Source organism: Phodopus roborovskii, unplaced genomic scaffold (genome assembly GCF_943737965.1).
Source record: "Phodopus roborovskii unplaced genomic scaffold, PHOROB, whole genome shotgun sequence".
In the NCBI taxonomy this organism is placed as follows: Eukaryota; Metazoa; Chordata; class Mammalia; order Rodentia; family Cricetidae; genus Phodopus; species Phodopus roborovskii.
The window spans coordinates 7,937,855-8,082,033 of record NW_026126648.1 but is presented as its reverse complement, the minus strand read 5'-3'; the positions used below and the strand labels follow the sequence as shown (position 1 = coordinate 8,082,033).

The 144,179-nt window shown below is 43.8% G+C and overlaps 1 protein-coding gene across 1 annotated transcript; it reads right to left on the bottom strand.

The window, feature by feature from the left end:
* Nucleotides 1-40,120: 40,120 nt before the first annotated feature.
* On the bottom strand, nucleotides 40,121-139,837 carry Adgra3 (adhesion G protein-coupled receptor A3). The gene is made up of 19 exons (XM_051174108.1): nucleotides 139,389-139,837; nucleotides 107,793-107,864; nucleotides 99,530-99,601; nucleotides 96,105-96,176; nucleotides 94,268-94,339; nucleotides 92,888-93,048; nucleotides 89,719-89,932; nucleotides 85,303-85,467; nucleotides 82,551-82,752; nucleotides 81,615-81,770; nucleotides 73,936-74,097; nucleotides 70,826-71,029; nucleotides 63,142-63,355; nucleotides 62,719-62,927; nucleotides 54,091-54,215; nucleotides 52,831-52,954; nucleotides 44,556-44,701; nucleotides 41,865-41,960; nucleotides 40,121-41,715 (listed from the first exon to the last, which is right to left on the bottom strand). The coding sequence occupies exons 1-19, from the start codon at nucleotides 139,619-139,621 to the stop codon at nucleotides 40,470-40,472; spliced, it is 3,945 nt and encodes a 1,314-aa protein (XP_051030065.1). The 5' UTR covers nucleotides 139,622-139,837; the 3' UTR covers nucleotides 40,121-40,469.
* Nucleotides 139,838-144,179: the final 4,342 nt, after the last annotated feature.

The window sequence follows — 144,179 nt, the reverse complement described above, 5'->3', positions numbered from 1 at the left end:
TACACAGAGAAACCCTGTCTCAAACTAACAAACAAACACCGAAAACAAACAAAACCAGTTAATACAGAAGGAGTATCAAAGGTGGGAAGAGGTTGGAAGACATAGGATTCTACCCGGATCTGTATTAGCCTTTGAGCAACAGTGGCCAAAATGTTGTTCTCTTTATTAGACTATGAGGTTCCTGAGGACAAGGTTGATATCTAAGATATCAGAAAGAAAACATAACTGGATGTATTATGGTATTGGGGAAATTGAGAAAATTCAAAGAAAGTGTCATGTAGTTCTGAGGAGTAGCAGTGTATAAGCTGATGGGAAGCTTGGAGGTTGATGCTTTCTACAAATACCATGTGTGGTGGTGTGATAAGGAGCTCCATGGGCTGGTGTACTTAGTCTCCAGTTGGTGGTGGTTTAGGAAGACTATGGAACCTTTAGGAGGTAGGAGGAAGCATGCCACTGGGGTGTGTAGTGAGATAGTCCTTCTGTGGCACTGACCACGCCCATTGGGGGGTGGAGCCATGGGCGGATGTGACCTGTGGAAGGAGGTCTGAGGGAGAGCCAGGAAAAGCTCTCTGGCTGGCGTGACTCGGACAGGAGAGGATCGGGTGGAATTTCCTGGTGTTCATCTGTCTAGGTTGTAAGTTATTTCTCCCTGAATAAACATCTATTCGGCCTATTTGTTTATCCTGATCCTTATTTAACCACGACAGGGGTGAGTTTTGAGCATACATAGTCTTGGCCCAGCTCATCCCCTCTTCCTCTTTTCCTCCCACTCTCCCTTTCTTTCCCTCTGCCTTTCCTCTCCTCTCCTCCTCTCCTCTCCTCTCCTCTCCTCCTCTCCTCTTCTCCTCTCCTCCTCTGCTCCCCTCTCCTCTCCTCTCCTCCTCTCCTCTCCTCCTCTCCTCTCCTCCTCTCCTCTCCTCCTCTCCTCTCCTCTCCTCTCCTCTCCTCCTCTCCTCTCCTCTCCTCTCCTCTCCTCTCCTCTCCTCTCCTTTCCTCTCCTCCTCTCCTCTCCTCTCCTCTCCTCCTCTCCTCTCCTCTCCTCTCCTCCTCTCCTCTCCTCTCCTCTCCTCCTCTCCTCTCTTCTCCTCTCCTTTCCTCTTCTCCTCTCCTCTCCTGTCCTCTGCTCTCCTCTTCTCTGTCCCCATTCCTTCCCCCCTCCCATTCTCTGTATGTAGATGAAAATACAACCAGCTAGATTCCTGCTACTTCCACTGTCTTCCCTGGCCTGGTGGACCACTTTCCTCTGATACTATAGACCAGAACAGGCCCTTCTTTCCTTAATTGCTATTGTTGGGGCACTGGATAACAGCGACAGGAAAGTGGCTGATACACAATCCTTAAAGAATATATACTTCCGTACCTGCATTCGGGTGATAGAGGAGAGAGCAATGAAAATATAAAGATTTGTTCATCATTCATAGTCTACACAGACTTGTAAGACCTGGCAGTTTCATGGATCGAAGAGGCATTATGTTATTAAAAAGTCATTTTCAGTATTTTCTAAAACCCTACTTCTGTTAAGTGATAAAGGGAAACAATTCATTTAAGGGATAGATTTGAAAAGCTGGAGAGAATCGACTGAGAAGGAATTGCCTTTTAAAGAACTATTCTCAAATGTGAGTAGAATCAATCAGTTATATAATCCCTCTAATACTATAATACGGAGATTAGAAGCATATACCAACTTGAACTTTGAACAATGCAGCATTTCTCCATTGTGTAAGGTTCATGCATTTGATATGCAATGGCAATTGCTTTGTTTCACTACTCTGCCTTGGAAAATCCCCACCCAGTTGCACATACCTTACTCTGGAGATCCGGGTTCTCCTTTGAAGCTCCAATACACCATCTAGGTAACAAGATTCCTGCCCTTTACTAGGAGAAACTCGCCAGCACCAGGGCCTGTGAAGATCAGGTTGCCCACATCTGGAGTACGGGGGGCGGGGGGGGGACTTTGTGCACACAGGCAAACAGTGAGGAAGCTAGGAAAAGTTGAATACACAGCGCATCTCTTTAAAAGAATGAGGTGTTCAGCTCTTCTGCGTGGAATGCTGGGAATGGATGCAGTTTACATCCTGGCGATCTTGTTCCATCTGATGAGCCAGGCTCTGCCCATACCTCCCAGAATTTGTGTTTTTCTTATCCCAGACCCTTTTGTGCTAAATCTAGACCATTGCTTCTAGGTTGTAAAACCCATCCTTACGAGTGATGTCACTTGTACTCAGGGCCAGACCAACCCTGACACACAGGCGCTATGCATATTTCAGTCTTTTTCCCTAGGCCCTGTCTTGGGCACCATCTCTGAGTCAACCGTTCCCATCTTTGTGAAAAAAGCTAGGTAGGCTTTGTAAAGAATCTCGATGTAAATGTGCCCAAAATTTGTTGTGCACTTGGGGCTGAGTTAATCGTTACCAGAAAACTTTTCCCCCACAAATTGTGCTGTGCTTAAATATTGCTAAAATAAACCAATTGATATCATCGGTCGCTCAAAGTCTTGGCCTAGCACCAGTTCCTAAATTTGGCTGAACTGAATTTCATTCTTGTCTCTTCATGAATCATTTTCCTGCCTGCTACGAAGCCTGTAGGGATGCTCCACACTGGGGAATGAGATGAGCTGTCCCCTTGTAGGAATTGGTACCAGAGGTCATTTCTCATAATGTAACCCCCTTCCCCTTCCATGTCATGCATGCCTGTTTCTTCCTCCATTTCTCACCCCCCGTCCCCCGCCCCCCCCCCCATATCCAATACCATCACTGTGCATTCCCTTGCCCTCACCTAGTTTCACGCACTCAATCTTTTTGGCTAATGGGAAAGATAGAAATTTGACCAAAAATGTCTTCCTTTAGCATTTAACTCAGTGGTTTCTTTGACTCTCTTTCATTTTTGTTCATTTATTTTTTATCAACAGTATGGACTGGGAAGGATGAAAATGAATCCTAGGGATACATATGAAAGCAAGAGAGAGAAAGATGGGAGGATATACAAAAAACAAACAAGTTAATGACCTGAGACAAAGCTCCTGTCATATTATTGGGTAGTTAGTTAATGAAAAGAGCAATAGCTGACTTTGTGGAGTCTTTATTGTGTGGTAGACACTGGCATTTCTAATATCATTGCAACAGACCAGCAAGACAGGTGAAATTATTCTTTTCATTTTACACATGACAGAACTGAGGCACAGAGAAGCTAAATGTTTGGTCCAAGGTTATGTTACCAACTTATAGATAATGACTATTTGTAAATAAATGAATTAAAATCAATATTTACTGGTTTCTACATTGATCCAGCTACTTGTTGATAGGATCATATTGAGAATAATTTCCATTAGGTTCGGGTGGAATTAACATCTAGCTATGCTAATTTCCCTCATTTATATCAATGACTTATGAAATCACATATACCTGAATATATGTGGGTGGTTGCTACATATATGGAGAAACATAGTAATTGACAAAAATAGGTTTGGTTCAGTTGGATGGTATCAATTAATTTTTAATATGCACTTTCCATGTCTCTTGACTAATTTTAAAGTCATTTGTAGTCACATGGTCTGACTCTGTCAGAGAGCTTTCTGGGAAGGTAATTACAGCTACACAGAGAAACTCACTAGAACAACTCTCAGCAGGCAGGTGACATCCCTCTGAAAGCCCCATGTAGTGATACTGTGGAAAAACCACATAACTACCTCATGAATCACCACAGAATTTCTTTGTAGAACTGATCTCTGTCTCTGCCTGCCTGTATACATACACAATGGATATATATATATATATATATATATATATATATATATATATATATATATATATATCAGTCTTTTACACTGTATCTCTGTCCAGGAACACCAAGGCTGCCCTCAAATTCACAGAGATCCACTTGCCTCTGCCTCCCAAATTCTTGGGTTAAAGGTGTGTGCCAATATGCCTGGCTTCATTTTCTCTGAAATTGTAGCTCCCAATTTCCACTTTAATCATTCTAAGCAACTAGCTGTGTTTTAAACTGTAGACTCCTGGGTAATCCCTAAGGATTCTGTCCCGTTGGTTCTGGGAAAAGGGCCAGAATCTACACTTTGAGGAAGCCCCTGTGGGGATTACTGCAGATGGTCAGCCCGTCTCACTTTGCAAAACATGAATTAAAGACAAACTAAGTCAGTGCCATTTGTGATACACGTTTCTTATTTAACTTCGGTGCTGATGCAGTATCTAGACCAGTGGCCATTTATCTGATTTTTATCCACTCTGTTATTCTGCTGACAGCTTTGTGGTCAGTGTGTGATTGCAGTCAATGCACCTATTCTCACCATTGCTAGAGAATTCCATGTGTTCAGAAAAGCAACACAATGATTAAACAAGGAGGACTAAACATGGAAAAGGGGAATGTGTGTGGGGGGGTGTACATAATATTTATGCAATAATTAAAATAAACATATATTTATATAATGAACTAAATACTTTATCATTTCTAGTCATTTCTTGCTGAAGAACTAAGATGGCTGAGTGGTAGCTCAGTGGAGAAAGTATTTGTCCTGAAAGCTTGAAGATACGGGTTTGATTCCCAGAACCAAGGTTTTAAAAGTTGCTGGGAATGGGGGCATGTATTTGTAATCTCAACCCAAGATAAAGATAGATCTCTGGGGACTGCTGGCCAATCAGTCAAGGCTACTTGGTATATTTCAGGCCAGTAAGAGAACCTGTCCCAAAAAGAAAAATAGTTGACTTCTGTACACACACACACACACACACACACACACACACACACACACACACTTTAACCCACATGAGTTTAGGGCTAATGTTTTTGTTCTATCCATGCATGGATTATCTCTGTGTCTTGACTCAGCATACTAAGATCCACGGGTCTCTCCATCTTTTCTCATAGGTATTAATATCAACTCAGACATCCCGCAAGATTTGCTAACCCTACTACATTTAGACTCTCAGGACTTGCTCTTGAAGGTGTTCACCAACAGTATCCAATAAAACATAACAAAACAAAACTTGAGTTTTGTACTTCCACTAGTCATATGCAGAACTATTTGGACTTAAAAATATATCTTTTCCTCTCATATGGTGAGCATGCTGCCATGCCCGGTGTTGACAGCCCGGAGAAAGAGAGCATCTTTGTCATGACACAGTGAGGTGAAGAGAGATGGCCTCTTCTCACAGATAAAAGAAGGGTTGACAAGCACAGTGACAGCTAGCAGCTCTGGCAATGGCAATGGGCAGAAGCTTAGCCTGTGTTAGAGCATGTCACTCAAGCCAATGCCTACACAGAGGCTGCTACTTTCCCAGTTCACAGGATTCGTAGCTGAGTCAGCGTTCCCATGGCAACCATGCCACAATACAGATAGGGGCACATTAAATCTACTTTTGGGGGCTGCACTTTAAGACAGAAAATACTTCTTAGTGTTCCGGGAAGGTTTGCAATTTTAAGTTTAAAATGTTTCAGGTGGCTGCATGACAGTATGTAGGATTTGTTTTTAGTGACCTGAGTTCTGTACAATGGAGGTTAATCACTTTTTTCAGTTACTATTTAAATATATCATCTAAATGCCTAGGGGAAAAGCAAAAGAAACAAATCGTGACGAAACTATTTTTTATCCTTCACTATATAGGCTTTCATTCTACATCTTCTTCTTAAAATACATACTAACTGACAGAGAAATTATATACATATAGAGACAACAGTATAGTAGAAGCACCACACACACACACACACACACACACACACACACACACACACACACACTGCAGTGATCTAATTAAGGTGACTGATTCATCAACTCACACATGCATTATTTTTTGAGAATATAGCTGGGCAAAGCGAAATAGTTCCTCATGATGAACATCACAGTAAAGATAACTATTTTTTAACAAATAATTGAGTATTTCACAATCCTTACAAGTCTTACTTTATAAAATATATATATAAATATATGTATATATATATATGTATGTATATATATACACAACTAGAAGAGTCGAGGCTGATGTAGCTCAGTCTCATACATGCAAAGCCCTGGCTGTGCTCCTTAACCTCAGCCCTCATGCTACTACAGCCAGAACCTAACCGCAAAGCTATCTCAGGTAACCGATGCAAAGACAAGAATTCAAGTAATCCGCACCCTAGAGAACCACAGTCCATCAGAGGACCCAACGGCATTCCTCTGCAACCCAATTGTGTCTGAAAATATTTAGTCTCGTTCAAAGCATGTGACTACTTCAGCTATGGTGAAACATATAAGCAAATCTTTGTCATCTGAAATATAAAAATCACAAAACTAAATCTTGGTTTCTCCCCTTAAGGTGATGCTTAAAGGGAGACAGGAGGCTAAGGAGGAGAGCAAGTCTCTGCATTTTGCTTTGGCATGAATTCCTTCCAGCTACTCTTGGTGATGGCTTCAGGAGAAGTGTCATAGTTCTGTCTCCTTCTCTTTGATACATGACACATCTCTAAAGTTTCTTAACAATCCCCATTGGAGACCTCCAACACTTGTCAAAAACATATCTCTTCTGTTGCATGAAATCTGGTAAACTTTTACTTTATTCTTGAAACATCTTTGCTCAGCTAAAGGTCTCAGACAAGCATTTATATTTTTAAGGGTTACCTTCAAAGCAATGTAATAATCTTGTGATTAAATAGAAGCAAAACAAAATTGCTTTCTTTTTCTTTGAAAAGTTCAAAAACTCAATGGGATAACCATTTATTAGTTACGACAAACAAACCTGTCTCTGGCTTTTGAATGTTGCTATGATAAAATGTTTGATGCTGGTTGATTTATAAAACACCAACAAGAAGAAGTTGTTTATTGGGCTCACAACGCTAGAGGTCTGTGAGCATGGTACTGCACTTGCTCAGCTTCTGGTGGGGATATGGGCCTCCTCTTGGGCCAGCAGATGGCAGAGCAGCAGAGGGGAAGTGGACATGTGGAGAAGAACACAAGTGCCGGAGGCAGGAGGAGCGGCTGGCCTGTCACCCAACAGCTCACTCTTGGGCAACAAGATCCAGTCACAGCAGCTGATTCATTCCCAGGGGGGAAACTGCCATTCCTCTTAATGACCTGTCTACTGATGAAAGGCATCACCTCCCAGCACCATCATATTCAAAGATTCATCACAGTGAAGGTACTTGGAGAACATCACATGTCAATCATCCTAGCACCATAGCAACGTGAGATGTGAACAACAACGACAATAAGGGAAACTGGTATAAGTATGTAGGATCACTGTGACTGTCCTTGCAAGGTGTCTGTAAACCTAAAATTATTTGTGTATGTGCACAAAAAAAATTAAAAAGAAAAATAAAAGCAGGGCTAAGAGGTGAATCTTTAATGATGATGTAGACTAACCAACTGCTGAATATCAGCCTTTTCAGCAAAATCGTCTGAGATTCATCCAGCAAGATTGTATTTTTGTGAGAAAAATCTCATAGTACAGCACTGGGAGGATATTTGGGGGAGGTGTTGTGAGAACCTTCTTGTCTTTACTGAGTCTAGATCTGCCTCCCTGAGGATCCCATTTGGAAGACATTGCTCGGTGTACTAAGAAAGTGTCACTACCTCGAAAGCATGCCTTATTCACCCTTCGGCTTTCAGACTCTATCAGTTACTTTTCCTGTTATGGTAATGAAAACCCCTGACATAAAAAGTAATTTAAGGGATAAAGAGTTTATTTTGGCTCCTAAGGCGCAGTCCATCATAGTGTGGATGAATTAGATCGTACCAATCATATGTTAGATCATGTTACTCTGTGGCTTAAAGTTATAAAATATTTAATTAACTGCTATCAGCCATAATCGTCCTACTCCGCTAAAGAAGTTTGAAACGTACTCTCCCTATAAATTTTCCTAATAAGCATAAATATAATAAAGCTTTATAAATTAGGTACAGTAAGGGAGCAACAATATTATAATCGATTATTATAATTGATTGTAGTAAGTTCTATGAATACGGTCTCTCTCTGTTTCTCAAGTGACAGTGGAAAGTGAAATCACAGGGGAAGTATTCAGCATGGTCACCACAAGTCCCCAATTCCATAACTCATGAAAATTCCTAGCACAGATGATATCATGTGATGTACAATATGTTAACCATGAAAAGAAATCGCATCTGATTTCTCACCAGAATAAGAAACTCTTATTTGTCTTCGTCCATGTGTTCCCAAGGTGCTGTGGTGTGACATGCTCACGGATTAGGAAATCCCATAGGGCTGGAGACAAGCGTCCCATCTAACAGTGTAATTGCTTCTCTAGTACCACATCACAATAGATTCACTTAGTGTTGCCAAGACAAATCTTCTTATCTCTGAAGTCATCTTTGGACATTTCTACAGAGCCCAGTTTCACTCCCAGCTGTTCTGGAAGACCAGTTTCCTTCAAGAAAAGTAGTGATGATTCTTTTATTCATAGTAAAATTTACCTTGTTGCACTCCACACCTTCACCTTCTAATTCTTTTCGTAGGTGCCTCTGGCCATCTCATTTCAACTACTAGTCTGTTTAATACATCTTTTTAAAAAGCCACCCAGAGCTTCCAATTTGTAGAGCATCAGCTTCAGCCTGGTCCATGGCTATCTGTCATGAGGCCAGAACAAACAAACATCGAACTACAACTCTGCATCTGGATGGGACACCACAGTGGGACAAGAGAAAGGAAGCAGGTTATTGTTTGAATCTATAATATCGTGGACAGCCTCCTTGTTTTCAGGTAGTGATATTAAGTATCATGCGTGCTTTTGAAGTTTATTGCTAAGCCTCTAGTTCAGGCCACTCTCTACTTTCTGGTTTCCCACGATGTGAAGAAACATTGCTATGTTCTCCCATGGCCACTGCCATGATGGGCAGGTATCTCTAAAACCATAGAAGTCCTTCCTCCCGTGTGTTGCTTTTTTATCAGGTATTTTAGTCACAGAAAAAAGAAAGTAACTGATATGGGGGGGGGGCCCTCCAAGGAGCTATGATGAAACTACTTCCCCTCACTTCCAACTTCCCTAAACTGCATCCATGTGACAGTTTCTTATCACCTGCTCAGTTCCAACAAACAAAACTTCTTGCCTCTCTCTTCCTATTCCACCCTTCAGAATGGAGCTTCTGGAAAAACAAACACAAACAACAAAATACTAAGCTGGGATTTAGAATTGACCCCCCTGAAGGTCACACAGCTCTAAGCTCGTGTGTCCATCATTTTTCTCTATCGTTACCCTGTCAAGTGCCCAACAATTAGTCATGTCAGTTTGGTTTACCTTTCACTTTCAGTCCAAATCTAAAAGTGGCTCAGCACGTCTTCCCAGGAAGATCAGTCATATGCTAGCTTTGCCTCACTCCCTAAGCGTGGATAGTCTTAGTAGCTCCTATAAGCTTCTTTTGTCTTTGTTGGTTTTGTTGTTGTTGTTGTTGTGCAGCTGTCTGTCAGCCTGCCTGCCTTCCCATCTGTCTCCCTGTTTTTAATCAGAAACTGATTTCCCCAAGAAAATTCTTCTAGAATTTTCTCTTGCTTAGAATTCCCCAAAGAATGATTGCTTGACAGTTTGGATCAGATTTCTCTTAGTACTCTAGAGCAGTTACTGCACCTGTTTGTGGCTGTTTCCTCCTGGCATCTTTTCATCTCTAACTTCATTTCGCTTTTATTTGGGTTCATTTGACCCATAGATTTAGCTTATGTTATCTACAGATATGTCATTTGTCACGATCCCATCTTGTGAATATTGTAACACTAGAACTTCCCAGCCTACACCTGATAGTTAACTGCTTTCCCTTGAGGTATTTCTTCATTCATTTATTCAGATGCTTTCCAACTACTGACTAGCAAAGCCACTAAAACACTAAGTGTAGGGGTAACACTTGCCTATAAATGCTTTGATACTCCCAGAGGCCCTTCTGAAGAATATTCTACAATATTGTATCCATTTTATAGATTGCTAAAATAAAGTCAGAAAAGGTTAAATAAACTCTACTCACCAGAAAATTGTCAGGCATGACCACTCCAAATGTTGTAACAGTTCATAGTTCAGTTACCTCTGAACCCATGAAGTCTAAGTCACTGGTCTTAACAACATTAACTTACAGAAAATTTTTATGAATTTGAAGCTAACAATAAGGACACCAGATTGGATAAACTGCTAACATGAACGGGTTAAAAAAGACGGAGAAAAGCATCCACCAGTAAAGGAAATTGTTGACGGAAGTTTCTGTCTCTCCTAGTCCATCAGCTGTTTACTCCCAAATAAACACACAGAGGCTTATATTAATTATAAACTGTTAGGCCAATGACTCAGGCTTCTTATTGGCTAGCTTTTTCTTAATTATTAGCCCATTTCTATTAATCTATGTGCTTCCTTCCACATGGTCTTAGCTTACTGGAGAATGCCTGGGCATCCTAACTTCCCAGTAGCTACATGGCATCTCCCTGACTCTGCTTACTACTTTTTTTCTATCCCTGTTTGGATTTCCTGCCTGGCTAAATGCCCCAATGTTGCAGAGCTACCTTGGATGACTGTCCAGGCAGCCAGCTGTTTCTGTCAATTCTCACATTTTTTTTTTTTTTTTGGAAGTTGCTTGATCGCAATTCCTGCTTACTCAGTTAATATTATTTCCTTATTGGGTCTCTGAGGGAATTGAAGACTAGACAATATAGTTATAGTTTTCTTTGTTTATAAGACGCAGTAAAGAAACTCACTAAAATTATTTGTAATAGCAAGAACCTGGAAGCAACCTAGATGCCCCTCAAATGAAGACTGGAAAAAGAAGGTGTGGCACATTTACACTATGGAATACTACTCTGTGGGAAAAAACAATGGAATCTTAAAATTCACAGGCAAGTGGATGGAACTTGAAGAAACCATCCTGAATGAGGTAACCCAGTCACAAAAAAGAGGAACATGGTATTTACTCATTCATATATGGATTTTAGACATAAATTATCACCAGCCTATAATTCACACCGCCAGTAAAACTAGGATACAAGGAGGGATCTAAGAGATTCATACAAGGCCCCTCACAGAAAAGGAAAGGAAAAAGATCACCTGAGCATATTGGGAGTGGGGAGGCAGTGAGTGGAGAGGGAGATAGGAGAGAGGGAGAGGAGAGGAAAGCACATGGGACTAGGAAGATTGAATCGGGGAATAGGCAAGAGAGAGAGAGAGAGAGAGAGAGAGAGAGAGAGAGGAGAGAGAAATAGCATAAAAGATGGAGTCATTATAGGTTTGAAGAGAAAACTGAACCTAGAGAAATGTCCAGAGACCTACAGGACTGACCCCAACTAACAATTTGAGCAACAGAGGAAAGGCTACCATAAATGCCCTTCCCTCATAATGAGATTGATGACTAACTTATCCACCATCATAGAACCCTCACCTAGTAGGTGATGGAAACAGAATCAAACACCCACAGCTAAACACCGAGCGGAATTGGAATCCAGATGCAGGGAGGGAGGACAAGACCAGGCTATAGAAACACATAGAGACACTGACCTGAACAAGGAGGAGCTAATGGGCCCCCAGACTGATAGCTGAAAAAACCAGCATTGAACCAACTCATACACTCTAGACATGGGTCTCAGCTAGAAGGCCTGGGCAGTCTAAGGGAACTCTGACAGTGGAACTAGGATGTATCCCTGGTGCACAAAAGGTCTTTGGGAGCAATTTTCCCATGAAGGGATAATCCCTTAACCTAGAGACAGAAGGGAGGGCCTAGTCCCTATTCCAAATGACTTGATAGATTTTGTTGACCCCTGTGGAGTGTGGGGGGGTTATGGGATGAGAGGGTGGTCAGGGGGCATGGGAGGGAGTGAGAGAGGGAGGAAAGGAGAGAGAGGGAACTGGGAAATAATAAGAAAAATAAATAAAAAAGAAACTCACTAAAGATGTGTTAAATATAATAGGGCTGAAAGACATTAAAAGCTAATTTGATAACACAAATTAAAATAGAAAGTAAATTAGGTACAAAACTTTGAACTCATCAAAGAAGAATAGTAATGGAGTGTCTTCTCTGAATTTGTCAAATGCTAATGGACTAGACATTGTTAATGTACTTGTTGCCTGTATATATCATATATACTTATTGTGCTTATTATATACAGTTTTTCTTATATTAGTTATAACCTGTTCTTAATTTTTAGACAAAAATGGAGGTTATGTGGTGATATCTTGCTTGTACAAATAAAGCCTGCCTGAAGACCAGTGAATGAAGCTTGCCACTAACTAAACATAGAGGTCTGGAGGTCTGCACAGACAGACAGGAAGTGAGATGGCTGGGCAGAAACAGGAAGTGAGGTGGCTGGGCACAGACAGGAAGTGAGATGGCTGGACAGAGAAAGGATGTAAGTGGGAAGAAACAGGAACTCACTCTTTTGTCTGCTGAGACGCTAAGGAGGTAAGGTGTGGCTGTGGCTTGCCCCTTCTCTCTGATCTCTCAACATTTTCCTCTGTATCTGACTTGGGGTGTTTTGTTATTTAGACCAATTAAGAACTCCTCTTACGAGAATTATTCTTTTCTATCACTTGAATTACATCATTTAAAAAGCTAAGTCAGAGTGTAAACCTGTGAATCATTTAGAAATGTAACCAGATCTTGGTAGATATTAAAGATGAAATGGGATCATAACACAACAAAGCGGTCTCTAACCAGTGTCTTAGTTAGGGTTTCTATTGCTGTGCTAAAACCATGACCAAGAGCAGGCTGAAGGAGAAACAGAGTTTATTTCATCTTATAACTCACAGCTCATAATCCATCACTGAGGCAAGTCAGGTCAGAAACTCAACGCAGGAGCTGAAGAAATGCCATCTATTGCCATGGCCATGAAAAATGCCATTTATTGCCATGGAGAAATAGTGTTTATTGCTCCTTGTGGCTCCAATTGGCTTTCTTGGCCTGCTTTCTCGTACCACACCGACTACCTGCTAAAGGGATATCTGAGCCCCAGTGAGATCAGCACTCCGCCATCAAGCACTAATTAAGAAAATGACTTGTAGTCTTGCCTTTATGCCTTTATCTGAAGGAGGCATTTCCTCAGTTGAGGTTCCTCGTCCCAGAAACTCTGTCTTGTGCCAATTTGACAAGAAACTAACCAGAACACCCAATATGACTGACATTTTATAAAAAGAGATGAGGAGGAGAAACACGTGAGGATGGAGTTACATGGGACAGGGAGGGCTATGGACAGAGAGGGAGGAGAAATGTGAGAATGGCAATATACAGGATGAGGGAGGCCATGGACAGCAGTGTAGACTGGATCTGTGCCGCTCCAGCTGTGGTACCCGGGGACCAGAAATCACAAGAAAGAAAGATTGTTATCTAGACTTCTCTCTTTGAACACCTTGGTATCAGGCTTCTGCCTCCAGTGCTGCAGGACGATGCATTCCTGTTGCCTTAAACCACCTAGTTAGTGGGTCTATGGGTTGTCAGCCTCAAGTAAGGAACAGATTCTTCATGGCCAATTTATGTATGTCCATGTGAGGGTGCCACATCCCCTGGAACTGGAGTTACAGACAGTTTTCAACTGCCATATGGGTGCTGGGAATTGGATCCCGGTCCTATGGAAGAGTGGACAGAGTGGCCAGTGCTCTTAACCACTGAGCCATCTCTCCATCCCTTTTCAGAGCTAATTTAAGTGGCATGTCCCTGGTGAACATGTCACTGGACCCTCTGTAGCTGGATGATGGAATTCCATTAATATTTAAAGGAGTTGCACATCTGTCCAGTAGCTTAAGAACCCTTCTGCCCATGAGCCGGCACATTACATCTATATTGCAATCACTGAATGAACGTTCATCACTCAGAAATATTGACCACAATTACCCCTAAGAGGAAAAAAAACACATACTAAACATTTGCATTCAGAAGTTAGGTTAGTATGAATTTTGAGATGTGACTCTATATATCCAATAAAAAATTTAAAGACTGACACAAAATTTTGTTTACCACTCGCATTAAACTTGACATAGTAGGAGCACACTTATAATTTTTCCTATGCAGGAAATCTAAGGATCCCACCAATCCAAACATGATCCTATCAACTGATTATTGTATCTTTCATAATTTTTCAAATGTGCGGTTTTATATAAGATATGAAAGTATCATGAGAACCAGTTGAGAAGACAAAGAAAATCTGTAGAAATATAAGGGGGGGGAGAATATGAAGGGGAATGGAGAATATTACGTTACATATATACATGAAAATACAAATAGTTTAAAAACATTTTTTAAAAAATTTAAGAGTTGGTACAAGCTGATTATTTTGTAAGTCAGTATTGGTCGATAAGATCTGGTCATGATGCATAGTTAGGTCCGGAAAGCCATTGAAATAATGAGGTCAACTCTCTGTTAATCACCACATACTTCAAGGTAATTTTCCAGACCACATAACATGGCCCTTTGACTACAAAGTCAAGCTTGTTACCCCCACCCCCTGCCCCGTGTACCTGAACATGTGCTTAAGGAATGTGCTTAAGAAATGCTTTCAATGTGATCCTTTTTAAAGCAATTTTATGCATCCTCAAACCATGTAGAAGTGACTTCTGCAGTAGTTTTTATTTGCACATTGCCCGTTTTCACTGTGGAATAAAATTGCTTGTTCTCTGTGCCTCACTGAAATTGCCATTTGGGGGAATTATAATCATGAACTCCTTTCTCCTTCATTAACATTTTTACTCCCCAAGGGTAAGAATTATATTTAATAACACTTAGCCACACAGGGCTATTGGTGGCATATTTTAGACACTCAACTCATAATAGTTGGATATAGAATAAATTTGGATACATGTACTGTGGCCATGATGTGTATAAATTTTTAAAATTTTAAGAATATTACAAATGCAGAGAAATTGTACATCAAAATCTGTATGCATTATAAAAAAATCAGGATCTTTCTCTAAGAAAAGATAAAGGATCTGGGAATAGTTGGGGAAGGGGAAAGAATCGAAATACATTGTATAAAAATAAAAAATAAAATAAAATGAGGCATAAATTTCCTGAGACATTAAAAAAGAAAGAAAAGTCATACAAACTACCACTGAGCCTTATATAATGGATTGCCTTTCATATCCATCCAAGTGGGTTAAATAATTATGCAAAGAGGCTATACGTACACCAGACTGTAATTATCTAATCTATTTAGCCAAGAAACTGGAATGCAGAGAATAAACATTGCAAACCATAGAGGAAGGAGTGTCCCTAGATGACCTGCACTTGTCACTCTTGGCTCTGTATCAGGTGCAGACTAAGATAAGTGGACATAACAAAAGATACAAAGGCAATGGCTCAAATGAGACAGAATCATTCTATCCCGTCAACAGTCCAAGTTTGACACATGGTTCAGGATGGTGTGAAGCTGCACTCTACGGGATAGTAAGAGGGTTCCAGATCCTTCTATTTTAGGGTGTTATGAGCCCCTTGCAAGCAAGCCCAACTTTTCAGTGTTGTGAAATTAATTTATACCTACAAAGTTCATATTGGAGAACTGTGCAATTGAGTTACAAAAATCTCTCTCTCTCTGTCTATCTCTCTCTCTCTCTCTCTCTCTCTCTCTCACACACACACACACACACAATCCATGTTTTCAGCAAATTCAGTTTTTTTGTGTTGGGCTTATTCACAGCTACCTACAGGCTGCGTGTGGCTCACATGGCAGAATTCCTGATCGGTGTTGCTTTCATCTATGATCAGAACTGAATCATGATTGTGTTGTCATTTTAGTTCAGACCAGAAGGAAAAAGGACATGCTTTAAGGAATGTGATTCTAATATCTCACATGTTTCTTTGCTCGTATCTTACAGGCCAGAAAGATTCAAGTTTGGCTGGAATCAAAAACACTGAGGGAGTGGTCTTCATGAAAAGAAAAACACACTTACAAACACAAAATGTCAGGTTAGTTTTCTATCCACATAGTAAAATATTTCAAATCTTCAGTCTCTGAAGAGAAAAGTGATGTTTGGCTCATAGTGTTCTGCATTCTAGCGTATGACTGGTTGAACCCACTATGTTGGACCAAAGGTGAGGCCTACATCATAGCAGAGATTAGTGGTAAAAATATATAAAATAGAATAGGGGAAGAGAGTTGAGGAAAAGGTTGAAGTTAAGACTCCCCTTCAGAGGCACACCCCAGCAATTAAGTGCCTCCGCCAGGATGCCCCTTCAGAAGGTTTTACCCCTTCAGAAAAGCCTCACTCCAGAATGTCTGGAGTGGACTCTAAGAGAATACTTGAGCTCCAACATGTAACAACAATGTAGAAAGGTATGCATTTACATAGGCTGTATTAAAAAATCGTAAACTTACATGAAGCCATAAAACTTAAAGTATGAAATGTAATCCGTGTTTGGAATGGTCAAGTGTGCAAATACTTTAAAACTCACATTCTATAAAAACCAAAGATTGCCATCAAGTTAGCCACCAAGCCTCAATGCAATCCCTCGTATTTTAACTCTATACTTTTGACTTACTTCTTCATACCTCTTTCAGTGCTATCATCTCCCATAGTAAGAACAGAAACGCGAATTCTTCTAGTACTGCCACTGTGGTGCAGGTATGATTGTCCCACAAGGGTACATTATTGAAAACTTTCTTCTCAGTGAAGCTGGGTGCACTTTTAGAAGTAAGGTCTAGCAAGCTCTTGGGCCAAGGGGAACTTTTTGAAAATGATTAAGGCAGTGGGTCTCAACCTGTGGGTCCTGACCCCTTTGCGGGTTGAATGACCCTTTCGCAGGGGTTGCTTAAGACCATCAGAGAGCGCAGACATTTACAATTCATAGCTAGCAAAATTACAGTTATGAAGTAGCAACAAAAATATTTTATGGTTGGGGGTCAATACAACATGAGAAACAGTGATAACAGGTTGCAGCATTGGGAAGGATGAGAACCAGTGGATTAAGGTCTTTCTAATGGGACCTATTGGAGACTTTGATGAAAGGATCATAATAACAGCCTGAGAGCCAGCACCATTCAATTCCCCTGCTTCCTTACAGGTTTCTCCTTAAGCACCTTCCATTTCCCACAAAGACCTCACTAAAGTTCGTGTCAGGTTGTTTGCTATTGCACCGGTAAAACTATAAGCTAAACCTCTTTTCTTCACAAATCCCCTAACTCCAGTATTTCTTGAAAGATAAGAAAAGTTGACATCATTGATATCAAGGTTAGTTCATTATTTATGGTTTAGAAAGAAGTCTTTAAGTTTCATAGCCCATAATTGGTAATTACAATGTTAAGCCCTTAATGATATATATATGAAACATGCAACCTAAAACACAGCTGTATCATTTATAGAACTACTAACTATTTATCCCACATGTGACACAGTGAAGAACAAAGGTCAGCTCTATTCAATTGTTATCCAAAGAGTAGAGTGCTGTGTTTAACTGTGCACTTGCAAGAGTTTTCCTACATGGAAGTTAACTTCCATTTTGATGAGAAACCAGTATCTAAGAAAGGAAAACTCTAATTCACACCTGATTACCTAAAAGAACTTCCCATGGTTTAGCTTTCTGGTTCTTTCTGCTTCAAACATTATTCCCCTCTGCTTCTGCACACCTTCAGTGCCAGGCATCATGAGTCACATGCACTCCAGCACCTTTGTGTTATCGTGTTGGCTGAGATGGCACAGGAGAGCGAAGAACCTTGGAAGACACGCCTCTTCTGAAGGGACTTTAGCATTCGACACCAAGGCAAATAAAGTCACATGCGCACATCTTCCTGGACTGAAAAGAAAATCTACACCAACTCCAATTCCTTTGGTTTCCTTCCCCTGAAAATAGATAGCCATGACTGCAAGCAATGCAACTAGAAGTCAGGAAAAGAAAAAAAAAAAATGAAGGGAAAAGAGACAGTAGACTTACCGACTGTGTCTACGCTCTGACTCTCGAAAAATTCAAAACTTACGATGAAAAGTGTGATCAGTGAACTCACTGAGAAATACCCAGGGCACTGCAATTGACACATTGACTGAGGACTTAAAGCTTAGGTTTCTCTTCTACCTAGCCCTTTTCCAGCAGTGAAGACCATGTAGCTCCTATTGAGTAGCCATGGACCCAGCTAACCCATAAGACCTTGCTCCTAAAAGAAGTAACAGGGGATGATAATGAAATACAAGTGGAAATTATTAATTAGTAATCAACAGCTTCCAGAAAATCACTAATTGGTATGTCTTGGTGTCATTCTGCCCAGGTAGGAAAGAGCTAAGAAAGGAAGCAAATATTTAGTTTAATAATTCCATTGTGATTCTGGAAATATTAACAATTTACCCATACCATTGCAGGGGAGACTTAAAAATATTAAGAGGTCTTTGTAGAGCACTCTTCTGATTAAGTGAAAAAATTGCCCCAGACACCAAACCTCTGCCAATGTTTGTCTTGGAAACTCCTCCATACTCCATACTAACTGACCTTCAAAGTCTGTTCACTGGTTATTTCACAGCATAGCAGATGACCCTAAGACTTCATAGATTATTATGATGCACAGGTCTCTGGCTTTCACGGGAGAGGTGTGCTGGCTAGTTTTATGTCAACTTGACATAAGCTAGAGTTTCTGAAAGGAGAGAAGCTCAATCGAGAAAATGCCTCCATAAGATGCCGCTACAGGGAATTTTCTTAAGTAGTGATTGATGAGGGAGGGGCCATCCACTTGTAGGCATTGCCGTCTCTGGGCTGGTGGTCCTGGATTCTGTAAGAAAGCGGGTTATGAGAACCATGATGCAAACCAGTAATCAGCACTTCTCCGTGGCCTCTGCTTCAGCCCCTGCCTTCAGGATCCTGCCCCGTTCTTCAGTGATGAACTACAGTGCAGAAATGTAAGCCCTGTCCTCCCCAACTTGCTTTTGGTTGGGGTGTTTTGTCAAAGCAACAGAAACCCTGACTAAGACAAGAGGTTACCTGTAGTGAGGTAGTCCTTCTGTAGCACTGACCACGCCCATTGGGGGGTGGAGCGATGGGCGGAGGTGACCTGAGGAAGGAGGTCGGAGGGGGCCAGGAAGGCGCTCTCTCTTTCTGGCGTGACTCGGACAGGAGAGGATCGGGTTGAATTTCCTGGTGTTCATCTGTCTAGGTTGTAAGTTATTTCTCCCTGAATAAACATCTATTCGGCCTATTTGTTTATCCTGATCCTTATTTACCGCAATAGTTACCCACTACCTTTTGCCAGCCTTGGTGGGGCTAGGTAGCCCACGCGGCCTCACTCATGTGTCTCTTGGAACTGGCAGGCTCTTATATTATATGCTACCCTGTGCTCCCCCACTACGGTGGCCTACAGTTCTGAAGAAAATCAAGAATGAGCAGACACCACTTGAACGTAACTCAATCTCCTGCTGTATCACTTCTTTGAAAATCGTATAGGTCAGGTTATGTTTCAGTTCAGGTGCTGCAAGAACTGACCCCACGTTTGATGGTAAAATAGTTTGACTGTGTAATCTATGGCTGTGTACCTCTTAGTTATGATCACCTTAAATCTTCTTCTCCAACGGAAAATATGCAAACCTGTATTTCAGCATCCCAGCATCCAAGAAGCCTCACCCAGTGTTGGGATAAGCTCAAAGTCTGTGCTGCCATATTAAATTTAAATTTAAATTAGGTTCAGTTTCAAGTGACACCTTTGGAATGGATTAACAGGAATGGCTCTTCCTGATCCACTGGTCTGAAGAACTGAGATGAAGTTCTCCCCCACTTAAAGGAACAAACAGAGTAATCACAAAGGGTAATCCCATTCCAAATGGAAAAGGGGAGAGGCAAAGAGTACTACTTGTCTACCCATTATGAAACATAATCATCTAGGTGCCATTTGGGAACAAAAATTATTTCTCCATTGGGGTTCAGTTCTGCTCCCTGGAAGTGTCCTCTCTTCCATCCTTGAAGTTCCCATCTAATTCTTCCACAGTGTCTTTTCTATTAAGAAATAAAAAGGTTCTGTCTACTGCTATGATACTTCCCTCTTGGCCATAGATAGTTGTGATCCCAGGGACATTTTTCCCTCTTTAATTGATCTTCTCAGTCCAGGCTGACAGTACTTATATTGGAATACTTAACAAAAATCATGTAGTCCCTACTCCAAAAATTAAATATACACTTCTTTCAGACAGACTTTCTGCCTGGGGCCACATGGTAGGTAAGTGAAGAACTGTGTAGCACTTATCTAACTCCTGGCTGAATTACTATGATCCACATGGAAAGAAGCTATTGTTCTGGTGCCAGTTGGTCCTAGATGAGTGTGTGCTCACTGCTGCAGTAGTGGAGAGTTCTGTGTGCTTAGTTATCCAAGAAATGTTTATGTTTGAAGTGCCAGAAATGGCATGAGAGGAGACACAGAATCCCATACACTCTCCAGCCTCTTTCTTTGCATCTCTGTTGCTTTTTGGGCAAAATGGTATCCTCTCAAGATTCTTCACTGTGTATCCCCAAACTATGGAATTTTAGATATTCACTAATTAGGGTTCCAAATATTATACAAATCTGTAAAAATGGAATGTCTATAACAAGGGGAAAGAAGCCAAGTCTGTAGCAAGCAGCCCTTGGTTTCTCTAAAATGAATAATTCTAAATTAATGTTCCTTCTGGACTGTTTATGTAAGGCTGAAATAAGAAGAGAGAAATTCATACACGCCAAATCAGACAAAATGGCTCAGAAAAATGTTTCTAAAATTTACATAAACCATGAATTAATGGGTCATCAAAGTTATTCTTTAGAAAATGACAAAATGATCCTGTCATAAAGTAAATATACAATAAAATATTCTGCCAAATTTTGTAGAGAATGACCGTCAACAATAATGCTTCCTAGACAAATTTAAAGGTATTTAATTACATTGATTTTGTTGTCATTATTGGTAACTGATAACATTCTTAAGATCCACTAAGGCTGTTATTTCTACATTGACATGTGTATAATTTTCACAATCAACTCCCTAACTTGCAAGAGTGATAAAATGCTCATTTTATGAGTAGAAAAAATTCTTTGAGCATAGTTTTATATACTTTGTTTACCTCAATAGGGAGAAAGCTGTGTTATAAGTTGTCTTAAAATTCAACAGAGTGAGGGATTTTACTTCTTCTGGCACAGATTAAGGGTGGCCAGATTTGTTCACCCTTCGTAAAGCCTTTTTTTTTTAAGCAAAATAAAACAATGGTAGGCCATCCACTGATCCACTGGGACATGTTCAACAAGAGGCCAAGCCCCTAAAGAATCCTGATTTCAAATACCTTTTATAAGAAGAAGGGAAAGAAGAACAGAGGGAGAGAAAGGGAGAGCTAAGGACAGGCTGTAATAGACAAAGAACCCAACACAAAATTATTGAGTGTAGGCTATGGGTAGAGGTTATGTCATAGACTTTTAGCTTATAAAGTAGAAATTTACCTTCTCACTATTCTGGGAGCATAAACAGGAGTCCGGGATCCTGGCGAGGACCCTTATCTTGACTGAAAAACGGCCATCTTCTCACCATGGTTCACGTGGCCTCTCCTCTGAATTTACTGAGGTAACATGACCTCTCTGCTGTTCTTCTCATAGGGCCCACCTGTTCTGTGGGGTTAAGACTCCACACTAATAAAATCATCTAACTTTGCTTCCTAAAATCCTTTCAGGACTCAGAAACACTGAAGGTTGTGAATGTTTAGAGCCAAAATTCATATTATAAGTGGTTATATGCTGTTATGTCTGATTTTTTTTTTTTACCTTTTTGAAAACATTCAGGAAGTTAAAAAGTTTAAGGGGCATCTTCCATCTGTATATATACTTCATTTAGTAAGAGAAGAGACAACAGGTCTCTCTAGAAGAAGATTCTAGAAGGCTATGTGGTACTTTGTACCACTGAAACGTCTTGGTTTTATATTAGAAAGAGAAGTCAAAGATACTAATGTTATAAGTTGGGTTTACTGTTTCTTTTTATTCTCTTCCAGGTTATTGGAAATACAACCGTATGGTGTATCCAGCAGGAATCAGGGGTTGGCAGCCTTCCCCATACCCATTCTTGACTTTCTGCATGCACCCAAAGAGAGCTTTAGCCTCTCTTGGGACTGATCAAAGAAAACAAAACAAGTTTCATCTGAACTGTAATACTCAGAAGCTGCCTTGACCCTACTGGACTGCCCTCTTCTGTCTTTCTCTAGACAGCAGAATCATTTGAAATTTGTTCCTTAACTGGAAGTCAATGTCATAGCTCCAGCCTCTTGCTGCTGGGGGCCTTCTGCTGCCATGGAGGGCATTATTGGCTTGGATGCCTAGAGAGCACCTTCTGGCCCGTGGAAAATCCTCACAGCTTTTTCTTCTCACCGTCTGTACTTGAGGGTCTGCATCACACCTGCAGCCCCCGAGTTCATCTACCAACTTGTCTTCCAATCTGACACTAACCAATCTGGAGATCAGGTATTCGTCCTCAGTTTAACTGCAAAGACCAGCTTGCTTTACACATCTCTAAACACATTGCTTGAGTGTTTTGATTCCCCTTGGCATCCTGGTAACAGAAGTGGGAAGCATTCCTTTCTAGTGCCATGCGTGTAACCCTCACTGAATAGAAATACAGAACTATAAATGGATCTTCATGAATTGCTAAATCTTCTGTTATGACAGAATGTATTTGATGAGGTGAAAATAATTTCAATAGTCAAAAGTAGCTAATAAAGGAAGGGCAGTCTACAGAACACAAACTTACTTTTAAGATAGTATTTCTGCATCTGTGTAGTCTTTCAATCTTCGTTATATTGTTCCTCCTTGAATTAAGAACTATCAGTCAGCCAATCTCCTGTCCACATGAAAAAGAATAATTTTACCTTCCCTACAAGCTATTAAGTGCAGGTCTAAGATTGACAAACTCTATTTTGCCCAAAGAAATGCATTTATTCCTTCTTAAACGCCTCTCTAGTAATATAATGGTTAAGATATATTTTAATCCAAAATTTCTTTTCATGTAATTATAACCACAGTTTTTGGTAGATTCACTCAAATGGGAATTAAATAGTATTTATTTACAATTTGGGGGCTTTAATAGTATATATTTGGGAATTTGGGAATTAAATAGTATATATTTAAAAACAGATTTCAGTACTAGACTGTCTGGTATGAAACATTTCTTCTCTAATACTGAAATGCAGTTTTTAAGAATACGACAAAAATCCTAGAGAGATGGAGTTTGCACTACTGTGTTGGATTCTTTTTTGGATTAAGACAGGGAAACCAGCAATTAACTAAGGAGGAGGGGGATGAGGAGGGGGAGGAGGAATGAAACAGGAAAAGGAGGAGAGGGAGGAGGAGGTGGAGGAGGGATCAGAGGAGGAGGTGGTGGTGGTGGGGCTAGGGAATTCAAAGCCTACCTGTCAGGACCACAGGTAGAGAATATAGCCAGGTGTAGGGAACTGCCTAGCCTATTTTATGTGCTCTGTGTAGCTTTCCATGGTGTTCTTTCTGTCCGTGTAGCTTTGCACAGGGTTCCGTCTTACTTCAGTGTGACTTGGTAGGTTAATACAGCCCAATGATTGTCAGATTTCAAGTTAATAATTAAATCATTAAAAATTACTTCTAGGTTCAAAATTACTTCTAGGTTCAGAGACTCTCTGCCCTAACTTTGGTCGTCTTAGTTAGAGTTTCTATTGCTCTGCTACAACACTGTGAACAAAAGTTAACAGTAATTTTAACTTACAACTCACCCTCCGTTACTGACAGAAGTCAGAGTAGATACTGGAAGTAGGGACCTAGAGTCAGGACTGATGCTAAGGCCATGGAGGAATGTTGTCAACTGGCTTGCTTCCCATGACTTGCTCAGCCTGTCTTCTTGTACCACCCAGAACCAAAGAACCAACCACCTGCCTACGGCTGAGATTATCCACAGTGGTCCAGGCCCTCCCACATCACTCATCAATAGAAAAATAAAAATAAAATCAAACACTGATTAAAGTTTAAAAATTACAATCACACCATTAAAAATGACTTTTTTTTTTTTGAGACAGTGTTTCTCTGTGCAGCCCAGTCTGTTCCAGAATTCACTCTGTAGACCAGGCTGGCCTCTAACTTACAGAGATCTGCCTGCCCCTTGCCTCCCAAGTTCTGGGATTAAAGGCATGTGCCACCACCATAAGCATTGAACAGAATATCTCCTGGAGAGTTAATTCTCTTCTTGTTCCTTTCCAATAATCCTTACATTCTAAATTTTTATCTTTGAAAGAGGGAAATACAATTAAATTGGGAGATTAGTCTTTGTTAAATGGCTTCTCACCATGGAAGTCATTTTTCTATCCCCAGGAGGAAAATGTAATGCAGCTACCATTTTCTCCTGATGACCTGAAAAGTTAAATTTTATTTAGGAAGAAGACACAGCATCACGGAACTTGTATACCATTATCCATGCAGCATTACTACACCCTGACTATTTCTGTGTTTTGAATATTGTATTCCTAGTATTTTGAATGAAATTTTGTGAAAAGTTAAGCTTTTATTGAAGGTGAAACTGAGAGTTCCTGGACATTAAAAGTGGAAGGAGGAGGAGGAGACGAGGGGGAGGAAGAACCCTGCCAGGCTTGCCCACCAACCTATCTGGTAGGGGCATTTTCTCAAGTGCGTCTTCCTCTTCTCAAATGCCTCTAGCTTGTATCAGATGAACAAAAGCTGTCCAGGACAGGCCCTGCAGGCCTTCCTGCCATAACTTACCGTGCAGGTTATCACACTTTACCATGATCAGTCTAGCTGCATCCACACAGAGGAAGGGATGAGGATGAGGAAGGTATACAAAACACCATCATTGCAGGCCACTTAAAAGTGGTTAGAGCCATGCCAAAACCCAAAGGGGCTGGATACATCTGGGTACCTAAACTCCACAGGTCCTTCAAAATATTTTCTAGATTTATCCTTTGTTTAACTATACCTCTGAAATGGCACCTTACTAGGACATTGTCTAATACTGCCATTTGTGGATGAAGGTAAGAAAAAGTTAACCACCATACTGGTGTACTAATAACCAGGCAGAGGTAACAAACCATAGGTCATATTGAACCCATAAACTTACTGTTCCCTCTCCTTCCCTCTCCTTATTAATGGGGTGGATTTCTTCCTTTGGGTATAGTCAGCTTTTATTGATCATCTTGTGGCAAATCCCTGAATCCCTAGACATCGTCTTTGTCTGCTTCATTCTGTAGGAGAAGTTAGGAGATGGGAACTAAATATTGCTAGATAGATAGATAGATAGATAGATAGATAGATACATACATACATACATACATACATACATACATACATACATATATATATATGTCTTGTCATAACATAGAGAGAAACTAAGTTGGAACCCAGCTGGAAGTTTCCTCCCTACTGGTTGGGAAGAAACATAAGCAGCCTAACCCAATTGTGAACCCTATGATCCTGACAGGTAAGATATCTCCAGTGGTACAAGGGTAGCTTATGAGTTACTAGAGCAACCAGCTACTGTCTGATTGCATTTGAGACCTGTTCTGCAGGAAGTATTTTAAAACTCCATGGTGGGGATATTTGAGGTGAAGGGAAACTTACTACTCTTGCTTACCTAAATTGACATGGTGTCAAACCGCCTTCTAGACATTTGTACTTATGCACATAAACAAATGGCACTCTCAACTTTAACCACGGAAGCTTCTCTTCACAGTAAATGTGGTGAATGAAATGAGGCCCCTGGCTTCTCAAGGTACTTAGAAGAAAACGGACAGTTGAGTATAAGAAAGCTGTACCATGATGCTTACACCAAACTAGGCAAGGTTCAGGGAACATAACTGTACTTCCAAGGCTCAAGGAGCACCACAGAAGGAATAGAAAGAATGTAAGAGCTGACAGACTGGGAAAAGGTGGTCCTCTGACCATGACACAGCCATTGTAGACAGGATCTCACAGCAACCGTCATTGTCTACTCTGGGCCTGCCATATGACTGGAGAATAGCTAAAATGGTAGTTTTGAAATGTAAGGCATTAGAAAATCTTTGGTAGATGAGTAAAATCGCCTTACAAATAATTTCCCATTGTTGTTTACGTGAAACACAAATAATATTTTTTTTGTCCTGTCTGTTGCGAAGGCAGTTTAAAGGAAAGAGGTTTATGTGGAGTACAGTTCTGGATGTCTAAGGCTGAAGGCTGCAACCAGAAATGCTCTTTGTACTGAGGTAGTACAGGGCTCAGGCGGAAAGTTTCTGCCTTTTCTCCATCCTCTAAAAACCCATTGGGATTCAACTGGCACACTCTACTCTACAGCTTCCTAAGAAGCCTAAGCTGTGGCTTGTGATCCCTTATGAATGTGAGAGTAACAGGTTTCTGAATGTACAACAACCAAAACCTAATTCACCATCAAATATGTAATGAATTCAAGCTGTTCCTACCACTCTTGCAGGTGGCATCATGTGATTTCAGCCCTGGTTCCGAATACCCAGCACGTGTACTCTGCAGACCAGCACACTACCCAATAAATCCCCAAAGGTTGCCTGCAAAACCTCTGGTGAAATCCAAGATAAGCGTGTTAGGAACTGCAATGCTTTTACTGTACATAACGTTTTCCGCTCTTAGAGAAACAACGTGTTTCAAATTACAGAAATAAATGCTTTTAATATTTTCTTACCATCATCACTCACCAGCACATATCAAATTGGTATGACTTAAAATGTATTGCTTTAGAATATTTGGTTTAAAAAGAAATTGCTGTTTGAACAGCAGCTGAATTGAGTTTCATTTAAACACCCATTAAGTGGGGCCCAGAGACATTGCTCAGCAGTTAAGGAACACAGGCTGATCTTGCAGGGAACCTGGATTTGGTTCCAAGAACATACATGGCAGCTTACACCTGTTGTTCATAAGTCCATTTGTAAGGGGTTGGCACCCACTACTGGACACCATAGGATAGGAACTGGGTGCATACACTATATATGTATGTATGTATGTATGTATGTATATATATATATATATATATATATATATATATATATATATATACACACACACAAAAGATTCATACACGTAAAATAAAATATTTTAAAAATCATTAAATGGATTTTTTTAAACTTTGGATTAGGAAAGAATTTCTGAAATACTCAACAACTTGTGTCGTTTTGTCATTTTGTACTAGCCCTTCAATGAAGGAACACTTCCAGCTATGGTCAAAAGTCAAACTACAAGGTCAAAATTCTGTTCAAGTAGAGCAGGTGCTTCGTGTACTCCAGGATCAAATGTTCACATGATTTTGTCTTCATGCCCATCTTCATAATCTGTAAATAATACCATTATTTTTGTCTTATAGCAATCCTGTTGTAAAAAATAGTACAGTATTTTTTACAACTATATTCTTGAGTCAATGACATGTTCCTTCAAGTGTTTAATTTTAATATGATTCTTATTCTTTAATTTCATTCTTTTTGAAATAATCTTAGATACTAACATAATATTAATGTCTCAATACTTCGTGAATATTCTTGAAATTCTTTAGTTTTACAGAGGTTTAGCCAAGCGATCTTTCCTTCTGTAATTACAGTCATTTGTACACCAATTTCAACATTTTCTGTGCTGAGTAATTTTCTATAAATTTTACTTTCATGTTCCTTTATCCCACATACATACTTATAATGTATGACAGTTCAATACTTTTTTCTTATTTGTCATTAAGTCTACCATTAAATAAATATGCTCATTTTGTCTCAAGAAGCAAAAATAAATAAATTTGATACTATGTGCATAAACAATTTTTTGGAGGCTCAAAATGACTTTACTTGAAAACTTCCACATACCACTAAACACTATGTCCTAGTTCTAATATTATTTGAATCTTAGACAAGCTCCTTCATAGAAAAGACATTGACTTATGCATCCAATTCACTTTATGGGGCCAGTAAATGCTACTCGTCTTAATGAACACATTAAAACAAAGGAAAAAAATGTATAACTTTATTTCCTGCTCCCATAATCGTAAATGTGAAACTTAAAGGAAAAGTAAATTGGAAAACCAAATACAAGAGCACAGAAGAAAAACAATACAAAGTAACAATTCCTCTAAAAGCAGGAAGGAAGCGTTTCTATCACAGCATCCTTCCAGGCATGAAAAGCTTGAATGGATGAACATTTCAAGTGCTTGACTATAGCGACAGAAAAAGCAGAAACTCATTCAATTAGGCAGATTTCCATCACTGCAACAAATGCCTGGTAACCAGCTGAGGAAGACTGGGGGCATCTTTTGCTTGGAGGTTCTAAAGAGAGTATGTGGCTTAGTATGTAAATGTCCTCACCTAATGGATGACAAATGAGGGGAGAGGAAGAGAGAAGGGTTCCACAGCTCTCTTCAAGGGCATGCCAACAACTACCTAACATCTCCTGCTAAGCCCCAGTTCCTCGTTTCCATCCTCCAAGCTCATGACCTTTAACTTGGGTGTGGGAGCATTCTAGATGAAAACTACAGTGTCCATTTAGACATTTTTATAAATATAGAAAAGGTACATGATAAAATCAAAATCTCACTCATTAAAAACTCGAAAAATTAAGGCTAAATTATGTTCATAATTACCACAAAATTCAAACATACACAGACAAACACACACATTCACACACTTACATCAAACATTAGAATAAACAAGGGCTGGGGATGTAGGCAGTGCTAGAGTGTCTACTACAGTCACAAGTTTTCAGGTATAGATAGCCTAGGAAAAAAATGTTTTTTAAGAAGGAGAAACCATGGATTACTATCAATGCAATGGAATTTTAACAATTTACAAACAGAATCAAAGAAACCTGAAGCCCAAAAGCACATTAAAAGTATCATATACTAATACATGATTTTAGGAAGGTTATTTAGGAAATACATGTCTTGATTGGATGCAGAAAAAGCTTGACAAACCTCATCATTTCAAGACCAAAAAAATCCAAAATCAAAACAAACAAACAAAACACCAAATGAACAAACACCACCCCTAACCCCTCAACAACAACAACAAAAAACTCCGAATAAGACAAGGTCACAGCTAACACATGTCACAGTGAACATGAGAAACTTTTTCTTGAATATCAGAAACAAAATAAAGAATCCTGCATTTCCTACTTGCATTTTGCAGACACTAGATTTCCCTAGGGAAGAATGAACATATATTCTTTAGATTGACTTATAGAATATTGGTCTGCATGGTTCAATGATGTCTTTCTTTACACTGGAAAAGTCAAGATTTTGTCCATAAGACAGAAGGCCTCAGTAGTCCTAATCTGGTGCTGAAGGCCCTGAGATTTCTTGGACAGGCTTCAACCCACACTGGAAGTCCGAAGAACCTGTGTTCTAATGTCAATGAAAAATGGAGGCATAGAGCCAGAAGCAGGAAGATATCAGGGGTAGAGGATGCAGCCATCATGGCATGAAAGCAAGCAGGCAAAAATCAAAGTTTCTGAGCTGCTACTGGTGCATACCGTCCACATTTAGAGTGGGCTGTCATACACTTAATAGGTGTTTAAATCAGTTAACTAAACTGATCGAAAGTCCTTCATGGGGCTTTCCTGGTAGTTGATTCTAGATCCAGTCAAGTTGACAACCAAAGTCAACCATGAGAGCACAGTATAGAAGTCAGACCACACAGGAATCAGCAGAAACAAGAAATGCACCATCCACATTCAAAAGAAGTAAAGCTATGCTCTGATCTCATACAGGGAAAGCTCTACAGATGAGAGGGGGACAACAAGAGCAGGATAGGGAGGAAGAAAGAGAAGGAACAGAGATGGAGACAGCAAAGCAAAAGGGCAGGGAAGGATGCGGATGTGGATGGGAAGGAGTGTGGAGCTTGGTGAGGAGGAAGTTAATTCAGCAAAGCTGAGGGACAAACACACAAAAACTCTATTACATAAAGTCAGTTGACTGTTTATGAGGAATGAACAATAAAAAAGGAAATTAAGAAACCATCTCCTTTACAATAACATCAAAAAGACTGAACTACTTAAGAATAAACTTCACCAAGGAAGCACAGGTATGTTGTATACTGAAAGCTGTAAGACACTGATAAGTGAAATTTAAATCCAACAGTACATGGAAAGACAGGCCTTGACAGGTTAAATGTTGTTAAAATGTCAATATTAGCCAAAGTTATCTATAGATGAAATGTGATTAAAAAAAAAATCCCAGTAGTTTTTGACAGAAAAAACAAAATCTCAAGGGACTCCAAATCACTAATTTAGGTTTTTTAATCCTCCAAAATAAATGACCAGAGCCAAATCCAGCATCTCCAAAAGTATTTGAAAGCACTTTAGAAAGTGTTGAGTAAGTTAACGTGATGCTTTGAGGGTCCTGAACTTATCTAACTGGTGTCCTTGTACGAAGAGAAAATCTAGATGGAGAGGCATCAGGAATGTGCACTCCTCACGACTGCATAGAGGAAACGGCATATGTGGACATTCAGACTGGCCACTGTAGGCAAAGAGGAACACTCCAGTAAACACACCTGCTAAGACACCCTGGTCTTCAACTTACGGTTTCTGGAACCATAAGAAGTAAACGGCTCTTACTTAACCCACCTGAGCTCTGTGTTTTGTTCCAGCAGTTGTGGCCAACTCATACAGCAATCTCACAAGTAGCAGAACCGGAGCTGGGTATGGCAGCACGTGTCTGTAATACAGCATTCAGGACACAGAGGCGGGAAGATTGCACACAGGGCTCTGCAAGTATGGAAGACCTAGTGAGTTATAATCCACCCAGGGTTATAGTGCAAGACCATGTTTCAAAATGAGTAGATGAGGGGCTGGAAAGACTGCTAAGCAATCCGGAGAACTGCGAGTTTGGATCCTAACACCCATCTAACAGGCTGGATCTCTCCAGTTCCAAGAGATCCAGCATGCTCTACTGGCTTCTATCCACTGCCAGTACACACACACACACACACACACACACACACACACACACACACACACACACACACACACACACACACACATACACACACACACACACACACACACACGTGCACATGCATTTATGCACATACTCATACAGACATGTAGTGGGATATTCACTTTGTTTCCTTTTGTGGCACTGACCACGCCCATTGGGGGTGGAGCCAGGGGCGGAAATGACCTGTAGAAGGAGGTCTGAGGGGAAGCTGGGAAACACATTCTTGCTGACGGGAGTTGGAGAGGAGAGCATCAGGTGGAACTTGCTGGTGTTCATCTGTCTAGGTTGTAAGTTATTTCTCCCTGAATAAACATCTATCCAGCCTATTTGTTTATCCTGATCCTTATTAAACCGCAATAGTCATAGACACACATAAACTAAATAAACCTTTATCAACAATAAAAAAAAAAAAAAAGGAATGAAGTTGGACATCTCACTCTACCTAATTTCAAAACTTACTACAGAGCCACAGGAAATAAAAGACACAGAACCTTATTTCTCCCCTCTTTCAAGCCATAAAAACTAATTTGAGGTGGGCTATACATCTAGATGTATTAACATGATGGAGTGTCTAGAAAAAAATATGAGAGTACACATTCATAACTTTATGGTTGGTAATGACATCTTAAACAGGACAGACACATAAAGTGCTAGTTGTAAAATAAAATTTTATAGCATGCTTCATTAAAATTAAAAACTGTTACCTAGCAAAAGACAATGTTAAGCTAGTCAGGATGCTGTGCTCTTGGACTTGGTGAGCTTCAGCAAAAGGATTCCAAGATTGAGGATGAGCTTACATAGTGAGATCCTGCATCAAAAACACACACAAAGCAAACATGGTTTTGAAAAATAATAATGCTGGAGGCCAGGACGATGGCCGGCCCAGTTGCTAAAAGCACCTTGTGGTAGCAGAGGACCTGGGTTTGGTTTCCAGAACCACAGGCTTGCTCCTAGGCAACTATGAGTAAGTAACTCCAGTTCCTGAGGATCTGATGCCATCTCTGACATGTATGGACACTAGGCACACACATGGTGTACAGACATTCACGTAGGCTAAAAACTCATACACACAAAATGAAATAAATATTTTTCTAAAAATGAAAACATTAACTTAAAAAAGAAACAAAACTAATAGAGATTTTTTTTAAAAGCCAGCCAGAGACTGTGAGGAAATTAAAATAACTGTATTGGATAAAGGCATTTGAAGAAAGATGGACAACTCATTTATTAAAGATGATCTTGCACTGGTACCAAACTAAATAGAGCATCCAGGCAAACAGTAAGAATGTGAAGAGGCACACAACATGTCAGCCAGCAAGGAAATATAGATAAAAACATTGAGAGATTGCGGTGGTTTGAATAAGAATGTCCCTCATAGGTTCATATACTTGATACTTGGTCAGCAGGAAGTGTCACTATTCGAAAGGGTTAGGAGGTGTGGCCTTGTTGGAGGAAGTGTGTCACTGGGGTTGGGCTTGAGGTTTCAAAAGCCCATGCAAAGCCCAGTCTCTCTTCTCTTCTCTCTCTCTCTCTCTCCGCCTATAGATTAGGATATAAAGTCTCAACCACTGCACTGTACCAGATCCTGCCTGCACACTACTAAGCTCCTCACCATGATGATAATGAGCTAAACCTCCTAAAACTGTAAGCCAGCCTCCAATGGAATGTTTTCTCTTACAAGAGTTGACTTGGTCGTGGTGTCTCTTCACAGCAGCAGAATAGTGATTAAGACAGAATCAATCCACCTATCCAGAACAGATGATGATAGTGGGGATTGGATCAGCAAGAGCTCTCCTACTGTGCTGATGGGCCTGGCTTAGCCATAGTGATTATGTACATGTCCCATAGTCTCAGTGTACAATTAGGAGAAGAGGATTCTTACATGCACCTGCAAACAAGGTAGGAATTTTCAATATGGAAGGACGGTAGTTCTAAGAGTCACTTAATGTGGCACAGCAAAAAGAATAGATTCCCACAACATGGGTAAACCCCCCCCCCATCCCAAACTGAACAGAACTGAGCACAAAAGTAGCACACAGAGAAGATGATGAGTTCAGTACTTACACATTCCTATGAACTGGTCAAACCCTCAGGAAATGAACCTTCTCGGACAACCATTTTAATATAAATATTATAGATATGGATATGTAGAGTAGATGCTAATTTTTCTTCTCATTGCTAGATTATTTGCAGTGTTGTATCTGAATGCTGGCTACACTATTATGAATTCTCTAAAGAAACAGGAAACAGACAATATTGAGATGGGAGAAATGTGTTAAAAGGAGTCAGTTCATTGATTATGCAGGCTAGGAAGTCCCATGCTGATGATGCCCCAATCAAGGCCAGGGAGATTCAATTCTCCCCTCCTGACCTTTCACTCAATTCAGATCTTGGTGGATGTCCAATGTAAGGCATACTTGGAGGACAAGACTTTAGAGTCTACAGATCAAATACTGATGTCATCTAGGTATTCCTCCTCACACACACCCCATGTCAACTTGACACATTCATCTCCTCAAACTACACTTCCTCTGCAGATGAAGTCAGGAGGGTTACAAAGCTCCCTGCCTAACATGACATATCCATCCTTCACAGAACCAGAAATGCACTAACCTCTTTCCCTGAAGCAATGGCAAAGGCTTTGAGTTATGTTAAATCTTGATATACTTACACTTAAAATCTGATACAAAATAAACAACAATTGCCCTATGTTAAGGGAATAAGAAGAAAATGAAGGTATTTGACATGAATGTGTTCATTCACAAACATTTACAACAAAATGAGGACATACGCACTATATTTATAGTCCTCATTCCTGTAACTGGTCTCGGGGCATTGCTGATATTTTCCAGTCCCATCCTTGCTGAAGGGTACCGGCATTAGTACTTGCCTACTAGCTTGTTATTGATCATAATCACAAGACATAGTAAAATGATAACAGGCACAGTCTTTCCTCTGTAGGATAAAATCTGATGTCTCCTTGGCAGGATAGAGAACCCCAGCCAACACAGCAACATTGCTTATCAATTCAAAGGCAGGAGGAGCCCAAAATTACCAGGGAGAAGAGGCATTCTGTTAAAACTGCAAACACAGGGAGGAAGACCTTTGGGCTAACCAAACACAAGGACAGAAGAGGAGTAGTAACTAGCGGGTAATGTGTTAATGAGTGGTGCCGGTCTCATTTGGAGGGCAGAGCTACAAACTAAAGACTCTTCCAGTCTTCAGGTGTAGCGTGATTTGCCTCATTCAGGCTCCCTGAAGACATTCACTTGTCCATCATTCCCACGACTCCCCTTTGGAACAGAACTCCGTGCTCTGAATTTATTCCACCAGTGTATCTTGGAAGTCACAGACTCTGATGTCAGTTTCTCAGTGACCCTCGATACATCCCACCTCATACCCAATGTGGGTAATATTCAGATACAATGTTAGACTCTAAAACGGAGACAGAAATCAAGGCTTCTGAGGGCTGAGGGGGGAATTGAATACATTTTATATCTGTGAAGGATATGGCTTGTGGGAGGACGCTTTGGACTCTGTGTTGCCATCAACATCCCCATGTTGAAACCCCAGGCTTCCTTATGCTGCTGCTTGGAAGTGCTGCATCTGGGGCGTAATTATGTCACGAGATTGGAGCTCGGATGAAGAGACTATGGCTTCGGGTTTCTATTGCTGAGAGGAGACACCCTGGCCATGGCAACTCTTACAAAGGGAAGCATTTAGTTAGGGCTGGTTCGCAGTTCAGAGGCTTAGTTCGCTGTCATCATGGTAGGAAGCACTGGGAAACACAGGCAGGCTCGGTACTGGTGAAGTCTTACATCCAGATCAGGAGATAGCAGGAAGGGGGAGACACTTCAACCATGACATGCTTCCTCCAACAAGGTCACGCCTTCTAACACCACCACTACCCCCATGGGGGACATTTTTATCCAATCCACCAGACTCTAAGAAGAGACTTGAAATGTTCTCCCTACAGCAAAAGGGAAGGTTCTACAAGCCAGGAAACGGGCCTTATTACCACAGAACCCAAACATGTTCACACCCTCATCTTGGACATCAAGCCTGTAGCAAAACTGTGAGTAATCCCACAATCTATGATTTGTTTGCCATAGCAAAACCAAGGTAACTATGGTGTCCGTTGATCATGAAAGTGACATAGAAACTTAACACTTCTGTTTGGGACCCATAATGGATTAGTACTTAAAAGCAAGCCTGTGTCCCAAGGACAATGTTTTTCTGTTGGCTTAGTGGCTGCAACCGAATCTACTGCTACCATGTCCAGCCCCTCAGCCCCCCGCAGCCGGCCCCTGGCAACTCTGGCTGGGGCTTGATAGACCTTCCAGCACTCCAGCAGCCCCACTAGCGCGGACACTGGCTCTGCTGCAAAGTGTTCTATTTACCAATTAAGACTCAGGAGTCAGCGGTGAAAGACCTGCCAGCTCAGAGAGGCAGAGCAGCAATCAGCTGACCTTTCTTTTTGGCAGGAGATCCAGCAAGAGAGCCTCTCTCCAGCAGTCCCAAACCAAAAAGACCACGACGCCCCAAGTACCTGTCTACTCGTTCCTGAGGCCCTCTGTACTCTAGCTAGTTCCCGTCAACATTTGGCTGGCTCTACTCCCTGACACAGGTCTGAATTTAAAAACGGTCTCAGGGTTCACAGTACAATCAAATATCCCACAACAAAGGGAAGACCGGGTAGGACCAAAGTTCAGGAACAATCCTTTGGTGGTCTGTTCACTTAGGCCTAAAGTAGAAGACGAGAGTAACAATAGCAACAGAAACTCAACCAAAGAACTTTCATAAAGCAACAGAATCAGTCATAGTTAATCACTGACTTAACATTTTTTACTTTTTATAAAGAAATGGACGTTGCTAACAAAACACCATTCAGCACTGGAGTCCAGTTCTTTCTTAGGCAATGTGTTTCAGGCTGGGCTGGAACTCCTGACTAGTTCTGGAAACACTCCGATCTTGCAAACACTGTCCCTCACTTCAACCGTGAGCGTCTGTGTGTAAAAGCAAATCTTCATTCGTACCGTATGCCAGGCTATGGACGACATAGTGATTATTAATCGGAAGATTTTATTAGTTGGATCCCTTACACTGTTTAGACAACCTGCACTATACCTTTTAAAGATGCCTGGGATATTTGCTAATGGTCTTCAGCATCTTCTCAGGCCAGATGGCAGCAGCAGATAATGGATTACCCCAGATGGCAGAGGCAGATGATGGATCTCTCTCTCTCTCACACACACACACGCATGCACACACACACACTCACTTCATAAATAGGACACAAGCAGAAGGTCAGTCTGTGTCTCGATCAGCATGAGGCAAAAGTTTACTTTGATGATACTGAGGCGATACGTAGAATTAATGGTAAGCACTCTGCCATATGTATGACAGGGCAGTGGATGGTCACTGGCTACAAAAACGACGAGAGCTACTTAATACCGCATGGTCTTGTAGGTTCACAGTCCATGTCTACTTCTCCATCTCTTCCATCTCCAGTGAACAGAGACTGACTAAAGGCTGCTAAGTCCACACAGCTGCGACTTGACCTGACTACAGTGACAACTTAATTAAAAAAAAGGACAGACACACAGAAAGGATGAGATCATAGGGTGGGGCATGCTTGCTTTGCTGGAGCAGCACCAACTATGACAAAACGTAGAACCTCATCTAGTTTAAAATGTACAGTACAGAGGGAGGGGCTAGCTAGACTCAGGTCTCTGTAAGGCAGCAGCCTCAGGTTGCAATCATTGGGGAGAAGCTGTTAGCTTTTGTTTAAACACTCAACTGTCAATATTCCCATCCAGAACAGAACAAGGCTTTGCCATTAACTTGAGCATCACCCTGGGGGAAGGCTCTGCTAGCTACTCTCATGAGTCTGAGACACTGAGATCCTTGACAATGTGGTGCCTTGTCAAGCGATAGGTGTTTGCTGGGGACACTTCATCCAATCTTAACACATTCACTCAAGGCTTCCTTGACTACCTTTGTGTTCCATCAAGGTGGGCACACAAAGGGAGAAGTAACTTTTGGGGGCTACATCAGCACACACTACATATTATGTACATCAGTGGATGTCCCTATATCCCAATACTGTTAGCTCGGAGACCAAAGGCCAATAAAAGACATGGCTGAACAGCGGAGATGTTCAGAAAGATCCAAAGAACAGAATCTTCTGATTGCAGCTTCATTTTTGTCACGGGTGAAATAGGAACAACAATTACACTCACGTTTTCAGTACTGACAAATCATGAACAATTACAGTTTTTATCTTCAGAAGTTTACTTTGCATATGCAAACACACCCATTGGGCTTATTACTACTTAGAGTTCAGTGAAGACAAAAAGATTTCATCAATCCACATGAATGCTTCAATATAGATGTTAATAACACCACAGAAAAAAAATAAGCAAGGATGGAAAAATTTGAACTGCAAAAGCATTAAAATAAGTAGTTACAAATACACCATCTCTTGCATTAAAAATAGGTAACTCATCCCTCTGTATCTTGAGGCTCGTTCCCAGGACCCCTCCCCCCCAAAAAATTTCAGATGCCCATATCACTCACACATAGCACAGTGCTTGCACATGACCCCAATGCCTCGCACTTGGACCACCTCATATGTCACGCTGTGTCATGAGGACATCTGCAATTGTTACACTAGACTCTTCAGGCCATGGTAAGAGAAGGCTGCACTGCTCAGCACTAACAGTTCTTTAAATTCTATCTTAGTCATGGTTGGCTGAGTCTAGACGAAAAACAGATACCTCGGTAGAGAAGGCTGACTACATTGAGAGCCAGGTACAGTAATGCTCACCTACAATCACAGCACTCCAGTGGCTGATGTAGGAGGACCTTACCTTTTTGGCCAGTCTGTGCACATGTACGACAGGCTGTGTTCTAGTCTCTGTTTATTTCTCCCATTTTTGTGTTCTCAACCAACTTCAGTTGAGGCGTTGTGAATTCTACTCATGGAACACACAAGCCAACCTTAGCATTATTCCTCCAGAATGAGTCCAATCAGCATCTAGACATATCTTTCCATTTACATCTACCACTTACATGAACCGAACATGACTATGCTGGTATGTATATGCAACATAGCATAAGTTTGGAAATCTGTTAATTACCTGAAATACTAAACACATTTACTTTAGCATTGGATTCCAAGAGATGGTAAAACTCAGCCGAAATCCAAAACCTCAGAAATTTGGGAATCTCAGTTGTCAAATCTTTTTAATGGGAAAAATGAGACGCTGACCCCTAAGACTGAAATGCCTGTTAACAGGTTACAATTCTATAGAGACATTTCAGTCAGCAACAAACCATAAATTATGAATGACAAATGTTGGGGTAAACGGAATGCATTACTCATACCCTATACAGGAACGTCAAATTTTAATTGTCAAATACAAAGGATGCAGAAAGCCATTACCCATCACTTCCCATGTGAACAACCCTCCCCATTGAGAACTGTGTATCCGACCCCTGAGGCGAGACCCGACTGTCACTCAATAGTGGAATCTTCCACAGCACTTGGAAGATGGAGGCAGGAGGAGCAGGCAGCCCAGGTCATCCTTAGCTACATGGAGACCTCAAGGTGAACCCGGACCACAAGTCACCCTGGCTCAACAAAGAATAAAACCCAATTCAAGAAGCAGAAGCTTCATTTTTTCCAACTGTATGGCTTCTTTTATAACCCCTCCTCCCTGATGCTTGAGTTGTTTGGATTACTAACACCGACAGAACACAGTGCTTTCAGCAACCGGTTCTCCTCGTTTCTTATGGAGAGGTAGAGAGCAAACAACAGTGACATTCCCCTCATGGCAGAGGGGGGCATTAGCACAGAGAAACAGGCTGAGCCCTGAGCTCACACACTGAGGGTTATCAGGGAAACAACAACAGAACCGTTCACTCGACTCTTTGGCTACTTCAGGTTTCCAACAGTTGACTGAAAAATAGACAAGAGTACACACCCAGCAACCTACTGGCTGCTCAAGAGCTCACATCACATGCAACGAAGGCTTAAACGGAAGTGTCTGTTTTATTAATGCAACCCAAAACCCGTTGTTTCTCCGGCAACACGGCAGGGATATGAAGAATAGACTAGCACAGCACAGAATGGTTGGTCTGGAAGGCAGCCGAGGAAGCCCACAGGGAGTGAGTGAGCACCTGAGTCAGACCTTTAAGGTAAGCTGCTTGCCTCTTTTAGTAGTTCTTGAACATGTGCTACTGAGTCTGATTGGATTCAAACCTTGAGATTTTGATTGCTAAGGTGATTTTTTTTTTTTCTTCCTCTTAGCACTGTATTCCACAGGATAGAGATCTGGTAAGACTGGGCGCCTGAATGGTTAAGGCCCACAGAGCACTGACAACTAATGCTATTTCTGTATCAGATAGGCCACTATTTTAGCATGGAGCAAAGAACACTTTCAGTTAAGCACAAAGCATAGGTTAACACTGGGCCAATCTAGGTGACTCCAGAGTGAATGTGAGCCCGGGACATGAGCGTGCAGGACCCCTCAGACACATCAAAAACAGCCACTAAGAAAGTTAACTCAATTACATGCATGCCACTGAGTTGGTATAATACTTGCCCAGCGTGCACGAAGCCCCGAGTCCGGTCCTCTGCACTACATCAACTGGACCTGGGGTATATATCTGCTATTTTGGCAACTGGGAGGAGCAGAGAGAGTAGTTCAAGGTGAGCCTCAGCAACTTGGAAGTCAGCCTGAGATACATGAGACCCTTAAGAGAGAAGGAGGGAAAGGAAGGGAAGGTAAAGGACAGTTTACCTCACATAAACCATCGAGGAGCTGTGGGAAAATAATATCAATAGGATAAAAGTGCTACGGCAAATTTATGTCACTTACACACCGGATTACTCAGTATTCCCGTTCTTAAAATCTATTCTGTGAGTCTTTTAAACCCTTGTAACCTTTAAAACTGTGTTTATGAAACATCAACTCAGAAATCCCTTGATATAGATGTTATAATCAGTACAGTTAAGCCAACAGTAAATCTCATAATTTATTTATGCATGATTCACCCTGAAAAGGCATCACTAAACAAACTTTATTAAAATAGAGCTAAAAATGCCTATAAAATGTATTCCATTTATTGTGTGTGTGTGTAGACACATGGAGGCTAGGGAACCACTTATTAGAGTTTTCTCCTTCTACCCTATGGGCGCTAGGTTTACAGCTCACAAACCAGCAGACTGGAAGGCAAGCACCTTTAACCCATGGGGCCACTTTACCAGCTCCTAGAATGCTTTTTATAATGTAAAAATAAGCCACTGGCACAAAAACAAACTCCTATTTATTTCATTAAATACAAGCCTGAAATGTTAAGTAGATATAACAAATTGTAAGAAATTATATTTTCAACTTTCAAAATATCTTACTGGTGCTTTGACAAGTAAAACAATGTTTTGGTTTTTTTTTTTTTTTTTTTTTTTAAAGGATTTTTAAATTCTTGGGGAGGGGGTAACAATTTAGGAATATAAAATAAGTAAATCCCAAAACTCACAAGTATATTTGGAACTGTTGTGAATCCCTAAGGTATCTGTAAACAGTTTGTTTGAGGGTTCATAGCTTAAAGGAATGTGAGTATCACAGTTTGTATCAACGTCTGTGTGGAACAATGCTACACAGTCGTTTCGTGTTTCCATAATCCAGTCCTAACATTACCAGTACTATCAGTAGCTAGCAAGGGTCCTTCCTGCCCATTGCTTTTAACTGGTCCATTCTGAACCGCTAGGTTCAGCCCATAAGATTTCTGCTGACTTTCAAGGTCGGCCGCAGTTGGCTTCCGTGGTGCATCTTTCTTACTACTAGCTGACACGGGCTTTTCAACATTCCGGCTACTCTTGGGAAGTGTGCTACAAGCATCACTGCTATCCTGTTGGGGTGGGTTGTACTGTCTCTCTCTATAGGCTAAATAAGCTCTCCGACTCCTCGAGTGTCCTTCATTGTTTCCTGGCCGGCTTTTAGGTAAGCCATTCTGCATGCTTCCTTCCACGCTCGTCGGGACATCGTAGGCATACTCTCGCAGCACCGTGAGTCTGCTGGCCCGGTGTCCTTTACTTCGGTTTTTATGATGGCGGTTCGGGTGCACGTTTGTTCGAAACTGCACGTCTAAAGGAGCCACGTGCATTTTAATATCGTTATCCACCGAGTGCTCTGTCAGACTGTTATCAAGCTGGGGTGTGGCACTCACGGGTAAGGCATTGCTGTGGCGCTGCGCTGCAGCAGCCTGCAGGTTTGTCAGCTTGCAGCCCTGGGAAGAGTTTTTGAAGCTGGACGCGCTTTTGTTTGTGCACGAAGATGACTCGGCGCTGCTATTGGTGCACTTTGGCGCCTCTCCATTAGTCCCGCTCGAGCTGGGGGGCTGGACATTGACTTGCACGGAGTACGAGCTCCGCCCTGCACAGCACATCATAACCCACGCAAGCCGTACGTCCTCCCTGTTCACGCAATGGTGGACCACGATGAATGCACTGAAACTTAGACAAGTGGCTCCGAAAAGGAAGCTAAAGAGCAAGTCCAGAGGGTAATAGAGAGAAACAGCCATGGCCCCAAACATCCACAAGGCGACAAACAAAAGCAAAGTGAGGCTGGCCCCCAGAAGTTGGGACTGGAAACTGTGCTCATTCTCCAACGTGGATGTAGAGATGAGAGACAAAGACACGGAGTCCTGGTGATTTACTTCACCATTCTCGTTGGCTGCCAATCTCTGCTGCTCTTCTGTGGGCTCCTTGAGCTCATACTTGCGCTCAGGGTGTCTTTTCAACTGAATAAATATGCTTAGGAAGTACATACAGTTTACGAAAGTAATAAAACTGGCAGGTCCATAGAAGGCTCCCAAGGACGGTTCCCAGGCCATCCAGCAACTAGGAGAGAACGTGGGGAACATGTTTAGACTCTCTGTATTTTAAACAAAGCACTCAGCAGCGCTTGCCATCACCCGTGAAGTCGTCTACAAACAACTGCTCAAGAAGCAGTGAGATCAGGCAGGGGTACAGGGGATGCAGGTACTCACTAGGGTGCCCCGGGCCGTCCGCCGTAGTTCTTGATGTTCGCCGCTGCGGTGATGCCGCACACTATGATGGGGATCCCGCCGCCAATCAGGTAGAACCTAGGAGGGACAGCGGCTCATTACCGTCTATACGGCAGATAGGCGTACTACAACATCTAGACACTTCACAGTGTGGAGATGAATTACTCACACTCCAGTAACAGCCTGAGGCAACTTTCAGCAATTGCTGCTTTTTAAATGACTCCCAGTTTGTGTGTGTGTGTGGGGGGGGGGGGCGCGTGCACGCATGTGTGTTCTGTCATGATTTTTTTTTTGTTTTCTTGTTTCTTTTTCAGAAAGGCTCTGCTCGGAGGAAAGCTGGTCGGCTGCTGCCACCCTGTGGCCACGAGGAAGAACGCCAGGGTCTAAGTAAAGGCTTTAGCTGATAGAGGATTCAAAGGAAGCGGCTTCCATTAAGTTCTGTTGGGAACCGAAAGTGTAAGCCTTAAGATCCACACACATAAAAAAATATGGTGATGATTTAGAGTCTGGTTCATGCTCAACTAAGACTTCTACTGTGAACTGAGGGTAGGGAGGGTGTCAGGACCTCAGCAGCTTCCGGAGTATAAAAACCCAGTCTCTTTCCCCACGGAGCAGACACAGTTGGAAATTAGAACTGAGGGAAGGTGGAAAGCCAGCTCAGTTGGGAAATGGTCTGTCTGCCGAGTTCGAGGGCCTGAGTTTGATCCCTGCCACCGATGGAAAAGCTGGCCATGGTGGCACATGTGTCTAATTCCCATGCTGTTGAGATGGGGATCCCTGGGTATGCTGGCCGTGAGTCTAGCCTTATTCTTGAGGATGGCATGTAAAGATCTCTGGCCTCTACACACACTGACATGCACACTCAAACATAGAAACCTAATCATAAATGGATTTTTTTCAATAAACTATGGCAGACAAGGCAATGATAACCCCGCCTAGGAAAGCTTAGCTCTGAGACAGGACAGCTCTTAGTTCTCCGACCCCCTAAAAAGGCTTTTCTGTCCTGTTATACACCACCCAGGACAGCCAGCCTTTCCAGAAAAGCTGCTCCAAACCGTGAGTGATCCACCTAAAACCGTGTCTGAAACACTTCTGCTGAGTATATCTTCATCATACTCAGCTACAAATACCTTAAATGTGATGTCAGTTTTGCTTGTCACGAGCTGCCCCGGAAGTCTACAACTATGCCTTCCACTTTTCAAGTAAAACGAATGCCAAGAAATGTGGCTCCTCTCTTCTTCCCACACGAATTCCCATTGGCTTTACTTGTAATCAGGCTTCCTTTTACGTTTGCTTTTCCTCCTGACCCCTCCCGCAATGTCCTGTTACCAGCCCTGGATCGTCTTCACTGTTTTGTATGCTCTGTTTATACACACCTTCAAGTTTCTCCATCTTCTGTCTTCCCCTGAACTACCTTCTGCCTTCTTTTTTGGCCGAGTCGACCATGCTGATGTAGGTGAATCTAACAAATGCACTAGTTCCCCACGATGGACTCAAATCATTTATTAGGTCTCTCCATGGACTGAGGGGGATGTCCTTCCATGTACTGTGTGTGAATATATGTTTTTCCTACTGGTTGATGAATAAAGCTGTTTTGGCTAATGGACAGGCAGGATTTAGCCAACCAGGAAATCCAAACAGGGATAGAGAAGAGTAGGAGGTGGAGTCATGTAGCAGCTGGGAAGGCAGGACGCCTGGGCCTTCTCCAGCAAGCCAAGACCATGTGGAGATACATAAGAGTAATAGAAATGCGTTAATAATTAAAAGAGAGCTAGACAATAAGAAGGCTGAGCCATTGGCCAAACAGTTTATAGTTAATATAAGCCGCTGTGTGTTTATTTGGGACTAAGTGGCTGTGGGATGGGGCAGGGCAGAAACGTCCATCTACAACTGACTTCTATATGACGTTAATAAAAATAGACTCCTCAGAGAAATTAACCTCAAAGGCTCCGGCAAACACCTGTCCCCTGAATTCCCTGCTCCTCCAGGCCACAGACCCTAAGCTCAGCAGCCTACACTTCATAGCTGTCTCTTTCCATTTCTCCATTTGATTGCACCTCTGCCAACCCCTTAACCCCAAAGCCAGGTTCATGCCTGTGGCTCAGCATAGGCCCTCCTCCAGCACAAGTGGATCCCTTCTGTATGTGGGAGTCCGCACATTCACGGGGCCACAACAGACATTCCTCAGCCCACAGCCAGTTCTGCATGCTCAAGGGCAGGGGCTCCCATCAGCCACGCGCACACCAGGTCCTCTGTGAACCCACTCAGCACTGGTAATTTGACTCATCTAGCACAATCGATCCATTCCTAATTCTTTGTTATCATAACGGGCAGGAAGGATAGATAACCCAAAACTCATTTTGTCTTCTGTACGGAGAATAAATTAGTTCTTGAGATTAAGATCAATGACATATGACCTCAAAAAAACAAAAACAAAAAAAAAAACAAAAAACAAAATAAAAACCAACACTCTATAAAGCTGACAATAGATCTAATCCCGCCTTCCTGCGCTGCACGTGACCCACAATGGAGACGCAGATGGTGACAACACCCACTGCCAGTCATCCCAACGTACAAGTCCTTCCCTTCACCTCTGACATCCACACCAATGCTTTCTTGTCGTTTTAAACCGTGACCATGCTGCAACGTAAGCAAACACTACACGTGCGATACCTGAGCATCGGCCGTGGTGGAGCAGGCAGCTCATCAGGGTCCTGGCATCTCTTGGCTTTCTTGGTGACTTGTTTATAGATGTTTCTAGCAGTGACTCCGACCCACAATACCGTGGCAAGGGTAGAATAGTGAAGAACGATCCCAACCTACAAGGAAGATTGGACAACATAGGAAAAGTAGAAGAAGAAACGTTTGCTCAAGTCTGGTTAAAAAGCATACGGAGGTATATTGGAACTGACCCCTTAGTGATAACAATAATACAATTTATCAGTTAGCTCAACTTCTGTCCTTGACAAAAGGAACAGAGAGGACAAAGGTAACTGGGACACAACAGGAACATGATATGCTCTAGAAGAAGACACCCGGGCTCTGACTGAGAGCTGGGGCTTCCGCAACAGACAGCACTGGAGACTGAGTGGACCCACAACCAAGGGCACCGTAGGGGCCTGCCGGTGTAATGCAGCGCAGTATATGACACTCATTCGCCAGTGATGACAGAAAACGTGCTGATCACATGGCCTGTCGCATCACCTCTGGCAGGAGATCAAATTCTAGATGATGATGATGATGATGATGATTGTGGATTTTTTTTTTTTTTTTTTTGAAGAAAAGCACTCTATATCACCAGAGCAAAGATACAATCTAGAATAATCTTGTTTTCTTTTATGGATGGGGGTAGAAGGTAAGACTAAGACTGGATCTGTAACCCAGGGTGGCCTGTAGCCCACTATGTAACCCAGACTGGTCCTGAGCTTGCAGCAATCCTCTACCCCCTCTTCCAAAGTGCTAGATGTAGAACCATGGCATATCATGGGCAGCCTGCTTTTCCTATGGTTGTTCTTGCTTCTTTGCTTATTGTGGAGACAGGATGTTAAGCTGCTCAGGCTAACTTCAATGTTGCTACGTAGTGGAGGGGACGGCTCTGAACGCCTACAACCCCCTCACCCTCCCGGGTTCCCAGAGTACATCGCCGCACATGCGTTTCCGTAGTGCTGAGGACCGAATCCCGCATCAGTACTTCTCCCCTACGAAACTGTTATAGATGAAGTCCTAGAAGTGAAAAGCATCCAGAAAAACCGCACTAGAGGGTTTAACTCTCCAACCCTCACAAAACTCAAGCTGACACTGCCAAAACCCGGGTCAGCAGCAAAAGAAGAATGGCCAGTCTGTAGTAAAAGCCCAGTGTCACAGAGGTCCAAATGGCCCTGACCAGAATAAAGCTTACAGACTGCAAGTGCGAGGTCAGCCGATCCTGCTTAGCTCAACCAGAAAAGTCAGGAGTCGTGGAGAGCTCCGAAGGCCAGAAATAGCCCCTGGTTCCCATCAGAACTGTTAAATACAGTAAATTATAACTGTTTCAAGACGGGGCAAGGCAGACACTTTTTCCAAGGAGGAAACCTAAAGAGTTAGCCACTGTTTTCTATAGCTTCTACAAATTTCCAAGAACGTGTTCACTCTTCAGAATACCTTCCACTAAAACAATCATGAAAACAGAGACGTTCCGACAGTCACATGACAAACCATCAATTGACAAGAACCAGGAAAACAGAACTGAGAACCAGGACAGAGGCTCCTTTCCATCCAATACACGGGCAGTTCATAAAATACAACCTGGTGGTCACACCTCCGAATAAATCATAGCCTGGAAAATTTCTAAACAGTGTAGAAATAAGTAATCCACGGGGCATATAAACGACTTAATAAGTGTCATTAATAATATATCATTATTGAAGAAAGCTACCTTGGAGCAGAGAGGAACACTCTGTTGTGCAAGTTTGAGGACCAGAGTTCAGATCCCTAGAACCCAAAGGAAAGCTGGGTAGCCATGGCAGCCCCCTTTGACCCCAGCACTCAGGAAATAGGGGATGCCTAGAATAAGCAAGCTAGTTAGAAGAAGTAGATACATCAGCAAGCTTCAGGCTCTGAGAGAGACCCTACCTCAATAATAAAGTAAAAAGTGAACTACACAGAGGGGATACATGCACACGTACGTGTGTGTGCGCGCACACACACACACACACATGCACACACACGCACACACATGGACAATGGGGGTTAGGGGAGAAAGGACAATCATTATCATACTGTCTATAGGTATGAGCTCAGGGCTGGAAGATGGTACACGGATTAAGAGAGTACACTGCTCTCACAGAGGAACCAGGTTCTGTTCCCAGCACAACTGCCTGTAACTCCAGTTCTAGGGGATCCAAAGACTCTGGTCTCTGCGGGCATCAGCGCTCATGTGCACATACCTGACACAGACACACATGCATAAACATAATTAAATCTTACCTAAAAGGAGCAAATCCCACTTATATGTTAATTATATGGTAATATATACTCTGAAATACTTAACTTATTTTTTTAAACTAAATCACTGTAAAATAAACTGTAGTAGACACAACTGTACCAAAAAACAAAACAAAGCAAAAAAAAAAAAAAAAGAAAGAAATCACCCGTATGATGAATATGTGAACAGGCTGGCTGGGTGATGGTGGTGAGCACCTTTAATCCCAGTACGCAGGAGGCAGAGGCAGGTAGATCTTTGTGAGTTTGAGGACAGCCTGGTCTACGGAGGGAATTCCAGGCCAGGCTCCAAAAAGCTACACAGAGAAATCCTGTCTTGAAGAACCAAAATGGAAGGAAGGAAGGGAGGGAGGAAGGGAGGGAGGGAGAAAGGGAGAGAGGGAGGGGGGAGGGAGGAAGGAAATAAGAGAGGGAGGGGGGAGAGAGGGAGGCAGGGAGAGGGAGGGAGGGCGGGAAGAAGGAAGGGAGGGAGGGAGAGAGGGAGGGGGAGGGAGGGAGGGAAGAGGGGAGAGGGAAAACAACAGCTTCCAGTAGTAAGTGAGAGTCACATGCCCACAAATACACTTCTGAAATTTATTTGACTTCACGCTCCTGGCATCACCATGAGATCACCACCATGCAGGACAAAAGTCTCCGGCAAGCCAAAGGCTCTTCACACTCTGATAGTCTACAGGCCCAAGCCCTTAGCAGACAGAGCTCAGTCATGGAAGCGGGGGGATCAGATCAAACCGTTCAGCAGTAGAGGAGCACCACTAGTGATTTGGGGCACCACGTTAATTCTACGCAATTCAGTCTACACACTTACATGATAGGCAAAGAGAATCCCCTAGGGTTAATAGAAAAGCTAAAGACACCGTTGTGAGTAGACAGCGCTTCCTGTTGTCTGATTAGATTTTCCCTTCTGGCTCTCCCATGCCAGCTCAGCAATTCCCCAGATAGCAGATCGAAAAGGACGCCGGAGAAGGGCAGCTGGCACTCTATTTGTAGATTAAATCACAGAACAGTACAACGACCACACAAGGTCCAGCAAATCCCTTAATAATAGCCAAGAAAACCAAAGGCAGAAAATGAACAACCAGGCAATTGCTCAGTGGTACATGGTGAACTGGATGGAACCAGATTCCCCCCAACCCTGGCCAGGCCCCTTCTACCTCCCAACTCCGCTCCTCTGGCTCCTTCCACACAACAGTAAAAGGCAGCAGAAAACAGGAACTGATGTAGGGAGCCGGCAGCTGGCCCTCCCTAACACTCCCTACACATCACTGTGGAGCAGAATGTGAGTACCACCCCACTGTGGGTCTACTGACTCCTGAAGAGTGAGCTGGAGCTGCACTAATGACGTGCCTGTGCAAAACGATGGCACCTACAAGTGACCGCATTAGGGCTCAGTGATTGGGTGCCTGGTCCGCTTTGATACTGCCAGGACTACAGGAAACTGGCTGCTAAATGGGAGGATGCCTTTAACATACTAAAGCACTTGCTGGCCCCAGGCTTTCTCGGCATCACAACCACCCCTGCCTGTCTCTACCCTAAAGTTCTCCAGCTCCCGGCGGCTTGTCTTCCCCTAGCTCTCTCTTCTTCCTCTTCTTCTCCTCTCCTCTCCTGTCCCCTCCCCTCTCCTCTCCTCTCCTCCCCTGGCCAAGGACAGTCTGCTGGTCATGTTCAACACACTACTTTCTTTTCTCTCCTCTGGACTTTTCCTTCATACCTACAACAAAAACCTCGTCAACCACACCTCCGAGCAGCCACGCTCTCAGTTCAGGCATCTGGTGTTGAAACTCTGTTTATACAGAGACAGGGTCTCACTGTGCTGGCCTGGAACTCACGCTGTAGACCAATCTATGGCCTTGAACTCAGAGACCCATCTCCTTCTGCATCCCAACTACCTAGCATGCCTAGCAGGGTTGAAAGCGTGTAAGGACCATGCTAGTTTAGCCAGCCTGAGACATGGCTTACAGGAGAAATACAGAAGCCTCAACTAGGCTGAGAGACTAGTACAACCGTTGGATGAGGCGGGCATAGAATGACTGCCTACACTGACCAGGACCTGGAATTCTCACCCACAATTCTGCACGCCACACAACAGCTCCCAGATCCAACAACTGAGTCCTGTTACAATGGAAGTGTAAAGCAAGGAGCCTCGAGTCATGAACACCCCAACAATGCTGCTGCGTCTGCTACACACTGAAAAACTCCTTTATAACCCTTTCGCTGGAGCGTTGTTCTGAGGTCCTGGGAAATCCATGCCGCCGCTCTCCTTTTCATTGTAGAGAGGCTATACAACATCCTTTGGGAATCTTTACAATGGTCCCTTCCTATCCATTTCCTTAATGAATAAATTAACATGTCTGTCAGGAAACCAAGGAGCATTTTGGGCTGAAATTGAAGACATTTGCTGTGGGTTCTAACAGGAACTATGCTCGGCAAGGCCTGGGGCTCGGTTTCTATCTGCAAACACAGGCAGCGGTGATGGCTTCTTCTCCTTTTCTTTTTTGTAACTGCAGAGCATCTACTATGGGTCAGATGCCGGGCTGGTTTCTAGATAAACGTGGAAGAACCAAACTGATACAACTCTCATCTAGCTAGAAGTTAAGAATCCCGCGATCCAGCGACAGCTTAGAGTCCAGAGAAAGGAAGAGTGATTAGGCACTGTGGGACTGTAGCCAGCTCTGACAGGGGCGATGAGGGACAGTATCTCTAAAACCGTTACTGATGAACCTTCAACATAAGCCAGAAGCCGTGACAAGAATGGGCGAGGAGCAGGGACAAAGAAGCTGCCGTCTGTCTGTGTACTGTGCTGATCCAAGACTTATTATCTGGAAGTACGCATTTAAGGGCAGAGGAAGGGCTGACGGGAACACACCACACAGCCAGGAGCGCTAGCTAACACTTGCTGAGAAGTTAGTACAAGCCTGCTAGCATCGGAACTCAGTCACGGAGTGCTCTCTGCAATTCTTACCAGCACCCACCAACAGGCCACAGCACAACATGACTGGGCCGATCACGGCCCCTGTCTGTTAATAAATTTGTTCACTGGGTAATAATCACCCGACAGTTCACTAGCCAGATAAAACTCAGACCCTGACAACAGCCCCCGTTCCAGATAACTATCACCATCTACCCTTACTCCTTCACTTTCCTGCAAATCTTTGTTGAAAGTGGATTACATTAGTCATCTTTACCTTAAGAAAAGGAGCTCTCGGCGTGAATGTGATTTCACAGCCCTTTTCCCTCTAAGCCTCGCCGGCCGCGCTCTTCACCATTCTCTACATGCCCAGGCTTCTCAGTGTCCGTGGCAGGCATTCATTCAGTTGCTTCCAGGTTTCTGCTACTGAATCTAACGCTACATGAATATGCATGCCCATGCGCGGACTCATCCCCACATGAGCGAGGTCGTTAAACCTAAGCATGAAGCTGCGGGCTCCACGGTTTGCAAACCTTTCACTTCCGAAGGTAAAGCCTCATAGGATGTGTCTACTCACAGCGGAACCAACAGGGCACACAGGATGCTGGGACCCTCATAGCTATGGGCTAGATGGAAGTGCTCTGTGTGAGAGCGGAGAGCAACAAAAGAAGTCTGGACATGGCCCGCGCTATCTGTGAGCGAAGGGACAATAATAGTAAAGGTGTGGCGTGGGGGGGGGCTTGCCATTACATATGGGGTGAACAAACTGAAATACCCCGGGGGAAGTAAACAGGGGCTTGTGGGTAAGGAGTGAGGGGGTCTGGAGACCAGCATTGGCTTGGATACGCCACCACAGGTGTATGTCGTTGAAGGGTCATGTGTCCCTTCTGCCAGAGACAAGGGACATGATTCCTTTTAGCAGCCAGGTAGCTGTTTCTCAAGTCCCTGAGGAACGCTGGCTTTTATCTAACCACCAGGAACCCTTCTAGTCCAGCTTGAGCTGATGTCTGTGGACATATGTCCTCCCCGAGACCTAACCCACTCATCCCCAGTGCCATGCCTGCATAGCTGCCCACTCTGTCATGGTGCAGTGAGCCTCGTATTAAATGCCTTGGTCATGGATTCCTGGGGGGGGGGGCTGGCCTTGAAAACACAGAGTCTGCCTCCCAAGTGCTAGCATTAAACTGTGAGCTGCTATGCCTCTTATAACCAAGACATCATGTCTGCATGTTGGCAGGAGAGGGCTGTAGGTTAAAGTCATGCTTAGTCTTTTCTAAACTTTCATGTCATTTCTAGTAATATATGTGTGAATTACTTGGCTTTTTAAAAATTTTTTATTTAATTTACAAATGATCTTATTTTACATATCAATCCCAGTTCCCTCTCCCTCCCATCCTCCATCCCATCCCCAATCTACTCCCCAGAAAGGGTGAGGCCTTCCAGGAGGGATCATCAAAGTCTGTCACATCATTTGGGGTAGGCCTTCCCCTGTGTATCTAGGCTGAGAGAGTATCCCTCCATGGCAAATGGACTCCCAAAGTCCATTTGAGCATTAGGGATAAATACTGGTTCCACTGCCCAGGCCTCTTAACTGACACCCAAGAACAGGAGGCTTGGTTCAGTCCTATGCTGGTTCACTAGCTGTCTGACTGGGGTCCATTAGCTCCCTCTTGTTCAGGTCAGCTGTTTCTGTGAGTTTCCCCAGCCTGGTCTTGACCTCTTTGCTCATCCCTCCTGCCTCTCTACAACTGGATTCCAGGATCCCAACTAAGAATCTAAGCTATAGTGAAGAGGTAATTGTCCTTCCCCTATAATGAGATTGATGACTACCTTACGTGCCATCATAGAACTTTCATCTAGTAGCTGATGGAAGCAGAAGCAGACACCCACAGCTAAACACGAAGCGGAACTCCTGGAATCCAGTTATTATTTTTTTAAACATGTGCAATCACATTACCCAACTATTCAATTACCACTGCAAATCGCAGTTTGGAAATGAAAGAGACACACACACTGACTATGGGAATCAGGATTTCAAACTGATATTTATATTCTATGTTCACTGTAGCTTTACAACAGCCAAGGAGTAGAAACGATGCCTATTTATAATAAATACACAGAGGCCTTAACGTGGAATATTACTCCATCCTAATAAAGAAGGAAATTATGTCATAGTCAACAACATAAAACTTTAAGGACACTGGATGTTGTACACCCCAGTAGTGAAAGGCAGTGAAGCAGGACGGGAAACGGCTAGCTGTTGGAGGAATGCGGGCATGGGAGCAGCTATTGAAGGGCACAGGGGGACACTCAAGAGTCACACGAAGCAGGAAGTCCCCAGACAAGATGCATGTGTACTAGGTGCTAGAGACAGAGCTCACACGCTATGTTTTATGTCACAATTTCAAGACAGGTCAACAAACTGGTCCCCTCCAACACAGGCAACAAACGGTAGAACTGAGATCGAAGTCCACACAGTCTAACTCCTCCTTATTGTATCAGGCTTCTTTTTCTTAGGTAAGCAATGTACAAATAAGGAGTTAAAACTACACCCTGTCCTACTCTTACGTGGAGGAGAATAAGTTAGCAATGTTACATCTGAAGGGCACAGGTAATAATTCTTTACATTTCCCAAACCTCATGGTTTTATTATTGTTGTGGTTTTTTAATTTTGCCCAATTTCCTCTTGTTTTCATTAGTGGATTAAGTGATTTAAAATCTACTATCAGAAAAAAAAAATGCCATTTATCTTTTACGCAGAGGGACTTCATAAACATTTATATGAACCTTTAAGCACTGCAAAGGGCTTGACAGAAGATAACAGGCAATTGTCAAGAACAGAAACAAGCTTTTAGAGCTAGTCATTGTTAGGCTGAGAAGAGGTACTCAAAACTTTAAAAACACTGCTAGACCGCTTCGTGAGCAGGCGTTAGGCTGGGCTGCGGGCAAAGGGAAGACTCCGGAGAAACAAGTTTTCTGTTTTGCAGTGAACGAAACACAGTTATTTTTCTATTATTATAATATATTTTTTTTCCATCTTAAAACCTTTCAAGTTGGACTTACTGCTTGACAGACGCTGGCATTTCTGGTCTGGGTTATTCCTCCCACGAAGACCACGCAGGTCAAGAAAACGTGGAAGCACACGTTCACCAGCATGTGCCAGCTCTTGCGACTGATGCGGATCAAACTGTCGGGGGAGAGAGGGATGTGAGCACTGTGACTGACACCGTAGCAGGGCTCTGACGGGCACCCCCAGGTTAAGTCCAGCTGCACGAAAGGCGACATTTAAATGCTTCCAATTTTAAAACCTTACTTACCGGACATGTGTGATGACTATACGTACACACCAACAATTTGGGGGACCCTTAACCTACCACTGTTTCTTAACATCTAGCTTTACGTGTTACAAAGACATTTTACGGGTTCACAGCACTCACTAAAGCTATACAAATTCTCCATCGTGAGAAGAACATGGACAACTGTCACTAATGATGTCTACCTTCTTAGACGTCTGGGTGACACATTGGCTCTGTGGAGCTGTCTGCAGTGTGCCGAAGGGTTCTGGTCCTGACAAAGGATCATAGCACACAAGACCTAAATGCCCAATGCCTTTCCTCCTGGTCTTTTGTAATAAAGTGCTGAAGTCTTTCTTTCTTTTTTTAAAATACATCAAAATCACCTTTTGTTTCCAAAGCAAATGTCAAGAAATGCCATACATGTCCAACTTAAATAGGAAAATACGTCCTAGCAGAATCTTTCGTACAGTGAGTTTCCCACTCCACAAACCCTTTTAGCTCATTACTTCCAATCAGAAAGTAAGTTTCCATAGCTGTGTCTCCAATGAACAGAAACCAAATCTTCTGCTAAAATGTCATCCACTTTCTTAAAAGTGCCATCTTTAAAGATATCAGGACATTGAGAAAGCTGTAAAATACAAGTACAGACAGTCTACTGCCTAGATATACCTCTGCACAGACCCCTACAGATGAAGACCATTCTCCTTCAGGCCTCGCTCCTTTGACAACTACCCCAGCCTCCAACACATACCCCCATCTTCTCTTCCAGGAACCCCCCTGGCAAAGTGGAAAGGGGAAAATGTCCTTAACAGAGCAGAGGGCAAATGAAAAAATTCCTCAGGGCTGAAATTAGCTCTGGAGTCTCAGGTCATGACCCTGCACATCCCGGATGGGCATGAATGAAGACTTGGTGTGGTGCAGTCTGGTATGCATCCTGAATTTGTAAGGGCACCTCTGGTAGGTACCACAGAGCAATGTGAAATGATCCAAGTGTGCAGATCGATAATGGTCAGGGGCACTCCCTTACCTGTGGTGGTACACGTAACTGACGATGACAGCTAAGAGACACAGTAGGAGGATGATGGCAGTAGTATAAATCACAGGATGCAGGAGACTGGCCGCTGGAGTGTACAGCTCTGATCCTGTCAGATCCTGAGGGGACAAAAACAGTTCATGGACTGTTATGGACATTTAGTTACTAGAACTTTCCTGAATGACTGAATCATGCCAAAACCTCTGGACCTGACATCTCTGTGTTCTACTCAAGGATTCAAGGGCTAATGTCCCTTGCCAAGCTTTTTATTCTTTATTTTATTTATTTATTGTTTAAGAAAGTTTATTTGGGCTCACAGTTTCAAAGGGTAAGAGTCAATCATGGCTGGGGAAGCATGACATGGGCATAAGAGAGGAATCTGGCAGATCACATTTCTTCTACACACAGGAAGCAGAGGAAAGAATGGTAGGAAGTGAGGTGAGGATATAAATGCTCAATGCCTACCCCAGTGATGTATTTCCTCCCCCCCCCAAAGCTCAACTCCCTAAAAGTTCCATAACCGCCAAACCACATCAACATAGAACCCAGTGTTCAAAAAATACATACACCTAAGGAAGCCATTTGTCATTAAAAACACCACGCCATCTATGTTCCTATCATAAGGGCATGCTGTTCATTCAGCCAGAACCTGAGTCTCATCTCCATGCTTAAAACCGTAACACAGACTTCACATACTATAATCTTTGGTAACTAACAGAATGAACACACAACGGTATCCCATAAGATTTTAGTGACTCTTCTATTAATACCACATTAGCCAGCTTTCTGAAACACTGACCAGAACACCTACGATAAATCCACTTACAAAGAGGAAAAAGTTCACTCTGACTAATGGTTTCAGCCCCTAAACACTTGGTCCTCTGTCGGGCCTGTGGCAAGGTAAGCCTATCATAGGAGAAGCACTCAGTAGATGAAGGTGTTTGCCTAATGTGGGCTTGAACACAAACGGGAGATGAGGATTCTAATATCCTTTACAGAGGTCCTCAGTCACCCAGTATCCTCCCCGGCACCACACGCCCTTCACCAGTTCCTCCATCTAGAGTTGTACAAGCTGCTAACCCGACCTGCAGCAGGCAGACCTTGGGAGGACACTTATCTGTGCTGTACTTTTCAAATTTACTCTTTGAAAAGTCCAAACATGTACACAATGCATCTTCATCTTCTCCACGCCCTACTCCCTTAAACCAACTCCCCCAGTCTCCGCCAACACAGCTCCTCCCCATGTTTCTATCCTTTTAAAAGAATAACCCACTGAGTCCAGGGGTCACATTCAACGCTGAACCATGTTCTTACTCCACTGTGAGCAGGACCCCACAGGACGTGACTGCAGGAAAATACAGACTCCACCCTCCCTGATGCCTTTCAGCACTTAACACCCTCACAGTCACCAGCTCAGACAACAAGGTAGATGGCAATGTCTCCAGGACAGCAAAACCATCAGACATTGAATTCAAGTTCCCAAAACAGGAACAGGCCAAACATTGTGCACAAGGAGGCTCCTGTGCTTACAGGTCATAGCCACGTGGTGCGGAGGGTGGAGGACAGAGCAGAGCCTGACTGTGCTTGCTGAAGCTCCAACTACAACAAGCCCCGTATGAGGCAAAACTCAGCCATCAACGGCAGCAAGCCACTTGAGACAGCAAAACCCAGACACCAACCATTCAGCACTTTACCTGGAGCAGTGCTGAGGCTGGTAAATGATTAGCTCCATTTTATAGGTCACAAAACTGAGTCGTGTAGACATTTAGTATTGTGAGGATTAGATCCAAAGAAGTTTAGCTGTCAAGTGTGTATACCTCGGAGGACTCAGGGTGAACTCGGTACTCGGAGGGAAACAAACAGAGGACTCACCCATGACTCCACAGCATGCCCTAGTAAGGGGCCCACAATATGGGTCTACAGAGCATGTCCTCAAGAAACTCATCTAGTGAGAGGGAGACGCAGCCACAGCAGCAGAGAAGTTAAGAGCTGAGGATAAACCCTCAGGGTCTTCAATGAACTGGGGTCGTCATCTCCCACGACACAGAGAGACACCATCATCTCACAGGACGTGGGGATAGACTGCAGAAGGGTATGCGAAGACGTGACCCACAGTCCTGGGTACAGCCTGATACACAGTCACAGAAGCAGGACAGTAGCACAGAATCTCAAAGCACCAAATTTTGCTCGCAAATCATTCCAGGGAAAACTGAAGAAGAGCAAATGCCAGAACCTCTGCTCCATCATGATGGATCCTGCTCCCACAGGTAGACTGACCTGCCCAAATGCAAAGAAACTTCAGTTGATTGCAGACCTAGAAAAATGTGCAGAGGGCAGACAGTAAATCCCTCAGCATCTGCATGGTGTCCTGTAGGTACTTATTAACTGTTCAACACAGAACCGTCCAAACCATAAAAATCACCCTTAGATTTTCAGGATTTCAGGGGAAGGCAGAGGGAGCAGCTTGCTGGATTGAGCACTATAAGACAATATAAGAAGAAGAGACCAATGAAAAGATTAGGTTAGTAGGACATTAAAAGCCTACAGGTCAGCAAACAAAAGAGATCTATGACCGAGGTTATTATGAACTACATATTATATAGCAATAAAGACTATGAAATAAAAACATGCTAAATACATTATATAAAACCAGCACTAAGAGGAGAAAAGGTGAACCTATCATTCCTGTTAGTAACACTGTTAGAGACACAGGAGAAACCCACACGGGACACTCACAACATGACAGACTAATGGTAACCTCAGTCAGGCTTTGTCCTGCAGAGGGGAGCAGAACCCAAGCAGGATCTCCACAGAGACAGAGAAAAGTAGAAAAGCAGAACAGCCCCATTCACCCCTAGCAGAGCACAGGGGTAATCAAGGCCAAGAAGGCCAAATATGAAACAGGAACAGGTTTGATTTCTTTTCATTATAATCATGTCATGAATAAGAGCCATGGGGACAGCAATTGCCTGCGTGTTTCAGGATCTGCTCTGGACCCCATGTGTCACGATGCAGGTATACTCAAACCTTACCGATAAAGCAAATTAAAAATGGACCGGAAATCAGAACAGGACAAAGAAAGTCGGAGGAAAGGAAAACGGACAATGATCTCTAGGAAGCCTTTAAATTTCCCTTAAGGAAAAAGTCATGATGCTCAAATACATGGCCAAAGAATACTTAACATTTTAAGAACTAATGTTTAAAAATCCCATTAAGGAAAAAAGGATTATTTAAAAGATGGGGTCCTTTACTTCATACAACACTCAAAATTAGTGTTAGATGAATACTGAAAACTAAATGTGTTCGTAAAATCACACTGGAATGTCTTGAAGAAACAAAAGATGAAAAAAAATTAATTAAAAAAGGGAAAAAATTAAAAGCGCGGTGGGTGGGTGGAGGCAAGTATGACGAGCCTCATGAACTTGCGATAGACTAGGATTTCTTTAACAGGATGTTTAAAAAAAAAAAACACTGACCACAAAAACCCCTAAGAGGTCAGGCACAAAACCATCAAGGCATTCTGTTAACGCAAAGGGAAGCAGGAGAGGGAAGTCTGGAAAGGCTCTGCAAAACCGACATGCAAGAAGAGCTGTGTTCAGGCTTCCCCTCAGGAATCCCCATGAAACAAGCTCCGCTCGGCCTGGCCTTCACCAGTCTGTAAGAATCCTTAGAGGCTCAACATCTCAGTCACCAGAGAATAAATGAGAGCTACAGCCCCGAAACACACGGCACAGACCAAGTGAAGACATTCACAGCAAAGGCCAAAGACACCAAGGATCATGGATGTCAGGGAGGACGAGGAGCAACTGAGGGGCATCCCAACAACTCAGACTAAACCGGAACCGGTGATGTGGTCAACTGTGGGCCATTAATCCTGAAGCTCAGGGAGCATGTGAATGGTTTAGCATCCTGGCCTCCACTCCCCAGGATGCAGCCAATCAAAAGCAAGCATGAATTGTCAGATCAGCTTCCACTCAAATGCTCATTATCACGCAGCGGACAGTTTTCAGGATTTTCTTTGCATAGAACGATACACGGCTTTTAAAATATACAAACTGCTGCTACGCACAGAGAGAAATCTCTCCAACGTAATGACAGGGAAGACAGCAGACACGCAAAGCCAACACCATGCTTGCCAAGTGTGGATTGTGAGCCCAGTCACCTCTTACCTAGGGCACACCATGTCAGAGATGGAGAAAAAAAGACATGGGGCTTCCGGGTGGGTGCTGGAGTAGCAACCGTGATGGTTAGAGGCAGGCTCATCACACAGGGAAACAGTACCTATGCAAGCTCAAGGGTTTATGTCCTCTGCCCAGTAGTAAAAGTTAATGAAAACACGAAAAGAGCTAAACCTTATGATCATTACTTTTATTTTCGAAAAATTTATCCTGCAGAGACATCATGAAATGTGAAAAGTGACACTATATAAGCAAACTGCTGGAAATAGACTCAACAGAGAAAATCCAAGGCAATTAGGGCAGGGCTAGGAGATATTCCTCAGAGCTAAACAAAAAACAAACAAAACAACCCTCCAACAGTGCTTCTGGAACACACTGCCTGGATTCTCACCATCGTTCCAAAAGCAAACCTATCTTAGCTTCAGACCTGTGGACGGGAGGCCATGACACCTGCCGTGTACCACAGACACCAGGAGGTGCCTGGTGCTTGCGTGTTGACTGAAGATCGGCTGGCAGCGCTCCAGCTCCACTTACTTAGCATGCATCAGCACCACAGTGTGTCCAGGTCAGTACCAGTGTCTTCCCGGATCACTTTCCCTCTTACAGCCTAACGCAGGGTCCTCACTGAACTGGGAGCACCATGGGCCCTCTGTCTCCCCAGTTCTGTCCTTAAGGGCAACCACAATAACATCTGGCCTTTGCCTATGGGTCCTTATTCTTTCACAGCAAAGTCTTTACCCACTGAGTCATCTCTCTATCCAGGAAGCATGCGTTAGGATAATATAAGCAAGCATGTGTGAAAGTGGGTGAAAACCGTACTACATATTCATGTTGTCTGAACATACAAATCTCTTCAACACGCATGAAGCTATTAACTGTGGTTACTTAAAACTTACAGCTGGGGAGGGGGTTCTCACTGCATACTCACATACAGACCTTGCTGGCATTCCGGGTCACCTACATACTAACTGGAACTGGTTTGCTTTCACCAGACACACTTCATACAAACAAGCCTGCAAGCACTGTAAGAGGGACAAGGAAGTAGCCCGTCTTTACAACAGTGGTTCTCACCCTTCCTAACGCGGGGACCCTTCAATACAGTTCCTCATGTTGTGGTGACCCCCACCCTGAAATTATTTTCACTAATACTTTGCAACGTAGTTTTGCTACTGTTGTGCATCATAATGTAGAGGTCTGATATGCAGGATGTTTGCTATGCGACCCTTGTGAAAGGGTCATAACCCCAAAAGGGTCACAACACACCTGTTGAGAACCAATGAGCTAGATGACACATAGTAACAAAAGCACAGCAAGGCGGCTTGAACACACTACCCTCACTATTACTGAATGAGCTATTAAGGTTCCACACAGAGTCTACTCATACGTCCCCTACTGCCCAGTGCTCCTGGGATGCTCCTCACCCCACCGGCTACCCCGCGGGGACGGATCCCAATCCAGCGATCCAGCTTCTGCTGATTTCCCCCCTCGGGCTCTGGACAGCTTCTCTATAGCTGAGTTTAGCAGGCTGACCAGAACCAAGCAGGCTTTCATCCTGCTAGATACCGAGCAGAAACAACCTAAGGATCATAAAGAGGCGTCACATGGCTTATCTCCCAAGGGAGAAGGACATCTAGATTTTATGAGGATATAAGAAGACAGCATGGAAGAAAGGCAGGATTACAGTTATGACTCAAAGTCTAGAAGAAAACAAAGACAACACTTTTCCATTTTAAAGGCATTACCTCTATCCTAACTGGTGTTAATTACTCTAGAATAGGTCTAATTTTCTGCTGTAGTCTGGACAATGGACCCAAGGCTTAATACATGCTAAATACATGCTCAGAGAAACACCTACATCCTTAAGTGGGTTTAATTCCATTACATGCCTGCAAGATGAAGAAGCAACTCTGAATTTTCCACAAGTTTGTCAGCAATCCAAGATGTGTTTCCATGTTCTGCCTCTAGGTGGCAGTTACATCTCATAAAACAAGATACTCTGAAAATAGGAGGGAAAGATCTTAGCAGTCCTCCAGCTTTGAAAAACCGTGTCTTACATTTTTTTTAAAAGATTAAAAGTCTAAAAGATAAAAGAATAGCTTATTCCTTCTAGAAAAGGATTATATTAATTTAAATAGTTTAGAAGAACAGTTAGGAAGTTCAAAAATAGAAACTTTCAACTCGTATTAGATTCAACAAAAACAAAAGTCTCACATAGTGCAGAATCAGGGTGAGGATTAAAATGCAGTATTTCTGTGTTTCATTTATTTTGCTCAACTTCTGATTAGCAGTATATACATTTCAGACAATCTTGTATTGCCTATTGTTTCTCCTTCAAACACTACATAGTTTCAGATTATTTTATTCTCAAATGTGAGAGGGGAAAAATATGTTTAAACCAAAACCAATCAAGATGTAGAATTATGGGACCAAGTCTCCACTGACACATCAACCACACAACACTTGCTACCAGGGCTCTGGGGTCACTGAGGAAGAGGAGGTGGAGTGGAGAGAGTTTAGGAGCCAAAGGAAGGAGGAGTTTGCTGTGAGACTCTCTTAGTATGTCAGAAGCGACAACCATGACGTATCACCACCCTGACTGCCCAAACGTGAGCTGGACAAGGAGGACACCAATACATATACATATCCCCCTGTGGCAGTGGGAGGAAACTCATCGGGCGTCAACCCCACACACACAAAAACCCAAACAAATAAAAAGCAAAACAAACAAACAAACAAAAAAAAAAAAAACCCCAGGACACTGAGAAATGTGGAGAGCTGCAGAAAAAGCCTTCTCCAGAGAACAATATACCAATCGGTTGGTTATCTAATACCGAATGTCCAGCCTTTAAAACATACATATGAGGAACAGGTTGTAGTTATATACCAGTAATAATAAGGGGGAAAGGAGTCACGAATTTGAAAGAGAGCGAGCAAGAAGGGGTATATGAAAGCTTTAAAGGGAGGGAGAGGAATGAAGGGATGATATACTGTTGAAGGCCTAACAAAAGTAGCGGTCAGAGGAGAACTTGAGGGAGTCAGTTCTTTATTCCGCCATGTGTGGGTCCTAGGAATGGCCTCGCAGGCTGGGCAACCAGCACTGCATCCACCGAGCCAGCTCACAGGCCCCTGATGCTTTTATCAACAGTCACAAAACAGAGAGATGTCACTACACAGAAACCAGGCACCTTGTGAGGATCATTAGCTAGCAGAAAGGGTAAATACTATAATAATAATAATAAGAAGGAGAAGGCGAAGAAGATGGAGAAGGAGAAGAGGTTGGTCCTAATGACCCATACTCCACCACCCATCAAATGTCCCAAGAGTATGCATGTTGAAGGACGGGTATGTTGGATATGGTTCAAGTTCACTGTTTATAGCTGCATGCAAAGATTCATGGTGTCACTGAGAAGACAATCCTATCACCTGCAAAATAACCTACCACTTCTCCGCCTCATCTGCCAATGGACCAGGAAAGGCATTAAAACAAAATAGAAAGGAAAACAAAGCAAATATTGAGGAAGGTTATTATTATAATCTAATGGTAAATGCTGCCATACTAAAGAAAAAATTTCATCAGGTATATGTTTCAAGATCACTTACACTTGGGTAAAACACTGCCTAGATACCAGATTCGGAGTTGGAGCTAAATAAAACAGGGAAGCCTTGGCCATTTTGGGGCAATGTCTCCCAGAGCTGAAGTGACTCCTGTTTGCTACACACACACAAAACCAAGATGCTAGCACCATGTAACAACCGCAAAATAACCGCAGGTTCGAGCAGTACTACGTGGCTCATTTCAGCACGGTGTGCTCAGGGGTAAGAAGACTAAAGCAAGTACCTCGGTTTTTAAGAGACCTCGTCTCATATATTAACAGAAGTTACCTGACATAATAATCAGGCATCAACAACGTTGAATAGTGGGCAGAATGGGGCTGACCGTCAATCAAGAGAAGACCCTGCTTCAATACTGGTCATGCAGTGACAAACTAAAGTCATTACTATTCATCTCCTGCTCCTCCTCAACTCAACAGGTCGGCACTATGGGTGTGTGCTCAGAAAGCCAGGAGTAGGAAAAGCTCTTGTTACCCACTGTGCACCCTTTGGCCAACAGACTGACCTAAACTGACAAAGCTCAACTCATAAACCCAAGGTATCTCCATGTTTTAAGGAGGTCAGAGCCTAGCTGGTATCTCCGTGTTGTAAGGGGGTCAGAGCCTAGCTGATACCACGCAGGGGTTACGGGAGCATCCTCTACCAAGCAGAGTCTCGTTCATTTCACTTGGTAGTAACTCAATCTCCCTTGAAATCCAGTATCACCTCTTCCATAATTAAACAGAGCCATTTGTGTTAAGTTAGAAAGGCAAATTCTTCGCTTGGGCTTAATTATGCACAGAAACGCATTAGAATATTTAGTATTTATGCATCGAGTTAACAACGGCCACACCATTAGCACAGCGTAGTTGCCCAGGGAGCCGCACTGAATGGTGGTGATGTTCTCATCCGAGTAGAGTATACAGCACCCATCTGACTTCCAGCCTCCTTGTCCGTTCAGCAGATCGAAGTCCCACTGCGCGGCAACAGCATCTGCTCCGTGCGCGATGCGTCGCAGTGTCACATTAACAGGGATGTGGTGGGTGTCCACGGTCACACCATCTGGAGAAAATGGCAAAGAGCGGCGTCCCTCAAACAAACTTCATAAACGATCAGATGGCAGCTTATACACCAATGGGCACTCTGCAAGGCCTTTTCTCACTCGTGACCCGTTAAAACAACAAAGGACAAAAGTAAGCCCTTTTTTAAGGAAGCTCAACCGACAAAGCCATGGTGCCTGCCACACACCGCTGGGTAACATCTGCCCGCCACACACCTATTTTTGTGAGTATCACAGGGGTCACTACCGTCCGCCGCTTGCCGTCATCAGCCAACATTGTTGAATTCCCAGTGGCCGGAAAAAGCTTTCCATTGCGGAATGCAATGAGTTGAAGTTTATAGAGCGAGTCATCAGTTGCTCTGACTTCTCGCTTCTGCTTTGGTGAGAAAAGGGAGGAGGGGAGTTGAATAGAAGCCTCCATGATAGTATTCTGGAAAAAACAAAACAAAAGACAAAACCACACACATGTATTAATTATAAAATTCAGCATATTAGTACATGAAAGCCTAAACAATGGGGGCTAAAGAGATGGCTCAGTAGTTAAGAGCACTGTCTGCTCTTCTAGGGGACCCAGGTTCAACTCTCTGTACCGCCAGTTCCAGGGGATCTGGCACTTTCACACCAACGCACATAAAATAAAATTGAATTCATTATTTTTTAAAAACCCCAAACAATGTCAGATAGTGATACAAATGTACAAAATATATGCTAAACAAATTTCTAAATGTATATACAAAAATACAGTATGACTTAGAACAAAAGTATAAAGCAGAGAAATGCAAGTTCTTTTTCCGGGTGTTTAGGAATAAGACCAAATTTGCCAATTTCCCCAAGACCAAGGATTCCAGTGGTCACTCATCTGTTTTACAGTGAACAAGAAGGATCACGAGGGACGGACACAGCCAAACGCAGCCAAGCTCACACAATGAAAGAACAGAATGCTGAAAGTTTAAATTCCACACACAAATATTTCGGCACCCATAAACAGAAGGAACCGGACATCCTGGAGGGCCACAGAATATGTCATCATTTCTCCATACTTGTTCTCAGACTAAATGCAAAGCAGCCACACTTCCAGTGTTTGCTGCAGATTTTGAGTTACACAGCACTGAACAACAACAACAACTCTATCCACGCAGGAGCTAACAACTAAGCTGAAAAGACTAACGGCTGGATTTATTGAAGTCGTTCTCTTGGCCACCAACCCTTTTTCCTTCAATCTTCAGGGCGCCACAGGATTTCCTCTTGAAGGACATAGGTGACTATTATTTTACTTTAATAATACTTTGCTTCTGAGCTGTCTAGAGAATACTGCGCCAAACCCCAAACCACCATATAATTTGACTAAAGACTCCTGCTTCAATCCACGTCCTACCAGGCTTGCAGCGGCCTGAGCTCCACAGCTGGAGTCCGCTTCTTTCCACGCACCTCATGCTGGGCCTTACCGCTATACCTAGCCATACCCCACTCACTATTCTCCTGTCTGACAAACTCCTGAATCCATCCATTTGACAAAACAATCCCATTAACAATGGGAGAGGCAGACTAGAACCCATGGCTGGAAGCTAAGAGAAAGACTTTACGGGAGTTCTGAGCACCTGCCAGTCTAGTAGCTTCCGAGGTAGCGTCCCCTCTTCTGGACAGTGTACACACCTGTGTAACACACACAAAGCCTGCGGCTTCAACACGCGCCTCACCCTCTGCTCATTAACTACACAGGATGGAGTGTGGGAAACAGATAACATTATTCTTCTTTTTTTTTATTGCCTATGAACTACTTCGTGTCACTTACATTTACCGAATATAGCTCACTGTTAATAAATTTAACCAAGTCAACACGGCATCGGTACTGAAAAGGGAACTTAAAGGCTCTCCTGAAGCAAATGATTGACTTTGCAATCACTAAAGTAAAGCGCTCTGCTTGCTATGCGGGCACAGCAGACATTGGCAATAATCTGCTGGGTATTATTTGAGAAATTTACATATCACTTTTAAATTAAAGATGTCATGAAAATATCTGCCAGAATTATTGTGTAAGAAAAACCATGCAAAGGGTTCTACTGTTCTTACTAAGATGATACAAATCCCTCCCCTCTGAGCTCAGGGAATCGCATGGTGGCCGCAAGACTTTAAGAGGCAGCGGGGGACGGAGGACACCAGGAGAACAAGGCCCCTCTAATTCCACTGAGCTCCTGCGAGCTCACAGAGACCGAAGCAGCAAACACAGGGCCTACACGGGTCTGCACCCGGCCCTCTACATAAATATTATGGCATTAGCTTAGTGTTTTTATAGGACTCCTGAACTTGAGAATGAGTGGGTCTCGGACTCTTGGGCCTACTCTTGGGACTCTTTTCCTCCTGTTGGGTTGCCCTGGCGAACTTCAGTATGATGTTGTTATCCCTTACGGGCCGGTTCTCTTCTAATGAGAGACAGAAGGGGAGTGGATTTGGGGCCTGGGGGAGCTGGGAGGGGTAGAGGGAGGGGAAACTATAATCAGGATACACTGTATGAGAACAGAACCTATTTTCAATAAAATGGAAACATAATAACCAAATATAAGATGACGAAAAATCAAGGTTTATTATACATCCACTTGTATATTAGTCTAGCAAATTTCTATAAAGTATAAATTTCTCTCATGTGTATAAGAAGGTACCTAAAGATGAAAATCAAAACATTAATCAATTAATAGTTCATAATCCTACATAATAGATACTTATTCAAACTTAATAACCATAAAATAATATACTGAAGAACTCAAAATTATTTGAAAAGTATATAGAGCTCTCTGAGATTATTAGTAATGATAAACCAAATTAAATTTTAAGATGTCAGAACATTTTCTAAAGAAGAGTTGAAAAAGGAAACATAATACTTTGAAATTAAGGAAAAAAGAAAAAAGTCCAACCTTAAGCTTGTGAAACCAATCAAAAACAATAAACAAAAAGTCCATAGCAAGAGCAAGAGACCCAGGGCCATTACATACTCAGAGCATCTTAACTCCCTTCCATGCTCAATAAAGAATATTACCAAATAATAATTACAGGCTCCCTGGGATGAGAGACGGATCCCTGGGGTGCTCAAAAGATGAATTCCAGCTGTATCAATAATGTCCAGCATTTGTAATAAGAATGTAAAACAATGCTTCCTTCCTTTAAAAGAAGTGTTGCTCACTATTGTTGGCAAGGTTGTAAATCTAATTTTAGAAATTACATTCCTCATGACTATACCTATTGTCTGCTGGCCTGGAGGTAGGAAGCACAGTTTATAATTTCAATTAATGATGTGTGGGTTTTAAAAATGTGTGGATTATAGCAACAAGGAGGATAATACACATACATACAAATTACAGCTAATAAACCAGAAATATCTAAGAAGCCTTGAGAAATGCATGATTTGGGCTTCTCGTAATCACTGTTGGAAGATGATGGGCCTTACAGAAAAAAGCAGGCAACATGTTTTAGGTGGCTGCTTCACAGAGTAACACCGCTCAGTTTCTTTCAACGTCTGTACCTCAGCTTCTGAACATACTCAGTGACCTCTGGCCATGAGGGACACCAAGTCTACAGAGCTTGGGTGTCAAGGTTACTATTCCTCTAGCAGAAGGAGGAAAGTGGTGAGGAAAAACGGGGTGGATTAACAGAGAGCCAGAAGCTCATGTCCTAACATCTGCACTTTGTCCCACTATTGATTTTAACACAAAAACAGGTAAATCATGCTATCATGTGGCTTTTGGTATCAAGCATGGCAATCCACTAAAAAGGGGTGTGACAGAAATTAACTCAAACCCAAAAGCACTTTAGATGGATGTCAGCATCTTATGAGAGAACACAGACTTCATCCATAAGTAAAATTCACATTGTAAGCTTCTTTGTTTGTTTGTTTGTTTATAAAATCCTAACACTGAAATCAGGATGAGTTAAAACCACTGAATTCAAAACAATGAAATACCAATTTATTCGAAGCTCCCTCTTTACTCACGTAACTGTAAAATGATGGCGTGTCCTAACATATTTTCTTGCTATGGATAATTGGGGGGGGATGCTTTCACAATTCACTTTCAATTGACTTTCTTTATTAAGTAAGTTTAACTATTAATTTCAAGTTGACGGTTATTACAGAATAGGTTACTTTGTGCTTAGCCCTGTGAAGAACCTGAAGGTTCTTGCTATCAAATACTCATAGGACAAGGAAGAGTTGACAGCAGCTACCCCTGAGAAGTAACAATAAAGCTAACACTAGGAAAGTACTGTTGTGAATGACAACACATTTACCTGCTTTCATCTTTTCAAAACCTTTCCCATTTGGTAACACCCGTCATGAGTCCCTGTCAACACCACCCAACTGACAGTCAGAGAGGCCAAGACACTGGCTACCACTCACACAGCTGGTTAGCAGGGAAGGAGAACAGGGACCCAGGCTAGCTAGCTGCAGAGACCGCACACATGACTTCTGAGAACCAACTCACTATCAGAAGACTGGCAACTACTCCAGGAAAGAACAGAGCAGCTTGGGGTTAACAGTGGGTAACTGTCTGAAGAAAGAAAATCAGTCTGCGCGGAGCCTCAGGGGGGAAAGAAAGCAGTAGTATCTTCCAGGCGGGGAAGAGCTAAGCACTTCAGAAAGAGTAGGAGTCAAGGTAGGAAGTGTGAGGGTGCATAATTACTGGGGTGGGAAACGGAGAGGTCCTCAGCTGGGATAAAGCCCTGAATGTCTGGGATGAGAGACACGAGGGATGCTCAAAGAAAACTGACTTCTAGTCAGTTATAAAGAGTTGGCTCTTAGTTACACACTGCAGCTAACTCCAAACACTCCCTGACTTCTAGCAACCCTCAGGAGTTCATTGGGAATGGACTGTGCTCTAGCATATGAACAAATCTAGACTATGGTAGCAACAGCAAAAAGGATTTGATGGTAGATGTATATACTAGAACAGCCTTGGGTGTAATACGTAGAAGTGAATCCCAGGCACCTGGAACTCTTATCCTGGAGCCTACTGGGGCCAGGCTTCAGATTCAATCTAGAGAAGCTGATCTGCCTGACATGATCTCTGGAGCCCACACACGCAAAGCCATGACAACAAACAATAGGCCCTGTCACCAGAGCACGATGGGGAGAAACCAAGGACCCAAGGGTAGGATATGGGGAGACTAACTAGATGGGGTTAGCTCAGACTTCTTCGGGTGACATTTGGGTTGCACGTTAATGTGAAATAGAGCTGGAAAGGGAGGAAAGGGGCAAGGAATTCCAGGTGAATTCAGAATTAGCATGTGCCTGGCCTCGAAGAGGTTAAGTGATTGGGAGACAGAGAGAAGCAGTGACAAGAGACGTGGGACAAGACAGCTAAGGACAGACGCACCAGTCAACGGCAGAATCCTCCAGAGACTCGCTGTCCTCATAGGGCGAGCACAAGGCCAACTCTGCACTGGCGCAGATTTGGGGATGATACCATGTAGACATCACAGGCACCAATGGCAGCCACTCGAAATGCAAGGGTCTACATAATGCTCCCAAGAGAAGCACCGTAGGGCCAGGTGGGTGGTACTCAGGGGCTCGGGCAGCAGCTGCACGGCAGTAATGCATCTCAGTACTACATTAACTAGCTTGGAAATGATGGTGCATGCAGCCAGGGTTAGGTAGACCACCTAAGTGAAGGACTTCAAGGAATATACAATGATCTTGTAAATACAGGCAGCTCCGAAAACTTAGGATGTCTTCTTCACTTACGGATTTTGACAAAAATCAGCAGCAACCATCCCTTGACCTTTGGTCAAAGGCTAGTAATTGATGGTGTCACACTCTCTTGTAAAGTTGGGCAGCAGCAGTGGCAGCAAGCACAGGTCTCCAAAGACCATGATTTCACACAGGACATCAAGACTCCACAGCATCATGTACGGTTCAACTAGAATATAGGATCTCAAGTGTACGCCACCCCCCCACACATTCTCAACAGCACTATTTTCAAGCAAAAATCATTTTATCAGGGAGAGTCCTCACTATAAGCCAGGAGGATCTGCAGAGGAAAACTAAATCTAGCTAGGGCGAGGGCAAGCAGGGACGCACAAAAACCAAACAAAATTTGCAAGAAGCAAAAAGCTGGACACCTCTGCTAAGTAAAGCATCTTTTGTAAAGGTCCAGCTTGTGTGCTAGTGTCTGTCCACACTAAAGGGGGACACAACTAATGACTGAATGTTCAGGGAGTCTAGCTAGTATATTAAAAGCAGTTTCTGAAGTATGAATAGAAGGAATACAATTGCCCAGAATGAATGTTTAGGGAAGAAGAAAATCCTGTGTTGAAACGGCAAAGCTGAAGTGCATTTTTTACTACTGACATTCAACTATCTAATTCCAGATTGTGAAGAGCATGTTCCTTCCTGGCATAGGAATAATGACACAGGGAGAGCCTTGTTCTCTAGCCATAGGAGGAATTTAAAAAGAATGGTCTGGTCAGGCGGTGGTGGCACACGCCTTTAATCCCTGTACTTGGGAGGCAGAGGCAGGCAGGATCTCTGTGAGTTCAAGGCCAGCCTGGGCTATTGAGTGAGTGCCAGGCCAAGACAGAGAGGTACACAGAGAAACACTGTCTCCAAAAATAAAATAAAAGGGCAGATTGTGAAGTATTCACCTGAAGCCCTCACTGATAGCTGGGAATACTCTCTTGACACAGTGGACAGACTGTGAAACTGATAAAATATAGAGTGACAACATTTCTCTCCCTCTCTACCAACTTTAAGACATCAATTAAGCCCTCCTCGGAAACACATGCCTATCTCTCATGGGCGCTGCCGACTGCTGTCTCAACATCTCTTTACAGTGTTTTGTTTTGGTTTGGTTTGGTTTTTTTGCCAGTAAAAGGTGCAGTAAGGTAAGCTGAGCTAGACTTACAGGTGGTAGGTTGTGGTGTCACACTCTCATCGCCAAGAGTAACAGATTGACCTGGCCAACCTGCCCCCGAGCACACCATATGGAGTAATGCATGGCATCGTCAGATGTCCTCAGCATCTCAGACTACCTGGGACAGGCACAGTATTTCGACCTTCAGCTGATGTGCTCTCCTTATGAAGGAAGGGCACCAGGGGAAGCTATGAGGAAGTACACTATTTATCCATTCTCTGATTGGACACATAGCAGGACCACAGCATCTCTGTAATCAAATACTTTGCAGGCATTAAAAAACTGTTTCCCAAGCCATTTAGGGAAAGACAGAAACAAGGTTTCCTGTAACAAAGAGCCACGGAGGATACAGCAAGGCTAAGTGAAAATCAGGAGGGTTGGTTGAGGGCTGCCATTCTGGTTCTAGATAGAGCTGAGGCAAACTCTGGAAAAAAAAAAATCAGTAAACATGCTTTTCTTATCATTGCTCAAACAATAGCAACAAACATCACTTTAAAAAATATAATCTACAGATTCAGACTTTTTAAAAACACATGCCATACATTGGCACTTCTTTGCCAAAAATTTGGAAGTCCATCACAACAGACTAAATCCCCAGCCTCATGGCTGACTTCTGTAGACATTGTGGGCACCGTGCCAAGAGCTCACAATAATTCCAAAGCTCTATGAAAGTGCTTTAGTATTTTTAAATCAATTGCAAGTCTTTATACGATAGAATATATTTTAATATGTAGTATTAATAAGTCTGCCTTTATACCATGGCAATCAGAAAATTTTTTTTTATATTTCCAAATGCAGAAAGGGAGCGTGAAGGCAACAATGTATTGGGCCAGTGAAGTCAGAGTTTCCTTTAAAACAGCAACACAGTATCCTATAGATTCTCATCAGCACCCCTTGAAAACAAAACAAACAAACCCCTCTAATGAGATTTCTGTGTGAAGCCAAAGACTGTGTATTGGAATCTAAGCACAGATAATTTTAAAGGACCAATGAGCACAGCTCACCTTCAGTGCCAGGCTGGAGAACGTGCTGGAAACATTGCACTTGAAGCTCAGCTGCTTGTCCAGGTTTCCATCTGGGTCCCGTCGTCCATAATCAGAAAGGCCTGTGCGGTCAGAGGCAGCCACTTTCTGGAACACGGAGCAGGTCATCCCTGTGAAGCCAGCAGCCTTAATGACGTAAGCTTCCAGAGCAATATTTGGTGAATACTGCAAAAGTCAACCAAACAAAAGCTGATTAGAAATAAGGGGGATGTTGAATATTTCTCTCTCTCTCTCTCTCTCTCTCTCTCTCTCTCTCTCTCTCTCTCTGTGTGTCTCTCTCTCACACACACACACACAAACACACACTGTCTCTTATTCACTTAGGCACACATACAAAGACACACAATACATACTCAAACATACACATACTCACATATAGACATACAATACATATTCACAAACATACACACACACTTTCAGAAATACAACACACCCTCTCTCACAGATACACACTCTCATACAGATGCATAACACACAGTCTGTCACAGACACTCACATACAACACATACTCTCTCAGACATACACAGACACACATACACACAGACGTGCCAGAAACTAAACACATACTCTCACAGACCCACACATACACAGACACAGATACTCATGGATGCAGGCACACACAGACACATACACGCACACACAGCACACACATGCATGTGTGTCCCCCCACACACACACACTCACAGATGCACACACAGAGAAACTCGTTAAAGAAGACAAGAGGAAGACTGATTCTGGAAGAAAAGTCGGGGAGGCGGCTAGGGAAAGGGTAGTGGGGAGAAGGGGGAAGGTGAAATGGTGTAAAACTTAATTACATAAAAAATTTAAAACTTAAAATAACCCAAGGACAGGCAATATCGTTCAGTTATAGAGCAGAGGCCTAACACACACGAGGCCCAGGGCTGAATCTCAGCAGGAGAGAAAAATGAAATAATAACAATCATTTGAAGAATTCTTTACATAAAAAAAATAAAAGTTTTTTTTTTACTTAGACAATGAGTTGTGAAATAAAAACAACAACAAAAAAAGCTGTCAGTGACCCCCTTAATAACTAAGGGAAGCAAAAACTAATGGAGGGAACACGAGTGACACCCAGATCACCCATACTGTCCCTTTGTGTGGAGAACAAGCAGTTTATTCAGGAGAGAGAGAGAGAACTGAAAAAAAAAAGCAGCTGTACGGTTGCCCCTCCCCTAGAAAAATAAGACAGATGCTGATCCAAATGGTAGGAAATAAACAGAGTCAAAAAGTAAATTAGGTCAGAATAACTGCCTAAAAACAGATGGCACCTGCCGACCCTCCAGCTTTAAAGGAATTCAAAAGTGACCTAACTTAGGTGTCACTCAGATGTACCAGCTGTCAATGCACAGCCACCATGTCTGTACCCCTGGAGGATCGTCGGCATGTCTCCCACTCACCACCCAGGCCAGGGAAGGCACAGGAGAAGAAAAGGTGGCAAGCTTCACTTCCAAACCGGCCAAGGTGGCAGGATTAACTGTAAGTCTAAGTACAACGTGATGGCTCGCCTTGCTGTGAGGATAATAACGTATGCAAAGCTTTTGCTTCACACACTAACTCTGTGAAATGAGCATCAATTATATAAGTAAACTAACAATGTACACTCCAAATCCTTTCGGGATCACAGCACACAAAAACCCAGTAAAGTCTCACCCAGCGCAGCGGACACAGGAAACTTCCCACAGGGACTAACCAAGCTGTCCTTCTGGTCAAGCCCTCTTCTCGATACTCTGGGAACATACCGTCTTATTATAGCAACCCCCACCACATTCCTGTTTTACTTCCTCCCGTTTCAGATACCCAAGGTCAACAACTGCCTTGAAGTATTAGATGGAAATTTCCAGAAATAAGCAACTCATACGTCACAAATAACTTTCTTCACTATTATAATAATAATCCCACCTTTATTACTAGGAGTTATTATCGGTCTCTTCTTGTGCCTGATTTATAAACTGAGCTTGACAGGTATGAACACAGAAGACAAGACAGCACACACAGAGCTCTCGATTGTGCATGGCTTCAGGCATGCATTGGGGTCTCAGAATTCTTTCCCAGGGTTAAGAGAGGCAGCTGTGTGAGCAGATGTGTAACTCTTGGAGCCTGTCTTACATGCTGAAACGGCCTTCACTCACGCACCATTTTTATTACGCCCTTCTCTAGCACAAGGACCTGTGAGATTCAGCTGAGTAACAAGGGAGGTTGTAAGGTGGGACCAGATGTAAGCAGTTGGGGAGGCCATTGATTGACAAGTCAGTCTCAAGTCAGGGCCAGGCATCCACGAGTCAAACTACCATGACCTTGGCTGTGTGACAGCAGCTACATTTGGCCTCTATTAATTACTCAGGAAAGAAATCCTAATCTTAATAGAGCTAACGGAATAATAACGCATAGCATGATCAAAACGGCCTCAGGAAAATAGTTACACAGAATCACACACAGGTCACAGTGTAGAAAACTCAACTTCACTTGAATACTCAGGAGCTGAAAACCATGAGTCAGATCGGACTGTGATATTTAAGGGAATAACACATTTGCTTATCACATTTTTTTATAACACAAATGAGCAATACACAAAGAAATTTACGACTTCAACTTAGCATGCGCAAACTCTAATACTGTTTCACCGAGAGATTACTATAGTGTGCCATAGCTTTCCAAGTGTTGGAGGGCATCCCCGTCCTTTAAGACCAAACCCTAGACAAGTTATCAGGCAATCTCCCAAAGCATCCTTCAAGGCTCAGAGCTGAGTATACCTTAGATGGACAGTGGTGACATGCCAGCAGAGCCCTAAGGACATTTCTTATGTCTGTTGCAGAATCCATTTCAGTGGCGGCCATTTACATTACACAATACAAAGCTACGTTCCAGTCACCGAGAAAACAGATTACTCAGAAGCAAGATTAACTTTTCAAGTGTTTCGGGGAAAGACGTTCTGTGCTAATTAGCAGTGACAAGAGACAGCAACCCCATGATGGGGTTGAGAGATGGGACCCTTCTAGGTTGGAGTGGCCCTAATCGCATCCTGTCGTGGCCCACGACCACGTTGCACTTACCGTGGAGTACACGTGAGCCCCACTGGCCAGGCGGTGCGTGGCGATGCGCTGCAGGCACTGCACTATCCGGCTACAGGCTTTTGCTTCCCTCTGCGCCAGCCACAGGACCCGCTCATCCGCCAACATGATGTTGCTGGCCACATCGACCATCACGTCACCGAGCTGTTGAGCAAACCAGAGATAATAGAAAGGCGTTGAATAGACTCAAAAATAAAATTAAATAAATAAATAATTAATTGAGTAAGCAAATAAGTAAATAAAAATTTTAAAGGAAATTAAAGGGTGGCGTTGGCTTCTGTCTAAATCTGCTGTGAGAAAACCATGCCTGCCTCTCATTAAAGCCCTCAGATATGAACGGCACTTTCTGTTCCGTTACGGTCACTTGGCAATATTTTAGTTCAAAACAGTCCTTAAGCAGCTTCTACATCACGGGTGGCAAGACTGCATCTCAGAAAGAAAGGCCATTAAATTAATTAAGAAGGAGGTGACACGTTGTCACTGGCAGACTTCAGCTCATCGTCTAGAAAGCCACTATGGACACTTCTCGTGTGTAAGTACAGCTTCCACCTCCCAGCAAGTGCAAAACACCGATCGCACCCACCACTCTGAGTAGCCAGTGCGGACGCTGTGCTCTCAAACATGGACATGCCTGTTATTTCCTTACCTGTACCTTACAGGCACCAGCATGAAGCAGTACCAGGAATAGGTCATCTGCTTTCTGGTTACTGCAGCCAAGTTGCCACAGGAAAATGCACTGGGCAGCCTAATGGCTAAGGAGACTGGAGTCAGGGGAGTTCTGAAGAGTACCAAATATTAATGACAGGGACTTCTTGGCAGAGGACAAGGAAAAAAAAAAATCCAGAGGCTGGAGCAGAGCTTTGCAAGCCGGCTGGTCCTCATACCACAAAGCAAGCATCAAAGGCGTTAGCAGCAATGCCAAGCCAGGAAGCCGGGGATGTTTTAGAACATGGCTTCTGATCATCCCAGAAGATCTCAGCTAAGGCCCTCAACCCTGCTGCCCTGCATCCAATGCTTTCCATAGGAAGAATAAATATGATGGCTATGGGGGTTTACAAAGAAGTCCAGCCCACCACCCCACCATGGCCCACTTTACACAGCCAACAGGTCAGTGGAAATAATGAGATCCCAGCTCTATGACCACGGATCAGAGCAATCTCAGAGAGCACACGGGTGAACAGACCTCTCGGACCAGGCGTTCCCTTTACCAGGAAACAGGCAACAAGACCTGTATCTTCTCAATGATGAGCACATTAAGTTCCAGGGTACCAGCCTCCTGAAAACAAGCCTGGCCCACGCACACAACCTATGGTGGCTTCTTTCATTATTTTATTGGTCTTTAAAAAAAAAAAAAAAAAATAACCATTTCAATCTCCAAGGTAGGCCTGTGTTCTAAAACAGAAAGCTTTGTACTGCAGGGGCACTTTGTGTTTTAGATTCACCCCCCACCCCCGCCTTTTAATTCTTTAACTGGAAGAGAAAATGAACCCAGTCAAGACCCCTGGACTCTTATCATTTGGGGGGGTTCATCTCGGATTTCTTTTGGGGGTCACCAACTCCTCGAGATGTCAATTCACTTACAGGACAAGTTCGAACACTACACAGCATCACCAAATGCCTGTCTTCTGCTCTGGATCATCGACACTGCTAACATTTTACTATAGCCTCCGCTGAGGCTCCTGACTGCCTCCCCTCCATCTTGGGGTCCTTGTCATCTTGAAGCAGGTAAGGGCTGTCTTCACCCACAAACGCCATAGCAGGAGTTAGGGTGATCTCTGAGGGTGAGTAGGGATGAGTGAAGACAGACTCCCTGGTAAGCACACAGACAGGGAGAAGAGCCAATGGCTAGGGAACAAAGGCCCTGAGTTTCCAAGATGGCCGGCTTCCTCCTCCCAACCCCTCACGGGACACAAACGCCTGGCCGCTCAAGACAAAGGCTTTACAGGCTTCTGTCTCCCACCAGCAGGCCCCTTGGTAATAATGGACTGGCTCACCCAGTTCAAGGACAGCTCAGGGTACGTCATAACAGTTCTGAACCAATCAACCATTTTAACCTCCTTCAAACTCCCTAAACTAGGGAGGAAAAGTCCGGAGAGGCCATAGGACGCCCAGCCCTCCAGAACATACTCATTTTTCAGCTTCCAAACTCTTTTTCTGTGTGTGTCCTCACCTCTAACACATGCCTTTCTTCAAATGCTCAAAAAGGAAGTGGAGTACTTTGTATATCTGTCTGTGTTCAGATATGAAGACTCAGTGCCTCAACCACAAACTCCTAATTATTAAAAAGCTCCTAACTTCGTGTCGTACTTACCACAGAACATCGTAGTGGTGCCCTAATTTTAATTTCCAGCAGCTAGAGAACTAAAATGTGTGTTACTTATATGTATACCTTAGTGCCCGGACAAGGTTCAGTAGAACCGCCAATGGCTACCAATGGTCACTTAGTCCGTGGTTCAGTGTTCACTGGTGCTATCCAGTTGCATTATCACTGAATAAACAGACTGACCGTGATCCTGAACGGGCAGAGCGAGCACTGAAGGGAACACACGTGCCCCGTTCCCAAGCTTATAGCACAGAAAGAAAACAAGCGTGCAATTCCTCCCGCTGCAATGACGGACTAAGCTGAGTAGAAACATTATGGAGAATAGTGAAGTATAATCCAAACATTCCATTTCTACTGACTCACACATTCTCTAGGAAGATAGCTCCGAGACACAAAGCATTGGCAGCGTCGGCCGACAGAAACATTAGACACAGCGCCGCACAATTTCAAGCAAAGCACCAGGAAGGCTAGGGGCCCACGAATTGGGGAGATCAACCCGGGGGACCAACCAAGTGAGAGCTTGTGTCAAAATGAAAAAGAAGGAAAAGTAAGGAAGCAGGGAAAAGGAGGAAGGAGAGGAGGGGAGGGGAGGGGAAGAAAAGCAGGGGGGGGGAGTGAGGGGAGCAATAGCAACCAGCCACCCCCAATTTGCACAACTTCACTCATGTGACTCCATGTGAAACATGGGAATGCCCCATCCTATACTTTCCCGCCAGCAGCAGGTACTGTGGTAGCCAGCGTCCTTGTTGCTGAGTGTATGAAGGTAGCTACTGACTCGACAAGCTCCTTTCCCTGCGCCTGTCAACCAGACCCTGACAGAAACAGAATGAACTCCACCCTTAAATGCGGACTGAGGATGGCTCTTTTTAGTAGCCTTTCATTCTGGCTTGCTGTTACTTCAGGATTTTATGCAAAAGTGTAACAGGCGGTGTGATGAAGTCCTCAGATAACAGATACGTTCAGTGACTACCAAAAGGGAACTGTTTTTTGGTTATGAGAACTTCAGAGATACCATATACAAAGTATTGATCGCATTTACAGCAGCTAAGACAGACTGGCACAATTACAATGAAATGTGTTTAGTGTTTTGTTTTGTCTTCTTTTTTTTTTTTTTTTTCCTTGAAGACTCAAATACAAGAACTTTCTGAGGATCTGGTGTGAGGCCTGCCAGACTTGTCACCCCTCCTGAACACCTATGATTATGACATAAACAAAGAACACTTGCTCTGGCCCTCCAGATAATGCCAGAATGAGACAGGAACCTGTGCTAATCACTGTAAGGAGGAAAATTAGCTACAAAGAGGTACAGAGCTAACAAGTGTGCGGGCTTTAGCTGAGAATGAGCGGGTTTTCCCATTACTCCACGCGGAATGGCTAAGAACTCAGGAAAAGGATTTGTCACCAAAATATTCCTTACAGCAGATAATCGCAAAATGCCCCATGCATCTATAGCTCCATTACAGAAGGACTTCGGAACCTGTCACACTGGCGGGAAAAACTCCACCAGATTAGAAAGAAAGGATTCCTGAACTCTGACACAAGTAATAAACAAAACTAAGCATGAAGTCTGTCCTTGGGCTTGTTCGTTCCCTGTAGACAACTCCAGTCACTCGAGGGTCAAGGAAAGGGTCTCTTCATACTCACCCACCACACTGAACTGACAGGACCAACCAACCAGAAACATGCACAAATGTGCTTTTTAAAAGACAAAACAGACAAGTCTGGTGGCAGTAAGGATGAGAGAGAGAGGGAGAGAGAGAGAGAGAGAGACAGAAAGAGAGAGAGACAGAGAGAAAGAGAGAGGGAGAGAGAGAGAGAGAGAGAGAGAGGGAGAGAGAGAGAGAGAGAGAGAGAGAGAGAGAGAGAGAAAGAGAGAGAGAGAGAAAGAACCTCACTGAACTGCTTCATGACTTCTATCCTGTGGGTCCAGGATCCATGTTGGGTTTTCAGCCCTAGCAGCCGGGCTCCATCACGGACAGAACCATCTCACCATCCCTAAAGTTTCTTTTATTTTACAAAAATTATGTATAAAACACAGCGAGTTAAGTTAGCTTTTCCAATACTCCACCACTGCAGGAGGGGAGCAGGCTAGGAGGGAAAAAGAAGACGACTAAATGCCCAAGCTGGTGATGGAAAACTGTCCAGCTAGGTGAGAGGGAAAGGCAGGAGTTAACCACCAACAACACCCTCAAGACTCCCTAAGTTGTCCAATCAGGTCTTTATAGAGCCTAGCCTCAAAGGGAAAACATTCACACCAGCAATATAAAATGAGAACTCGGCAGCACTTCTCAGAGCCTGTGCAGACGAAGTCACTTGCATCAGACCCCAGGACCCATTCCTGGACAACAAGACTCAGAACCTGAGCAGGCACAGGGCTGGCAGGCCAGGGGCAGCAATCTGAGTTAACACCCCAGTGGGTGACTCCTCCAGGAGGCTCGTAACACCAGGCACTGGGTGTGTGAAGTCAGACCAAGCAAAAAGAAGTGGGAGACAGTAAAACAGAGGTAATCAGACCCATCAGAATGAGTGTGGGTACATTCGCGTAAGTGCATCTGTACAAACGTGTTAACTATAGATGCGTAAGAATGTGCCCAGTGAGCTCACAGAAGCCTGGCCAAGGTGTGGAACTTGCTCATACAGTCAACCAGAGCACAGCAAAGGGACTCTGGTGCCAAAGCAAACCTCTTGACACAGTAAGTACTGACTTCTAAATTCTTCTGGACAACCCTGGCTACCTCTCTGTGGCCACTAAATACACCTTTCAGGTATGCCGGAGTGCTGTCAGTCAGTAGCTATCCTGATACAATGCTCCTGGCTTGGACTGGCTGAAAGCATCCATGGTTCTAAGGAGTAATCATCTCAAAACATATTAGCTCTGTACAGAAGCACGGACATACCCACTGCAACGAGCTTGCTGAACATAACTGCGGAATTCTGTTAACTGCTTGTCTATCTTAGGTATGTGCATCTCAGACTATCTCGGCATAATTTAGTGCAGCGGTATTTAACTTAAAACAAAGTCCTTAATTCCCACGATTTCTATTTGCTACACTAATCAACAGTGGAAGGCAAAACCTACAGCCTCCAAAGGATCACACAAGATGGCAGTCACCATATCACAGGGAAATGCATTTATACTTCCAGGGTAAAACCACAGAGTCTATTTTTTCTTTTGATTTTTAATAAGTTGACATCACATCTTTTCGATGAAAGCTATAAACTTTACTCTATTATCCAGAAACTGTCAGAAATATCCTCCAAACTAAGTGTTCAGAGAAGTAACTGAAGCCCTTAGGAGGCTCTGAAAGGGCATCCTTAGACCGTGACAGCTCTTACAACACACAGAACACACAAAGCCGTGAAGTCGGACCCACAGTACTGTAAAATAAATACCTTCTGAGATGAGAAGAATCTCATAATCCTGTAAAACCAGACCCAAGGCACAACATCATTTCCTCTGAATAATTTCACTTGTACATAGAAACTCTGCAAACTAAACAATAACCATCCTAATTTTAACAATGAAAAAGGCCCACAGTAACCATTATGTAGTAACCCAACAAGATAAGACATGGAGGCGAAACTACTCATCACAAGCACTAGGTAACAGTTACATAACCCAAGGTGCCATCTTGCTCTTGTCAAAAAAGAAAAAAGATAGAAAGGAAGGAAGGAAGGAAGAAAGGAAGGAAGGAAGGAAGAAAGGAAGGAAGGAAGCTTATTTCTGATTACTGCTGCTTGTGTTCACTGTCCAACTGTGAGTGCAGGTGAGGATACTTTTCAGGAATTGTTTCTCCCAACGTGCACCTTGACGCGGGTTCCAGTTACCAACCAGGTGTGCACTGCCAGCATCTTCCTGGGCCCTGTGTTGCTCTGTACAAGTTGAGAACTGAAAAACGGTTTCTCCACCTTCGCTCACAGTACAGGTCCAGGACGGATACACACTGTAAAGTTTGAGTGCTCATATTCCAAATGTCACTGTAATTATTCTGCTAACGCGAAGCCCTCCATCTTCAGGAAGCAGGAGCAATCATGCGAGCAGCTACCCTGTGATTACCAGCACCATCACAGGGTAAGCGCTGCAGTCGGAGTCCAAGCCGTTACTCCCAGGGATAACAAAACTTCCCCAGGGGAGAAGTGACCTTTGCCAAAAACCAGGGTCCATGAGTTCGGACAACCACGCTGGCAGTCTCCCGCTCCAGCAAACTTACCCGTTCGCCAAGTTCCATTTATGTGCATTTATCATTTCCCTTCCTTCATTACCTGTACCTTATCAAATAAACACCACATGTACTAGGGCTGTAATCACAACTTACTAGCAGCATGCAAGACTGGAATATTCTAAAGGGGGAAAAGGGAAAAATCCTTGGTTAAATGGTGTAGAGAAAGAGGGTATGTTGTTTACCTCTTAACGCTGTCAGCAGTGAAATTGTGAGGTCTTCCATAAAGAAGTACATAGACCCTGCCTAACTACTGACATGATAGGGCTGAAAGGTAAGGTGGTACGCAATGCTGGGCCCTGCGTGACAGACTCCCACCACCCGTCTTCAGCTCAGCCCCGGCCTAACTGTGTGTACTGACAAGCCACTTCACCTTCAACAGGCTTCAGCTCTTACCTGACCTAAGTTCTTTCTGCCTGCCTTTAAATCCATCTTAGCTAAGAGGTTGCATCACAGGAGAAACAGCGTATCAAGTTTGTAAAGAGCTCAAACCCACAACTTATTTGCCTCAAAAATTAATTTCTTTTCATTTGCTGCTCTGAAATCTGGGGTTGTTGGCTTTTTTACCCCCAATAAGGAATGCCACAGTTTTATCATAGTTTAATGTGGCCTATTTAAATAAATACCTTCTCAAAAAAAAAATCATAATTTCCTTTAACTGACACATACAAATTGTCCGTGTCTACGGGTTTCATACATGTACACGGAAGTTCCTAGGCAGCTTCTCATTTCTGTTATATAAGAAAAGTAATGGGGCAGTTTACATGGTCCAGTTGACTAAATCAGTAAGAGGGACATGTGGCTGTGTAGACAGTGAGAATTCCAGAATATACAAGAAGTATCTGGCTATCACGCAAGATGATGGAGGCTGCTTTCTTACTATACCTACCTCTGCTATTCATGGCTCCTCAGAGCTCAAGAGCTAACAGCTCATCTCCATCTCCCAGACGCAAAGGTCCTCATCACTACTGTTGCAACGGCAAGTTTGGAAATGAAAACAGTGTACGGAGTTTCAAATACAGAAAACATCCACTTCCGAAAGAAGCACTCGGCTCCCTCCCATTAGAGCTTACCATTGGCGGACACTCACTGCAAGTCTGAACTTGGGAACAACGTACCTCTTTTGATTTTTCTTCTTTGGTAAATCTTCCAAACTTTTCTATCATTTCAGCCACGAATATTACATCCATTTTGTCAGAAAAGTTGGCTGCCTCCACAGTGTAAGCCAGCAGCTGACGAGCTGTAGCTACAGCGTTGGTAAGATTGAGGGGCATCTATGGAAAAAGGCAAACAAGCAATGTACATAGGAACTAACACAGACATCGTGATCTCTATCTTATAAAATCCACCAAGGAATTAAAACCAATAGACTTCTCAAATAGTTTTTCAGTTCAAAGAAGTTGCATTTTTGAAAAGGAAAATAAAAAAAAAAAAAAAAAAAAGGAGGAGGACAAGGAGAAAAAACCATCTAAATTTTTAGGGGAAATAAATAAAACTCAGAAATAAAGTAATACTAAAGACGCACTAAGTCAACGTTAACACAACACACAGCTCTATCTACTCTATCCACCTTCTACACAAATCTCCTCCCCAGTCGTTCAGGAAAGCTGTTCCCAGTTCTGTGGCCGTAAGCAGTGACTAAAGCAGCGACCCTCGTCTAGTCTGACCTCCGTGATTTGGTGCAAAGCCAGGCGTGTTTCTCATCTGCTGATTTGCAGACTGACACTCCCACAGCCAGGACTGCCACATAGAAGGTAAGTGTGCTCGGGAGCTGAGCAAACACTAACACACGCACCACGCTCTGGGGAGGGAAGGTTAAAACGGTACGGAGGAGCAGCAAAATCCCTCTGAGAAAGGGGTTATGGAAATGTCTAACTAGAAACGCAGGCATGTCTGGGACACGGGCTGGTCAAGCGGTAATGGGAAAAGAGGGTTATCACACAGCACCTGATCCCAACATATAAAACAGTTTATCCAACACTCACCCTTTACCTGGCATTTTAAAAAGACCACATCATGCACAACCCAGGTGAATCGGAACGTCCTATAGTTACCTGATTAAACATGTACAGAACTCTAGTGACATCATTTGCGTACTGGCATCGAGAATAGTCATCGTCTGCCCAAAAGCCACCTCTGTCACACCTGCGCCAAGCCTTCCTGTCATCCTGTGTGCTTCCGGGGTAGATCCCACTGCTGTGAGTGTTCCGGGTACACTGGAGATAAGCGGTGATGCCGGCCAGGGTCCTGGGCCATCTACACAGGGAGAACAAAACAGTCTAAGGAAACTTAGAATGGCAGAGGTTAACAAGGATGGCGATGGCACAGCAAAGAAAAAAAAACGGACTAGGACATGAATATGATCACAGAGAAAAGTCACAAAGAAGAAAAATGCTGGGAGAGTGAAGATCACAATACTTTTCTTTCTTTTTTTCTTTTTGTTTTTTCCAGACAGTGTTTCTCTGTATTGCTTTGGAGCCTGTCCTGGACTAGGCTGACCTCGAACTTACAGAGATCCATCTGCCTCTGCCTCCCAAGTGCCGGGATTAAAGGCGGGCGTCACCAATGCCAGGCAAGATCACAATACTTTTATTTTACTATGGATGTGTTTATTCAGTCTATCGCCTGAGAATATTTTGACAGCATAATACAATAAATAATTTTTTAAAATAAAAGATCTAACACCTAATGCTGCTACAAATGTATACAGAAATTACTTCACAGCCAAGAACAATGAAAATGGGTGCTGTATATCAGCTCAGGGTCCTGTTTAATGTTATTATAGCTTTAGAATCATATAACAATGATATGGGAGAAGTCTTGCTCAATAAAAACAGAATCTGGCCTTTTGGACAAGTAGGATAAGGAAATATAAAGAGCGAAGATGCCATAGCAGGTCCTTGAGAACTATCCTGAGAATACCCTATTTGCACAACTGACCCTATCAGCTGCTTGGGAACTGGAGGGGGCAATTCCTGTCATCTGTTTAACTAGGTATAACTGGCTGCGCCTACACTGCAGGCTTAGCTAAAGATCTTCTTCCCTCCGACAGTCTGGGAGGTTTGGGCAAAGACAGCCTAAATTAAGACCAGCCCAGCCCTCTATAGCAGCCTTGGTGCTGAGCCTCCAGGGGTGTTCCTGGGCAGAAACACTGCATGATGGCCGTTGGCTGTCTTTTTGATTCTACTAGAATAGTAACTAAGTGTGACGCTAACCCATGGATTTCTCCAGAACCTGCCTATGTCGTTACCTTTAATCTCCGACTATGTCTACACAGAGATCCTACACTACGGTTTCACATAGGCGACCCTGAAGTGAAGTTCTGAATACCTCCATCACAGTATCCAATAGAATTTATCAGTGAGAAGTTACTCTACCAGGAGCCACGCAAACCTGCTGAGGCAGCACATCCCTGTCAGAGCTGGGAGAAAGCTTCGGTATCTGAACTCTTAATTCTCTAAAACCGAAAATGAAGTTGTGAATACTTAATGCAAATTATAACTGGGGTATGGGAGTGGGACCACTGAGAGAGATCAATCATATCAAAACAGAGACCGTGATCAAGCAATTCAAGCAACACTAGACCAAACACCATCAATACAGCGGTGCTTTAATACCGCAATGCCGTAAGGAGTATCAGAAGATAAATAATTCATTAGTCAATTAAGCATGCAAAACACTAAAAAACTGAATGAAAGACAAAGCCCAGCATGAACGGAAAACATGATTACTTCATAAAAGATGCTGAATGCCACAAAATGAGCAAATGTCGCACATTACACTTGTAAGAACTAAAAGTATAAGCAAAGATAGTATAGTGTTTGGTGCGCATGAACTACCCCACTCAGTGACAAATGTTACCCTGGCAGTGTCCTGCACACTGCAAAGATATACACTAAAGTCTTTCTTACTCTAAAACTGTAGAGGCCACAGCCAAGATGCAACAGTAGCTCCCCCATACACCAGAAACAATGCAAATTTAGAATTAAATGATCTTTATACATGGTTTAAAAAGCAATGCATTTCTTCTGTTTACACTAAAAACTCATTGTTAAAAGCCCCTGAACACAAGCTGCTGTAACTCACCTATGGAAAGTCATTAATTCTGACTGACCCTCCTGTCTAAAAGGATAACTGATTCAGCAGGTCTCACAAGAAGCCTGGTACCCACCAGATCCCAACAGCTGTCTTGGGCTATGAGGGCTTTCCCAAATCCCTTCTGACTCAAGTTCCAGAATTACTAAATGGGGGAAGAAAGTAGATCTGTGTCTCTCCCAGTGATGACGTCTAGAAACAAGTGACGTAAGAATAGAAAACCCTTCAAGATTCATCATAAACGTCATTGAAAGATATATATCAGTGTCATCAACACGCCAGAAGCTGTTTCCCTACAGCAGGCGTTTGTAACACCTGTAGCAAACCCTCTGCCAAGGGGATAGGAGGAGAGAGTGGGGTGGACATGGTCAAGATATACTGCATGCATGCATGAAAATTTTCAAAGCACACCTTTTTTTTTTCTAAAATAACTATTCTTTCAGTGACTCTTAAATCAACAGGTATCAAATAAAGTTCAAGTATCTTTGAATGTTTTTCTATAAATGGTACTGAAATTATCATTTCAAAGAATATTCCATATATACATACATACATAATACATACATACATACATATATATACACATATGGATACAAACACAGACATATATCTCAAGTTTTGTTACTGAGGATGAGAGACCGATCACGTGTCTTTGAGACTATAAAGTTTTGGGACAAACCAGCATTTTCTAGTACTTTCCATGTCACTGACCTGAAATCACCTTTGTTGTTCACAACCCTCTCTGGTGGACAGTACTGGGCCGAACTTTCTAACACCACAATATCAACAGTTCTTGTATTATTCCCACGCTTGGTCTGAACATGACAGCCCCAATTTCCAGTAGATCCAGCCTGAATATTGGAAATGGTTAGGGCGCTGCAGAAAAAAGAAAAAAATAAATAAAGAGAGAGAGAGAAACGTCAGGATCCTAAAGATAAAGTAGACCCATATGAGGGGTAGGAACGGAGCCCGATGGTTTGTAACTCAAAGGAATTCCAGAAGCATGGTGGGACACAGAACAGCCAGCCCAGAGGTGGAAACAGGGTTGTAAGTCACACCTTTTCAAAGACTCTGAATAAAACATTCATGAAAACCATGACCATTATGAAGCGATTTAAAGAGAAATATGGAAGGAGATGAGGCTGGAGGGATGGCGCAGTAGTTGAGAGCACGGCCAGGTTTAAGTTCTCAGCAGCCCACACAGCAGCTCATGTGTAACTCCCAGTTTCAGATGGTCTGATGACCTCTGCTGGCCTCCAAGGGTACTGCATGCACACAGAGCACATACATATGTAGGCAAAGCACTCACACACATATAGATGGATAGACAGGTAGGTAGGTAGGTAGGTAGGTAGGTAGGTAGGTATAGGTAGAATTATCTAACAGGAAATACTTTGTAGAGAAAGATTATACTAAAAAACAGCTGGATCAGTGGGTAAAAGTGCTTGACACTACACTGGGTGACTTTAGGAACCACACACAGCAAGAGAGAATCAACTGCCTCAAAGTCCTTCAGCTTCTACATGCACATCCTGGCATTCACTCAAGAATACATGTGCATACAATAAACAAATGTTACTCTTAAAAAAGATAGCAAATGACCAATTAGTGATTTGTAAAGAAGTGTCTATGTGAAGCTACGTTTCGTCTTAGAGCGGTATCTCTCCACAATGGTCAGTGAATCTCACTCTCAGTAAGAAATCACCATTCTCTAATACAAACCTATTAATTAAAGAGCAAGTGTCAAAACCTTCAATTAACCCCCTTTCCTCTATATGATCCACCACGCTTTGCCATTGTGCAGACACAACTGGTAAGAAATAATTAGACACAAAGCATGTATCATCTTAATTAACTTATCAAATTATGTCTGGAAGTGAATACACATTTGTCTGGTCTCCTAAATCACCAAGGGCTAGCTAGCATTCTAATAGACTCCGAGGCACAGTTACATCCAGAATCACCGAAGAAAATGAATAGTAGTGTTCCTAAGTTCAGAAACAAGTCAACAGCTGTAGCCAATATCTTAATGATGAGCGACAGAAAAAGCAACATTCTTGATTAAGTAATCATTAAATCCGAAGCCATTCTATGCTGTGCAGCAATACTGAAGTAGGACGGAATACATGGACAGCAATACTGAAGTAGGACGGAATACATGGACAGTATGGTGATGAAAACTCTACCTAATCCAGGTTGCAAGCTCAGCTCAAGAGCCCCACTGCATAGCCCCTTTACGCTGTGCCTAGCCGTCAAAAGGAAGGGTATCTGGTAGTTCCGAGAAGTAAGATAAACGTCAAAACCGAGTATCTAGTCAACCACAGGGGTACACGCCTGTAATCCCAACATGGCAGACCCAAGACAGGAGGATCCCAAGGCCAACCTAAGTTCACAAAACAACAAAAACACCCTAATAATAAATTACATCCTAATAAATTACATCCTAATAAATTACTAGCGTAGCCACAGTTAAAAAAAAATAGACTACAAATTGCCAAAAAATGATATTTTTACCTTATTCTCAAGTAAACACACTCATTCCACATGAGATGTGACGACCTGCCAGCCACTACGAAAGCAATCCCAGCTCAGAATCTGCTCAGGCAAAGGACACGCTTTTCTTCTTCCGTGGTTTTGGCACTGTATTCATCCGGACCACCACAAAGGCCTACAGGCCCACACCTCAAAACATGGTACCATCAAAAGGAATATGGCATGCTTCAATGAGGTCATTGTACAGTACTAACAGCTAGCAGCCATGTGGTGTCCAACCAATGTCACTGCCTCAGAGGATTAATGTGGGTCCCTGTGTTGGTGGCGCCCTTCTGGAAGCCATGGGTCCTCATATACTAAGCCATCATTTTTTTTTTTTTTTTTTTTTTTTTTTGTGGATAACTTTTAACAATGCTTTCCACGTCTAAAAGCATCCACTGGAACAAAAGTCCCAGGAATCTCCCAGACAGTAGGTCTGTAGACAGGAGATGAAAGAAAGAAGCAGCAGCTTGAGTGTCATCTTACAAGAAAACGACAACCACTGAGTCTTACAGATGAAGGAAGGATGCCATCGAGAGAGCTATAAGGGATCAATAAGCTTCAACCTCACCTACTTCAACAACCACGAGTTTCCTTTCACTACATATTCTGGGGTGAACTCTGGGAAAAGGATTCTCCATCTTCATACGAAAGACTGTCATGTCAGTCAAGCGTTTCTACCGAGAAAAATGTTAGGCCAAGTTGCTTTTCTTAGAATTAATGTTTTGTGCTGCTGTGAAAGAGTTATATGTGCTTTAAGCACGACTTCAGAAACAGATTTATAAAAGTAAATCCACTTTAGTCCTATAACTTAGACTTTTAAATTAACCAAAGCTCTTTGTATAAAGAAGAATCTATTATTTTTAAAGTTTTGTTGTTGTATTGTGCCAATTATTGCCTATTTATACAATAAACCCCCTAAGAGTACATAATTAGATGAGTTCTGACATATGTATATGCCTGTGTAATTATCACCACAGTAAAGACAGTGTAACAATGAATACATCATTCCTTACAATTAACACCACCCCTAATAAGGAGTTCAGCTGCTGAGACCAAGCCCACATTAAGCCACCCTTCCCTCAGTCAGCAGCTCTGAACACATTAATGAAATGTGAGTATGTGGAAACTATACTGAGATGCATAGAGTGATCAAAAGCAGACAGACACTAAAGACGATCTGATGTAGGAAGAAGGGATTGGCAATGAGAAATAACTTGGGCATTCTTAAACGGCTTTGGCTCCTCTAACAGCAGAAATACGTAATTTTTGGAGCTTACAAAATTAGAAGACCAGAGGTAGCAAAGCAGAAGTCTAGATGTCATACACGGAAAATGCATTCAAGGACTGTGGATAGAGCTCAGGGCAGAGAATTTCCCTAAGCACATGGGAAGCCATGGGTTTAAATCCTGGTGGCATCTGCATTAAACACACACGTATTTCAATTGCCACCCACCAGAGACAAGAGAGGTAGGAGCGGAAGGTTAGCCAAACAAAACTTAGTTCTCCTAAGAGGAATACAACAGAACCCAGAAGAATCGAGTCATAAAGTATTTTCCATCATGAGACTGTAAATATTTTAGATTCTGTGAGCTAAGAAGCAACACAAGCGTGGTATTTCATAAATGCTTATATAACCATTTGAAATGTGACTGCTGAAAAATGTCAATTCTCAGTGGGCCAGAGTTAGCCCACAACTTAAATGCTTTATCACTATTTCCTTCATCATACACTTAAAGTCGGGGATATAACCCAACATCATTACTGTACACATATTTTTTTTTTTTTAAACCACATTCAAACAGAAAGTAGTCGGGAGTGATGACTCCCCCAAGATGACTCAGATACTGGAGCTGGAGAGCAAGGGTGTAAAAGCATCTACTCTAAACATGAGAAGGCAGAAAACGCTTTTCATTTTATGCTTCTAGGAAAGTGGTACTGGTCTTCAAAACAAGAAATAGTAAAATAGAGAACTGATCCCTTAATATTCCCAGAGTTGATTTTCAGTTCGAAGAACCCTTACTTTCTCAGCAAGTTTCTCGCAGCAAAGTTGCCTTGGCAGCAGCGTGCAAACTGCAGCTTACTCTAGCAAAAATCTAGCCAAACTCTAGGCAGCCAAGGAGGCAGTGAGCGAGGCGAGGGGAAAAAGCAAAGACGAGACTCACTACCAGTACCCCGAGCAGGACAGCACACACATATTTAAGCTGTTTTTACCCTTTATAGAGTTCATTCAGACTAACAGGACATGAGGTTGACAGTTCAGAATTATACTCTTACACTGACAGTAAGTAGGTGGGGAGATAAAATATCTTAAAAAAAAAAAAAAAAAGCAGTCATTAATCAGGAGACAAAATAGTGAAAGTGTGGTGATTCCTAAAAGAGAAATAAAAGTTTAGTAGTAGAAATGGTTAGCAATTAGGTTCGGCACTAAAAGTTTACATTTTCCTCTTAAAATTTTAAACAAAAAGACTAAAACTTTAAGTGCCCACTTTTCATATTCACCCTTTTCTTCCAAATCTGGCTGAGGGGATGGTTAATTGACTTCCAGCTACGCACTGCAACTCGCAGAGGGCAACGCACCCAGGGACACTGTACCTCGCAATCAAGGAGCAGTTGTGAATCATGTTTTTCTCCACAAAGATCCCTTGAGACTCATCGGTCTCAACGATGCGCCCATCCTGATACCACAGCACTTGCATATCCTGGTCTATGTACGAAGCCATGCACTGGAAAGGAAGACTGTCCCCTTCGAACACAACCTGGCGATGAGACGGGGTCATGTAGAAGGACGGTAGTTCAAGGGGAGGATCTAGAGACAGAAACAAAGACCCCGGTGAACAAGAGCCAAGCAAGGCATTGCATATGCTCCACTGAGAAGCTACAGATGTTCCGCGGAATCTGATGAAGGACACACACACCTCAGGACCAGCATTCTAACGCTAGTACCATGCGACTGGTGAATCAAGCCATAGCTATGGCTGCCCAGCCTCCCAGGGTCATGCCCTGGAAACTTGGTGCCCTGTGTAGCAATGTACAAAATGACGAGTTCCCCCCAGCGTATGAGAGCACCAGGGGTGCTCATCTCAGAAACTGGTCTCCTGGGCTGAGTACAGCAGCCAGATCCCCACTCTTGACCAGACGGCTTCCTGTCTGGAGATGTCATCTCCTACTTCCACACATACTCCCATCATTCCACACATACTCCCATCATGATGCCATTAGCAGAGGCCTTCATCTCATCGGAGGCCGAAACACTGCAGACGCATGATCTTGACCCTCAACCCAAAGCTGAACTAGCAAATGTTTATCTCTTATCTAGAATGCAATTCAGTTTTGCATATTTTGTTGTAACAGAAACAAGGCAACACAAATAGGTCACAGATTAGAACAAAGTTGACAAGGAAAGCATTGGAAATTCATTTCTGGTATTCAGAAGTCTTCCGTTCCAGGGATGACCTAACACAGACAAACATGGAAGCTAAGGAAGAGGCCAAATCTAAAATCCTGAGATCTAGAGACTGGAGCTACAGAAAAACAAATGTTGGTGGTATCATTTTAAGAAACAAGATTTTCATGACTTAAAGTGCTTTCTTCTGTTTACAAAATTATGCATATAGTGAAAATAACTTAAAATATTTAAAGAAAAGTCATTTACAATATCCTTTATTTCAATCAGATTATAACTCCTTCCTGATGGGAGATGTCATTCTGTATATGTTTCTCATACTGGTTACTGAATAAAGCACTGTTGGCCAATAGGAAAGGAAGAAGGAGGGACTAGGAGACAAGGAGGAAAGAGGAAGTAGATAGGAGGAGTCAGCATGGAGAGACCGGGGAGACCAGACGCCTGCGTCACTCCCCGGTAAGGAGACCACGTGGAAATACATAGAAATGGGTTAATACTTAAGACAGAGCTAGCCTATAAGAAACAAATAATGGGCCAACAGTATTATATCAAATACAGAGTCTATGTGTGTTATTTGGGGCTGGCGCGGCAGCAGGACAAGACCAGCTGCGGCAGGCAGAAAAACCGTACTTCTTACACCTTCCAATGTCAGAAAAAGGGAAAGATTTTGCCCGTATATGTAAAAAAAAGTTTACCACTGATTTCTATAAAAGACTTTAAAATATTTAGTTCATTTTTCTAACACAATTTTGTTGTCAGCAATAGTGTGCAGAAATCAAAATTAAGAATATGCAGAAACATATACAAAAAATTAATCACTGTTATTTATGGAGTGGGAAATTATTAACAAGCTAAAAATGTAGCAAGAAAAAAGCTGTGACATTACAGTCACAGCTACACAATACATCAGTGGGATCTATTTTATACACAGATGTAAGTTTACATTATTTTAACTTTCAGAAAGTTAAATCTGCAGAAATATGATGGCATTTTTTTTGACAAAATGCAGAAAATGGTGCAGAAGCAAATCATTAAGTTCTCAATACCAGCCATCCATGAATAGCAAGAAAGTAGATATGCAGTTTGTTCTCTTTGCGTTTGTTTGTATGTTTGATCTTAATGTTCATTCAGAGAACATACCATGCTTGTAAATTAATACTATGGGTAATAAAGAGAAAGGGGAGGAAGACAAGATCATTTATTTCATGTCCATGTGTCACTTTCGGTTCCCATGCTGCATTTTATCATTTTACACATGGTAATCGTGGTATTTCTCTCATGCCTGCAGAAACTTCCAAAATTCATGATCTCTCAATAACTGCATGCTACAATGCGCCCAAAACCATTCAACTTTCTCTCTATTACTATGAACTTCAGCGTATGCTTGGAAATAAAGTGATCAATTCCTTTCAATTAACTCTAACACACAGAATGCTTAGATCTTAACTATACAACAATCCTTTATGGACAGACACATACATACTGATGAACTTGAGTTCGAAGGTCATATTATGCGGCTAAGTGTGAGACTTAGTGGCAGGACACTGGCCTAGCATGTGCAAGGCTGAGTTTGATCCGCAACACAGCAAAACACAAACTACAAACAAGCACCACAAAGGCGATTATGGAACCCCACTCCTACCAATAAACAGTGTGAGAGCATCCTGAGCCTGTAATATTCTCCGTGAGTTCTCCATTTGCCTACGGAAGAATACACTGCTAGTCTCTGAAACAGGCTCTCATGAAGCAAGCTGTTCAGAACCATGAATAGCTAGCTACCCTAGAGGTCAATGGAAGTTCTGTTTCCTAACCTGGCTAGACTAACCACCGGCTAGTTGAGTATTACTAAATTCTTCAAGATTAATTGTTGATAGTTGAGCATTACTAAATTCTTCACGATTAATTGTTGACGGGGGTTGTCTTTCTGTACATATGTTTCTCTTATTGGTTAATGAATAAAGCACTTTTTGCTAGTGGCCAGGCCAGAGGAGGATTCTGGGAAGCATAGGCAGAGAGGAGTTGCGATGTGAGCCCATGAAGAGAGGACATTTGCCAGGCGTTCTCCGGTAAGATTAAGACCATGTGGAAATGCTTAGATTAATATAAATGAGTTAATAATTAAGATATAGCTAGCCGATAAGACACCCTAGACATCGGCCAACAATTTCACGGCTATAATTGCGTCTGTGTGTTCATCTGGGGCAAGGTGGCCGCAGAACCAGGCTGGCGGGAAGAACAATCCGTAGCAAATCATTGTACTGAGATCCCGTCAAAAGAACTTCAGAGTCTGTCAAGAGAAACACGGCAGCAAACAAATGAAAACATGGTAAAGACTCCTGGGTTTTGTTTCCCCCTTACCGCATGTTAAGAGCTCCTGCTTCACGCCTGTGACTGGCTGGGCCTGCAGTGACTTAGGGTAGACACACCTGGTGTCCCGCACTGTGATGTTCCTCTCCTTTACCCAGCGATGCACCCACAGTATGTTACAGTCACACAGAAGGTACTCAGTCTGGAATTCTCTGCAACACACAGGGGAGGGCGACAGTGAGCAGCATCATGTAGCAGCCGGACTGGTTCCTTTCTGTTGCAACAGCTGACCTTTCGGTTGTAAAGCACAAGGCACAGGCGGTCAACTGGCTACGGGCCTTTTCCAACGCCCTGTTAGCTGGAGTGCTGGATCCCACCAATACCTCCCATGACCCTGGGACTACTTCCGATCAAAGGTGGCATAAGTCACCAGGGAGAAATACTTGTCCAGCATCCTGCTTATCCTTCTTCTACACGCCAGTTCTCCAAACCCGGGGGCCCTTCTGAGCAGGTCCCAAGCCACCTGTCAAGTCTTTACCTTTCAACCTTTTACTGTAGAGCACTTGGTTATAATTCGGGGTCTCGAAGCCTTCCCAAATTTTACAACAACTGCCGTGTCCTTGGCCTAAATGCTACCTTCTACTGCTGATATTGTGGGGGGTAGGGACCAATATATTGAAGAGAGTCACCTGGTAAGGAAAAAGTTCCCTGGGAAACGACTCAACCTAATAAATCACATATAATGATGTGACAGACTATTTAACTGTGATTCTAACAGAAATCACTATGACTTATAGGTTGAGAGAGAGTAATGATTACCTGAAAATAGTTCATTTCCAAACATGATTCCTTTGCAACCTTGAGATAAGCAAAGTAATCTATACAATTACTGAGAACTGTGTGAATCTGATCTTACAGGGAGGGCCTTCTCAATAAACATTCCTAGGAATATCAGTAACGAGCCTGGGATTTAATGTGGAGCAGAGATTACGGGACAGAATTAAATCCTGAACATATAAAGTAACCCCAGAAGGAATTTTTCAGGAGGAATGGGCTAACTTTAGGCATGTAATTAGTCACCGACAAAAACCTCTGAACCTGAAAATTAAGTCACGAGAAACAAGTGCCGCCAGTTTATTCTTTCTGACCACAGTTGGGAGGGACCCATTCTGAGGAGACAGCCATCTCAGTTTGGAATACCTCCCTGAGATTTACCTCGCAAGCTTCAGGCTCCAGCAAAAGCCTAAGTTTTGAAAATTTGTGAGACGTTTCTCATGAAAACTCTCGTAAGTTACAAAACCACTGTTTGCTTTTGTTTGTTGTTTTGGGCTTTTTTTGTTTTTGTTTTGGGTTTTTTTATGGTTGTTGTTGTTGTTTGTTTTTCCTTCAACACTGACTATAAATTAAATACAACAAAGAATTCTTACTTACAAAGACCTCAATGAGCCAAGATAATCAAAAGTTCCTTGAGACAGCGAAGTAAACAAATTCCCTGAAAGATTTCTAAAAGAGAAAACAAGTTTTACTTTTAAAAATACGTTAACAGCGCATCACTTTTGTTATTTGATATTGTCTCAAACATTCTAAGATCTGAACAAAATGTACTGAGGAGTTCATGAAAGTTGCCTGAATTCTTAAGCAGGAGAGGGGAATGTGTAAATGCCTCCATGAGGTTGGAGGGCAGCAGTCTTCAGCCTACACAATGTTCTAGGCAAAGGCTTTAGAAACAAACTTAATGCTAAATAAGGCTCTTCTACCTAGTATCAGGGAAACATAACATTCCTTATGGCGTCCCCACTAGAATACCTACTCACATGCTCACTTGGGGTTGGTCATTCAGGAGAGCAACAAATAAACGTAGATAGAAAGAGCGGTCAGCAGTAACCAACCACACCCCAAGACTGAGCAGATGTGAGATGAGCACTAAGTCCTGGGGCTGGGGGGACTCTCTGTGTACAGGGCAACCATGGCCTCGCACAAATTATGTAACCTCTCTCGGTCCTCTCCCAGCCAAATGCTGTGCAATGTAAACCCTTCAGCATGCGGTGTGAGTAAACTCAACAGTACTACATTAGAGCTATACTGTGAAATGGGCTAAGAGCTACAGAAGAACTACTAAAATAAAGTATCTTCAACGCCTGAGTACATGCTCGGGAGTTAGAGTAAAGGGGCCACAATATGTTTTGTTTGGGATAAGGGTAGAAAATAGGTACCCGTGTTTCCTTAACCTTTGTTTTTTCCCTTTTTTTTTTTTTTTTTTTTTTTTAATATAAGGCATTTCTATGCATAGAAAAATATCTTATTTAAAATTTTGACAAGTTAAGGATAAAACGCACTGGTAAAAAGAACAACACGATATTAACTTGTATTGTTGTAATCTTCAAGTTAAATATCACTCTGCCATTAAGAAAGAAAGCAAGCAAGAACGGAAATGGGCTACTAGGTAGTAGCTGTGCATGCTCCGGGGTTTTCTAACATTAAAAGCACGGATGTCTGTGGAAAACTGGCAGCATCATTCAAACACCATGAGACCTACTCTGGGCACCAAAGTGTAAGAGTTTCTAAAAGGGGAGATGAGGCATAGGAGAACACAGAAAGTGTGGGGTCATGAACAGGCCAAGCTCCCCTCCTTCGGGCTGAATCCCTCGGTGGGAGGGATTGCCACCTGCAGAGACAGGGCAGAGATTGGTGGGGCGGGGTGGGGTCACACCCATGCAATGGGTTCTGGCTTGGGATGGAGTCCTGCTATCACATGGGCGTTAACACTCAGAATCAGTACACAATGGTCTCCAGGGAGACCACAGGACTGACGTGCCGGGATGGTGTATTAAAAATCCTTAATCTGAAAATCTGTAATCCAGCACGCTCCAAAATATTTGAGCTCCATGACAACAGCACTGAAAATTTTATACCACGAAACTTGTGTTTCAAGCAACTGAGTGTTTAAAATACTGGGTAAGATTATCTCCGGGCTCTGGTTAGGGGGTAATTACGAAAGAGAAAAGAATTTCACATTCACATTTGAATCTCACCTGCACAGTATCGTCTTGGGCACAAGAGATCTCCTCACTCTGATCCTAAGCATGTTGGGTAACGGATGCTCAACCCATCTTCTATTCTGAGGACACTACATCTCAAGACCCAGTAGTAAGCTTCCTGTCCCTGTGGCATCTACAAGACCTACTTTAACACAACACTGAGGTTCATACTCTTGGGTACCTAGAGGCTCAAATATCTTGTATTTTGATAGAGTAGAAAAGGTACTTACAGCCGAACTAGATTGGTGAGTCCTCGAAATATGTCTGCGTTCAGGCAACCTATTCGGTTGTTTGTCAGGTCCCTAAGGGAAGAGGGAGGGAATGACTTTATTTAGTTAGTTCTCTTAATTAATAAAGGTCTGGCAGATTCAGATTCAGATCAAGAACGTAAGACCTTTCTTTCCTGCTTCCTCCCTCGAGTGATACAAACAGCACCCCAGAAAATGGATCTCAGTTTAACTATTTTCCTTCTGGCACACACAGACAAGATGCCATTTAATTATACTTCAGCCATTTACTCTATGAAATTATCGGAGATAAAGCTAGAGTAGTAAAACAAGACTCAGTCTATCTTACTATGTTCTAGAACTCCAGGGATGCCCTACAGAGTCAGTCAAGGGAGAGGGCTTGAGAACTTAGCCCAATCATCAAACTGTATTAGCAGCACAATTTTATAACTGGATCCTTTAGACATGTGGACATTCGGAACATGAGGGGGAGAAACACTACATTAGCTTTGGCCTTACGAATCAGTCATTCACTCTCAAGCCAAACGATTTTTAACATCTAGGTAACAGCCCATTCTGCCGGTCCACGCTGATGTCTAACGGTTCCTAGCACCTGTCACCCTCTGAATATTTTCTTCTCATCAATCTGTACTGTCATCCTTTTATTTATGCATAATTATTAGCTATTATTGATGATGATGGGGGGCAGCAGGAATACCACACACACACAGGTGACACAGCATTCTTATGGAGGTTGATGGAAAACTTTTGGGAGTCGAGTCTCTCCTTCCACCCTGTGTCCATGGACTGAGCTCACGTAAGACTTGCCGACAAGCGCTTTGCCTGCGGATCACTCCCACTGGCCCTGTGAAATACCAGTGGATACATCATTGCTTCTTTACTCTCTCACTGCAATTACACCTGGGACAAGGGACACACTGCTTTACGTTTAACCGGGGTTGCAGTGAAAACTGTAGCAAGGCAACTTCGGACTTTCAGCGGGAAATGCTCACCTTTCATCTTTGTTCATCGGTGAACTTTACCAACTTCGGGGGGGGGGGCAACGAACCTATGATGAATCGTTCCTTTTATCAGTTGTTACACTTTGAGTAATTCCATCCACTTGGAATATTAATAGAGAAATTAAGAAACTTCTCTAAATAAACCACAATCTCCAATGTCCACATGATTTTCCGACACAGAGAAATGCGTCCTTTGTTACACTCTGAGTTACACTATAAAAAAGGGAGGTGGTAGAGTGCTCGTTTGCAAACAAAAGCTGCTGGATTCCACACTGTGCACTTGGTCACAGCACAAGGCATGCATTTGACTATAAATACGAAGCACAGGGCGTTTGACCTTGGTACCTCCTCAATGAGTCTGCCCCTTCCGTATTCCAAAGCCACCCTGCGTTATCTGGCACACCAGTATGCTTTAGCTTTGGTTTCCCTCTCTTACGGCTCAAATAACCTTAAGCCACACAAAGCTTGCTCTTGGCTTGCGTAGCACAAGCTCCTTACAGTATTAAAGCCACCCATTTAATCATGTGGGATTTCTCTAAAGTGGATTTTCCTTTCATTTCTAGGTTTTACAGTTTAAGAGAATGAGGTATCATCTGGTGGGCTGTTACTTGAACGAGTGTGTTTTGGTCCTATTCATCCTCCCTGCTCACTTCGTCTGAGCTTTAAGTAATGTAATTACCACTGACTCCTCGGGAAACAATTCCATTACAGCTATACCGACTTAAATGGAATTTGGGTATCGATAATGAGTTTTCATTTGGGTTGAGAATCAGCTTACATTAGTTGATAAAGCAAGGGAGAAAGTGAATGGGTTCGAGTTTCAACTACTCCTGGTGGTTTATCTTTCAAAAGCTACTTAATCTTCCCGACTCCAATTATCTACAGCTACAGACAAGAGGACGGAGGAAACACTGTGTGGCCACCGAAATGAATGACCTAAAGCTTTGAGAGAGAGAGAGAGAGAGAGAGAGAGAGAGAGAGAGAGAGAGAGAGTCGGGGTCTATAAAAAGCCGGCAGCCATTAGCTACTAACTACTCGGCTATCTTTACATCCCCCTAAGTCTACCGGTAGGACTCCCCCAGCTTGCAAGCTGTATGCCATACGCTCAATTACAAGTCAGCTGTTTGGAATTAAGAATGTCTTTTCTGGCAGGAAGAACACTGTAAATGGCAATTACCTTCCAAGGCAGGAACACCAGAAGAGCATTTACTGTGCAATGAACGCTACGCAGACAGGCTAAGGCAAAAACCCCCGCACAATTACCAGTAATTAAGTTAAATGCTACTGAACAAGATTATTAAACTTTTAGACGGCGGTACTTGAGACGTTATTTAGGATAAGGAACTAAACCGAGAACCAAAGGTTTTCTGAGGCACCTACACACACAGTCATGAAAGTGTCTTTTACTGACAGTCTACTTCCTTTGGCCTGCATCTTGGCATAGAGGTGTTGTAAGCATCGACCTTTCTGCTGCCCAAACACTGTGAAGACAATGGTGTGGACCACACTGGAAACAGATAACATGCGATGATAAGAGAAGAGGTTGGAGGGGAAAACATTATGGATCCGATACTGGGAGGGATGATTAAAACCAATTTGGCCCCAGCTCCAGAGTTCCAGACAGGACAGGGCTTTACCATTAATCCTTTATTTACCTGACTGCGCCCAGCCTCAGAATCCGTTTCCTTCAACCTACGTCTTCTCTAAAAATAGTATTATGCCTCCTTGAAGAGGCTCAGTAAACCAGAGTAATAAAAGGCGCTCGCTGTCTGGCGGCCATTCGTTCCTGACTCTGCCTAGTGTACAGCATATGCATGTCGACGCATCTAATTTTCTCTCTTTGGTCTGTGTTTTGTCATAAAAGTCCAGACCAGGCACTGAGGTCAGCCCTGCTCCTTTCCACCTTCTCACTCACATGGAGAGTCTGAGTTGTTCCAGAAGCGTGAGTGTGCAGGCAGCTGGTGCCCAGCCCTTGTCATTACAAAGGACAGGGTGGAGGGTAGGTCTGCGTGCCTTTAGTACAGTCACTTTCCAAGTGAGAAGCTAGCAGGAGTTTAGCTTTCCGAGTAATAAAAACGACTCTTTAGGCTTTGAAGTAAAGATACACAAGGAAATGGCAAGCCATTACATCACTAATGGAAAGCCTGAATTTCTGGAATTCAAAAGATGTTCGGTTTGACTGGAGTCATAGCTTGAGGATTGTCTCTACAGTAGTTATAGCTACACAACTGACATGATAATGAGTCTGTTAGTGTAAGAGAGGCACCCAAAGCATACTGATAGGACACTAAATCCTCTCTGTTCTGTCGGGGACCTGGCCAGATGAGCCTCTCTTGTCAAGCTGGAGTTCACCGCTAGCCATAGAAGGAATGGTTCAGACTCCCAAGCAAGCAATTCAAAACTCACAATCTCTTCAGCGATGACAGTCCCCAAAAGGCACCCGGGGCTATCCTGCTAATAAGGTTGTTCCGGAGGTCCCTGTGAAAGGTAAAGTAAGAGTCAATGACCAATGCTTTGCAAAATGTTTCAGCATACTACACTTACCTGCCACAGACTCAACCACCAGTTAGGGAGAAAACACAGCAAAGGAGGTTAAGGCTAGATCTCCCCAGCAGCGAGTGCTAGTGTGGATTCAAATTTGAGAAATCTGACCTCAAACCCTTTCTCTTAATGAATAAAAGCAGATGTCATGAGAGGTACAGGGTCCTCACAGTACTCGGAGTGCCATTATTTCCCACCAGATCTAGTTCTTCCGTTCTTTCCGTTTGCTATTTCTATGTGTGTGTGGAATGCACTGTTTGCAAACATGCTTGCAGACATGGGGGTGCATGTGGCTACATGTGTAACAGCATGTGTGCATGCATGTGTAAGCCCAAGGTTGATGTCAGGAATCAGCCATCCTCAACTGCATCTCCTCCTGACTCACTCTGAATCAAACCCCGTGGCTTATCCTCCTCGTCAGCTTACCTGGGGATCTCCTATCTCAGCCTCCCCAGAATGGAATCAGAGGCAGGCTGTCATGCCTACCAGGCATTTATATAGATCATAATCCGGGGGAACCAAACGCTGGTCCTCCTACTTACAAAGCTACATTTTAAGCACTAAGGCATCTTTCCAGGACCACACACCCACTATTTCTGTAAATTCTTCCTTAGCAAGCTATATTTCAGTTATTAAGCACGTCAGTGGTTGTGCTTATCATAAACATCATTACACTGAATTCTTTCACACACACAAAAAAAAAATGTCTTCAAAATTGGTACTCTGAAATTCATGTGATTTGTTTTGTTTCCCCACCCTGGGATTCTGTACTGATGTTCTCCATAATGTGAGGTTATAAATAAACACATTATAAATCACAATACATAGCCCATAGCACAGACAGAGGAGGTCTGTATCGCCTGTCCTTTTATTCTCCTCCTCAAGCAGTGGGACACTGCCATGCCAGTATTCAACCACAGCGGGGCAGCAGTGAGTTTCCAGTCATGGCTCCCTACCCACGAGAGGCTCAGGCCTCTGAAGTCAATCCAAGTGTGGGCTAGACCTCAGCACAAAGGCCAGTACTTCCATCAACCTCCTAAAACCAGTAGGTGGCCCACCCTGATGCCCTAAGTTAGTTTGTGTGTCAGGACCAACTCTCAGCCTTGTCCATTGAGTCGGTGTCCTTGGGTCATCTGTCAGCAAGATGGATAGCAACAAACAAACAGGAAACCCTTAAGTAGCTCTTCTCCCCAAGTCTGTCTCTAACGATAGCAACCTTGGCCCTACACGGCCACTCTTGAATCTCTGGTGCCACTTCTTGTCACACAGGGCTTGGCCACACACACACTGATGGCCAAACAACAGAGATGTGCAGGTAAATGTTTACCTAGCCAGAAGATCAGGTAACTCTAGATCCCGAAGTCCCTTCCGACTCAGTTAGGATGATGTGAAAGGCCATCCTGGAAATAGATCCTGAACTTAGACAACACCCGTTCCCACAACGCAGAGGTAACCTGCACCATGGGTATCTAAGGACTATGGTTCTAACAAGGACAATTGAACTCATGCTCAGGAAGTCTCTAAGACTTCTGGAAGCCTTGTCAAACCCACTGCAGCTCAGAAATCACCAGGACCCCTTCTCTACTCACGTTCAAGAAAAGACTCGGAAGCATAAGTCTTACCAAGTTGAGCAGAGTCCTGGGTTTTCGCCCATCCCCTCTGAGAGGCACACCCCGCATCACTGCTTTCCCAGCTAAGGAAAACTAAGTGCTGTGAAGTCTCACTCACACATCCTTTCCTATCTCTCTTCCTTGTCTTCTGAAAGCTTATGCTAATTACGATGCAGCAAAATCCAATACAGGGGCTGCACTGTGGAAAGTTTTCCTGGGGAAACACGCTCTCTCTCTCTCTCTCTCTCTCTCTCTCTCTCTCACACACACACACACACACACACACACACACACACACACACACACACACACGGGTGAGGCTGCTCTCTGCTCATCCATGGCGGAAGTCATTCACTCCCTCACTGTAAGCCAACATTCCTGATCGTCACTGACACTGTGGCTTCCCAGTCTGCTCATGCACGTTATGAGACTACTCTGGTTTCACTTTTGCGAATCCTGCCTGTGCCGTGACCTCCACTGAGTTCTGGTATACTTCCTTGTGTGTTAAGGTTTGAAAAGAAATGTCTCCCATGGAGTCCTGTATTAAATCCTTGGTCTGTGCTTGGTGGGGCTACTTTTGGAGGGGGTGGGCACTCTGGGAGGTGAAGCCTCACAGGTGGCAATGGCCACTAGGGGCGGGACTTACAGGTAAATAGCTGGCCACCAAGCCTTTCCTCTTTTTTCTGCTTCTTATCTGCCATGACAGGAGACGCTTCCTCATACCCACCCAATGTTCACGTGGACGGAAAGGGGCAAAGTAAAACTTCCCTCCTTATAAACTCTCAAGCGACAGAGATGAAGGAAATCCGGTCAAGTTCTTGATGTCAGGATTTAGGTACATCTTTCACACAGCACGGATTCATTAAAGGCACTAAGGAAATTTATACCTAGAGCAATTGAAAAATTGATAACCAAACATGCTATGATGTCGGTCATCATTAAATCAAGGCGCTGGAGGTAATATTCTTTCAGCCTCGCTGGATGTTTGAAAATGAAGTTGAAAAATAAATTATTGTATACGATAATAATGTCTCAAGTCACTCTGGTCTTGTTCAAACCCCATGGCATTATGTGAGCACAGATTTTTTTGTTGTTTGTCTTTTTAGCACAGATTGCACTGTATATGAGCACAGACTTTTTTTCTAACAATGTATCCTATCTCTTCAGCTATTCTCCATTGCACGTGATCTTCCTGATTATGTCTCTCTGTTAAAATCTCCAAAAGTTCCCATCACTTGAGAAAAAAAAAAAAAAAAAAAAAAAGCAAAAGCCTTCAAAGAAACTTGCAGGGATCCCTGAGACCCTGACCATGCCCATGTTTCACATGACCCCTCCTTTATGTGCCTGCATTTACAAAGGCTTCCCATCTTCGCTTACTGTGGTCACATTTTGCAACCTGTCCAGAAAGCGCCATTTTCACACTAGGCATGTGCTCAGTGGCAAGAAGCTTCTCTGGCACACTACAGGCACTGATTTCCATCTCCAACATCAAGTTCAGTGAGGCCAGGGACATGTTTGTAAATAAGGAAGACCACAGTCTACTGTGCCTTGGGAAAATGAGATCATGTACACAGGGTAGGTTGGTAGACAGACAAAGGGATGCAACAATAAGCCAAAGATGAGAGACAAAATTACACGAGCAACCCTTAACTATACAAATATTTCAGTCAACTACAGGAAGCCACAAAACCAGCCAGCTATCCACCATGCCAGAGTGAAGAATGTGGCATTGCCCACAGTATTAACACTTCTCAGAAACCACGGTGTCATGATGTCTGTTGCTGACATCCATGTGATACTTCCATTGTGTACACCATGTACTAGCATATTCCTAATAATGGCAGGTAGTAAATTGGTAATTATTGGTAAATTGTGGAATATGAGTAAACTGTTGGTTTAAGAGGCAACATGGTCCTTTCCATTCTTTAGCGGCATGCAAGCTTTCATAATAAAATGCCCTTTGTCCCACCTTTCTTAAATGCATCAGATCTCACAGCAGGCACATACATCAGAAGCCTTGACTTTCTAGGCCCTGCCTCTCGCTTCTTCAAACAACCATCAGTGCAAACCTCAAAGAAGAGTTTCAGGGTAAACAATCCTGGTGTTCACTTGTATTGAATAAAACAAACAAACAAGCAAGCAAAGAAAAAACTCTGCAAATAGAAATATATAATACCAGCCCTATTTTCCTCAAAGCATAAGTCTCCCTTCTCAGATTCTAAACAGCTTCTACACGAGGAACTGATTTCACTGAAGCAGGATCATAAATCTGTGGTCAGTGATAAACTGTGTGTTTCTACAAAATACCTCTCATGAATAACTGAGTGCTGTAATGTGATTTAAAGATACACTTTTTCTTTAATAATAAAAAAATTACTGACACATTATATAATATTTAATAATAGCCATATCAATCAGACACTGCCAAGAGATTATTTATAATCTGACTCTCTCATTTACAATTTCTCTCCCCAACAATATAAAGGGTGTCGAGTACATGGTAGTCCAACTTTGGGATGTAGTGCTAAGTCACTGCAATGCGTTTAGGTCATAAATGCCTACCTGAAAAGAAGCATAGAACATGTTTTTACAAAATCCGAAGGCCTGTTTTATGGGCATGGTCCCATGAGAGAATGTCCTCTCTCAGGCTTACTGGGTGGACACGTTGTCCCCAGGAGTTTGTGGAACCTCTAGGGTGGGGGCATGGCTGGTTGAGATGTGTCATTCGGTGATGGGAGATGTCATTCTGTAAATATGTTTTTCTTATTGGTTAATGAATAAAGTACTGTTGGCAAATAGGAAGGCAAGGTAGGCGGGACAAGGAGACAAGGAGGATTCTGGGAGGTGTAGTGAAGAGAGTCAAGATGTAGAGACTTGAGAGAGCAGAGGTCCAGACCCTCTCTCCGGTAAGATAAGACCACATGGAAACACTTAGATAAATAGAAATGGATTAATATTTAAGACAGAGCTAGCCAATAAGAAACACTAGTAACAGGCCAACAGCTTTATATCTAAATACAGCGTCTCTGTGTGTTATTTGGGGCTGACGCGACTCTGGGACCAGGCTGGGGGGCAAACTGCTCATAACAAGTCGGGGCAACCTCTCTGAGTTACAGGCAGCCTGCTCCAGGCGGAACATTCCACTTCTTGTCTGCCGTTACTGTGTGACTGGCCAATGACAGCTCACACAGCCTCCAGCAGCAGCGGCTCAGGCCTCCCAGCCCGTTCTAGCTACCAGGACTTGAACTATATCATCTGAGACTTTGGCTTACAGCCAAAACAAACGTCTCTACCATCTTCCTGGCAGCAACAGAAGAATCGCTGCGGTGGTCTGAAAGAGAGAGGTCCCCACCCCACGGTCCGGCTGTGAACCCTTAGTCCCGGGTTTGTGGTACTGTATGGAGAGGTTTAGGCGGAATGGCCTTGCTGAGGAAAGATGACTCTAAATGAGCGCTTTGAGAGCAACGAGTCCCACCCACTTCCAGGTGGTTCTCTCTGCTTCACACCTGCGGTTGCAGATGTGAGATGTCAGTTTCCTCTTCCAGCTGCTACGCTGTCCCCTTGCTGCCAAGCTTCTCAGGCAAGGCAGACTGTAACAAACGTTTCTCTGTCCCGCCAGCCAGCCAGCTCCCGAATAAAAACCCAAGAGACGTCTTAGTAATTGTGAAAGCTCAGCCTGTAGCTTAGGCTTATTCCTAACTAGCTTATAACTTAAATTAACCGACTCACATTATTCTTCACTCTATCATGTGGTGTTACGTCTCTTCACCCTGCAACCCTGTTTCCCCTCGTCTCCCGGCTTCTCCTGTGCACCTAGATTCCTCCTCCTCTTCCTTTCTCTCCCTGGAAATCCCACCTATACCTCCTGCCTAGCTATTGGCTGTTGAGCAAATACATCTTCATATATCCCACAACCGCAGACTCTTAACCACAGGGAACCATCAATGTAAAGAAACTCTTCAGGAGGCTGCCTTGGTCATAGCATTTTCCCATGGCAACAGAAAGGGCTGAAGCAGTGACTTCTTCAGGAAAGAATCCATGACATATGGGATGAGGTGCTGTTAGACGAAAGCATCACACCCCTCATCTAAGCTGGCTATGGCAGTCATGCCAGCACTCAGGAGGCAGGAGGCTCTCTGCAAGTTCAAGGCCAGGACTATAAACTCTATCTCCGTCTCACACGTAGTAACAATAATAAAGCTATCACCACACATGAAAAGATATGGAGAAGCTGTGCAGATGTGGATGGCTCCATACACCGCATGGAAATCCACGGTCCTCATTTGTGACCTGGTATCCCAGGTGTCCAAAACCCTCTGGGCACAACCATGAATAAAAGAACACACAAAAAACAAACACCGTTGTTCTTGTATCTCCTAGAAACCAAGGGAAGTCCTTCTCCAAAGCCCCTCTTCTGTTAGGACCTAAAGAGACTCTGTCGCCAGCTGAGAAGGGATGCCGAGTTACTCCCGCAGCCCCAACATAATATATGAGATAGGTTTAACAGTTGGGTTGGGAATGAACACACTGATCAGTAGGAAACTAGAGTTTAAAGAGAGTCTGCCTTGTGTCTAAGCTTATTTTCTTTCTCAAAAAAGTATGGTGGTTCTTTGGGATTCAGGAATAAACAGGCCCCTAGCTAAAAACATTTAATTCACCTTAATATAATCCACATTGGCAACTTAATTTGTTTCAGCTATGCGTAGAGATTTATTATCAACAAAAGGCAGAAAATACGGTCAATGACAAAGGAAGTTAAAAACGATGTGGACGAAAGGCATCATTCACACCACAGCACAGAGAGTAGCCATGCTGGCTACATTGTTTATAGTGTTCCTGAACCACCATATCAAGCCAAGCAGCGTATCAAGCCAAGCTGAGTGTTTCTCTATACAGCAGACACTACCAATAAACTGCCAAGTGCCTGTATCCCTTCCTTTGACTACATGGGTTTCTTCAACTATCAGTTCAGCAAACGCTAAAGGCCTCGCATTATGCTGCATGCTGGGATACCCTGCCAACAACACTGTTCTGCAAGGAAGACTGTGTGATGGGAAAACGCTGTCTTCTCCATTCCAATGCTGAGTGGTGTGAATCCAGCATTGTCTCCTTATTGCTTCAGAGAAACTCCTCACCCTGCCCTCTGTGACCCGGTCCTAGCATGCACACGCCTTCCTTCCTTCCTCCCGACAGTGAGGAAATCCCATCCCTCAAGTCCAAGGCCGGTCTCCACTCAACCAAACTTATCAAAACACCCACTACTGAAACAACCAGAGAACGTGTACAGAGGATTGGTCTCAGCACTGGAGTTGAGGAGGCAGCCTGCATCCTTTAGACTCATGGACCATGAGGACTATGACACGTCTACATCAACAGAAACAGTAAGAAAAACAAAAAAGAAGGAAAGAAAAAAAAACGTGAGCACTAAGAAAAGTTTTTATGCATCTACACATGTTTGTGTGGAGTGTGTTCCCTGCATATTCACCTTATGCATATACTTATATAAACGTACTGCTATATGTTATGGATGCTGATACGTATATGCACATCACCTAACTTAAAGACATACAGTAAAGTGAAAGGAACAAAGCCATGCACAAAGGGACACAGAACTCTATGTGGTGTATGCTTATGCAACACTTCAGCAACGCAATCAGAAGCCACGGGAGCGTATGACTGGGGAGGCCCCTGGGTGACTGGTGACAGGGAAGCTGGCCAGATAGGGTCGGGATATCTAGAAGAACAATGAGACCTGAAAACAGTAAGGGCACATTGTGACTTCACAGAAATGTACGTGCACGCTTTGGCTCTTTTACGTGCTTTTCAGTTATATTGTGATGAACGTGCACCCGGCCAACTGTAAACATTCAAATCACAAGTAAAGAGCACATACCCAATCACCTAAAACCCACCCAAAATGAGGACCTGTACTGTATCAGCTCGTGAAAAAACTTCTAAGAAAAACATACAATCATGTTCCAAGACACCGAAGAAAACACCAGTTTATCTAAGCAACCCCCTCGATATGCAGGCAGTCTGTTTTATTTACAAGACACACATCATTTTAGGATGCACGGTTTCAAAACATCATCTGTGTTGAGTGGTCAGCAGACTGTGGTCCATGGCTTGTTTAGGGAACAGCTTCATCGGGAGAGATCCGCAATTATCATCGTGCCATCACACACAATACATCAGTAAGTACTGACTCGTTGGCTTCTAGATGGCGGTACCACACCATGGGCAGAGGGCAGACCCCGTGACCACACGTAAAGCCCTCGAAGTCATTCTGGAATTACTTTCTGGTTATTCCCAGAGAGCACACTGACTTCTCTTACTGGGTAATTGTTTCTCTTTGTGTGGTCACTTCCTGAAATTTAGCATAATAAAATGTTGGGAAAACTGTTTTGGTTTTTTTTTTTTTTTTTTTTATAATTGCTAGGAGTCCCTTTGACAGGGTTTACAATGAAACCACATGAATTGTATACAATAAGGAGAGATGACCATGAGAAAATACTCACAATCTTTCAAGGAGACTTAGGCCAGAAAACGAACCATTCTTCAGCTCAGATATCTTGTTGTTGCTCAGAATCCTAAAAAAGGACAACAAAAATATACATATATGACTTGTCTAGCAAACAGCATCAATATCAGAGCTACTGGGCGCATTTTGATGAAGTGGAGAAGGAATTTAGGCAATTGAGAGAAAGGTAGTTTCTCTCCCAAAATAGCTTCCAAATCTTGTCCCATCTTACATCATTCTTGTCGCACTTGGATGAAAATGTAAAAAAGGAACAGACAATAGCTATAGGACCAATATAGGGTGTAAAGCTTGTCACCGCGTGCATTCACTAAGTCAACTTAGGAACTTAAACACCTATGTTACAACTAGACATTTTAACAGAAAGCACGGTGTGTGGCCTCAAAATTACTGACCATATTACAGATACCATGTTGAATATGCTGGATCTTCCCTGCACCTTAGATATGCAATTATACTATTTATATGTGTGAATGCCTCCTTTGCACAGACACAGTGGCTGCAGAACCACGGCTGATCTCCCATGCCAGGAGAGTGTCCACTGAAAACCAACCTCAAAGCACAAACCTGCTTTCAAAGAGCCACGGGTGGGATGGTGTCCCTGACAGAACAACCCACAAACAGAGACTGCATCTATTTTGTGCTCCTCGCTTTTACTGTCTAATTTCCTACAGCAGTAAGCACCTGAGTGAGTGTCAACAGTTTCCAGAAACGAAGTAACGACGCTGGAGAACCTGGTTCAAGACGGGAGGGACGTCAAGATGGGGGGAAAAAATGAGGTATTTGAGTCAAGAGCCAGGTAAACTGCACAGATGTCACTAGCAAAAAGTGGTCAGACTTTGAAGGCTTCGTGTTTTACTTTCACGCATATTTGTGTGTCTGTGTGTATACACGGCACACGAGCAGGTACCCTCGGAGACGAGAAGGAGCTGGCTATCGACAGAGCTGTAGTTCACAGGCAGTCTTAAACCACCTGACACTGTACTGGGAACCGAACTCACGTCCACTGCAAGAGAGTGTTCTTAACCGGAGAGCCACCTTTCAGCTCCACCAGGCAGATTTTGAACCCAAAAAATGTCCGCTCTGCCCATGTTCCTCAACATGCTACCAAGTTGGTCAAGAGCCACACAGCTGTCATTTGGGAAAGAAAATTTCATCACACGGGTGGGGGGGAGGCTACCTCTCAGGAGCAGCCTTTACAACAGGCAGAGTAGTCGTCACATAGAAACATACACAAAGACCGATGGGGTACTCCGAAAGGCAAGGTTGCAGGTGTGTATCTGTGTTCACCACAACTTCTTAATTAAACAAGGAAAAAAATAGCCAGCTGTCATCTAGCGTTCTGGTCTAAGTCAGATTTGTAAAAAGGAAGGAGGGAAAGAGGAGAAGGTGTGTGGGAAAGAGAAAGGGCCATCCCTGCCCTGGGTTACTAGAGCAGAGTCGTTACGATGGCTGGCTAAGAGCTCCCAGTCAAGCCTGCCCCGTTCCGGCCACACTTTCAACTCACCTTAGTACCCAGCAAGTCACCCCAGCTCTCTGTAGGAGTTTCCTCACTCAGAAGATGGAAGGCGAAGGACAGCCTCAGAAACACCAACAGGGAACTTTCAAAGGCATGTCACACCCAGGGAGCAGCCATTAAGATACAGGATCTGTTTCTCTGATTCTCAAGTATACACATCCTCCCTAGGTTCAGTGTGTACGTTGCAATCAAAGTAGCTCATTAGGTAGCACTCTGTCCTGCTCCAAGGCGTCACCGAAGCAAAGACAAACCCCAAAACAGTGGGGCTGAGAAAAAACAGGGTACAAAAACATTCTGACTAAAATACAATAGTGTTTTCTTCAACAAAAATGGCAAAGCTCTTAAAAAAGAAAGGTAGTTGAGTCCAGCAAGAAAGACTTGATGCATGCATATGACCCCAAGATAGAGTGTCAAGCAGGCTTCTTCAGCGGTAGAGAGCAAGGGCCCCAATCCTTATCACTCTGGACAGCCGCAGCCTGAGCTCCCAGTCCCCAAAATACAGCATCATACCAAGTACATCCTGAGCCTGACACCATGATTTCAAATATGATGCAAATAGCAGACAAATGCTTGGGGTTACTGAAGAGCCAAGATCAGAGGACAAATACAATCCAACAATGCAAGTTTACACATCCAGTAAAGCTGTTGCCTTGGGGAAAGGGTATGAGCACATCAATTAAGAGCAAACAACAAAATAAATACCACAGGTAGAAGAGAATCTGTACGTAGCAACAAACAGACAAGAAAAACAGAGAAGACCCGGAAGGCATGCCAGGCACATGGCTGGTTATCTGGGAGACAAGGCTGACATTCATTTCTCTTTGACTACCTCTACTCATGCTGTAAGTTCTGAAACATCTACAGTGAGACTCTTAACTTTAAGGGTTTCTTCCCCCTCGGCCCCACAGATGATCACATGAATCTTAGATGTTTTTTTGTTTTGTTTTGTTTTGTTTTTGAGTATATGCACAGTCTCAGAAGTAAAAGCTTTAAGAAATGCCTAGCACTTTGAGATTTCAGAGTCCCATTTATTTACCTGTTTGTTTAGATTGAACAGTGCTCACACAGTGACTGACATGTTCACCTTAACATGAACCAAAAGTAGACAGGACAGTGATGTCTGGGGCCCCAGTATTAACAGAGACTACCAAGAGGACTGGGGCTGTGTCAGTCACTTCACTTTCTAAGTAGCCTTTAGCATCCGTAAGACTGAGAGAGGATACTGAATCAGAATGATGACTGAAATCCCTCCCAGCGTCTTTTAATTTCCTACACTCATTTATGTTCTAATAGGCAGAGCTGCTAAGCTTGACAGTGACTGAGAAAATGTAAGCAGCAACCCAAAAATAAGGGGGAAAATATACACTCTCGCCAGGTCAGTAACTTAAGGTGCCATTTCTGGGCGAAGAATGAAACCCAGATATGGAAGGAACTTCCACAGAACCGGTGGGCACTAACTGAATGGCTCTGCCTGTGATTCCGTACAGCTTCGCAATAGGACTGTCATTTCCTCACTCATAAAGGCTTTACTGCAATAAATGATAGGTTTTATTGAGGAAAGTAAAAAGGAAGACATTTCATCACACTTAAAAAGTTATAACTGTAACCTTAAAATATAGTTTACAACCTCGAGTTAATATATTCCGTCTACACATTACTGGATGTATTTAAGGATTTTGTGCAGGAAAACAGGATCGGAAAGAATAAATCTATTCTGCAGACAGCTTTTATACTCAATTTTGAAATGGGGGGCTGTGGAAATGGCAGGTGCTTAACATCATATATCACGATGGACCTAAAACCCGTTCATAATCAATATTTTTGCTGACATCTTTGAAATTTCAAACTTGGCCCGAGTTATAGAGCTTACAGATAGCCATTTCTGTTCTGTATTAATGATGTGAACAAGACACAATCTGTAGACAATGAGTAGAATGCTATTCAGGCTCCTATCTCTTCAATTCAGAAACTGTATGGAAGAGGCTGATACCCACTATCACTTCACAGAGGGCCAAATTAGCGCGACATATCAGCTACACTCATGTATGAAAAAGGACAAGACAGGTTTTAAAGACTCAAAAGCAAAAGGAATGATATGGATTAGATGTGCTCAGGTGCTTGCTACTATTAGAACCAAAATGGATCAGAAGGCTGAAAGTCATCAAAGGAAACCACTCACTGAATTGGAAGGGTCACAATCTAACTTCTCTCGTCCAAGGAACTTGAAAATACACAGAGCAACCCTAAGAAAGTAATGTGGGATATTGACGGCTTGGGGAGGAATCCAGTGGGGTTAGGGAAGCACACTGAATGGGTGTGTGTGATGCTGAATTGTAAACGTCAACCTAGAATTACCTGCAAGTCTCACTGAGGGGTCATCTACATTAGATTGGCCTGTGGGCATGTCTGTGGGAGTTCGTTTTAAGCTGACTGACAGGGGAAGGCCCAGCCTACCATGGGCTGTATCATTCTCTACCCTGAGCATCCTGATCCAGGTGAGCATGGATAAATCCAGCTGAACACAAGCAAGAAGCATGCATGTACTTCCCTCTGCTCTTGACTATGGATGTGCTATGGCTAGCTACTTGAGGTTCCTGCCTTGACTTCCCTGGGATGATGAACTCTTGCAAGTTTCCTTTTGTTTCTTTTTGTCAGGGTGTTTCATTCAAGACAGGAAATGAAGCTACCACAGGTGGAATGGCATGGAAGTTGTCTACCCGGTGTTTGGGGACAGTTTAGAAGCAAAGTAAGGGTAGATTTATACAGATATAACTGAGGATCTAGAAATAAAACCATTCTGGATTACAGCAGGCCCAAATCCAGTGAGTGATGTCACTAGACAAGAAAATGCAGAGAGGGCCACAGGAAGATGAAATCATAGTGCAATTCATAGAATCCCTAAAAGAAAAAGAGGCAAAGACTAAAGAAATAACTAACGTACCTAAGAACAAGACCAAACACATAACATTTAACACGGCCTTTAGCCCTTATGAGGGTGGCTGAGATGAGACAGTTGATCATTTGAGGCCAGAAACTCAAGGACAAAATGAAACCCATGTCTCCTTTAAAAAAAGGTGCTGGAGAGATAGCTCAGAGGTTAAGAGCACTGGCTGCTTGTTCCTCCAGAGGTCCTGAGTTCAATTCTCAGCAACCACATGGTGGCTCACAACTATCTATAATGAGATCTGGTGTTCTCCTCTGGTGTGCAGGGAGACACGCAGGCAGGACACTGTATACATAATAAGTCAATCTTTACAACAGAGAAAAGAAAACCATAAAGGATCATGACTTTATGGGTGAATGTGCATCCCCAATCAGAAGAGAATAAATATAGACTTAATCAAGACGCTATACATCACTTATCACAGTGGGAAAATATTACCTATTGTGGAGGAAATGATCGCTCATATTTTTACAGTGAAATCAGCCACTGTGTCAGGAAAACATGCCAAACACTTTGATGACTTCTTTGAAAATCCATCCCACACAGACCCATGCACACAGGTAAAATATGCTGCACGTCACATAATTATATTAATATAGGAAATCATTGTCACACATCTAGGAAAAGCTAACTGCTAAGTATTACTACAGGTTCCAATGTGTTCTTTCATGCCTACCAAATGAGAATTAAGACAAGTGTTGCAGATTCAGGAAATAAAACCCCCTGAACAGTCACATGGGTCAAGGCACAGGAGCGAGGGGTGGTCCTTTGCTTGACAGAGTGCTTGTCTATTATTCACAAAGCACGTAAACGAGACACGGTGGTGCATGCCTGTAATCCAAGCAAGCTCCTGGGAGGTACAGGCAAGAGGAACGTAGCTACAAGCCCACCTAAAGCTAAAGGGTTTGAAGGCAGTCTCCAAAAGGGGGCAAAGAGAGACAAGGCTTACATTCACACAGTAAGTCTCCATGTGTTGACAGGTCTAGTTGACTCTTGTAATACAAGCTACGGTACAAATTGATACACATTAAGTTTATTGTGTAGAATGGCTATGCCCTTCCTACAACCTTTTCTACGGTGTAAAGAAAGGAAAGCAGGCCAAGTTTGGAGCCTGGTGAGTCATCTTTTGGCAGACACCCAAAACCTTTATGGCCACCTGCCCTCAGCCAAAGTCAGGAAGGCAACTCCTTATAAATGAATGGTAGTACCTGGGGTTTTTGTTGTTGTTTTGGTTTTTTTTTGCTTGTTTTTCTGCTAATGAAACCATAAGCCCAACAGTGTTCAACGTTCTACCTAGTCAAGGGTCCATTATATCCAACCGAGCCCTTTGTTTACCAACGGTTCCACTTGATTAGATGAGTCCTTTCATTCACTCTCACAGAAAAACGAAGCCAGGTGGTATGTTTTGGTTTGTACGTATCAAAATGTCTACCATTACTCCACTCACTGAACACAGAACCCGTAAAGTGCAGCCATGGTAAGATCTATACAAGTACACGTATGTTTCTTGTCCCACCATTACTGATAAATCTCACAGACAGACAGAAAGACGACAGCCACGCTGGAGATGTCTGCCCCTCAAGTGGATTTCTTCGCCCTTCCTGAGGACCCTCAGGACAAAGGCTGCACATACCACAGCCTCCAGAACAGTAACGAAAGAGCTGCGTGAACGGACAGACAGTTCGCTCGGACTGACACAAACCCTCACCAGCAAACAGAGTTCAGGCTCACCAGCACCACCAATGCAGCGAGTGTCACCTGCAGCCACCGAGGTGCTGTGCCTGTCTCCTTTCACAAAGCTACAGCACAGGGCAGCAGTTGGCTGGAAGGGCCCAGCCGCCCGCCTGGCGAGAATCTTTGTCAATTTCAGCTTTCTGAAGGCGCTCACTCTGTAAGCAGTGCCCAGTCAGTGGGCTGGGAGCCACAGTATAGAAGGCCAGCCGTCTGCCCAGTACAGAATGTCCCTTGGGCAGTGTCCACACCGCCACTTGTGCTGGGCTAGTCCAAACCAGCTTAATTAAAGCTGCAGGGGAGGCAAAGTCATGTGTCCCTTAGCCTCTGCTGTCAGATAACCCTTACTACCTCCTGCTCCCCAGCATCGTTTTTTTTATCAGTCATTTTCCCCCCAGTAAATTATCGTGTGCTTCAACCTCCATCCTGGCCTGTTGTCCCCAGAGGGCCCACATGACAAGGTGCTCACAACATCTGTTCAATAATGAATGAAATGAAAATATGGCTAGGTTTAAGTTTCTCTGTTCAAGGATCCTCCCCTGAGGACTACAAGACACGGAGTAGGTAATTTACTGGCCTCTAGTGGTTCAGAGAAGCATAAATCTAGGCCACTCTCTCCTTCCTCTCTGAAGCTCTGGGGAATTTTCTGAAAATCTACCAGACAATGTCTAGTTGTCTTTCTTCTACTACTCCAATATTGTAAGATGTATGTCCACGTTATCGCCCTTCTAACATTAGGACCATATTAAAACTGATGGGAAAGAAAGAAATGTCCACTGACTAGGGAAGGAAGGAACCATGAATTTATCCTAAGTGTCCTTGTTGGGCCACATACAATCTGAATTTTAAGTCTGGATCTTTAATTATGGCTTACTGTTTATACAGCAAGGTCTCATCACGATGCAACACTGAAATTAAAAGTTGTGCAGCAGAAGCCAGGACAGTCCTTATAAGTAGGAATGAACAAAGCTGCTCTCAGAATTTAACATTTCAGAGAGGCTGGGTGAGTCCATTCGCATGCCATAGAAAACTATGAAGCCACCTCTCTCTCAAACTGCCATCTAACCTAGCTACAAAAGAAACCCTGACACTTCTACAAGCAATACTCAGTTGAAGGTGGGGCAGGAATGAGGGAGGTTGGTAACTAAACAGGCTTTAAACTGCTTCAGAGCCATCCAAATTAGACTTTGTGTTTTCATGACTGAAGATACTCTAAAAACTCATTTTCAGCTGGGTGTGTGGTGCACACACTTAATCCCGGCACTTGGAAGGCAGGGGCAGGTTGATCTCTGTAAGTTCAAGGCCAGCCTGGTCTAAACTAAGTTCCAGGACAGCTAAGGCAGTTAGGCAGTTACACAGGAAAAAAAAAAAAAACCTATCTCTTGAAACAACAAAAAACAAACAAAACAACTCATTATTAAAATCCCTGGCACACATACAGTGAAGAAAACAGGTTTCCTTCTGACTTCTACAAGTGGCCCGTGGTACACAAGTATACACCACTGCATACACACATACAGTCCTACTCAAAAAGCAAAGCAAAATGTAATAGTTAAATCCTCAGAGTGAATGGCACATGCGGTGTACTCCATAATAGTTAAAGTATCAAGCATTTATTAAAAGGAGAAAATAAAAAGAAAGCACTGATAAAAACGGTAAAATGTAATAGAAAAGCCAGGCAATTTTGGGTTAAATTTTTTAAGTAGTTTCTACCCATATCCAGTGCTCCCAACTTCATCTACATTATTTCCAATCACAGCTGGAAAGGCAGTGAGTCAAAACGGGCCTGTGCAAACTCTGGACGGTTAAGTGACTCGGAGCCCTGGATGAAAGAGGACTGGGGGTTGGCAGAGGTGCTGGAGACGGGCACCGCTGTGGTGACGGGCAAGAAACCTCCATGTTTGGAGAAGCCAGCTCTTAAGAGAAACAAACCATCTCTCCAGGCCCAGAGCATGTGTGATTCTGTCTCCGCCTTAGCTAATACTCATCTCTTAGCCCTTGCCCCTGCTTCACAACCTCCATCTTAATCCTTCTGCTTTGAATTTGCAAATAAATCCTCTGCTCAATTTTCCAGACCACTAGTTTCTCCATCCCGACTCACTTCCCTTCTGCCCTTCAGCCCGTCCACTGACCCCAGGACAGCCTCCTTCACATCTCAGTCCCAGGACTAAGTACTCAGAACTCCCTTCTCATCCTTTCCCACGAACTATTCTTGCCCTATGGATCTGCTATTCTTTTGGATCTGAAATGCAAAACTAGAATTCTCCTGTGTCTACATTTCACAGATGCTTCTAAAAGACTGGCTCGTTGCTGGTTCCCCGTGCTGATTTCTTCTCAAATGTGGAATGGTCTTTCCTGGTGGTGCCCTGGACCGATCAATACTGAGGAGCAGCAGAGGGTTTCCTTCGCGTATACAAAAATGAGACCGATACAGCAAAGCTCTCTTTATGGCAAGTTTGAGAAGTCTGGGAACCTCCAGGGCGGAGACACAAAAGCTGTGGGGCTCAAGGACTTCCTGATGTAGTCCCCCACGCTGTTCAGCCTTGGCAGACCACCAGACAGACTGTCAGAAAACAAGCAAAACAGTTTTGTGGCTGAGGCAAACCCACATCGCCATCCCCTCCTCCTGGCCCAGGGGTTCAGCTGAATCGAGCATCCTTTTCAAGGTCATGAGTTCCTGGCTGGGCAATCACTTCCCATTTCTGCTGCTCTTCTTGGGACTCTTCCAGGATGCTGTTCAGAAAATTCATTTTTCTCACACCTCGGCACTTTCTCTCTTGGGCCATGCGTGAGCTTCCCACCATTAATCTCCTCCATCCACTGTATTTACTCCAGAGTCCCCAATGCTTCGGGGCCACAGGAGGACCTGTCTCATTTTTCAGTCCTGTTTGGGTTTCTGCTATCATTTTCTACATGATTTTTGAACAGGATAGAGATGAGAGAAAAAGATGGAGGGAAAAAAAAAAAAAGGAAATTTCAAACATCTTTTTAACTGCATAATTACTCTAATCACAAATTGCCTTGTGGACCAAAGTTAAGGTCCAGAAACTCCATGCAAGCAATATGAAACAATATGATGTTCCTGACCATAAGAATTCACTCACTCTGTGCCATGGGCATGCTACTGGGGGCTAGTCCATCACCAAAGTGAATCACATGACCAGCCGGGGAGAACGGGGTGGCACTGTTCCCCCGACTTCCCACCAACAAATACATTGCTGAGGACCATGCTTACAGTTCTAGCCTTGCCCCCAATAGGTACTGAGCAGGTGACACTGTTGACATAGGTTAGACCCTAGCACACAAACTACCTGGGTTTGAACCTTACTACCACGGTCTGGCCCCATCACTTTGCACAATGTTAACTTCTGCTACATGTCATCTATAGACCATTCTAGGTACTTACAAGGTTAAATGAAGGCATTGGTGAACACACAAGCAAACGTGTGGGAAGGTACTTACAGCAGGCCGTTAGCATTACCGCACAAGACCCAAGCAAATCACAACATCCAGACAACAGCCAGACTGGCAGGCAGGAGGCGTTTCCATTCGGCAGTGCCCACTGGTAACAGCCAACTCGATAAAGCTACCATGATGCCTTCCATGAGGTCTACAGCACCTGCTCAGCTACACCAGCCTTGGCCAGCTGTTATAACGCAGAGGTGCAGCTCTCCCAGTTTTTGGATAATCATGTATAGACAAGAGATTAGGTGGTACCCTGCCACAACTAAGGATGATGGAAAACACACATAGGCTCCACTACCACTGACAAAATAGCCAGAGCTAGAAGAAAAGTTCCAATCGGCAGCCTGCCAATGAACTAACTCTCTGAGCAAGCACACTCAGGAATCGCCATCAACCCAAACAGAAGACGCCTGAATTTCCTTAGCAGAACATCTCAGATTTACCCATCCAAGAAATCTGCTCTACAGAGTTTAGCCTGTAGAACTTAGCTACGTTCTCAAATCTGCACACAATGCCCATCTTCAATCTGTACCAAGTGAATAATTATATAAAATGAGACAGCAAGTCAAAGACATCAGCATGCAAGTCGTGATTAGAGTCTTCAGATTAAAAGGTGCGTCTAATAACCACATGAAGACAGCAAACATCACCCTGGTACACAGTAAACCTTGACTCTCCAAATGGCCCATTAAATAACCTTTTAAGTTCCCAGGCATTTCTCTTAAAGATCCGACACTTAAAATAATACATCAAGGCCTCATTTTTTTCCATATGTCTTCAATGCTTTACTTAGCAATTTCATAAATAGAAAGTAAATAACCTATTTTTCAGACTTAGCATTAACCACAGTGAGTGTACATAAAGTTACACAGATTTTAGTTGATTAAGAAAATCTAAAAGGTTTTTAAACACCACACTAGATATCTTTCAACAATGTCTAAAAATGAAAAACTGTTTATTAAACAACACTTCATCATGTCTTACAAACACATTAGCTCCTTGAGCAAAGGAAGCCCATTCTTCAAGGTGTCGTTATCGGTATACATCATAGAGAATGCTGGAAACTTGATATTTATGAATACAATAAAAGCCTGTTTATTTGGCATTTTAATCAAACAGAAACCTTCCTATTGGGACCATACTGAGGGTCTTTAGGATTCAGAGTTTTGATTTTTCAGCTGAAAATTTTTGATGACGTATCAATTACTCATTAACTCAGAATATATTTGAGCAACTAGCCTGAGCTGGGTGTGACACACACACACACACACACACACACACACACACACACACACACACACGCACACACACACACACACACACACACACGGTCCAGGTATTTAGTGCAATAGGAAGAATGTACATCTAGTCCAAAGGGAACACAATCTTTAAGGGTGTTTGAAAATAAGCCGGCTGGGAAAACACATTTCTGAGCGATACCCTACATCATCTCCCTCCCCAACTCCAGTGGGTAGGAAGATATTGGAGAGACGAAGAGTAAGTCTTGCGGTCCTGCAAAGGTTGCCACCAACAGACGTGTAGGCAGGGAGTGGATGGGTCCTCCCTCGGGTAGAACCGGCCACAGAAGGCAAGGCTTACAAGATCCAGGGCTCACAAACGGGTGAAGGGAAAGGGTGGCCACTGAGGTGGTACAGGCATTCTACCCCAGGGCACAGCTGCAAAGGTTCGACGCTTTCCCAGTGGCCACATCCTCAGCACTGCGCACAAGAACCACCTTGCTGTTCACTGCAGAGCTGCTGAGACTCACAAGAGCAGTCCCGAAACCCTGCAGCAGCGCTCACCAGACTACCACAAGTGCCAAGTGTCTGAAGTTCAGCGAGCAGAGGCGAAAGGTCCAAGGTAGGTTCTTTAACGAGACAGAGAATACATTTTTTCTTAAATTGTACAAGTTTTGAGTGACCAAGTTCAAAATATAGTAACAAAAGAGCAAGATTTTCTTTATAATATTCCCCCCTCCCCAGGCTGCCCTCAACCAAACTTGAATCGGGTGGCTCTGGACCCTCCTCCTTCGAAGGCCACGCCTCTTGCCCCTGCATCTGCTCCATGAAGTCCAGTTTAACAACGATCTCATTAAATTAGAGCCCCCTCCTCTTTCTCTTGACATATGATCGGATTCCTCATTTCCCTGGCATCCCTGCTGACAGCGGATCACCCGGTGCCTTCAGCAAGAATCCTGTCAGGTCAGTTTCGCAACCACCTGTCTCTCCCTTGATGTCTTCACATAGCAATTTTCCGTCCACTGACCCTCTGCCCCAGCCTCCTTGGCAATCCATCCTACTTGCTGCTGGTACTGCGTTAGGAGTTGAGCCCAGTGTGTCTGCCCAACCAGCACCCATCCCAATGGTCATGGCTCTCATTTTAACAAGGATCACAATCACTTTCTCCTTAAAATACTTTCAAATGAAAAGAAGAATGCAGTTTCCTTTTTGGAGGAGCTATGGTAGGATTTCACTACCTGAAGCTCTGCCCACCGAGTCCATTTCCAGTGTAAAAAAACCCCTTTCTTCACTCCCAGGCTGTGCAGGAGCAGGCAGAAGAGGAACATTTGCCCTAGCTCTTGACAACGTAGAGCTGGCAGGAAACAAAAGCTGCCAAGAAACTTTACTACACAAATTCCCTCCAAGGCGAATCCCACACCATGGCTTCACGGTAACCAGGGGAAAGGCACTGGCCTGTGAGGAGAAAACGCAGGGGCATCTTAAATTAGCTTCCTGTGGAAAGGAAATTAGAAGGTAAAAGCTACGTGCACCCAGGCCTTTGTCCTCTCGACTTCTTGAGCCCAGTTCTATTAAGAGAAAGAAGGAGAGGGAGAGGAAAAGGGAGAGAGGGGGAAGTGAGGGACGGATAAAGGAATGTGCATGAATGCTGCATACAAGCAGATCTTCACGCACAGAATCAGAGCCAGGCATATGCCCCTAAGCACAGGCAGAACTTTTAGGAAAGAAAATGGTAAATTACATCTACTGCAGTGTTAGAGCTTGGCCCAAAGCAGGATCTGTGCCTACTTGAACCCACCTTGATCTGAAAAGAAACGCTAAGGAACTTAAAAGTATACCACTGACTAAACAATTTAGCAGGTAAACTGCCTACCAGTAAGGAGGCCGGAAGCCATGACACATAAGACACATGCCAAAACAAGCCAATCAGGCTGCGTCTGAGGCCACTTCCTCACCACTGACTACTGAGATAACCTGTATACCTGCTGAGAGGCAAAATGGGGAGGGCGGTTGGGGGATATACTAAATCATTTGCAGTCCCCGGTGCTAAACCTCCATTTCTAGAAACTTCCCTATAGAAGTAACTTTACAAAAGCAAACTTTCTTTACGCTAACTCATCTCAAGAGTTTTAGGTCAGTTACAAAACATAGTTTAATACAAGGGATTTTAAACTTGACTGAAACCCACAGTTCCCTCAGAGAACTCGATATACATGCACATTGATTTTTACTCATTCAGGTACTTGGTGATGAAGATTTAGTGAGTGCCAACTACATGCTTGAGAGCTTTAGGGATGCTGGGGGAAACAAATCAAAATAAAACCCAGTCTTCACGAGGTTTATGTACATACTAGTGGGCAAGGGGCACACAACCAAATCAGCAAAATATTAGTGTGCTGGCTCGTGAAAAAAAAAAAAAAATCTGGAGAACAGTAACACATATAAAAAACAGATATTAAGGTCCAGCTAAGATGAAGGGGCCAACTTGAGTGATAAATGACAATTCTCACTAAAAAGTGGCTTGTTTTTAAGTAACTTTTATTACAGTAGCAGTGGCTGTGTACATAAAGAATTAAAAAGCAAAGACAAACAAGACTAAGAAAACTACAGTCCTTCTGTACAGACAGCTGTGTTCACAGCTTCATAAACCTCAGACTCCGACACTGTCTGTCTACCACATACACAGACGGACGGGTGTGGGTTCTGTAGACACAGATCCTATCACCGTCGCCAAGGATGCCAGCTATTTCAGCTCCAGACTCAACCTCTCTAGTTCAGTGTGTTCTCATCTCCAGGCCACAATCAAATTTAGTAACGCAGAAAGATCATTTACAGATCTTTGTCTAAACCAGGACCTAAGACCACACCTATATTTTAAATGTGTCGCTGGCAACATAACACAGCCTAACCCTACTTTGTTTGACGAAGAGGGTAGGATCATGAGGCTAGCCTGAGGTACACAGCAAGTTCCGGGATAGTCTGCTCTACAGAACAAAGCCCTGTCTGTCTCAAAAGCAAGCATCATCACTCACCATCAATACAGACACCGGGGGAGGCCCTCAGTGAACTCATACAGACTGGCTCCATCAAAGACAGAGGTTCCCAATCCTTTTGTACCTTGCGCAACTCCGGCAGTAGAATGAAACTTAAGGACCTAAAAGGCAGAGATTGTGACCTGCTGAACAAGCCTCCTCCGGGATTTGAACATGTACTCAAATCTCCGAACTGCTAAAAAGCTCTTTCTCCATCTCAATTCAGGACACCACTTGCACACACTGTGCGAAGAGAAATACCAAAATTATGACCGGCTGTAAGCAGAGCTGGACACTACTGTGACGTGTTTGTTTTGCTAGGAGACTAAAGACAGGTCTGGAAAGAGGCTCGGTGGGTAAAGAACTTATCATGCAAGCCTGAAGTCCTGAGTTCAAATCCTCAGTTTCTACATAAAGCCAGACATGGTAGCACACATCTGAAAAATCATGCCCTCATATAGCAAGATTGGAGAAAGAGACAGGAAAATCCCCGGAAGCCTATGACCAACTAGCCTGGCATATGCCGAGGTGAACAGCAAAGAGATTCTCGCAAACAAGGAGAAAGGTACAGAACAAACCCAAGGCTGCCCTCTGCCCTCCACACATATGCCATGACACAAGCTCCTGAATTCCACACACAGACACAGAGAGAGTGAGAGAGATCACAGAGGGGCCACAGAGTCAAAGCACATAGTCTAAGTAAATAATCATTTCACTTTTAATTTAAAGGATTATTTTAAATTATTAACTAGTAAGATATTTATATAAGATTAAAAACTATAAATAGAGCCAATTCATTATTTTGAAAATGGGTAAGAAAGGACCAACTATTCATCCTGTTTGTCCTGGATAAAGTAATCTCACTGAGGGAAAGACAGCTCAGAGGTTGAGGGTAGAAATGCTGACTGATCTTGCAGAGGACAGAGGACAGTTGCCAGCACCCACGGGCAGGAACTCACTCTCCAGGCACACACCTATATATGTAAATAAAAATAATAAAAATGCATTGTAAAAGAAGTAACTTTGGGGAAACCAACTGACAGGTCTGGAGGACGCGTCTTTGATAAACAAGCATGAACTCAGAAATTAACAGGAATGATAAAAGGTAAGAAACTACATAGGCTAACACAGGACGGAGTCGGGGATGATAAGGTCAAACACTGCTAAACAGCATTAAAATAAAATGAAAGCTTTTGTGTGTTCATCAGTGTAGGTACATGGCCCAGTGCTTGCCAGACTCACACTGGACTCTGAGAGCTGAAGGAACAGGCTCCGGGTGGCAACTGCCTGAGCTCAAGCCTGGTTCCATCTCTTAGCAGCTCAGTGACCTTGGAACCTTCTGCCATACTCCTCAAGCAAGAACCAGGGCTCACCATAATAACAACCCCCTTAGGGAACTGTGAAGGTAACTCCAACACTCCCACACAGACTGCAGGAGCTGGCACATCCAGGAAAATATATTATGATTTTTGATGGCTTGTCAGTCTTTTCTTTCTCGTTTGGTTTCCCCCCAAAACAGTCCCCAAAGATCTGTAGTTGCCGATGGGAGCCACTCCCCATCAGAGTGCTTAGGAGAGAATATATATGTAGAGATGAGTGATTGATTCACACTGGGCTGACCTTGTTTGGTTGGTTGGTTAGTTTTTGAGGAGGGGTTGTTATTTGGTCTTTAGGGGTTTGGTCTGTCCCATTTTTGTTTTTTGAGACAAAGGTTTCATGCATCCCAGGCTGGCAGTACTATAAAGCTGAGGATGACCTTGAACATCCCATGTGTCCCTACTCCCCAAATGCTGGGAGTACACCATGCCAGATCCATGCACCGCTGGAAACGTTCTGGATGCTGGGCCAGCACTCCACCAACTGAAGAACCCAGCCCACCAGGAATCAACATCTGGACAAGGACAAAGCTCACTACTCTGCATAGAGCATAAATAAGTACACTGGGTTTTACAAAGTACCAAAAGAGGGAGAGAAGCGATGGGGGGAGGGAGGGGAGGGAAGAGAAAACTCCAGGTCAGTGTCTGTGCGCGCGCGTGCGCGCGCGCGTGCGTGTGTGAGTGCGTGCGTGCGTGTGTGTGTGTGTGTGTGTGTGTGTGTGTGTGCGTGCGCGCATCTGTCCGTCCATTTACTACCTAGCCAAAATGCCTGTGATTCCTATACTGATAGATGCCCACACGTTCACCAAGAGCTCAGAAATTCAGACAAGCAGCCGAGGCTACTCATGAAGCTGGAACTTAAAACTCTGTATTCCTATGGCGAATGAAGAAAGGGGTATACCCCGGGGTTTACATGCTAAGTGGGCCCCTCAAGTGCTCAAGTCAGGAACTTTGAGACAAGAAAGAAATCTGGTTAACACACAGACAGCTCAAGGTCCCAATGTTGGGATTAGCCCTAGGGAAGGAGGGCAAGTCTCAACTGACAACTGAGGGGCAATCAGAGCAGCTAAGAGCAGTGAATTAAGACGGAGAAGGAACCAGGCAGGCCAGATGCCAATCACAGCACCCCAACCCTCCCCAGCCCTCCCTGGCTGCCTCTGCCAAGACAGCCCCTGCACTTACTGTGTGAATGCCATATAATGATGCAATGAATCCCTTCTAATAAAACTACTGGGGCTTCATTAACGTCTGTGCCTTTTAAAAAACACCTCGGTGATCTTGTCAGGTTTGATTTGGCTTTGTGCACTATGTAAATTCATAGGATTCTGGCATTTAAGGACCCTAAGGGCAATCTAGCTCAGAGCCTCACCTCCTTGCTAGGGAAGTTGAAGGCCAGAGCAGTTGTAAAGGGCAAGGGCTACAATCCACACTTGGCCAAGCCAGTGTGAATTCCCTGAACCCATTCAGTCTGGTGTTATTTTCTCTGCTTTCTTCTTTCTTGTGTCACTGTTAAAGAGGGACCTGGGTGCTCAGAACCACGGGAAATTTGAACCTTCCCTAAAACTGAGATGAGTGGCAAAGGCCGGCTTCCCTTCCAAGGAAGGCCAAAGGCAGGCAGCTACGCCCCACTGCGATGGTCTTGGTCCTCCCAGAGGTAGGGTCGTTTGTGATTCCAGGATGAAACCATCAATCTCAAGAATGCAGATGAGCAGCACAGACCTCATTAACAGGCAACACTGCATTACAAACTTGAGCAGAACTGTCCTGGTCACTCCCCCAACTGCTGCAGGGGAGCAAAAGGGGACAGTAAACTTCCCTTCAGCTGGCCACTGGGACCTAAGTCCTAAGTGCAATGTCTCATCCCCTGTCTCCCCATCAGTCAGCCATCTCTAAGGAACCTGTTCAGTGTGCACCAGTCTCTTCTGTCAACTACTTTGCAAAGTTACAGCCAACCCTACAGCCAAATGGTTGCTTTTATGGTTTCACAGTAGTCAGAACTGCAGGCCTGGAGTCCCAGAGAAGGCCCAAAAGCAACCTGCTGCCCATGTAACTGCAGAAGGTGAATTTCCCTGCCTGTGCCGGAACACCCGTAAACCACGGGTGCTACCTCCCGTGTTAGTCTGGCAGAGCCAGGAACTTGCTGCTTGTGAAGCATTTCTGGAACACAGTAGCTACGACCTGACAAGTATCAGGATGCCAGTTATCTCCAGAACCTGAAAATCAGCCAAGGATGCTGAGGTTCTAAAAGTCGAGGAGCTAAGTCTGCACACACCTTAGGCTTCCCAAGCCCTGACAGTTCAAGGTAACTACCAAACCAGTTTGAGAAGAAAGAAACAAACATTTGACCCCTTCAGGTGATGAATGTTCTGTGTCCACATGACAGGGTTGTAAGGGTGCGTGGGTAGCTGGCACACATTATTTCTCTGGTCCCAGGACATCTGTGTGCCTGACGCTTCCAGATCCAGGCTAGGGCCTGTGCCATCACTGTGACTCCTGTACCCGATGCTCTGCTTCTAGAGCCTTCGGGATGCATCACACCAGAGTCTCCTGGCTCACCAGTTTGCACACGGGGTGACTCCTTATAGATGCTACAACCAAATGAGGCAGTCATAGCTTCCTTTCCCTTCCCTTCCCCTCCCCATCTCCATCCCGTTGTTCCTACTTCTCTAAGGAATCTTCTGAAATCCCATCCTTAAAAGAAAGGTGGAGACAGGATCTTCCATTTTACTGACCTTTCCTTCAATACCCCAACAAAAGCTAACCTCACCGCTGGAAAATAGACTGTGTTACTACAGAACACACTAGTAAGGTACAACGATCCCATTTCACAGGAACTTTCTCTAAGGAACTGTAAATCAACATACACCCTCTGCTTATAGGACACAAACTGAGGTACTGGGTCACCAAAGTCCAACCAGGGGAACCAATGAGTTTATCTGTCTTATTTACAAAGGGTAGGTGACGGGTTACTTCAGGAAGTGACCCCAAAGCTCCCATGCACACCTCAAGTCCCACCCTGTGATGGGTGATGACCTCCTTATAGTTGCACAGACAGCATACCTGCCGTCCAGCATTTCGCTGTTCACTCTAGCACCTCCAGAGGCCATGTGCAGTTAGGACAGAACTCCGTAAAAACAGGTCCAGGATGGGAGCTGTCAAATTCTTCAGTAAGAGTGCAACAATTCCTTTTCCCCAGCCCTTCCCCTTTAAGCAAAGGTCGACAGTGAACAGACCTCTTAGAAGTAGTCACAGCTGCTCTGATGAACATGGTGGTTGTTAGGCCAAAGGAATGGGGCTCCCCAGAACAGTGTAAAACAGAAACTCAAGAGCACGAAAACCTCAGAGTTGTTATCCCCCTTCCAGACCAGGAAGGAAGAGCCTCATTTCTCACCCAGGGCAGGTCCTGGACCCCTCCCACCCTTCTGAGCCGACACTCCCTGCTCCCGTTCCCTAAGCAACTAAAGCTGAGGCTGGAAGATCTCACCATCTCTTATCCCACAGTAGCTGCACACGTCAGCAGCACAACAAACCCAATCGTAAAGATTTTATAATCAATGCAAAAGCGAACACGGGAAAATAAGGATTATACAATTTTCTAAATATATAAAATTAACTATTAAAATTGTTAATGGCCACGAATCTGGTACATGGTTGCTAACTTCTAGCCGAGTTGATGGACAAGATTTCTCACCTATTTGGAGCCCCTGAGTTCAGTCACAGTGGCATGGGGAAATATTGACAGGCAGGGTCTATGACAAAGCTCTGGGTCCACGTGAAGGAATTTCTAGGCTGGAATAACAGAGATGTGAGGAAGCACACGCTATGCGAGCGGCAGGCCCCCTCCACTGACAAGGGTCCATGACAGAATATAAAGGAAAAACGGAGCTGAACACCAGTGTCCATCTACTTCCTGACCGGATGCAATGCTACCAGCCATCTCAAGCTCCCGCCACCGTGCCTTCCCCGCCATGATGGACTGTTCCTTCAAACCGCGAGCTACAACAAACACTTCCTTCAGTATGTTAGACCTCTGTCATGTATTTTGTCAAAACTAATACATCCCCTTACCACACGCAGGGGAATTTAGGTAATTTTCAAAAGAGTCCCGCCGCCATGCCGCCAGCCCCAAATAATACACAGAGACTCTGTATTTGGTACAATACTGTTGGCCCGGTTACTTGTTTCTTATCGGCTAGCTCTGCCTTTAATTATGAACCCATTTCTGCTGATCTATGTATTTTCACATGGCCTTCTCTTACCGGGGAGGCGGCTGGCGTCCAGCACTCTCCAGACTCTCCATCTCGACTCCTCCTTCCTGCTTCCTATTTCCTCCTTGTCTCCTAGTCCCTCCTATCTTCCTTTCCTATTGGCCAACAGTGCTTTATTATTAACCAGTATGAGAAACATATACAGAATGACATCTCCCATCAGAGTCCTGAGAAATCAAATCTGATACAGTTATCTAGGTTTGGTTTTGTTTTTTAAGCAAGAAATAACGTAAACTAATCTAGAGTAAAACAGTCTATATTTCCCCAAGGTTCACACCACATGACACCTACCCCTTTGCCCCAAAGTCCATTATCCTTCTTGGGTTTATTTACCTTGGCATGGGAACCACAGGCTGTTTCTGGGTGCTCTCTAGCCCAAACCACACGAGATGAAAGGGTGAATTCAGTTGCTGAAATTCAGGAATCTGGGAGAGTGATTTCAAATGCAGTAGTCCAAGTCAAGGACCCAGAATAAGAAGGAGAATGTTGTGGGGCCGCCAGGAGCTCTGCTCTCAGCAGCCTGAGTGAGTGCAGGGGGAGGAAGGACTGAAGGAAAATGGAAGGAGAGAGTGTGAGGCTCGAGGAGCTCAGCAATGGAGCGGGTGGGCATTCAGCATGATGGCAAAGCGGAGAGACACGCCAGCCACGGACATATTCACAAACCATGAAAGAAGTTCTTGGAGGAAAGACTTGCTTTCCAAAAGGCAGGAGGCAACTGAACTACAAACAGAGCTGCATGGCTGGGAGAGACAGGCACTGCACCATCAAAGAACGCAGGACTCTTACATGTCAACAGCAAATATCCCAAGGCTTGGCTAACACAGACCCATCCCGTCCCACTAAGGATAAGGAGAGATGCCTCCCCAGCCCAATTTGAGAATATCAAGGAACTGGGAGCTCCCTATAAAGAGAAATACTGAGTGAATGCTCCTGTGCCTGAAGATGACGCAGACATTCGTGTGACCACCAGGAACCCACAGCCTAGACAGAGAGTGGGGACAGCAAGTGTGGTCATTCCACAAGAACAGGACAAGTCCCGCAACACAAGCAAAGAGCAGGTAGGAAGTGGGCACCAGGCAAGATGAGCTGATCGCTTTTCAACAGGGTACAACGCAGATGCCAAGCTCCCATTGCAACTGCATTAGCATTCTTAGGCTGGACCATGAAGGGAGAGCTTACACTTGGGCTTAGAGAATGACAAAAAAAAAAAAAAAAAAAACGACGTTACAAACGGAAAACATCCGTCTGTGCCTCCTGCTACACCTGGCTGAAAGTTTCTAAAAGAAATGATAGACATATGTATTCACAGGAGTACATATACATATACTAGCAAGAGGCTGCTGAGTAATAATACATGCAGATGTCATAGATATGCACCATCCTACATAATGGCATAAATAACTCATGGGCTATCTGGACATGAACAATGAATTGGCTCATGCACAGAATGGTAGCGTTTTTAAGATTATAAACCACATCATCCTACCAATCACACTAAGAAATGAGCAGAAACAGAGACATGCTGCTGGAGAACACAAATGTAAGACAGGCTCATAGAAGTTCTAGAACATGATGCAACCACAGAAGGAGAACAGAACAACCTCGGAGAGCCTCAAAGCTCAAATCACTAATCCCAAAGGCAGGAACATCCGTGCTTACTCAGGCATATATATGTGTGTGTGTGTGTGTGTGTGTGTGTGTGTGTGTGTGTGTGTGTATGTATATATATGTATATATGTATATATATGTATATATGTGTGTGTGTGTGTGTGTGTGTGTACAAAAACATTAAAGAAGCATCAGATAAGACTAACAGAAAGGACATCTTCAACACTGCCCTGCGATCTCTCTTCACCTTTCTCATAAGAAGCTGGAGAAAAGTACACAGTCAAGAAGGTTCTTTTAAGTCTTATCTTGATGGGAAAGGAATCAATTTAATTAGACTCTGAATCAAGCAGGCCTAAAGAAAGAAAACATTTGCACCGGTGTTAGAGAAAACCTTCATTACCATTCATTCCAGGGGAAGGCTGCTCGGAGTTTCCTTAGATTAATTCCAAGGGGGATTTAGACTGAAATGCCATGCCAGCACAGGAGTTCTGTTAACTGTCTGTCCTACAGCAAGCACACGCTCCCGGCGGTCAGTGGGAGCAGAGCGGGCCTGGGCAGTAGTTTGGACGGGGCCAGTCACACACTAGCACTCCACATCCCACATGAGAAGTGTCTTCATATTGCTTGGGGACGATAGCATGTCTGGCCTCCCTGGAAAAGCATAGCCTGAAAGCACCAATCTTCAACAGGCGGGCGGAACAGCACGTTCACATACAGAGCTAACAAGCATTACGAAGATGTTGGTTCTCTGTGAGTTCGAGGCCAGCTTGGTCTACAAAGCGACTTCCAGGACAGCCAGGACTACAGAGAGAAACCCAGTCTTGGAAAACAAAACAAAACAAAAGCTTTCTCTTTCTTGCAATGGTGACACAGTCACTGGTCAAGACCCTAAATAAGATCAGTAAAAGTTGTTAACAAAGTTCCAGAGTAGTAAGTCAGCCTCCTCTGGTTAGAATCCATAATTCTACAGGCCTGACGTGCCCTGTCCCCACACCCATGATGAACAGTCTGGAAAAGTATGACAAATGCAGAAATGGTACTGGATTTAAACTTAAGAAGGCAAACTGTGGGGAGGAGTACAAAGAACAGATGTAAGATTTGCGTTTTATTTAAACCCAGAACCAAGAATGCCAACCACGTGAACAGATAAGGAGCTAGCAGCAGTTGGCACATGCCCAAGAACTCAGTCGAGTCACAGCCTGGCAAATGAGTGCTGTGCTCTGCAGTCGCCAGCCATGTCCCCAGGACACCTGCCAACTACCGGGTCAACAACACAAGGAGGTCCTCAGGAGTGCTCCTTTAGGAGTGCTCCCTTAGGCCCAGCCAAAAGTGCAAGGAAATGACGAAAAAAAACATCCCGTCCGATGGACGGCAAATTGCCTCCATGCAATCTTCAGGTAGCAAGAGGAACCAAAAAAAAAAAAAAAGAAGAAGAAGAAGAAAGGAAGGAAGGAAGGAAGGAAGGAAGGAAGGAAAATACTACTAGAAAACGTTCATAGAAGGTGGCCAAACAAGGTGGCCAAACACGAATGATCCTTCCATACCTTAAAATTATATTAAACCAAACTGAAAACTAAATTATCTCTCTTTTTTTCTCTTCTATGAGCCCAGTCATTTAACATGTTTGTTTGTCTTTCAGAGCCTAAGGAAAATACAAGTGCAAGATCAGACCTCAGCCCTGTGGTCCTATGCAGAAATATCACTGGATTTAATTTATGCCCCACACACACACACACACTGAGCTTTGCCGTCTTCTTTCTCCTGACTGTCTGTCCCTCTGAGTCTGTCTGTGCTGTCCCACACACCACGAGGACTGTCCAAAGCCCAGAATCGGCGTTTGCCGTTCCGTCTTCTCTTGTGGTTTTCTTCACAGTGGGGAATCCTAGTTTTTAAACTGCTTGAATTCCTTTAGCAACTAACTGTTCATACTGTGTCCACAATTCCAGTGACTCATCATCCCCTGATCTCTGAGAAGGTCCGTGCGTGGAAACCAGACCTTGAGTCATGCCAGGAACTGATTCCTAGTCTTAAACCTCAGGGAAACCGTTAAGGGGGCCTTCACTAGGGGTCCTGTCTGTTTTGTTGCCCGTCCAAACACACACACACACACACACACACACACACACACACACACACACACACACACGCGGCAGGCCCTCAGATTCCAGTGGGACAAATGTTGGCAGTTGTCAGGCCCTTCCAAGTGTTCACTCATCCCCACAGCACATCTGTAATACCATCCCGCCCTCACCCACAAACTAAAGTGAAATCCAGTTAGATGCCATGCCTCGCTCTGCAAACTGCTCTTCTAGCCTCCCGTGCGTGCACAAGGGCCCGGCCTGCAACTCTCTTAGCTCTTTCAGGAATGTCTCTATTAAGAGACATTCCTCTTTTCTGCACTTAGAACAGCTCCTCCCCACCCCACCCCCACCAGGAGCAGCTGCCCTCAATTTGTTTCTATGCTTTTTCTTCCATCTCCCTTCCATGCAACACAGGACAGCTGGTAGCTACAATTAACCCTTGAGGTTGCTGGGATACCTTACAGTGTGATTTTAATCCCAGGTGATGTTGAAATCAACGGAAATCACTAATGTCTGGAGCCCCATCCCTGGACAACTGCACCAGAGCACAGGGCTGTGGTCCAGGAATGGGAATATTTAATACTCCTGGGTGATGCAAATCAAAGTTTCAATGGCACATTACCATCAGGCTTCAGGAAGGTGGAGACAACTGGACCCTTCTACCCCGGGGCTGGGATACAGGCCTGGAGCATCCTTCTCTTCCTTACTTTACCACCATCTGTGTGTGACATGTCTTAGCCTGAAAATCTTGGAGAAACTTCCACGAATAATGACGTGATTAGATTTTGGAAGCCAGAGACACTCAGAGGCAGAGCCGCCAGACAGACTGTGCACCCAGGAGATGGACAAGAAAGAGATAACAACACAGCCGCGGTCAAGGGAACAAAAGGATCCATCACTGGGCCCCTTCGGCAAAGCCCTGCCTAAACCTGTCTTACGAGGCTCCCTTTAGGAATCGTTGCTCTCTATCGCTAATATACCTAAAGCCCCATAAACCATCTCCATACTCCGCTCTGTCTCAGCAGAATGTGAGGCATGAGCTTGTGGGAGAGCATGGGTTAACTTACATCCTGAAGCGCTGGAATGATGGCCACATCTACTCTAGGAGAGGCATGACAGATATTGTACAGATAGGAGGCAAGAGGGAGAGCCCCAGAATGTCAACGTAAGTCCAGGATAGATTTGATCTAACTGGGGAAAATAATCGTAATAATAATAAAACAGTCAAGTCCAGAGATAAGACCATAAATATGAACATCTTGTAGTTACGTGACTTCAAATGGTTACAGACTAAGATATTTATTACCAAGAAAAGCAAAAGCAAATTCTAGTCTTTGGGCAGTCCTCACCTCCCTGCACGGTTCAAACTCAGGCTTGTGGCCTGCAGGCAAGTAGGAAGTGGAGGAAGAGGCTGTGGGTTGAAGGAGAGCATGACCTTGCACTTGACCTCCTCAGGGCCTAAACAGGAAGAGTCAAGAGGACAAGAAATTCTTCACTAAAAGCAGCAGGAAAGCAAAACCAATGTCTGCTCCACAGGCAACCCAGTACTAGTGTGCTAAGAGCGATCGATGGCCACTCAGGAGAGCCTGTGAGGGTCACCCCAACAGGCAGGATTTCCTTCCTGGACATCAAAAATTGATAGAGATTCAGTCAAAGGAGAAGAAAGCTTCTTCTTTGCCTATCGCCTTCTGCATTACACTGAACTTGAACATGCATGCAAGATAAACCCTACAAAGAACATTAAAATCAAAGTGAGTTGCTATGCAACCATCAAAATCTTAAAGACCGAGTTTGCACCTGCAACGTTTTAATTCTGAAGACTGAAATAGCAGGCCACTAAAGCTTACAGTACTCTATAGCTGTTTCTTCCATCTACAGGGAAAAATGCTATTATAATAACGCATTTGTTGTAGTCTTTGAAGGTTTCCAGAGTCACGACAGGACAGAAAACAGCACCCCAAGAAACAGCTGAGTTAAAGAAATCAGCCCAGCATGCATGGTGCTGCAAGCCTGTAATGCTTGAAGGCAAAGCTAAGTACCGCCCTGAAGAGGCAGAGGCCAGAGGGTTGGGGAGAGTAGAGGCCAATAAGAAAGCCCAATAGATAAATAAATAAAAGGAAGGTCTCTAGCTTAGGTCACTTTCTGAGTTACTTTCAAAAGCTTGTGGTTTTTTTGTTTGTTGTTTGTTTGTTTGTTTTGTCCAGTTGCTTCTTCTAACTCCTATGTTTTCTGTTTTGTTTTTTAAACCCATCTTTACAGGTTCCTGGCGACAGAAGCAGGAGGGACAGCACTGGAACAAACGTCTCCAAACTTTGCCAGGTTCCTTTGTGTCTGGACCTGGCACACTACCAAACCCAGCAACTGTTTCCCAGTATCCCTGATGCTGGAGGACTCCAGGCAGGCAAGAAGCAACAGGGTTTGGGGGCGGGGTTATGCGAACCCTTAACATCTTATCAGGAAAACTTGAGAGGACCAAAGGTGCCTAAGTCTGCCCCTCATTCTGCACCGTTCCTGTAAAGTAGGAATTTAGATTGCCATATAAGATCCAAGATCAAATATAAGCTGCACCTACTATGCCCGTTTCTGAATCATGGGTCCTACAGCTATGCATTACTGAGCCACACTAAAATAAATAAATGCCCTCATTTGCTGTAGCAGTGTGAAAGTCTGAATTCACGTCCTTCTTTTAACCTCCACGCTTCCTGATTTTTCCACCATCCACTCCTGAGCTGCTGTGTCAGAAAGGTGTCAAGGTCCCCTCCGAATCTTCCCTTCAGGGCTATGTGCACGGCTATCCAGTATCATGGGAAGTGTGTGGTTGGCCCGGATGAGGCCTGAGGAATTGGGTGGGGGGGGGGGGGTGACAGGAAGGAGAAAAAGGTGGAGAAGACAAAAGCTGAGTGACCGAACCAAGAGGATAGTCAGCGAGGAATTCGCACAAGTTGAGCCAGACTGTGAAGGACCTGGAATTTACCAGATCACAGACACCAAGTCAAGGATGAAATCACGGAGTTCCACGGACAGCTAAGTGCAAACCCTGGGACAACGAGACGCACCCTGGCCACAGAACCCACACACTAAATATGGACCAGACTCCCCGCTGCCGATCCCTCAGACTTTTCGCTGGGGCAGCATCTCCCTAGCAAAGAGGTGCACCTTGTGGACCAGGGCCACCAGCATTCAGCACCATAACAGCGAGGAGACACCAGTAGGAAGAAAACCTAATTGGTGCCGAATATAGGGCAACCAGGCTGAGGGCAAGATTTTGAATTCAAAGACGGCAACCTTACCCAGTGGCTACCTGGGATCACCACAGGTTAACTAAAAGGGAGAGGGGCTGTTCCATAAAAACCCGTTTCTCTATGACTATATTCGCCCAACTAGCAAGCAACCTCCCCCCCCTCCCGCCCACAAGACCCTGGCTCTGCAGGCTGAAAGCAACTGGAGATAGCAAGCCTGCTTCTGAATTTAAGTGCTTTATAGGACAGAACTGGACAGGAGCCCACCCTGCTGGCCCCTGGAGATTGCCAGTGGCTTCACTTTCTGAATGACTCTTCTTCCCCCTCCTCCAACACCTGTGTTCTCTAAGAACATGGACACCAGGAGGAGGAGCCTCCCCCCCCCCCCCACAGCTGCCTGCCCTCTTCCTCCTTTAGGCCTGGTTATACCTTGTCTCTTATCACTCTGACAGGGAGGGAAAGTCTCTGCTGCCAAAAAAAGCCACACTCCACTTATGCCCAGCGCCGTCTCTCTCTCCCTCTCCTTCCACCGCCATCTGTCCTTTCGGCTCCTGTCTCCAATCCCACTCGGTGCACCCCCCACATTCCCCAGGAAACTTGTGTCCTTGAAGAACACGGCACCCTCCTGCTTTCTTTCACCCCAAACTCCTACCCATCCATGTGCTGTTTCTATCTTCCCCGACCCCCTACTCCCTGCAAGCCAGCCAGCCGGGCATCTTTCGTGTGTGTGTGTGTGTGTGTGTGTGTGTGTGTGGCGTGGACACTGCTCTCGAAGGGTTTTCAAACCTTCACACAACGGCCCAGGTCTGGCTGCACCTCATCACCACGCAGCTTCTCCCACACTGAAATATAAGCTTCATCAGGCGGTGGTGGCGCACGCCTTTAATCCCAGCACTTGGGAGGCAGAGGCAGGCGGGTCTCTGTGAGTTTGAGGCCAGCCTGGACACAGAGAGTTCCAGAACAGGCTCAAAACCACAGGGAAACCCTGTCCTGAAAAACAAACAACAAAAAAAGCTTCTTTGGGCTCCCATGATCCGTCTTCTCTTTGCCAGCCTCAGCGGCTCCTCCAGGAGGGTGGTCTCTGTTCCAGTCTCCTCTGGTTCCAACAGCCTCTAGTTTCTGCCTGGAATGCCTTCCTCCTTCTCATCTCTTTCCCAACTACTCCATGAAACACAGGGTGTGTGAAAGCTGGCGTCTGTCAGCTACCCCTACACTAGTGGCCCAACACAAGAGCTCCCTTTCAGCAGGTCAGGCAACTAGTCCATCTTCTCATGCCCAGCAAGGTCTCTGTCCTTTAATCCAAGCTTTCCCTTCCCCGAGGCCATACTCAAGTCCTTACTTCTTCCAGGAAAAAAAAAAAAAGAAGTACTTCCCAGTGACTCCATAACTACCCAGAACTCTCACCGTTTCAAGTCTACTAAAACATGGGGAAAGTCTGCAGTGCAGGACTTACTGCATAATTACAGGCATTCTTTAACTGTACCTTAATGCCACCCACTCCCACTATCCCGTCCTTCCCCTCTAACAATGTTTAAGTTCCAGAATCCAAGAATTCTACTTCTTGTACCTTGTACTATACCATACCAGAGATGTCTAAATAATTATCAACTGACAGAAAACAGCATGACAATTCACATAATAAAGACCCAAACACATACACTCTTTTCATTTGTCAAACAATCTAGGAGGAAAACTAGACTTCCCGCCTAAGTGACAATTCCTAATTTATTTATTCTCCTAGAACCACTGTGAAGGCCAATAGGAAAAGCATGGCTAAACCTGTAAAACTTTCGACCAATGAAGTTCTCAGAACTTTCAAAGCAATACATTGACTATTTCTTACGAAACACAGGAAGGTAGTAAATAATCTGTTTCCTGCAAAACTATTAAATACAGGTAATTTTTGGTCAGCTCATATGCAACATTTTATAAACGAATTTAATCCCTTAAAGTCCTAGAACAAGTGCGGTCGAGCCAAAGATTTATTTCTGCTCAGCTTCGTTTGATGAATACAGCCCTGAAGGGGAGAGCTGTTTATTCACACAGCTGAAAGGGGTCACATCATCCGGCTACAGACAGTATTGTCACCTTCCTCAGCAAACAGGAACCTGGCCAGTCTTTGTCACCCTCACAATCCGAACCAGTTAAATTCCCTGTCTGCAGCAGCATGTCAACTCACTGGAAACTTTTGGCTATACACACACACTTGGAGCCTAAACCAGGGAGCCAGCCACCTTCCAATTTCCCCTTCTTGTGAGCATCCAGGCAATGGACATTTGCTCCCTAGCATTCTAGAGCCAGCAACTGCACAGCATCCTGACGACTGCCTTCTGAGAGTCTTGGCATGGTGGAGTACACTGACTCCAACTCCCTCCTTTGGCCAAGTCCACTATTTTCTTCAACTGTCTTTATTTTCCCAGAACTGGCTCAAGACCTTCTTCAGATCCGGGATCACACCAAGCACTAAGGCTTGCTGCCTTCCTCTGGGTCATTTTTGCTAGATGTGCATCCCAATAATAAAACATTTACCACACTGCTCTAAGACTTATTCAGAAACTGTTTTCCAAATGCCTGTGCATCCCTCGAGAAGAAAGCTTGCTTATTTTTTGCAGTGGTGGAAATCAAACTCACAACCCTGTATGAGCTAGGCCTATAATGCTCAACCACTGAACTGCCCCTCACCCCTGACCCTTTCTACCCTGTAAAAAGATACATGGTGTCCAAAAGAAAAAAAGGTACTTGTCCAAGCTCTAACTAACTGCCTCTCCCTATGTAACTTTATTTGGAAAATAGGTCTTTGCAGGTATAATGAAATAAGGGAGCCTAACATGAGATGACCCTGAACTTCGAGTGAACCCTAAATTCAATCTATGTCTGCTCCTTTTGAGATCAAGAGAGAGAGAGAGAGAAACACCTAAGGCACAAAGACACAAGGGAAAGAGAGCCAGATAAACTCAGCTGCAGAGGCTAGAGTTCTCCAGCCATAAACTGGAAAGCACCAAAGGCCAAAACTATCAAGGAAGAAAGCTATCCTAAAGTTTAAGAAACTAACGTCTTGCTTTTGGACTTTAGTCTCCTGAACTAAGGGAGAATAATTTTATTATTTCAAGAAGCCAAGTACGTAGCAACCTACAGCAGCCTTAGGAAACAAACAGGCAATCCAAACTTCCATAAAACATGTCCCACCTAGGAGCAACTCAAAGCAATGGGCGTTGAACTATGAAAGATGAAGGCAGATGTGGTCTCTGGTGAGAAACATCTCAATTGCATAGCAAGAGTCTTGAACCAGGACCCAGACACCACATCACTATGGGAACTTGGATCTTCCACTTACCCACAGTTCTTCTGATAGCTTGCCTAGGAAAATAAAGTAGCCTATAAAGCCTTCTAGCAGGCCTGAAATACCCTAACATGTTCATCATCAGCTTAACTGATCATTAGTTATTTCCTCCTGGTCATTTAATTGTATTAATTTTATTTTCATTTAAACAGCTTTCAGACATTTTCTTAAGAAGGATCAAAATGACACTTCAAAGGTCTCACTACACTCATGCAAAATCTACCTCAATGGAATATAGGCTAAAAAGTGATTTTCTACAATATCATCATTTTTTGTTTCAACATTTTACATGCCGTTGACCCATTTCAGAAAAACTGAGCATAAACAGGAATCAAGCTGAGTGTCACTCACTGACCCAGCATTTGAGTGTTCAAGTCATTGCTTAAGTCAAGTCACTTGTGTGACGATCTTTTTACCGTCTTCTCCAACACTGGGCCCTTCTCCGCCAGACTCAGACTGTGATTAAGGTACCCACACTTTTTCACTTCAAAGCATCTGGCCCAAAACTAAATAAATACAACTCCTACCACCACCAAATGGCAAGGACAACAACGACCTGTTGTGTCAGTAAGAGGCCAACAAAAACTACTTTACCCATCTCTAAAAACCTGTGTTAAACGGCTCCTTATTGAAAAAAAGGAAAGAATAAAGAAGGACAGGTCAATTTGTTACCAACCCACCACATGTCCTTCTGATGAGTTGGGCTAAATTAAAAATCCTACTTTTAAGTGGTTTCATAGATCACACATGCCTTTATGTGTGTATAGTGGCAGCTTTGATTTTTTTTTTTTTTTTAAAGAAACCAACCAAAACAACATAGATGGGACACGAAGCCCAGGGACTCATATTTCAGTCTGACAAAATATCCATTAGGAACACTCTGACTTAAACTTTTCCAAACCAATTCATCATTCGCAGAAAACAGAATCTAAAGTCACTGGGCCAATGGTTCAGTCCAGTTGGCAGAAAGAACTACATTTCCAAGACTAAACTTTTTCCTTCCAGGTGGAAACCTACCGCGAAAACCCAGAGTCCCCCACCCCCACCCCAGCCTCTGGAGGGCTCACTCAACAAACACAGTTTTTCAAGCCCTAAGTTCCTGGCTTTCCAGTGTGAGCTCTCAGACTGGAGTACGGGGCCCGAAATGGACTTGCACAACTTTATCTCACGTCCTCCAGACAACAGAAGCTTTGCTTTAGAAGCTGTTCTGAAAGAACACTAAAGCTAAGGCAAGGTCTACGAATGGGTTGAGGGACCACAGAGGGCCACCCTAAGCCCAAGTGTCCTGCAACCTGTACCTCAGGTGCAACTTCATGTCCACGAGCACTGGTGGGCACGCATGGTGTTTTCTAGAAGCCCCAAAGTCAGGATGAATGAGCTTTAACTTCACCAACTGTTTACTTGCATCCTCACGTGGTACTCGGCGGCAGCCGGGGCAGCGCAAACGCACGGAATGGCGTGGGGCGCGCCCGGGATCCCCGAAAAAAACTTTTCTCGGCAAACTAGCAGTGGCGGTTTGGGAGGGAGGGAGGGTGGGGGGCGATCGGCCACCCTGGTGCCCACGCTAAGCTCAAGGGCTCGCCCAGCACCACCCCCTCCCTGCCCGCCGCTGCGCGCACACAAAGGGAGCGTGGATCCGGGGGAGACCCCCGCGCCCATCGAGCGCGCCTCCGCACCCCACCACCCCACCCCGCTAAGAAAGAGGCCAGGAGGCGTCCCGGCCCGGGTTACTCACAGGGTGACCGTGCGGTTGGGCAGCGTGTCCGGGGGCAGGACCTGCGCGAGCTCCAGGCTGCTGCACACCACCCTGCCCTCGGCGCCGGCCGCCCTGCCGGTACCCCGGGCCCGACCGTCGTGCTTACAGCCGGCGGGCAGCGCCGCGGCCCCGCGCTCTCCTGCACTCAGCAGGGCGAGCAGCGCCAGCGGCGGCAGCAGCAGCAGCAGCAGCGGCGGCGGCAGCGGCTCCATGCCGCCGGCCGGGCCTGCGAGCCGAGCGGCGCCACCGGCCTAGACGGAGGCGGCGGGGCCGGGCGTGCCCGGCGGTGGCCCGAGCCTCCCGGCCGCCCGAGGACCGCTCCGGCTCCGCAACGCCATGCTCCTTTGTCCGCGGCCGCGCTCGCCCTCCGCGGAGACGCGGGGTCAGGGCCGCCCGGGCGCCGCTCGCTGCTCGGCCCGCGGGAGCACCGCCTCCTCCCGGCCGGCCGGCTCCTCCCCGCGCGGCCGCTCCTCCCACCCCGGGCCCCCGCGCGCTCTCCGGGGCAGCCGGCCGACCCGACCCCGACCCGGGCACGCCCCCGGGTCCCGGCCGGAACTCGGCTACTCTTGCCCAGGGCGGAAGAAAGTTCTACACTAAGTCCCAAGTCCAGCCGCGGGACGGCTGGCTGTGCCTGCTCCACGATCCCCGGAGCCGCTGCCTTTCAGACAAAGCAGCCCTGTGCGCCCCGAGAGTCCTAGCCCGAGGGGGTGAAGTTCCCTCCTCCAAGCTGAGGAGGAGAAAGAGCCTGAAACCAAAGCATTGGCGAAGAAGGGCACGGTTGGAAAGTTTCACCAGCCCCATTATCCGCCAGGGCAGGAAACAGGTTTCTTTCCAACAAACTGCACTCTGAAGCTGTCCCTGACCTGCAGCGGCAACAGCTGCGGGCTAGTTGAGGGTCCTTGGAACCTTGAGACAGAAGTTCTGAGGCCACAGATCGCTCACATGTTAACCAAGTCCGAGCAGTAGCCAAGAAGCCCCAGCTGAATTCATTATTCATGCCTATGACGGCAGACCCCACCCTAACATTTGCAAGACCAAGGCCCTTCTACCCTATTTTTAAGTTTTATAGGCACTATACAAGCCAACAAAATGAGTTGTATTCTCCCTTGAGAAACAGAACTCCTTACCAACTAGGAAAAGCAGCTTGGCACACAGAAATCTCACGAACTTTGGAGTTCCGCCTTGTAACATAAAGAGAGCATGGGATCACACAGCCCTTGGTGGGTCCATTCCCTGCTGGCTTTGCTTCCTGGGCCGGCTCCACTCATCAGGAGGGGCTTGTGACACGTGTGTGGATACGTGGACCCACTCTGTCTGACCATTCTGACAGTCACCATTAGGCTGCCACATGCGCTCAGGAGTAGACATTCCAGCTGCTTGGCCCTAGGTTGAGAGAATTGGAGGAAGAGGCATTGTCTATGGCAAATAGATAGATAGATAGATAGATAGATAGATAGATAGATAGATAGATAGATAGATAGATAGATAGATATTTGGGTCTAAAAGGCCTCCCCCAAAAAATTGTTTCCAAGGTTATGTCCCAGGAATATTTATTTGGCTTTGTCAATAGTGAATATCTAACTGCATCTACCATGAACTTACATAAGTTTGGACAGTGCATCAGTTGACACTTCTTGAATATTGAACTAATAGCTAAGCCCAATAGTGTCTAGCATCTACTAATACACTCAATGGCGGCAGATTCATCCTGGATCTGGAACTTGGCGTATCATTCAGGGGAAAAGGCTCCAGACCTGGTGGTAACCTTGTATGGCTACATACATAGACCTTGAAATTTATCTACCATTCTGTAAGTACTGGGTCTTCGTTTTTGCTTTTGTTTATTTCATTTTATTAAACTCGACTTTAAACGCTATGTCACATGTGTTAAACAGCACAGGTCTGCACCTACAAAGGAAAAGTAGGAGATTATAGCCAAGGTTAAGAAGTTTTAACTTTATAACTAACTTTAGACACAGACTGGTATTTGTTTTAAAATGAGGTTGGCCATGTTTCTGTAGAACTTATTTGAAGGTGATTATTCACTAAGGAAAAAAAAAAAAGACATCAACAATGGCATCACCACCTGTTCTCTGAATAAAGATAAAATCTTAGCATAGTAATATGAAAGCTTTTAATTGCCATGCTGCTGTTGATACAGTTATAGACAGGCCTATGAACTTAGACTATATGAAAATCTTAATACCTATCATGGAGGTAAATGTGTGTGATCGTTCTGAGATGTACTTAGCATAAGCCTTAAGTTTGATGTTATCTTTGTATGTCACTACAGTTGAGAACACTAAAGTATGAAATCACCAGAAAAAAAAAAAAATGATGTCACAAATGAGACCATTGAATCCAAAGACAAATATGGAAGAAATGGTTTTATTATATGGATAAGTCAGACTTCTTCAAGGACATCATTCACACCATCTTTAAAAATAACTCCTTTTTTTTTTTTTTAAAATAACAAACTGGAGCAGGCTTTAGAAATTCACAAAACAGCTTGGCAGTGGTGGTACATACCTTTAATCCCAGCACTCAGGAGGCAGAGGCAGGAGGATCTCTTGAGTTTGAGGCCAGCCTGATCTACAGATCTAGTTCTGGGATAGCCAGGGCTACACAGAGAAACCCTGTCCTGTTTGGGGCAGGGGGTGGGGGTGAGAGGAAGAAAGATAACAGAAAAGAAAGGAAAATAAGTTCACAACTCTGTAGCCCTTAGAATGTGCAGAGCCTTCTTAATCTTCAGAAGCACCCAGGATGTGAGAGTTCTTCATGGCTGCATAGATCTCAGAGCATGTCTTCTCTGACCTTTACAGTTCTTGCCCCTGAATCACACCAAAACCTAAGCTTCAATTAGGCTACTGTTGCCCTGATAGCTTCTTGCCAAACAGGTCTAGTGACTGCTAATCCCCACCTCAGGCCTCAAGCACAGGGTAACATTTGAATTGTAGGGTTTCATAGATCCTTTCTGAGTTCACACTGTGTTTGTGACTGTCCCATTGTAGGAAGTCCTATAGAAACTGAGATACTGCTTGTTAACCACACACACACACACACACACACACACACACACAGAGAGAGAGAGAGAGAGAGAGAGAGAGAGAGAGAGAGAGAGAGAGTCCAGTATCACAGCAGCTGTGGCTTCAAGGATGGCATATGGACCACATTGCAACACTTTGTCTTGAGAATCCTGACTTGTGAGGTTTGTGAGAGACATCAAAGATACTTTGTTGTTGACTTTCAAAAACTATATTAACTTTGTATGCCTGCATGAATAAGTGTCTTAATATATGTGTTCACAAATAATGTGTCTATCCAAATCTATTACTAACAATTTCATTTACCTATCTGCCTTCTCTACCAGACTATGTGAGCTTCTGGAAGCTTTTCTTGACCCCCTTTTCCAATCACTCTGCCATTTCTGTCTCCTCAGCCATGTGCCTCTAGAATCTAGATGATTCTGATTTATCTAAACTTGGAACATGGCTTCCTTTTGTATATATTACCTCTCCCGTGTTAACAGTTCATTCTCCAAGACTCTTCCTATTGACTTCCTATGGCTTTTGCCATAAGGTAGCTGCCAAAAAGCCATTCTCAAACTTTTCAGGCAAATCAATTATCCAGCCATGCTTACTACAATTGGTGGAATGTGACTTACCAAAAGGAATCAATAATTATGCTGATGGGAGATGTCATCCTATAAATATGTTTCTCTTATTGGTTAATGAATAAAGCCCTGTTGGCCAATAGGGAAGCAAAATAGGTGGGACTAGCAGACAAGGAGGATTCTAGGAGATGTAGTAGAGGAGATTCAAGATGTAGAGACTTGAGGGAAGAGGTCCAGACCCTGTCTCTGTTAAGATAAGACCAAGTAGAAACATGAATTAATAGAAATGGGTTAATATTTAAGACAGAGCTAGTCAATAAGAAATGCCAGTAATTGGCCAATAGCCTTATATCTAATACAGTGTCTCTGTGTGTTAATTGGGGCTGAGGCGGCTGTGGGTTGAGGCTGGCGGGAAAACTGCCTGTAACATTATGCTGTTCAACATGGTATATAAATTTAAGTTTCTATAAACTTAAACTAAAAGTTTGACAGAATCCTACTGCTTAGTCCCTCTGGTCAGTCCTTCTGATGAATAGCATTATATTCTGTGCACACTTTATAGTTGTTCCGGAAACTTCTATTTGTTTCTGTTTAAAAAGAGGCTAGAGGCTAGAGACATGGCTCATGGGTTAAGAACACTGGCTGCTGTTCCAGAGGACAGTTGCCAGATTCCCAGCACCCACATGGAGGCTCATAACCAAATGTCATTCCAAATCACAGTATAGCTAACACCCTCTTCCAGCCTCCACAGGCACTGCATGCATGTACACAGGTGCAGACAAAGTACCCATACATATAATAAATAAATGAATAAATACACACAAAAAAGTAAAATACACAGTTTTAGGAGGCTCATAGGAGGTCTCAGAATATCTTCTGTGCCTGTGGGTTCAGTGGGGAGGGAAGGGGAGCCAATAACTCAACTATTCCTCCCACAGCCTCCGTTGTCCTGCTTCTAGCCATGGTCTTACAAGAACGTGCTACCTAGAGATGAAACGTGTGTTTTAAGATCAGAAGGCAAAAGCCTCAAGGAAAACTTCCAAATCATAGAAGGGTCTTGAAGGATGGAAAGCATCCATCTCACTGAGACCGTGGTTGAACTGTCAGTCAAGTCTCTGGACTTCTTCCTCTCAGTGGTGAGTGTCCTCGTATTTAAG

Coding starts and splice junctions, on each gene's coding strand:
- Adgra3 (XM_051174108.1), bottom strand. CDS start 139,621: ATGGAGCCGCTGCCGCCGCCGCTGCTGCTGCTGCTGCTGCCGCCGCTG. Junction 52,955..54,090: donor AGTTACGTGTACCACCACAG/GTAAGGGAGTGC, acceptor CTCCCCCGACAG/TTTGATCCGCATCAGTCGCA. Junction 41,961..44,555: donor CCACCACGGCCGATGCTCAG/GTATCGCACGTG, acceptor TGTCCCTCCTAG/GTTCTACCTGATTGGCGGCG.